Below are 119,824 nucleotides of genomic sequence, written 5' to 3' on the forward strand. Positions count from 1 at the left end.
ACTTATGAGAAGGACACAGGCACGCACAGGCAGCCCGCACCCAGCAAAGGCCGCCCATCCCCGCTGCTCTGCTCTCATTGCCTTTGCCCCAGGCTGCTTGCTTCCTCTGGGGGGCCATGGGGTTGGAAAGCAGCCAGAGCCTGGAGCCAGGCAGCCGCTGTTCCTTACAGGCCTGAGCCCCAGGAGCGCTCCGAAGCATTTCTGGACAGCCCCAGCTCTGCCCTGCTGCACGCAGTGGAGCCAAGGTGGTGCTCACACGGTTTCTGCTGAATGCCGCTGCAGCACCGTGCAGAGGGGAAGAAGGTCCTTCTCACCCAGAGAGCAAATCCCTCCTCTGAGCTGGGCCTGGATTACGCTAAGGGGATTGCTGCAGCAGCAGGTCTGCCCAGGAGCCCTCCCCGCCACCCTGGGGCTGCCATGTCACGCTGAGCGGGGAAGAAGCACGTGTGCAGGGACATGTGTGCAGACATGGAGACCCTGCACCAGGACTGGGCCTCCCGCTGGTACCCACATCACTGAGGCTGTTACCTCTTGGCACTTTTGTATCGGGGAAACAGAGAAGCAACATGTCATTTTAACAGCTCTGACATGGCAGTGCCAACGTTCTCCTGATACATCCCAGCCCTGCACAAAATGTGCTTGTTATCAAAAGACAAGCTCTGTTGTAAAGTTTCTACGCAGCTACATTCCAGCTTCCCTGGTCCTGAATCTCAGCAGCTCCCCGTCCACCCCATTCATCTCTGCCAGCTCCCCTCACCCCTATTTGCCTGGCACAAAAGCTCTGCTGCTGGTGAGCCTTGGACATGTCCAGCAAAGCCGAGCAGGCAGGCGGCGAGTGAGCCTGACTCTGCACGCCTGCTGGATGTGATTAGACAACCAGAGGCTGCTGAGAATGTCATGGCTGCACCATGAGAAAGCTGTTATACTAATTAATCCAGCCAGCACCTTGGGGATGGGTTAGATCTTCCACAGCTGGCAGGGAGAGAAAATGCCCCTGCGAGTGAGTGGGTCCCTAACCAGCACCCAGCTCTGGCAGCCAGCGCGGCTGTCCCTGGAATGCATCCCTGCCCCACAGCTTGGGGTGACCCACTTCTGCCCAGGGCTGGAAGAACCGTCCCCTGCTCCCCTTCCACTTCAGCTCTGGCATCGGCAGCCAAGAGGGGCCAGGAACTGGGGTGGGAAGACGAGGGGCTTGTTTCATGTGAGGCTTTGGAGCCCCCGGCCATCTGATCCGCCCCTGCCGTGGGCCAGCCGCCTGGGTGTGCTCATCCCTGCGGCATCCGGGGCAGTGGGTGCCGGGAGCCCAGCACAGTGCTATATAAGTCCATCACATCTGCTCTCTGCCTGCTGCTCCCATCACAGCGGCAAACAGGCATCGGGCCAAAAATGCCATTCCCTTCCTACCTCCCCGGGGCAGCAGGCCTGATGGAGCTGGAAAGCTCATGGGGAAGGCTGGTGAGAGAAACTGAACCCTGAAGGCGGCCTGCTTCCACTGCTCCCAGCCTCTCCCACCACATCCCATCACCGGCACGGGTTCCACTATTGATGGGTTGTCCACTGCAGTGGCTCGGCCAGCTCTGCAGGCTTGCCTTCAGCCACCTCCTCCTCCTCCCGTGTGCCTGCAAGCTGCTTCTGAGCAGCCTTGCTCTGCTCACCAGCTCTCACACCTTCCACCACCCTCCGTGACCCCAAGAGCTGCTAAGGCAGCACAGGGCCAGCTCCTCCAGAGACGGGTCCTCAGCACTGAGGCAGGGCCCAGCCCTCTAAAGCATCCAGGTGTGCACATGTCTTGGTTGGCCATCATTTGGAAGTGAGGAACACGTGCTCACATGTACCAACCAAGGCATTAGTGCCCAGATGGGCTGAGGAAGAAGCTGAAGGTACTTTCCAGTGCAAACCAATTCCAAGAAGGACCAGCTCCCACACATAACAAAACCAGAACATTTTCTTCTTGTTTCAAGCCTAATTTTTCATCAGGACTGATTATTTCTAACTGAAGACATAAACCTGGAAACAGGCACTGTACTTCTGCTAAAGCTGTTTCTTTGGGGAATCCCCAAATTTCCGGGTCTAAAAGATCCCACAGACGATGCTTAACTAGTGTGAAGGAGGAGCGGTGGGGAGGACCTCTGGGCTGAAAGCTGAGGTGTGCTGAGCCCTGTATTTTTATAAGCTGGACCTAGCCAGCTGGATCTGACTTTGGACCCTCCCCTACCTTGCTTGGCCCTCTAAACACTGGATTTCCAGATCAAGGTGCCTTGAGGCGCCCAACCAGCTTCTGCCCGCAGCAGTGTCATGCTGCTGATGAAGAAAGTCATGCACAATAGGGCTTCTTTTTTGTTTAAAGCTCATCTCTTCCAGTATTTGCCATGTAGGTAACATTCACCACGTCTGATGTACCCCTCCTTGGAGAAGGAACGCGTTCCGAAGCTGCCGCTCGCATTGCTGGGGCTGACGCCAGCTGCGTGCCCAAGGCTGTGCGTGTGCGGCAGCGCTGGCAGGATCAGGCCATGCTGGTCCGTGCCCAGCTGGGTACATCACAGCGGTGTGACGCAGGGCTGCCTCGAGGCACCGTGCTGTGCCACCGCATGACGCTGCCTGGATGTGCCCCTGGGAAGGGCTGCTGCTGCATCCCCCAGCGTGGGGTCCCGCAAAAACCCAGCTCTGCAGGGGCACCGCGTCCCTGCCACGACCCCTTCCATACCTGGGCCCCAGCTGTGCCACAGCCCAGCCTTGCCAGAGGTGTTGCTCGGTCTGTTACCATGTTTGGGTGTTTTTGAGCCGGCAGATGACTCAGATCTCTGTTCCTGGGACTTGTTTACACAGCTGGGCGGGAGCAGGAGGAACTGGCAGCATGGCGCCCACGCGGTGCCCGGTGCGCCCCCCACCTGTGGCTGCCCGGTGTCCCCCCGCCTGCGGCTGCCCGGTGTCCCCCTGCCTGCGGCTGCCCACGCCACCTGCTCCCCTGCTCGTGCCAGGGACAGCGAGGGACGGCTTCTCCTTTTGGAGCGGGATCTCGCTGGACCCTGCCAAGCGCAGGAGAGCCCCCCCAGGGAGGGACGTGCCCGGGCTCACACAGGGAGGCAGGGGCAGACCCAGGTGTGCTGCTCCAAAGCAGGTCATTTCAGGTTGCTTTAACTCCTCTTAGCAGGAACAGCCCAGCAGTTTCTTTTTTCCTTACTTAAGCCTGATGCTCCACAGCTCCTCGCCCTATTCCGGCTGTGCCCATGGCACAGCTGTGCCCCCGTCCTGCCGCCAGCTCTCTCAGATAGCAGCTGCCACGCGTCCCCTCGCATGTCTGGATGCTGGAGCTCCTGCCATTGGGAAAACAAACCACTTCTTGGCCTGCCTGGAATTGTAGCTCAGCAAACACACTGCAAAAATCCCCAGGGCTGAGCAACAAGTCACTACTTTCCTGCCTCGCCCCCGGCATCTGGCAATGCCACACAGCCGCTGGCCCTGTGCCCTGCATGAGGGAGGGGAGATGGACGCCTCTGCGCTTCTCCAGGTGGCTGATTTCATCCAGATGCCACCACAGGTCTGGTAGCAGGGTAGGCAGAGACACAGACATGCAGAGGAGAAGGCTGTTGTGGGCACAGGTGCTGGGTTTTCTCAGCCTTCTGCTCTACAATACTGGAACAGGAGCCCACACAATGCTTTGGGACCGGCCAACTTGCCTGCTCGTGTCTGGTGCTAAGGCAGCACGTGGCAGGAGAGGAGAGCCATGCCATGTCCTTTCAGACACTGGCAGGACGGATATGATGTGACCTCCCCTTCCTCCAAAGCGGTTTTAATCCCTGGCTGGAGTTGAGCATGCAAAACATGGCTTTTCTACAAGACCAAGAGTGAAAACTGCATGTTTCCTGAATGTGGAAAGAGTTGAGCAGAGGAAGAAAACGGCTGAGCAAAGCAGCCACCCCACTTGGGTGGAAGCCATTGAGCAACAGCAAATGGTGTCTGCAGCAAGGCAGCGCATCAGCCCCAGCCACAGCGGTGAGGGGAGAGTTTGTCGAGGAGCTTTGTAGGTGTCCTGGGTGCTGGGTGGTGGGTGTTGGAGCCACATGGGTGCGTGCAGGGTGGGAGAGCAGGCAGGTCCTGCCCGTGTGTGGGACGCTCTGCCTGCCGAGGGGGAGTGCTGAGACAAAAGGGCTCCTCGGAGGCACGCTGCTCCTCGCTCAGCCTGCTCAGCCCCAGGGCTCCACACATCACCGGTGCCACCACAAGCCCACTAGGTTGAGGGAGGCTGAGAACAAACCCTCTGAGCAACCTCTGCTCCTGCTGTGCCTCAGTGTTCCCAGTCCACGCCTTCATCCTCACACAGCGCACGGATGGGAGCAGGATTGGTGGGGAAACTGAGGCACAGGTGAGGCTGGGTGGCATACTGGCGTGGCATCTGCAGCACAAGTCCCCCCACTCTCTGGACAGGCACTGTAACTATGTTCAGCTAAATCCCCCTTTGATACTCAGGCTGTGGGAGGAGAAGGGTCTGTAGAATGACCCCAAAACCCTGGGAAGCCCTGCAAGGACTTTCCCCACAGCACCACAGTCCCTCGGTGCCAGGATGGCTGTTGGATCTGGCCAGGGAGTGGCCAGTTTTGCTGTCCTGCTGCAGCTGATCACACAGCCCTTGTCTCCAGGATGGTGTTTCCAGGGGATCTGGGCAGCCCTCCAGCATTCCCCGCACCGCTCCCGCCGCACTGTACGGCCTCGTGCATCCTCCCGGGCCACAGCAGCTCCTCGGCTCTCCTTTGGCTGCTTTCTGTGGACATCCCAGGGCTTTCCTCCACCCTGCCGTGCCCCAGCTGTCCCCATCCCCAACCCCGCCGTTGCTATGAGAGCAGAAACCAAAGCCTGGCCCTTCCTGCCTGCCCACGGTGTCTCACACCCACTGCCAAAAATGGCTTGAAAAGCCCTAAAATAGCCCACTGCTGCCCACACAGCCCATTCAGTGCAGTGAGGAAGACGTAGGAGTGCGTGCAAGGGTAGGGGTGGGCAAGCGGAGGGACCAGCTCAAAAAAGTACATCCCGTGGGAGCATGATTTCCCTGGGCCACACAGGAAAGCAGCTCTTGTTGTGGTGACAGCTCAGTGCTTTCTGCTTCCTCCAGCAAAATGGGGTGAGTGCATCAGCAGCCTGATGTCCACTGGCGAGCACAGCTCCAGCCTCTCACGGCCGTGACTTAGTGTTGGCCACCAGCCCCAGCCCCGCCTGGCCCCTGGCCAGGACAAGGACCTGCCTTCCCCATCACCCTCTCACCGTGCCTGAGCATCTCTAGCTTTCCCAAAGCACCCACCAGATAGCAAGACATGGAGCCTGGGTCACACTCAGAATGTTCGGGCTCAGAGATGGCGTGTCCCCATCTTCTCCAGTCCCATTCTGGCTTCACCATTGCCATAAAACACCCCAAGCATGTCTCTGCCATGCGAGCGATGGTAACTCAATCAGAGCCACCTCTGTCCAGGCTCCCTCCTCCTGCCTTCCCTTTCCATCCTGGCCATGCCAGGGTGGCCAGAAGGGACCCCACTTCCCCAAAATGTCCTCTCCCCCAGTGAAATGCTTCTCAGTGCCCTCAGGTTCATCCCACTCCGCTGTCAAAGCACCCAGGGGAGACGCTGAGCTGGAGGCTGCCAGGGGTTCACGAGCCAGGGGAGCAGGAATGGAGTAAGCTGGGTATGGACAGAGCAAATTGCCTTCTGCATCCCAGGGATCAGCAATCCTGACATGCTCATGATGTCTCCCAGCTAATGCTAATCCCCCTCTATTAAACTCAGATTACATAAAAGTCTCCTTTTTTCAGTTCTTGCCCTCTCTTCCTGGATCCCTCTTCCCACCGCCCCCATCTGTCCTGACGTGCCCCTCTCCTTTGCAGAGCCAAACGCGCATGAACCCTTTCTGGGTCCCTTCACTTGGCAGGACACGCAGACACACTCCGAGCTGCCTGTCCCCAGCACATGTCCACCTGCAATGGACACACTGCTCCGTGTGCTTGTCCCACACTTACAGCTCATCATCTTCATCTGGCAGGGCCCTATGAATAGCACTGCTGCCCCCCTCCCCTCTCGGACCATCACCACGGCAGGGCTGCTGTGACAGGTTGCGATGTGATACAGCCCAAAGACAAGGCAGGTGTGTGCTGTCAGCTGGGGCACAGAGCCAGTACCAGCTCTGTTTGCAGACTGGTCTGGGGTCAGAAGGCACAGTGATGGGCTCACACAGGGCCAGCCAGAGCCTTCACCCCAGCTCCACAGCCCTGGGCACCAAGGGGGATGACATTTTATTTTTGCAGTCTGCAGAAAGGCTTCAGGGAGTACCAGACTTAAAACCCATGCTACGCTCATGCTAACTACATGTGTACCCAAATCCTGGCCCAGAGCAGCCCACCATGTGCTCTGCAAGCAGGGCAGCAGCTTGTCCTGCTCCGGGCGGCTGTACAATCCCACATCTGGCTGTGAAATCCCATGGGATCACCCCAATGGAGACAACTTCTCTGCATCATCCCTTGCTGATGGCCAGTCTCTGCAGCCACTCCAGGACTACATTGGCCACCGCAAGACAAGAAGGGACATGTGCCCCATGCACTACCAGTTCTGCTTGGTGGCACTTAACCGCCCTGCTCTGCTCTCTTTTCATCTCCCTTTTATGCACAAAATAAAACAAACAGCCTTGTTCTGCAGCCCAGACAGGCAGCAGAGCCGTGGCACAGCTGGGCATGGGGTGCTGGGTGAAGCAGCTGCTGTGTGCGGTGGGAGGATGCTCAGTAGTGCACAGCCACCTCCTGCATGAGGGGACTGTCACCCCTCCCCATAAGCAATTGCCACCTGGCCACTAAAGCTTTTGCTACCCTCTTTTCTTTTGGTCCTCTGGCCTCTTCCCTTCACACAGCGCGGTGGCAGGCGCAGGGGGCTGCCTGGGACACCTGTCCACAGAGTTTCTCATGTGGGAACTTGCTAAAGGCATTTTGCAAGTTGATCTGTTTGTGCACAGGTGACTCTTGGACGACGCGGGGCCAGGGGCTGTGGTGTGATGCTTTTTGAGAACGGTTTTCCTGAGAAGGCAGGGAAAGGACCAAAAGTCACAGCAGCACTATTACTGCCATTGCCACCCACTAAAAACACCCAACCAAAGGTACAGCAAAGAAACTGCACCCAAAACCTCAGCCTCTGCCCAGGGCTGCAGGAACTGTCCCAGGGGAGCTCCACTCTGCCCACACTGGGCCACGGCAGCAGCAGGCTCCCGAAAGCCCATTCCCCCAAAACCACAGGGTATCTTCTCCTTGGGGTTTCTCAAATAGGCCCTGAACACCCACCCATCTCTTAGTAGAGCCCAAGGCTGGGTGCTCAGACATCCTGAGTCTCTCTTTATCCCTGGCAAAGGGGCCGGGAACCACCACCAGCTCCCCTGGGTGCCCACGGCCCCTCCTCGCCTGGCCCGGGTCCGGTTGGGATCCCTCGTCCCCGGCGTGCCCGGCGCTGCCTGTTTGTGTGCTGCTGCCCTGGTTACCAGCCACTGAGTCACCGCGAAACCTCCTGTGCGGGCAGGGAAGCCCAGACTCACATTTTCCACGGGAACTCTACAACTCATTCAGTCTTTTGAGGTGGGAAGAGATGTCAACAGGGTGTGATACAGAGCAAGGGACCTCCCAGCGACCAGGACTGCCTGCGCAGGGAGCAGCCGAGGACATGTCCAAGCCCTGCAGAGACATTTGAGTGCCTTTGGAGCAGTGCAGCCATGGGCTGCTCAGGTGCTTTGTGCACTCAGCTGTGGGATGTTTGTTCCATCACCCATTCAGCTGCATCTTTATCCCCAAGCCCCTGCCTGTGCTGCCCTGCACTTGTGCCCCCCAGCCCCGCCACGGGCAGCTGGCCAGCACGAGTCATAGGGTTTCCAGACAGACCTGGTCTGGCTGCGGAGCGGGAGATGGGGGAAGTGAGCTCAGATGCCACTGAGATGAAGCAACAGAGGCGGGCAGTGAGGCCATGGTGTGACGAGCAGAGCCTGTCACTTCACGGCTGCGACCTCACACCAGCTTTTTCCAGGGAAGGTGGAAGACGTCACCCGTCAGGCAGCTCCGCAGTGTCTCAGCGTGAGCTCAGGGCTCGGCTCAGCAGTTCTGTGTGGCAGTGACGGGTCCCAGCCGCCCCAGGACCAACCGGTGCCATAGCCAGGGTGCAAGCCCCTTTAGGATACCTGCAACACCCAGTGAGGCTCCAAGCTGCAGCTCCCCGACCTGCAGCTCTCTATGGGGGCTGGGGCAGTCCCCAAATAGTCAGCCTGGCCGAACCAGCCAGGGACAGGATCGAACCCTCTCCACCCAGCCCCAGCGTGCCCCACAGACCCTTCAGAGCCAGGAAAGTGGGTGGCAAGTCCCTCCCGCAAGGCTCTTCAGCCTCCCTCAGCTGGGAGCTGGCAAAGGTCAAACAGCCCTCAAAAAATGCAGCAGGAAAAGTTGCTTGCTAATTCAAGCCTGGGCTCCTGGGGCATCCCTTGAGGTTCCCTGAGGTGTTGGCATCCCCCAGACCTCAATGCAGACACATCGCTGGTGTTTTGCTTCCCCTAAATGCTGCAAAATCTCCCAATTTTGCAATGCTGCAAAGTTTTCCTGTATGCGCAAAGGTCAGTGGGATTGCAGGGGGCTCCATCCCCTGCTGGGGCTGGCTGTTGGTGGGGACCAGTGATGACGGAGCCCCTTCTCAAGTCCCAGCGCATTACCCCCAGTGCCGGCCGGCCCTGCAGCCCCCCAGACCCCAGCACAGGCTGCAGGCTGGCGAGGAATGAGCATCTGGAAGGGATCAGCGCTGCTAACCGCTGCGGGGAAAGGGGAGGGCTATAAATAGCAGCAAGTTTCCAAATCAAAGATTAAAAACAACAACAAATGAAGAACACAAGCTGAAGCACTGGCTTTTCCGCCCAACATGTTTATATATATAGTCATTTCTGTGTTCCTAGCTTGTTTTCAACCTTCCCTCATTGCTATGATGTTCTGGGTCTGTCCTCTTTCCCACTGGGCAGCTTCCCAGAGACACATTTCTTGGACAGTCGTAACCTCTTTAGTAGCTTGAAAATGAATCCCGGGCAGGAACGTCCCAGCATCTGTTTTCCGCTAGTTTAGCAAAACAGCTCGCGGGCTGTCCCTGGCCAGGCGGTGCCACCGGGCTGGCCTCGGTGGCCCCAGGGCTGTGGGGGGCACTGCAGGGAAGCAGCTGGGGGATGCCGATGCTTCATCTGAGCAGCTGGATTATGTTTTCTGGGGGAGCTCACTAGAGATGGGAAAGTGTTAGCACCCCCGAGGAGAGGCTAGATGGACACCTGAATTTAACCCTCATGGCTGGTGCAGAAATTAACTGCAGAAATATTGCCTGGGTGCTTGGAGGATTTCCTTTGGCCCATCCACAAACAGCGTCCCTCACTCAGGCATGGACCAGAAGCAGACACTTCTTGCGACTACCCAAGCCCAGTGCCAGAAACTGGATCCCACCTGGACCCAGGGCAATTACCTGTCCTGGGAACAGGCGTTGCACCTTGTGGGTACTTCCCACTCTCCCCACTGGTGCCCAGGGACTGTCACAATCGCACAGGTCACACTCCAGCTTCTCACAGCCACCACAGCTCCTGGTGGTGCATCTCTCATGGACCATTTGTGGCCTCAATGGCATGTCCAAGAGGACGTCTGTTCTGCAGGGCAGTGGCCCCTGGCTCCCAGGAAGTATGTCACCAGCTCCCAGTTGGGCAACTCAGGTCTTGCAAGGCAAGAGAGAGAGGAGAAATCACACCTTTCACCCAGCAAATTGCTCCTCAGCTTGAAATCCCCAACAACAGATCAAAATCCTCAAACCCCGGCTGAGTCCTTATGGTGTCTCCCCCTACCCAGGGCACCGCAAATGATTGCAAATAACGGGCAGCCTGGCCCCGGGCAGCACACGGACGTGGCCTCATGCGCAGACCTGCTGGGAAGCCGGTGCTGTTTTGTTTATCCCAGTTTTATTGCCCACTGAGGTTGTTTTCATGGAAGGGCTGAGGTCTGGCAGGCTCTCTGCTGGCAGCAGTGCTGTGATGCAGCCCAGGCCAGGATGGCATGATACACACGTTCAGCCCTCTTTTGAGAAATAGCCTCATAAATCTGCTTAATACGGCTGATGATTCATTCCCGCTCGCCGTGGGCTCACTTCCCGTGAGCTGAGCCTCACTGCTCCTGCTCTGGGAAAAAAACACAGACAGAAAAACACCCAAGCAGCATCCCTTGAGCAACAGCAGCAACGCTGCCTGCCTGCACCCTCTGCCGCACCCTCGACACCCTTCCCAGCACCCCCGGCCTCCCCGCAGAGGGGTGAGGGCCCGCTTGCCATTCCGGTGCCAGATCCTGGGATCACAGGTTTCACAACCACAGCAGCTGGACAGCCACCAGCTCCCTCTGCCACCCTCCCCAGGCCAAGCAGGGAAGAGGACAGCAGGCACTGGAAGCAGCTACGACTGAAAAATGCAGGGCCAATTTTGCAGCCACCCCTTGGGATGCTGGCTGCTGCTGGCTAAAGCCAGGCAAGCGTGGCATCAGGTTTCTGAGGACATAAAGGTCCTCAGAAAGGTCACGGTGACGGCTGCAAACAGCGCATGACTGATACCAGCAACAGCGGCAGGGATGTCGGCAGCCAAATGGGGAACAATGGGCAGCTACTTACAGCAACCAGAAGAGTTGAGCCATGGCTGGGAATGGCCTGGCACCACACACAGGCACCCACAAGCATGGGTATGTGTTGGCACTGCTGTCCTGGGCTGGGAATTGGACCATGGGCTGCTGTATCCCTCCTGCTGCTGCTCTCCCAACTGCACCCCCATGCCCATGGGAGCAAACTGAGGAAAGAAGAGGTGAGAGGCTCTTCTGTCCTGGCTGCTCCTCCAGGGACGGAGGAGGGCATTTCTCGATCCTGACATCTGGCCCCTGCCACCACAGCCACCGCCTTCTAAATAATCCCTGGCCATGGGCAGAGCCCCCAGGCACCATGGTGTTCGCACTGGCAAGCAGGGATCTCAGTCGAGGCTGCTCCATGCCCATGTCCCTCTGACTCGCAGCTGAGCACTGTCCCCTGGACAGGCTGCCTCGGGAATGTCCCTCCAGATGGGTGCCAGCTGGGGACCCCCGCCAGCACCCCTCCGCTCGCCTCCCTCCCCGCCCTGAGTCACCCCGGAGCAGGGACAGAGGGATGGCTGCAGCGGTGAGGCTGGGAACGGGGGCCCGCATCCCCCAATGTGTCACCCTGCTGTGCCCTGGGCTGCTCGCAAGCCCTGTGGCCTTGGCTGAGACAGGACAGCTGACTGTGGTTTTGCTCCCATCGGGAAGGGGGAAGCATGGCTGGGCAAAGCAAGTCAGACAACTACTAGCCCAGCCCAGCACCGAGCTGCTGGAGGGGCTCCTGCCTTCATGTTCACAGCAAGGTTTGTGCCATCTCCCCACAATAATGTCAGCATGTTCCCCCTGTGGATGATGGATGCTGTCCAAACTCATCCCACAGGAATTAATTAAGCGGGCTGTATGCTAATTTGAGGCAGGGAGAGGATGGCAAAACCTCACACTCTGCTGTCATTGGGCACACTGATGTAGGAACCAGTCCTGTGCCACAGCAGGGACCAGGTCCTGGGAAACCTGGCAGGGCTCCTCTGTGGGACCACGGTTACCAGGGGAAGGGGAAGGCTGGGTCACACTACACCATATCCATCCAGATGGACGAAGGTATCCACCTAGTTCAATGCCTTCAAAAGCAGCCAGGGGCAGAGCAGTACGTTCCTTTCAGTCTTTGGTCTCTGCCACATCCTCTGCAAGAGGCTGGGTGCTCCCTGGAGGCTGGTCCTGTCCCCTGCACACCCCACGCTCGCTCAGAGCCCACCTCAAGGCAGGCAGGTCCGGGGCTGGTCTTTTCCACCCCCTCCCAGGGGCAGGCACACAGCCCGCAGCCAGTGACCTCTTTCTGGGGGGAAGAAGGGCAGCATGAGGGGTCTGGATGCCACACACCTGGCTGGTGTGTTGGTGGTTGCATCTATGTCCCACGGGTGTGGCAGGGTGGCTCCAGAGATGTGGCACCTCCCTGTGTCTATCGTACCCCCCGACTCGACTGAGCCCTGCCTGAGCCAGGCCGGGTCAGCCCCACAGAACAGGCACGTGACGGGCCATGGTTTCAGCGCATGATTTCCCTTGCTGTCAGTGAAACGGGCTCCCAGACTGAAATGACTTCTCAGAAGTGCAGCTCCCGCACTTTTGTGCTTTTCTTTAAACTCGCCGTTAACTACCTGATTCCTGCTGACAGCAGTTAGACAGATGGGGTGCAGAGGGGAAGGCAGAGGGAGGGATGGATTTGATGAGCACAGTTATCCCAGAGCCCTGAAACAGCCTGGCAGGGGCAGCAGCATCCGAGCGGCCTCCACAATTAGCACAGCTGTGGACAGGTTCAACATCATCTTCATTCAGCACAGGCCTGAGGCAGATCCTAAATGGTCTATGAGGCTTTGACCCTCTTTATTGCAGGGGGAAACGGGCTCCAAACTCCATTTTGGCAGCGGACAGACATGCACATTCATTATGTCACCAAAATAGCAACGAGCACTGCAAACGTGATGGAGCTGGGTGGGGTGGGGTGTCCCTCTTGAAGGCAGGAGTCCCATGATCACCTGACAGTTTCAGTTTTCCTTTTAAAGACAATGACACAGAAATAGTGAGTTCCTGCATTCCCAATTATGGTGAGGAAAACTTGGAAGCTTTTCTAAATATATGCTAAAAACGTCCGCAAAGGAAATGTCACCAGAGAGACGGTGAAAATACGTGACTTGAAGGGACAGAAAGCCAAAATCCCATGACGTCTTGGGGGCTTGGGCTCCTGGGATCACACACTGTCCCGCTCCCCCGTGCCCATATGGCACTTCTCACGCCTGTTACGTGACCAGCCCGCAGCATCTCCCGGCTGACGGCAGCCAGGCAGGCATCCCGGTGCTGCGCCCCAGGGGAAAGGACTTGCGGAGATGAGAGGAAAACCCAGGGTGAGCCACGGAGTGATTTGCTGACACAGCACAAAGCTGGAGCGCTGCACTTGGCCGAGTTCAAGGTCGAGGGCTGTAAATTCCTTATTATTTTTAGCTCCAGATAGTAGCTGGCTGAAAACAAGAGGAAGAACAGCTGGGATGCGGAGAGGGATGGGAGGTGCAAGGAAGGTGGTTGCTTTTGCCTGCTGAAAGAAAGGCAAAATCCTAAGAAACAGGCAGGAGGGGAGAGAGAAATGGGTGGTGTGGGGGTGACAGGGTGCCCCCAGACAGGGGCCCATGAGTATGGACAGGGTGTGTGTTCATGCCCCCAGGTCTGCAGAGCTGGACGTGTCCCGGTGGCTGGGGTGACCTGTGAGGACACACAAGGTGCTGCTGCAGCCCAGGGCTGTGGGAAGACCCTGGAGCACGGAGGCGAGCCGGACCGCAGCACGCGCCTGTGCACACGCGGGCAGCAGGAGGATTCTCCACCGAACACTGCGCTGAAAAACAGCAGCTTGCAGCTGATGTTGGGAAAGGGCCTTTTCTCCTCTTTGGCACAACCACCCAAGGCGGGGCAGCATGCTGGCTCCCTCCCACAATGTACCCAGGGCCAAAGGCGAGCAGCGATGCTGTGCTCGGCACTCGGTGCTCCATCATCGGCCACAACAAAGTCACGGTTGGCCACCAGCTTGGTGTCTCTTGTGGCCAGCTCTTGGCATGCATCTCCATCAGACGGGCATTTCCAAACGCAGCCTACACGTCCTGTCACATTGCTACAGCGAGGGGAAACGGCCCAACGAAGGCACCATGTGCATGCAGCTCCTCACATCCCCTCATCCCACACAGGGCATCAGTGTAACTGGTGAGAGAAAACAGAGATGTTCTCGGGGTGTGAACTGTTAAAGCAATGGGGCTTGAAGAGAAAAAAAAAGTGAAGGAATAACAGGAGAGAGGATAGTCTTGCAGCAATTGCTGAGCTGTGCACGGGGAGCATGCCTGTGCAAACACCCACACCCACTCCCATGCGGGTGTTCAGATCCTGTAGGATCCAGCTACGTACACCGGGCATGTGTGCACACACGTGCCTACACACACTCTCACATGGGTTGTGGATCCCCTGGGATCCAGCTACAGGCAGCACGTGTATGCAAACAGACGCACGCATGGGTGCAGGGTGCCCAGATCCAGCCCCACCCCCGCCGCGGGTCCCACTCTGTCCCCAGCCCTGCAGGGCTTTGCTCCCAGGAAGGACAGCAGTGGTTATTGTGCATTCTATGTGTTTCATTCCGGGGGAGTCCTCAGATCCCTGAACCCAGCAAGAATGAACCAGGTGATAAAGCAGCAGATTTCCTTGCTCACTGCCCTCAGCCTGCTGCTACCAAAATCTGTCTCTTGGCCTCCTCCCAAGCCTGCCCTTCTGTCTGTGCCTCATGCCCCTGCCCTCCCTTGCCACCCTTTCTGATTGCACCTGGTCCTGCTTTCTTGCTTTCCCACACATCCCACTGAGACACCGGCAATAATCCCAGCTCCTGAGATGCTGCTGGGGCCGTGGGTAGTTCTGCATCTCCTGGTTCAGGGCAAATCCTCCCTTGGGAAAGCCAAGGTCTGGCTTCAAAGACACCCAGGGCGGATGCTCTCTGGACTCCCCAGGAAAGCCCTGTAGGTGGTCTCTGGGCAGCCAGAGGTCCGAGATGTCCACCAGCCACAACCCCTGTTCCATCTCAGCTCTGGGCTGATGGAGCTTTCCTCACCCCCACAGCCCTATCCTGGGCTGTTGGATGGCAGAGTCCTGCCAGCCCCTCCGTGCCCAGGAAGCCCAAGCGCAGTTCACACTGCCCTGCCCCTGCCATTCCCACTGCGCCACTGTCCTCAGGGGACACCTGAGCTGCCCAGAGCACCAGCTCTCCCCAGGGCTGCGTCCCTGAGCAGCACGGCCAGCAGGCACAGCCCCGGCGCTGCTCGGGGACGCGGGCAGAGGCGCTGCCGGGCAGAGCCGAGCACACAGAGAGCTCCTCTCCCTGCTTGGCAGTGCCAGGCCTGGCAGCTCCGGCCGGAGGACGGGTGCACGAGACAAGGTACTTCATGCTGTGGCCAAAACCAGTGCAAACAAAGCAGTGTGGTCTGAGGAGTGAGGGAAAGACCCTGCATGGGGAGAGAACCACTTTTGTTGGCACACAAAGGCCCTCTTCAGTGACCTAGAAAGATGAGTAGTGTGTGCAGCCGGCACTGAAACTAGGACGGGGGACAATAGTGGTGCAAGTTCTCCGCAGACAGAAAGGTCTTTGTGAGACACTGAGCATCTCCAACTCTGCAACCACCGTGGGTGTCCAGGCCATGGGGCTGGGCTCCCCTGGAGCCAGGTCGCCCCAGAGCCACCCCAGACGAGGTCTGCGGGCATGGCCCAGTGCATGGGAAGTGCTGGGAGCACTGGCTCACCTCTGTCAGGGCTGGATGGCACTCAGGAGGCTGAGGTGTTACAAGACGGCTGTTTTCCAAAGCTCTGCCGTATCACCAAATCCCCGCTCCATCCCAAAAGCCCTGCTCCGCCCCATCTCCCCATCGCTGTGACTCATACCTCGTGGCCACACGAGCTACACATAGGCAGGGCCTCCCCACCCCGCAGCCAGCCTGGCGCCTGCAAGCGCTGCGTGAGAGCCGGGAGATGCAGCACCCACTGAGTCACACCGGCTGCCGGCAGCACCCGCGCCCCCACCCCAGCAGACTGAGACCTGCTCGGCTCCCTGTGGTGCAGACCCCCGTCTGGGACACGGCAGGGGACTCGCTGCTGGGAGGCAGCACATGGGGTTTCTCCAACCACCAAGTATCACCCCACCATGGTCCGTGGTGATCAGAGCTGGGCAAGCGGGGCAGGTGATCAACAAGCAGGAGGTGGTGGCTTTGCTCATGACATTGATCTGAACTCGCAGTGCCAGCAGGGCAGCTCTTCTCCAGGCAGATTTGCCACCATAGTCCTGCTTCCACATGGCCTGACCAAGCTTGCTCCCACCTGGTCTGGCAGCAGCAATGTTTGCTGAAGGGCCAAAGGGGATGGGGAGATCTGGAGGGCTTTGCAGCCCTGCCAGCCCTGGCACTCCTGAGCTGTTCCCTTAGGAGTGGTGGCCGCACTCAGACCCATGCAGAATCTGGGGTAGGAACCCTGTGCCAGGGTCCTGCTCTGTCACACTGCCCTCTCACTGCTCCCTTTCCACTGTCAGAGAAGGGGGTTGTGTGGCCAGCTTGGTTCCCAGCCCTGCAGAGCTCCAAGCAACCCACAAGCTGCGAGAGGAGGTTTCTGTTGACGCCCTGGCCCTGGGAGGGGTACGAAGCATGAGGAGCAGCACAGTGAAACTGGAGGCTCTTGACCCAGGGCTCCTTCCCCAGGAAAGGCAAGTGCAAAACACAGTCAGTTCTTCAGACAGAGGCAGAAAACAGTCTCTGTGGGCAACAGCAGCATGGGCAAGTATTCTTCACCAAAAGCACCAGACACGTCACGCTTTCTGCAGAGACCCTTGCACACCCCAGAGAAGATTTCTAGAGAAGAGCTAGCCCTGCTAAAGAGCAGATTTTCCCTCATCCTAAGCCCCAGCAGATCACAATATCCTGGATCTGTGAGATGCAGCAGACCTCCTGAGATGGCACGTTGGTCCTGTCATCCTCAGAGTTTCAAGCGGCTGCCAGTACAGAGCTAGCAGAGCATCCTCAGCACTGTCATGAGTCTCAGCTGGCTCCTTCCAATAGGAGGGTGAGCACCAGGGCATCGCCATGGCTGGAGAGGACCACCTTTGCCCACCAACACTGACAGACAGTCCTGGGAAAGAGCCAGTGCTGCAATTTCTGCAGAAAACCGCAGACTCCAGTCTCCAGCCTGCAGTGCACTGAAACGGGCTTGAACCAGCTCTGTTTGACCTGAGCGGCACAACACCAGCTCCATCCAGACTGGTCCCCATCACCAACCACCCTCCATATAAGCCGCTGGGACAGCTCAGTGCCAGCATCTAGCTAAAGCTGTTTGTTAGGGCTCAAGGCACTCCATCTTAGGGCACACACCTGCTGCGTTTCCTAGGGCTGTCCTCTTGCCCTGGGCTCAAACCCCCAGAGGTCTCGGGCAGATCCTGCCTGTGCAGCCCTCCAGAGCCTCAGGCTCTTACCCAGCACTGCAGCTCTCCTTAGCCCTGGCTCCATGGAGAGCTGGGGGCAGCCACCCCCAAAGATGTGGCTGTTGGGGTCAGAGCAGTGGGAAGCACAGGAAGGTACCTGCCTTTGCCCAGGGCACTGCTGGAGACGGGCAGGCTGACAGCCCCTCCAGCACAGCCAGCACACGCGCTCCGGCAGCTGCTGGGTACACAGGAAGCATCTCCTGCCAAGGGGCCAGGGGCTGCTACATCCCCTATTCCTTGATCTGCCATGTGTCGCAGCCCCATTGCTGCTGCTCCATTGCCATCAGCCCTGTGACATTGCTCCTCTGAGGGGACTCATGCTACAGCCAGGCATGTGCCAGGAAACAGTCGAGACAGAAGAGAAACCACATGCAAAAAGTCTCAAGCCTTTTCCGAATGGGCTTGCTGTTTCTCCTTTGGGACAGGGCTGCCAGGGCCATTGGCATGGCCAGGCTGTCCTAGCTCCATGGTGTCTCCTCCCACAGCCCTGTGCAGCTGCAGGGCACAGAGAAGAGGCATCGCAGAGCCAACCGGGTAGAGGGGAGACCCAGGGCTTGTGGTGGGGAAACGTGGCACTGCAGGAAACCCATCGGAAAGTGCATCCCAGTGCCACCCTTTATCCAACCCCATAGCCAGCCCTCACCCCAGTAATCCACTACAGGGTCTGACTTGAGCACGAAGGATGCAGGCGCTTGTGGCACCAGAGACCTCCGAGCCAGGGGCTGCCCCAGGAGAAGTGACCGGAGCCCAAGGGAAGGGGCAGAAGTGTCAGCGGTGTGGTGTCCACAGCTGGCCAGCCCGGGGCTCAGCCTGAGCCAGAGGCTGGCAAAGCACATGGCCCACCGTGGCTTCCAGCCCTGCTGGGTCCCCGCTGCTCCGACAGAAGCCTTCCCTGATCTTTCACTGCCTGAGGAAAGACCACAGTTCTCGGGCATCTGGAAAAGCCAAGCCTGGAAGCTGTCCTGTGCTCCAAGGGCATCGCAGGGTGGACATGCTCTCCTGCCAACAGCCAGTGCTTCACCCCTTGTTCTCAACTTTATGTAAGCAGGGAACCCAACCCTGCTCCAAGACGTGGTGAAACCAGATACATACGGAAACAATTAGAAAGGCGAGGGATAAGGAAGAAGCTTTGCTTTGTTGGCACAGCTCTCTGCCCAAAGAAGAAAACAGAGCCTGTGAGCCAGTCCAGATGTATTTGTGCTGGCAGAAAATAATCCGTGAGTGAAGGGAAGGCATGGAGCTGGAATTCAGCCCCAAGCAGGCTGGGTTTTGAGGGCAGCTCACCCCACACCCAACCCCTCTGCAACGGGCTTTGGTTGAGGGGGAAATGGGCAGGTCCTGTCACACCAAGACAGGAGTCGGTGTCTCACCAGGGAAGATCTTCTCACCAGGTCGGAGACAACCCGCCCTTCAGCCAAGGCCACGGCAGTTGCACACCAACCTAAAACACCAGCCAGGTTCCCCTCTGCCAGGACCACCTGTGGGACCCCAGGGCCATGCTCCAGAGCCAGCGCTGCCCACTCAAACAGGAGGTCACCTCTGCCCTGGGAATGTGTCCCCTCCGCAGGACAGGGGTCAGGACAAGTGCTTCTTTGCAGCTCTGGATTATGTTAAATACCCCACCATGCACGGTCCTGGCTCAGGACCAGCCTTACCACTCAGCGTGGCACCTCGCAAAGAGGCGATCCCTCCAGCCTCCTTGCATGGTCCAAGCTGGATGGAGCTACTGTGAAAATATTTGCCTAGTGTCCATGGTTTTCTCTGTTTCTCTTTTTTCCCTGTCGCTCCACAAGGAGTTTTCTGCAAGGCTGAGGTCAGCACATCCTGCTGGGAGTAGGCTGGTGGGAGGGCACAGCAGGGCCACAAAGAGCCCAGCGGGACCTTCTGCACACCTGATGCACTGCTGGCCGCTCGGCAAACACTCAGCAGGCTCTGCTGCTCTTTCAGGGATGTTTTACAAATGCAGGGCTTGTTGACAAGGAATGCTCACCACTAGAGCTGCTTGAGAAAAGCACCCTGAGGGCATGGCGTGTTCCAAAATTAAAGCGATTTTATCCCCCAAACGGTGAGTCAGCTTGCAAAGTGGAGTCTGGATGAGTGTCTTCAGGGGTGATTTCAGGATTACACCACTGCAGTGGGAGAGTTTCACCCTCTGCTTGCACCCATGGAGGAGAAGTCCTTGGTCATCCTGTGTGGGTAGGTGTCCACCCAGACATGTGAACTGGTGCTGTGCTGTGGGGTGTTGCCTCTGCCTGGGGCACAGTGCCCCTCAGACCCAGGCAGCCACACCAGCTCCCATATCAGTGTCAGCATCTTCTCCTCTTGCTCACCCCTTACCCTCCAGTCACAGGTCCTGCATCAGACCTGGCCAAACCCCATCCCTGTCCCCAGGGCAGCTGAGTGGGGAAGAAGAACAAAGAAAACAACCTGTTTCTAGGGTCCACATGCAAATGTAGCCACACTCTCCAGCTCCTCCACCTGTCTCCTCAGCAGGAACAGCAGCTCCCTCATCTCTTTTTGGGGCAGGAGGTCCATGGGACAAACAAGAGCTTTTTACCTTACAGGGTGCTGGTCGTATCTCACACACAGGGGAAACCTGGGAGCCTGATGCAAGTACACAAGGAGCTTGCTCTGCTGGCAACTTCCACTGCGTCTTTCATCAGCCAAACGGCTGTTCCAGGCCCGTGTCTTTCATCAGCAAAGGTCTTCAGAGCAGGAGTCCCACAAGGTTAATACCTGGAATGTGCTGGGAACAGCTAATCCCAGGTTTGCCCTTCCCTGCAGGAGGGGAGGAGCGGGGCAGGTGAGACGGGGTTCGGACGCTGGCTTGCTTCCGGCACTGCTCAGTGGGAGCCCGTGCTGCCCTCCAGGCAGCAGCAGTCGGGAACCGTGCCAGGGCAGGAGGTCCTGCTGGCTCTGACGCTGCTGCAGGTCGTCTGCAGGGACCAAACCCGTCCCGCGGCCACTCAGACCAGAGCCTGCGCATGGCGGTTTTCCGCGTTCTCTCTTGCAAGCGGAAGGAATCTCTGCCAAACCGCTGGAGTCCTGTCATCAAATGTGTCCCCGCCATCACCATTTGATATCTCTGATAAAGCACTGGGGGACCCCTGTTTGCTGTCCCAGCTGACGGCTGTTCTCAGACAGTGCTCGGCTGAGACCTGCCAGACCTTCCAGCCCTCCCGTGCTCCTGGCAGACAGCTCCGCTCCTGTGCCGCAGCACCGGGCTCCGGCTGAAAAGCCCCCAGGAGATGCTTATGGCTCAAGCCAGCACTGGGGGCCAGGAATCCACAGCCAAAGGGCAGAAGATCAGTGCAAGGGTGGCCAGAGGCAGCTGAAACTGCCCCAGGCTACGGCATGAAGCACAGTCTCATACCCATGTGCGGAGGTGTGCCCACATCTGACCCAACTTGTCTCCTTGTGACAAGCAACCGCTGACATTGGAGCCACAGCCTGGCACCCCACAACCTCCAGTCCTGCACTTAACAACGCCGAGCTTTTCAAGAGCTCTCACTCAAGCCTGCCCCAAGGTGCCCTAAAATACCCCAAAACACCTTCCTGGGGTCAGCAGCCCAGCCTTTGGGCTTCATGACAAGACCAGAGAGACCACCTGCCCCCAGCTGGGCAGCTCAGCAGGGCCACCAGGACCTGTTTTGTGACCAAATCATCTTTTTCAGGTTCCTGTTTCTATTCCCTAGCTAACTCCCTACCAAGTGTGGATTATTTTTTGATAGGAAATGATGGGTTCCTTCTTTGCTTTCAAATCTGAATGTTGTTTTTTCTTGCTTGTCTTCTGGTTTTGTTGCTTAGGAAGTGGAAAGTTCCCAGCGTCTGTCTGTCTTGGAGACCAGGCGAGGAAGCGAAAGCAAACACTGTGCTCAGCTGAGAGCAGCAGGCTGGAGGAGACGGAAATTTTAAGCACAAACTGACCCCAAGCGTTTTCCACATCTTGCAGCCAGCCTTTGGCTGAGCCTTTTGTAATAATGGGGTGTCTTCATGATGCTTCTCATTCCCAGCTCACTGTTCCCCACCAGCTGCAGGAGTCCCAGCCCAAACTGGAGCTCTCTCAGCCTGGCCTGGCCTGATGTGACCCACGTGTGGAGCAGAAGAACCAAGTGTGTTCCCGGAGGGATGCAGCCACTGTCCACCCCAGACCATGCACCTCTGTCTGCTCCAAGGATTGATCTCCAAACTCATTCTGTTTCTTACCTGCTGCTTCTCTTCTGCTCCCACCCTTGGTGGACATGTGCTGGTGTGGTCAGTGGAAATATCCACCTGTTGGGCACCTTCATGGACATTGGTGTCTTCAGAATGCATCCTGGAGTGCCTCTGGACCAAATTTTGTAAAGATCAAGGTCCAGTAAAACTCTCAGGTGTTCCTTTTGTCCATTGAAACACCAAGTATCCTGAAGCCCCTTAGTACAATGGAGAGAGTAACTACCTTACAACAAAAGCTCGTGGAGGAGCTGAGACACATGCAGGTGGCAGCAGGTGGAGCTGCGTGGCCATGCAGTCTGAATCAGAGGGTCACTTGTGGCATCAGCAGGCCAAGGTACAGGGTGCACCGCCGCCCCTGGGTCTGTTTCTCACCCCCCAGGGTGTTCCCCTCACCAAGCTCTTTTTAGCCAGCCAAGCATGATTTCCTGCTCTCGCTCAAGCTGCCTGAGGGACCTCTCGATGTTGCTCCTGAGGTCTGGAGAAGAGCACTCCTCACCGAGGAGGGGAACGGGAGCTTTGGTGCTCCCCCCATTTCCCCAGCCTGTACCTGCTGGGAGCATCAGGAGTGAGGAGCGAAGGGCCTTCCTGGGAAGAGGAGCAGGATTTGTGAGACTGGTCAAAATGGTCAAAATGCAAACAGAAGGGCTGCAGAGGCAGGTGCACTGGCCTTTCACAAATGGTGGCAGTTTTGGACGGGAAACATATTAGGAAGGACCAGCCTGGTGTAAACTGATGGGCTCTTACCCACCATGGAGAATCATCTGCCAGACTCCGGGCCTCTCCATGGGGACTTTTCCTTCCACGCAGCCTCCGTGTCACCGTCGGGGTCTCCACAGCCCCGTCACTCCTGTCACGGGGCAGCAAGCCAGGGCCATGCCTTCCTCCCCAGCCCCGCAGCGCAGCCCGCCTGGGTGGTGGGCGCCAGCCCTGGGGCTTCTGAGCCCACCGGCCCCCAGCCCTGCCCGTGGCAGCTGGGGGCTCAGGCTCACTGCTCACCAGCCCTGGATAATTATAGCTCAGCTGTTTATATACCCGCAGCTGCAGGAAGGAAGGCTGGAAGACTTGCCCTACGTAACAGGGCTCCCCACCCCTTTCTCACTTCCCCCTTCCACCTGCACCCCCCGCGTGTGAATTTGGCACTTGTGACAAGACACCACAACACAGCCTTGTTTTTCAGAGCTGGTTACAGCTCACAGCTTCCCCTTTCTGCCACGGGCCGGGGCTGGAAGGACCACGCATGGGACCCTGCTCCAGGCTCTCCGCTGCTGCCCAGCTCCAGGCACAGCTTCCATTCTCTGCACCATTTGTGGGCAACTCCAGCATCCCTCAAGCTGGCAGCTTCTTGGTCCCTTGCTGACAGAGAAGGGACCAGAGCAATGGCAATGCTTCTTTGCAGGGGTCTCAGCCCCACAGCCTCACTGGGGACACAGAAGCTTGTTCCTGTCCCCATGTATGGCTGAACCACATGGGTCCTCCCCAGGCTGCGAGCTCCAGCAGCCTGCGCCCATCTCCAGAGCTGTGGGTTCCACTGAAACACCCAGGGGTGATGGGTCAGCTCTCTCCCCCTTCTCGCATGTTGGCCACAGCATCTCTGTGCTGGTCCTTTCACCCTGCCCTTGCAGCCCAACATATGGCAATCCTGTACCCTTTGCCAGTGGCCATGCAGGACAGAGCAGAGTGCAGGGACACCCCTGCCAGGCCCTGGAGGTTGTCCATCTCTGCGGGGACAAGTGACCACCAAGTTGGAGAGGGACGCCCGGGAAGCTGCCCTGTGCCAGGTGCCAGAAGGGGGTGCACAGCCGTGGTGGGGAACGGGGGAGCAGAGCCCCTTGCCCACCCCTCAGAGAGCAGCAGTCAGCAATGACCCAGCACGGCTCGCTCGGCTGGGAACGGGATGGGCTGTGCCTGCTCTGCGCTGCTGGGCTGGGCCAGCCAGCTGCAGCCAAGCCAGTGCTTTCTGTGTTTGTTTGGGCTGTTAGATAACTTCGAAAGCAGAAGCTGGAAGGGCTGGCGGCTGAACAGTTTGTTCTTTCCGACTTCCACACACTGCTGCCTCAAACCACAACGCCCCGCAGGGCCCGATGGCGAGATGCTTAAACCACAGCCAAGCTGTGGCTGCTCAGAGAAGCGCCGTGCAGAGAACTGCTGTGTCCCCTGGTCCCCATCCTGCCACCAGAGCCCCTTCCATCACATTTGCGCTGGGAGCCCTGTACAGAGCTCAGCCTGCCTCTCCCTATGCCCTCCTTGCTGACAGAGAAGGGACCAGAGCAATGGGAATGCTTCTTTGCAGGGGTCTCAGCCTTGCCCCGCAGGCCTGGCACCACGGTGAGGGGCTGCTGCCACCTCCTGGCCATGCTCCCAGCCCCACAACTGGTTCAGGGTGCTGCCCGGGCACCCCAATGGGCAGGGAGTCAGGGCTGCACCCCACAGCAGCCATGGCCAGCTGCACAGGGCAGGGAGCAAGGGTTAACCACCGCTGTGCAACCCGGCAGCATGTCCTCCCCTGCACAGCCCTTATCTGCCCTACACGTATCCCCTGGGAACCAGAGCAGAGAGCAACAGAGGACAGCAAGGCCAGGGCGAGCTTTGCAAGGGGTGGGTTTGGGCTACGTTGGGGCAGCCCATGCCTCTCCTAGGGAGAGACAGCTGCGTTTCTCCACTCAAGGAGGGACTGCTGTGGCTGCAGTGCTTGGGTGTCACCCGCTCGGGGACCGGGAGGGGCCACACAGCACCTGAGTCCAAAGAGGGTGTCAGTCCCCAGCACAGCACAGGGCTGTGCCTCAGTTTCCCAGCCACCAGGAGGCTGCTCTGCTCCTGGCTGAAGCGATGGCAACGGTAGCTCTGGGAGCAGAGCTGCCCAGCCGTGCAGACTGGTCTGAAGCGTGGTCGGGATCCATAGCACCGACATCCCCTCAGGTGGCACAAAGCCTACCCTACAAAGGGGAACACCCCTACTTGATCAAAGGGAAGGGCATTTTTCCACAGCTGAGTACCAACATCCCTTACTGGGCTGCATCGCATCTCCTTTCAGCTGTCAGAACATCTCAACAAGTGACACAGAAGCAACTGGGAGCTTCCAAACAACTATAGGCACAAAGGCGATGTTGGACAGAGGTCGAATTGTTAATACAGGCTTTGTCCCATCCAAAGGATTGTGGTGAGGGCCTGATCCTGTGTCAGGTGTCCAGGAGCCAAGCACATCACCCTGGAGTCGCTAAGACCCCTCTGCCCATGCTGAACACCCCCAGGCTGGGACCAAGCAGCAGGTGAGGAGCTGGGTGTGCTGCAGCCCCATTGAGGAGCTGGAGCAGGTGAGGTGTGGAAGGGAAGCAGCGACATGGCTGCTCTGGAAGGAGGAGGCCAGCAAAGCTGAGCAGGATGGAGGACAACAGGGATGGAGCAGAAGCCAAGTGGACATGGGCAGTGGAGGGAATCGGGTGGGACATGTCCTGGCAAGGTTTTAAAGGAGAGAGCAGGCTCCGCGGCAGCCATGTGGTTTGCCTTCACCTAGAACAGGGTGCCCTGGGGAACGGGGCAACCTCAGTGGCTCCACACAGAGAATGTTGGGGAACTGGCACGATCAGAGACAGCAAGAAAACTGCAGGCTCGTGCACTTTCATGTGGTCTCGGGGCAGACTTCTCTTCAACCTGCCTGAGACGAGGGCAGGTTCAGGCTTCAGCTCCGGGGCCAAACTCAGGCTCCAGCTCTGTTTTGCATTCCCCATGCCAGCAGCGCATCCTCCGTCTGCTCTTGCGTGCTCCCGGCCCAGCACAGCAGAAACCACATGATGCTATCTGCTCGCTCGTGACTTCCACCAGCTCCTCGGCAGCCCCTGCCAGGGACACAAGAGGAACAGCCCAGATGCTGAACTGGCATAAGGCAGGAATGAAAACCCAGCCCACAGCATTTAAAAGCGGTGAATTCAGTCTCCTGTGGAGCCCATTTCTCCAGTCTCAGCTGTCCCTGCTCCCAGCTCTGAGGCTCCTCTGAAGAGCAAGCGGAGATGCGCAGTGCTCTGGGCTGCGGGAAGGCACAGCTGCCCAGACCGCTGCCCGCAGGCTGGGGAAGAGCTTCCCACAGGTGCAACATCCCCAATGTGGGCATCAGAAATAGTGGCCCCCTGAGGGGCACAGTTGCCACTGTGTCAGGGGATGAGGAGCAGAGCCCAGGGTATTTATTCACCATTGTGCACGTGGCATTCCTTCCTGAGGGGTGCAAAGCAACTGCATGGAGGGTGAGATAAAGCATCACTGCTGCAGCTGGGCTCACCAGGAGCCTCCTCCGCTGCTCCAGGCCTGCAGGTGCATTTGAGGTCAAACACAGGAGAGATTCCTGTACTCAGGAGCACTTGGATTCACTGCTCTCTGTGGTGGCGAGGGCCCAGCGAAGCTCTTGGCCACCATAAGCAGACAGCTCACTACCCCAGGGAACTGGCCTGGAGGATCACGATATGCTGGGCATTTGCTGGATCCACTTGACCAGACTCCGTGAATGAGCTTTAAAGTAACTCTGCTTTCTGATTGCCTCCAGTGCCTCCCAAGGAAAAGCCACCAGCAACCAAAAGCCTGCACGCCTGTTGGTTATGAATGGTCTGCAAGGGGCTGGTTCCCTCAGTTGCCATGAAAAGCTGCCCATTCCCACAAAGAAACCTCGCAAGGCAGCACTGGATCCTCTACATTAGGCTCAGGCTGCCGCGGCAGTGAACAGGCTGTTCTGATTGTCACTACACAAGGAGCCTGCAAGCTGTTCCAAGGCTGGGACAGTTTTGGGAAGGGGACATGCGCAGCCTGGCTCCCCTCACTCTGATGGCTTCTTCCAGGCTTCCCCGGCCACCTCGCTGCTCCCCATGCCAGCGGCTGCCGGGAACCCAGCCGGCCAAGCCCACGGTCAGCGGTACCAGCTGTACCTGGTGCACGGGGACTGACCCCGTCCCGCTGCTCTCCGCAGGGGAACAGCTCCCTGGGGCCACGGGCAGCTGTCCTCGCAGCAACGGACAGTGTCCCGCTGACACCGGGACGGGTCCCCGCGTCCCTGCGCTCCCGCAGATGGGAGCCTGGCGGGGTGCGGGAGCGCGGTTCTCACCAGCACGGTGTGCCGGCACGGCAGGCTGCCTGCGCAACAGCTGGGAACTCGGTGGCCCGGGCTGGCTCCCTGCAAGCAGACGTTATTTTTAACTTCCAGTTTCTCTCTCATTTTTGCAAACAGTTCTGCTTTTTGCTAGGCAATAAAGGGCCCTTTCTCCCCACCCCCCCCTCCGCTATTTCTAGACTATTTTTAGGCTTTTTTTCAGTGGGTCTTTGCTGCAGACACTTTCAAAGGGCTGGAGCAGGTGGTTTTGTTCACGTGCCCAGAGCAAGAGGAGAGATGCGCTGGGCGGGCAGCGTGGGAAGAAGGGCTGCCCACAGTAGATGGGGAGAGCACATGCCTTGCAGCACCCGCTGCCCTGTGCTGCTCGTGGCGTGCGAGAGTCAGCCTTGCCCCGAGGGAGCTGGGGTGCCCACGTGTTCCCGACTGGGCCAGCAACTGCCCTTACCTCTCCAAATGCAGCCAAGGGAGATCGTCCCTGTGGGGCCAGCAGGGCTGGGGGTCCAGCTGCCGCCCCGGGCAGGGCGGGGGTGCAGAGGCACAGGGAGGGATATCTGCTCTAGGGAAGCTGACGGGACAGAACCTGGCGAGATGTGCAGGGCTTGGGATGCCCAAAGAAGGTCAACCATGGCTGTGGCAGTGCAGAAACCGTTGGATGGGGCCAGCAGAGCTGGGGTCAGTCAGTGCCATGTTCAGGCTTGGGACAAGGACCAGCCCCCGTGAGACCCTAAGTGGGAGAGGACTGTGAGGGGCACGGTGCCCATCAGTGCTGTGATGGACCAGTGCCATGGCCAGAGCCTCTCCACTGGCAGTACCAATGGGGGTGATGCTGCCCTGTCCCCAAAACAGAGGATGTGACATGAAATAGCAGATCCTGGACCCCTTGCTGTGGCTGCGTTCAGAAGGAGGTACTCTTTGGGCAGCAAAAAAAGAAACAGCCTGTATCTTCAGCAGGCAGTGAGAGTCTGTCCTGAGGTTGCAGCCCCCCAAAAAGCTCCTTTCACCGTGGTGGGTCTGGGTCAGGACTCTCCTCCAGGGGCAGGAGGAGATGGTGGTGCATATCACGTGTGGCCCCACAGCCCTTTTTTCTCTGGAAAACTGCAAAACCTTGAGTTTCATTGAAGCTCCAAGAAGCTCAGAAAAAATCTAGAACCTGCTGCAGAACAGACGCCCACATTGGCTCTCGGCCAGCTCGAACCTTCCAGGCTGTTGGGAAGCGCTGGAACCCCACCAGCACTGCTCAGCGAGGGCAGCGCAAACCTCCCCGCGTTACAAGACCCAAACAGTCCTGACCAGCTGGGTCCAGAAAGCCGGGTTGGGTGTTTTGTTTGGTTTCGGTGTTTTGGGTGTTTTGTTGTTTGGTTTCTTTTGCTTTATCAGCTCTCGCTGCGATCGGCTGTGTTCCTGGCGAGGCGGTCATGTTTGCGCAGCAGTTTGCAAACGCAAATCGTTATGTAAGTGCTCAGGGTTGCTCCAGAGGCTCGCACGCTGTGCCTCCCCTGCGCATGTGTGCGGTGCCGCCTGCTCGCTGGTGCTGCTCGCAGGGTAACAGCACAGGCATCCCCAGGCGCCTGTGGGAGCTCCGCCACCGTCCCAGCTCTTTATCGAGGTGCACGGCGTGTGCACACACGTGCCGGAGCCGCTGCGGCCGTGTCTGCGCGGGGGCAGCGCCGGACGGCGTGACGGGCTGTGCCACGGGGGCCGTGCCCGCTGGGGCAGCGCCCGCCGCACGCTCCACCGCGCACCCCCAGCAGTGTTTACCCTGCGCTTTCTCTGACCAGACACCGCTCCCGCCGCTGCCGAGAGCGCCGGTGCTTGCTCCAGTAACCCAGCTCCTGAAGGTCGCTGGCTGGAGGCTGGGCTTGCGTCCCAGATGCCTGTTTTTGTTACTGATTGTCCTTATTATCACTCTGGGAGAACATCATGTCCCAAGTATCCGGGGCCAGGACGGGACCTGCTGCCTCTTCCGGTGCCTTCTGCCCGAGCTCTGTCTCCTAAGTGCAGAATGTGCAGGCGAGTGCCACGCTGCCCTTGCCTCTGCCTGCATGTGCCAGCCACGATGCCAGGAGCTGGGGCCGAGAAGAGGAAGGAGCCTGTCCTCTGCTCCCAGCCATCTGCTGCCACGAGCAAACCACACATTCCCCCTTTCTCTTGCCCCGTGTCCATCCAAAGATGGGGGTCCCTGCATGGTGTCAGGCCCCAGCACATGCCCCTTCCCAGGGAGTGCTCCCAGCAAGGGTCTGACCCCTGCCGTGCCCTGCGGGGACCTGGGAGGCGATGGCAGCGCCTGTTCCGCCAGCAGTGTTGGGGCAAATGGCGGTGATGCCCTGGCACAGCCGTGCCCAGCTGAGCCGGCACAGCCATTGCATGGGGTGCAGGGGAACAGCCGGCTGCAAATCAGTGCGAGCAACCCTGGGCTGTGCGCAGCTGTGACACCGGCAGGATCCTGTAACTACAGCAGTAAAACCCTAATTAATCACCTTCATTCATCCTGTGGGTGAGACACGGGGCAGGCAGTAGGCGGGTGCCCTGCCGAGGCAGTTTTGGGTGCTGGCACTTGAGCACAAGGAAGCCCTGGGGGAAACCTGCAAATTGGGAATTGTTTCTACCTTGTGGGAAGAATATGGCTTTGGGACATTGCCAGTCTTTTTCCCACAGAAGAGAAGGAAACCTTCCTTCCTTCTCCAGCACCCCGTCTCTGAGGCCACAGCGAAGATGCCATCTGCCAACAGTGCCACGGGTAACGCAGAGGGCAGCAGCCCCAGGGTGGCTCTAGCTTGCAGGGGGACCAGATGGTCCAAGACAAGACAGGGAGGACAAAGGGCTTCTCCTGCCCCAACAGATGCCCTTGATGGGGGCCAGGGCTGCCTCTATGCCTGCCATTGCTGGCAGGGACTTGCCATGCCATCCCACCTCCACTGCACGTGGGCCACAGGATGACCGGTGGGCGAAACACGGGAGAGGAGTTGGTGTGCCCAAAGCTTGACCTGTTTCCACCTAATGCCATCTCGGTAATAATAGCAATGACTCTGCATTAAAACGGTGATCCACCTGTGTTCTTAGGTCAGCACAGCCATGACATGTAGCGAGTGCAGTTATATATAGATGGCACATCAGCAGTCCCTTCCCAGCAAAGAAAGTCTGCTCCCTGCCCACCTTGTCCACCCCATGCAGGGACCTCAGCCCCGATGACAGGGAACACGGGGAGAACAGCCCCCCCGACCGATGGGGTGAGGGTGTTTGCCCAGCGCACAGGTGCCGTTCACATGCTGGGGCTTTGCTGGGGTGTCCCCGCAGACAGGGGTGTCACCACCAATTCCGCAGCTCTGCTGCTGCCAGCCCTGGTGTCATGGGGATGGGCACAGGGGCACCAGGGTGGCAGTAGGAGCATCTCAAGGTGGAAGCAAAGAGAGGAAGAAAGGGAGAAAAGAAAGAAAAAGAAACAGAGAGAGAAAGTGAAAGAGGTGGAGCATCCCGCATCCCCAGCATCCTGTCCACAAGAGGAGACTTGTGATGCCCCCATGTCTCCTGTCTCCACGTGCTGCCTGACATCTGTCTTGGCTCCTTTGCCTGTTGATGGAGGAGGAACTCAAGCCCTTTCCCAGGCAGGTCTGTGCTGGAGCAATGAGTCTCTGATGAAACCTCCGGCCCCGACCATGCAGATCTACAGCGCTGCGGGGCCATCACCGCACCCCAGAAGCACAAGGTCACCCTGCAGCCTGCTGAATGGGAGTGCATCCCCACCCCCGTACCTGAGAGAAAGCCGAAATGCCCCCATGGCACAGCTTAATGTAGCGACAAATACCAATCACCCCCACACATCGATCGCCCAAGGGTTAATTAATTCCCTGTGCAGCACTTGCAGCAAACCAAGCGGTGCTGACGGAGCCAAGCGACAAACACAAGGGCTTTGCATCAGGGTCCAAACTACTTTTCCAAGGGAACGGCCAGGACTTCTGTCACTAAGGTCACTTTAAATCAAGCTGGCCAAAGCACCGGGAAGTGTCCCAAAAGCAGCCTGGCGGACCCAGAGAAGAGGGCCCCATGCTGCTCCAGGGCTTGTTGGGAGCATGGGGCACCCCAGCCATCCTGGGTACATGTGCATCCTCATGCTGGTGGCTTTCCACAGGAGGGTGTGGGGCAGACAGCCTTTGGAAAGGGTCATGTTGTGCCAGAGATCAGCTGCTGATGATGTACAAATGTTGCCCCAAATACCTGCATTTTCCTGCTGCCCAGGCAGCTGTGGATGCCACGCTTGCTCGTGGCTGTTGGCAGGGACGCACAGGCTTTCCAAACACACGTTGCACTCCTTCGTCAGCACAGCCCTGGCCTCTTGGGGACACTTCGTGGAAAGCCATGTGTGGCGTCAGGGTTTGAACACCCCTGCCTCGCAGGTGCTGGGGCTGTGGGGTGCAGCGCATGCCAAGCTGTGCCAGAGCAGAGGACACGTGTGGCACGTGTGGCCAGCTCTGCTCCGCCTGGCATGACCCTCCACAGCACCAGACCAGCCCCTGGGGAAGCTTCAGCATCCATTTATCGAGAGCTTTGTCTGCATCTGCTGAGGACACAGCAGGATCGCAGGGCAGAAGAAGTGAGCTGCAGCTCCAGGGCACTAGCTGGTCAAATTAAATTGAGTTTTAGCGTAATTACCATGCATCAGCCAGCACATGATGGAAAACACCCTTTTCATACTACAAACCTGCTTGTCTTTGAGATGTTTCCATTATGCCAGAAGACACATCGGGGCAGAGCTGACCCAGGCAGCCTGGAGGGCCCAGGCAAGGTCACCAAGTGGTCCCAGGACACATGCAAACAGGACCAGCATCGCTGAAAAGCAAGTCCTTGGGACAGGGACCGTACCAGTGCAGGGCTCACCCCAACTTGTCCCGTGTGCTTGGAAAGGGAACGCTGATGAGCAGTTCATCACCAGGATACAAGAACGGCTCCACGGTGAGATCAGGGTGGCTGGGTCACCCTGGGAAAGGTAGCACCCCAGCCCAGCCCTGTGGGGTGCCACCATGCCCCAGGTGACCCAACCACCCCTCACCTTGACTTGTGCTCAGGACAGCCCTTGCACAGCAGGGTTAATAGGGCCAGACAATGGCAGACAGGATGACGGCAAAGAGGTCTTTGCCTTGCTGGGGACAGTCCCCCAGCGTGGTCAGACGTGCCTGCTGGAGGAGTGGAAAATTCCTCTCACTGTGCGGGCACTCCCTGCAACCCCAGCACATCAGCTGTTGTCTCACAGGACCTGGCATGCCCCGGAGTGTTTATCAACACTGTTTCGCAAGGGCCATGGCACACGGTTTGGCAGGGGCATGCAAGCTGCTTGGGCAATCGGCTCTTGGGAAACAGTCCTGCAGCCTGGCCTGGGCAGTGAGCCACGGCTGGGTGTCCGGTGTGGGGCTGTCATTGAGGTGGCCATCGGCACCTGATGGCCATCCAGCATTTTCTCGTCCCGAACCCAAGGTACCGAGCTCCGAGCTTCGCTGCTGGCCCTCCCTCAGCCGCCCAGAGCCCTTCTCTGCGCTCCTCGCAGGCTGGCTCGTACACAGGGCTGGTGCTTCTGCTGGGTACCCGTTGCACAACTACCAGCCAGAAGACTAAGAGTTTAGCACCAGCCCCACCAGTTTTTTCCAGCCTCCCTGCCTGCCCATTTCTAGTGGTGTTATCAGGCTGTTAAACTCTGCACACTGGGATGCTCCATCTCATGCGACTCAGCACACCCTTCACATGGGCACAAGAATGGGGCAGTGCCAGTCTCCAAGGCGCTGTTCCACTCTTGGGTCCACAAAGCAGATCCCAGCTCCAGTATCCATTCCTGAGTCACGTCTGCATCCATAGCTCCCCCTAAACCTCCAAAAACATCTCTTTGGCTTTGGTTTCACCTGGCAGGGTTGTAAATGAACCCAGTATGCTGGTCCTCCTTGCTCAAAACATGCTGTCCTTCTCCATAGGGGAAATGGCTTGGGGGGAGTTATCCCACTCCCTCCGAGGGGTTTGGAGGAATCAGCAGGTGCAACACCATAAACATGATGGCAGCACATCTGGCTGAGGGCTGCGTGCAGGCATGGCCTGGGCAGCAGCATGCTGCTCACCAGCTGACGCAGGCAGCGGGGCCAGCCTGTCCCCAGTTAACTTCAGACGTGCAGAACTGGCACAAACAGTCCCCTCGGGCAGGGAAGGAAACGGGCACATCCCGGACAACGCTGGCTGGGCAGGACAGGGGACACGGAGCTACAAGCAGACCAGCCCTGGAAACTAGTGTTAGCCCTGCCATTGCCCTGGCTGGTGCTGGAGGTGGCCCACCCTACCTCATGGTCTTGTGCATGGTCGTGATCAGCGGGCGGTCACCAGGAGGGTGTTGAGAAGGCACAGTGTCAGCAATGGTGTTCTGACTGCTGGAGACGCCCCGGGGCCCAGGAAATTTCTTAACTGTTCCTGAAATCTTGAGATGCACCCTGAAGCCCTGCTCAAGTGGGAAAGGGGTAGCTGGTTCATGGCGTGGGCAGCAATCCCCCCAGGGGAAAGAAACAAAGCGTGTGTCACCCCCAGCCCCTCAAAGGGGCCAGCAGCTCCCCTGGGCAACTGGGCAGCAGCCTTCCCCAGCAGCTGAAGTCCTTCATAGTGGAGCTGGGGGTGCAGGGACCAAGGGGGGAAGTTCACAGAGAGGGGACCATCCGGAGAAGACAGGCAGGCTCCTAAAGTTAGCGTCACACAGACCCTTCCCCAAACCTCCCGTCAGCCGGCGCAGCTGGAGCCGCGGCAGCGAGCAGCCTTCGCGCACGCCAGCCAAGACGTTCGTCGGAGCAGAGGCATGCATAAACATTTCGTTTGATCAAGGACTCTGGGTGAACACAGTGTACTCTGGCTCCGTGCAGCGGGAACAGCTGCAGCCCTGCGGGGCAGGGGCCAGCGACGCTCAACAGAGGTGGCAGAGCGACCTCCTGTGGCACTGTCCCGGCTCCGGGGTGCTCAGCACCGCCACTGAGATGGCAGCAAGCCCGAAAGCACCCATCTGCCCCGTCCCACAGCTGTGCTCCAGAGGAAAGCGATCGCCCCGCTGCCGGCGGCTCTGTCTGCATCAGGAGGGCAGTGGCGGCGGTAACGCCATGCAGGACTTGGTTTGGCCCAGCCCTCGTGCGGGCGCGCTGGGCCGGGCATTGGGCTGGGAGAGCTTTGCCTGCAAACCCCACGGCTGCTCTGCCAGTGTGTCTGTGGTTGTGGCCCCAGAGAAGCGTTTTACCCAGACATCTGCCGCACCAGCTCAGCCCCAGGGGAGCATCCCCGCAAAGGCGGCTCCCACCACGGTCACCACCGCCCTGCCCCATGGCAACAGCGTGCCCCACAGCTGGGCAGACCTGCACCGTCCCGAGCCTCAGCTGCGTTGTGAGGGGGGCACCAGCTGTGCCTGGCAGCTGGGACCCCACTGCTCTGGCCTGGTGGGTTGTTATGGGGTTTTCCTGCAGTGTCCACACATCTGGTGGACCTGTCGTGGCACACTGGAGTAGCAAGCTGGATAACCCGGCAGCCTGGTAGCTAGCAAGAGCTCACCGCAGGAGAAGAGAAGGACTTGGGGAGCCAAGGGGGATTGCCTCTTTCTGAGAGCTGTTAGCAGCAGTTAAACAACAATGCAGTGAATAAATCAAATGTTGGCTTGTCTCAGTGGTGGCTTGCTCCAGTTTTTACTTCCGAGAGCAAAAGCAGCGCAGTGCGTGCCACCGTGCCCGGCTGCTGCTCGGCTCTGGGCGCAGCTCCCGGCCAGCGCTGTTGGGAGCCGACCGAGCCAGCAGACACGGCCCCCCCTTCTGCAGCAGCCCCTGAAGGGAGACAAAGCTGAAACAGCCCCCGAACCTTCAGACAGGCTTTCTGGGGAAGAACAGCCACTCTTTGTATCTCTAACTGGAACTGGAAATGGTGTCCCTGTGCCCACAGCTCCAGCAGGGCTGGGGCTTCCCTCCCCACACTGACGGCAGGGCCACTGCTAACAGGGGGCTGCACGGTCCCCACCGGGACCCGACAGCGGTTCAGTGACAGCCAGGATGGCCAAAGCACTCCAGCATCACCATAAAGCGCAAGGTGTTGATGGCAAAACTTCACCTCGTGGGGATTGCAGGGCAAGCACAGGCACCCGCTCACACCCGCAGCGCTCGCAAAGGTGAACAGCTTCCCAAACATTCACAGAGAGCAAATGGACCACGAGGTGTCCCTGAGGGCTGTCCCATGCTGGAGCTCATTTATGTGTGCTCCTGCACAGATCAAGTCCATGTGAACAGGTGAAGTCCATCCGGGTGGCCTTTTTGCGTGAGGTGAGGAGAGGATGCTCCAGCAACTGCCTCTGCAGAGCAGCACCCTGTGCCCACCACAGGGCACCAAAACCAGCCCCAGTGTCCCTGCAGACACTACTGTGTTCCCAGACAGGCAGCAGCGGATCCCCTGGGGGCCCTCCTGCCCCTCTAGCAATGGGGTGCTCAGGCCCCCAAAGCCACATTGGGACTTAGTTTTGACACAACCCCAACTCCCTGTGGGCTGCTGGAGGAACAAGGGTGCTGGCCGTGGCATCTCTACCCTGCTCCCCAGCTGTCCCCAAAACTGATCATGCAGGGAGGAGGCTCAGCAGTGGGACATGGATGGCTGTGGAGCCATCCTGCCCCTGCCACTGACCCCAGAAACAATAACCAAGTCCAGAACCAAGAACACCCAAAGCCAGACCTCCGCGTTGAGCTCCAGCCCTGCTCCCTGACCGCCGCAGAGCACAGGGAGGGAGGAGATGGCTCTGCCGCTGCCTGCCAGGGAGCTGCAGCTCCTGGCACACAGGGACCTCAACGCCTCCTCGGTGGCGCCTGGAGCAGCCAGGACAAAAGGGACAAGCTGGACTGCAGAGCTCACCCAGCCTGGCCCGCATCCCTGCTGGCCCCACCAGACAGGCAATGCAACCGCTTCAGACCCTCAGCCCAGGGACTGTTCTGCCTCTGTGCCCAGCCGGGCTCCCCTGATCTGGTTGAGGAGCTTGAGCCAGCATTTCACTGACCAATATTGGCCCATTTGCAGGGAAGCACAGTCCCAGATCTAGCAGTATCCTCCCCAGCATGGCAGAGATGATGACATGAAAGAACATGAATTAAACTGCTGATGGCAAAGCAAACATCCGCCTCTGCCTTAATTCTAAAGCCTCAGCCAGTGCTTGAGGGAGCAGCACGAGAAAGGGAACCAGCACAGAAAACCCACCTGGAAGTGAGCTGGCGTTTCTCCAGCAAGGCTGGACTGACCCTGGCAGCTTGCACCACCAGGCAGCAAACCCTGACCACAGCGGGTGCTCCAGGCTGGGACGTGGGTCCCCAGGTGACTTGCTACAGCCACGCTGCTGACCACAGCATTGACCCACCACGAGCACCGCGCTCCCAGTGCCAGGCTGGATGAGCTGTACATCCCACCTGGGTGACACTTGGCTCTGCTCAATGGGGCAGCGGACATCTCTTTTTAAATACCCACCTATATTTATCTGTGTAGGCAAGCACACCCTATTTTCAAAGAGATTTCTAACTTTCAGGTGGAAGTTTGTTGCCTGATATACTTCTTCAAGTGCCCATGCTCTCCACTACTGCAACTGGAAGTCGCAGTCTGCCCCAGCAGCTGCTCAATGGAGGCGTTTGAGCTCAGGCTCAAGAAACAGGTCTGGACTGACCTTTCCAGAGGCTTCATCCCCACTAAGCCCTCTGCAGAGCACCCAAAATGCAAGGAAGCTTTCTGCAAATGCTGCCAGCAACCCAATCCCCACGAGAGGCTGCAATGAGGAGGAGAAAACAACTCAGCTTCCCTTTGCGTTTACTCAGCTCGGTGTCAAAAGTACTATCAAACACATTCGCTTTCAAAGCACCTGAATGAAGTTCATGAACTTTGCTGCATGCTCCCTGAGAGGGCAAGCAGCTGCCTCTCTCCCCTGCCCCACAACTCCTGCCCTCGCCACCACGCGGGCCAGGGAGGCCCCAGGTGACATTTCTGCTTGTAGGGCTTCTGAATGGCCTTTTTTAGTTGTTTTTCCCAAATGTGGCCACACGTCCAGAAAGTATATTTCACTGCTCCGAAGTTGCACCTGTCCTTCACAACACCACGTTGGGTGGGAGTGTTGATCTGCTGGAGGATGGGAAGGGCAAACAGAGGGATCTGGACCGGCTGGATTGTTGGGCTGAGGCCAATTGTATGAGGTTCAACAAGTGCCAGGTCCTGCTCTTGGGTCACAACAACCCCATGAACGCTGCAGGCTGGGGAAGAGCGGCTGGAAAGTGCCCCAGGAAAAGGATCTGGGGGTGTTGGTGGCAGCAGCTGAACATGAGCCAGCGTGTGGTCAGGTGGTCAAAAAGGCTACCAGCATCCTGGCTTGTATCAGCACTAGCATGGCCAGCAGGCCCAGGGCAGTGACCGTCCCTGTGCTGGGCACTGGGGAGGTCAAACCCCAAATCTTGTGTTCAGTTTTGGGCCCCTCACACCAAGAAAGGCCTTGAGGTTCCGGAGCGAGTGGAGAGAAGGGAACGGAGCTGGTGAGGGGCTGGAGCACAAGTGTGATGGGAGCGGCTGAGGGACCTGGGGGGTTCAGCTGGAGAACAGGAGCTGAGGGGAGACCTTCTGATCTCTGAACTGCCTGAAAGGAGCTTGGAGCCAGGGGGGTCGGGCTCTGCTCCCCAGGAACAAGCGACGGGACCAGAGGAAACAGCCTCAAGTTGCGCCAGGGGAGGTTGAGGTTGGATCTGGGGAACAATTTCTTCCCCAAAGGGCTGTGGGGCATTGGAACAGGCTGCCCAGGGCAGTGCTGGAGTCACCATCCATGGAGGGTTGGACAGACGGACATGAGGTTCTCAGGACATGGGGCAGTGCCAGGGGTGGGTTATGGTTGGACTCGATGATCGTAAGGGTCCTTTCCAACCAAAATTATTTTGTGACTCTGCACCTCAGTAGGTGGTTACAAATCCAACCTGGCAAGCAGGAACAGTCTTCTGGCACCATCCTCAGGAGACTCCTTGGGCACAGCAAGGTCTTGCCCCCAGCACCGGGGCCCCGAGATTTCCAAAAGGAGCAGAGTGCCCTCAACCCCATTTCCCAAGGGAAGTCGGGGTCATTTGAGGGAAGCAGGTGCTCTCATCACATGTAGCAATAAATGCCTCACATGCACTTGTCGGACTTCACTGCTTGACTTTAGATGTTGTTTTGCAAGAAGAAAGGACATCCAGCCCTCTGTCCCACTGTCAAGGTTTGATTGCAGGGCATCAATAAACCATGGCAGATGCTTTGTTAACCCTTTCTCCCCACTAACCCCCCTCCGTCCCCCCTCCCCACTAAGTACAGGTGATAGGATGGCAAAGAGAGACAAAGAGAGAGTTGGAAAAAGTTAAAAATGTGTTACTAATGCTACTAATAAAATAGAGAAAATAATACAAAATATACAAAGCCAGTCTTGAAAGTCCTGGCAACTCAGAACTGCTCCAGACACCTGGAAGTCCTGGGCTGGACTCTGCAGCAAATTGGAACTGGATTCAAGGATGCAGGGTCTGTCACTAGGCCTCAGATTTGCAGGGACGACTCGCAGGGTCCTTCCCAGATGTCGGCCATAGCCAAAGGGAAAAAAGGGCGAAAAGGGACGAGGCCCTTGTGATCTCCGATTTTATATGGTGTCATGATATGGATGGGATGGAATATTTAGTTGGTCAGTTTTAGTCACCTGTTCATTTCTCTCCTCCTTGCCCCTCTCGCTTACAGGACGTGCATCCTTATCAAAGACCTTGCATTCCATTGCTGTGTCTACCAAAATATGTATCCAACTTCAGGAAAGTGCAGTTACTAAGAAGGGCTTAGCTGAAATAAACATTCACTAGAAGAGAAGCTGGTCTTGTTTTTAACAAAACCAGGACACCCGCCCAGCGCAGCCCTGGACGTCCCAGCTGCAGGAGGATGCACGGCCGTGGGGGAGCAGATGGACAGATCCTGCCTTCACCAGCAGCTGCAGAAACTGGTTTGGTGCCCCAGGGACCTCCGGGTGTCCCTCCATGCACCCCAGGAGCGCCAGGTGCCGCTCGGTGCACCCCAGGGGTCTGCAGGTGCCTTTCTGCCTGTTCCCAGGGCCCGCCTGGGCAGTGCAGGAGCGGTGGTGGCTGCCGAGAGCAAGCCCAGGGCACAGCGGTTTCTGTCCGTGCCGGTGCTCACACGGTGCTCCGCAGGCACACGCCGGGCCGGCTCCTGGCGGGGCCGTGCATGGGAAGGCAGAGCACAGCATCCCTCACTGGTGGGTCTGGCTAAGAACAGGCTTGGAGGAACCACCATTAAACTTGGGCTTATTTCTGGGATCAGCAGGGAATTAAGCATCTGAGTCGCTGTGTTTAAATACAAACCTTTAAATGTCCCTTCCTGCCTCCCCCACCCCAGCACTATTCTAACCAAAACCCAGTTTCTCCTGAAGCTTTATTTTAAGGGTGTTTTAAATGACTGATGTTGCAAAGGAAATAATTGTGCTGTCAGGCTCTCTTTCTTCATTTAATTTCCCAAAAGGTATTTTTTCTGTGTTGGGGAAAAGATCCAGAAGAGCTTTGGAGAGCTCAGTGACGGCGACCAGAACACGGCACTGTCACTGAGCACACGGCCACTTAGTGCTTACACATGCAGACATACAGCGAGCACAACCGCTCCGGCTTTCCCATGTTCTTGCTAATCTCTCATGGGTTTTTTAAGCCTTTGGTAATAATGAAGCAACTGCGGATAATGACAGGCATAAATTCCAGGAGCACAAGAGCCTGAATCACATTTTTCTTCTAGCCAGCTGCTGTATCTCAGGATAAAGCGGTGGGACAGGTTGGATGTGTGAACTTTGTTGCATATTTCCAACCTCCTTGCTCTTGGCTGCTTGTTTTTTAATCAGATTGGAGTTAACTGGCTTCTTAGTGTGTGTATGGGATGGTGTTTGTTTGGTTGGTTCTGGCAACTGAGAAGCAGCCTTAACCAATTTTGACCTTAAGCTTCCAGATCTTAGTCCTTTATTTCTAGAGCAGCTTCTATCCTATTTTTTCCATTTTTCATGGAAATGAAGGTCCACTGGGCTACCATGAACTGTGGTAGTTGCTCCTTTGGGTTGAGTCCCAGAAATCTCACTGGCTTGACCTAATGAGAAGCAGCTCAAGCTGCTATCTGGTGCAGCGCCGTTGTACAGCATGACCAGCGGGTACACGAGGAGCTCGTGCCAAGTGCGCAGCAGCTGACCTGGTATGAATTTCAAAGCTCTGGTCTCAATAGCTGAAAGACAAAGATTAAGGGAGACACTTTCCATGGCAAACAAGAAGCCAAAGCTGGGCAAATGACACAAGTGGGTCTGGGATTACATTTAGGAGGGACATTCTCTCCCTGCCTCCTTTCAGAGGACATATTTTACTGTTTTAGCTCTGGAAGAAGTCTATGGGACAGCTGACTTACCCAGGCCACTCCTGAGCTCTGAGGAAGCCTCGTCATCCCTGCTGCCATCCCTGGCAAACTGGAGATGCAACTGCCAACACTGCCAGAAGATTACACAAGCCAGGTTTTAACAAGTCCTGACTTACAGTTTCTTCTAAGCAGGTGACTTTGGGGCTCTGTTAAGCCACGATGGTACAGAGAAGCAGTTGTGAGGAAGGGTTTGGGTACATTCACAAACCTTTCCAACCTATACCTCTGTGACCTGGGGCTGTGCAGGTGCTTAGATATTGCGGGGGAAAAGGCAAAGTCTACACCAGGATCCAGATAAGGCCACAGGCGTTCCAGCAACATCAGGGAAATGGAAAAAGCAGCTTTTAACCCATCTTTGTGCTGTCAGCCAGACGCACGCTGGCCTGGTGAGGAAGCCCCGAGCCCAGCCCTGCTGGTCACCTGTCCCGCCAGCCCGTGTGTGGGTCAGGGCAGACCTGCCGTGGATAAAGAAACTGGGTGACTGAAATCAGCAGGGGACAAGCGTTTCCCTTGTGCCTGTAGGAGTACAGGACTCCCCCACCTTTTAGAGCCAGAGGGACCTTTCTGAGCCCCTCACATGTGCCTGGGGACTAAACCTACGAGTGGACGGAGCAGCTGTCTGTGCTTTCCTAGGGCGAAGGAAACTAACTCCAAGCAGGAAAGCAGCTTTGCCATTCCTTCTCTCCTCTTCTCCGTTCGCATTAGGCAGGAAACAAAGGTCTCTTTGATAAGATTTTGTAAAAAAATAACTACTATCAAGAATACTTTTATGTTCATCTCGGGTTTTCATGGGACAGGGGTCAATCCACTCTCCTCCCAGGGTGTGTATGCTGCAGATTATTTTCATAAATGTTCACTTGCTGACTTTGCAGTCATAAAACATTTTCACAAGAAAAGTATCCCCTCATCTCCCTTGCTTTTCGCTGATAATTGCCAACTATGTTGAAAGAAAGGGATGTAATAAGGCCAGCTCAGATGCTGTTGAAATACTTGCTTTAAAAGACATTATTTTTTTTCCCAGCATTACCAGTTCTTCTAAGTTTTGTCTTGAGGGTTGAAGAAGTGCTCTTCCCATTCCTGTCATCAAGCAACTCAAAAATCTCAGTGCTTGTTTGAAAATAAGTGCGTTAATTGCCACCTTTTATGAGGTGAAAAGCCTGAGGATGAAGCTTAGTGTTTAAAACGGAAGGAACAATATAATTAAACGACAACTTTAAGCGGATCAGCATGAAGGTCCCGTAGGCTGGTCACACCCTGCAGTTTGTGTGCGGAGCTGCACCCCGGGGACAGGTTTTGGCTGTGGACACGCAACCTGTGCGGGAAGGGACGCGCGTCCTGCTCACCCACGGCCGGACGCAGCCCCGGGCACCGGGATGCGCTGCATGCAGGAAACAGTTATTTTGCAAATATAATAGGCTCATTTTTTTAGATAACGATATTGCAACACCGGGTGTTCTACCTAAAGGCAGGGACACGTAATAGGGCAAAAAGCCCCTGCTTATATCCCCCCAAATCCCGGTCGCAATTTCCCTCCCCTGTTCCCCGTTGGTTGGTACTTCAGGGTTTACAGAGCACCTGACCTGCCTCAGTTTACATACAGACCCTTCCCCTTATCAATCTATTTAAGATATGGATTCCTGGTACTTTGGCTGCCCTTCCCCCTAAATTAACTTGTAAATACAGGTATCAGTGTGCATACAGGTATCAGTATACGTTCCGGGAGGAGACTGTCGTTTACATTAGGGGTTCACAGTCCGGTGTCTCCCGGTCCCTCCCCCAGCTGGGGTCAGGCGCCAGGTCCTCAGTTATGTAAAAACAACAGTTCATCGTTAAACGTTCCTTACACTGCAGCTCAGCCCCGCCGCCCGGCTCCTTCCACGCCTTGTCCGGGGCATCCTGTCGGTGAAGCTCTTCCACAGACACGCATGTCGCTGCCCCAGACACGCGTGGGGAGCGCAGCCTTTGCTCCCCGCGCTGTTTGTAGCCTCTGCCCTTCTCTCCAGCTGCACGGGTGACTCGCTCCTCCCGCCCATGTGCTCCGCAGGGTGCTGGGTGGCTGCGGCGGGCACTCGAGGGAAGCAGCTCCCCTTTCCCTGCTCTGCATCCCTCCGCCTGGGCTCGTGTGTTTCAGTTCGCTTTCAGCACCAGCGGCTGTAGTTACCCCCGAAGAGCAGGACGAGGCGAATCTCCACGGGCTGCAACGCCGCTGGCAACCGCGGCGGCGAGCGACGGGGCCGCCGGTCCCCGCGGGCAGCGCCCCCGGGCGGGCGGCGCGCCCGGCCCGCGCCGCGCGTCTGCGGTTGCTGCGGCAACGCGGGCGGGGCGCTGACGTCACATCCGGCGGCGGATCGCTCCGCCCCGGGGGCGCGGGCCCGGCGGCAGCGGCGGCCATGGCGCTGTCGCGCGCGGAGCGGTGGCTCGTGCTGCTGCTGCGGCTGCTGTCGCGCGCGGGCCTGGCGCTGCTGGGGCTCGTGGCGCCCGCGCCGCCGCGCGCCGTCCCGCCCCCGCGCCACCCGCTGCTGCTGCTGCCCGCGCGGCGGCTCGCGGCGCGCCTGCGCGCGCGGCAGGTGCGGCACTGCGGGACCGGGACCGGGACCGGGACGGGGTGGGGGGCGCAGCCGGGCTCACAGCCTTCCCCGCGGGGAACGGCCGCCGCGCCTCTGGAACGGATCGCTGGCGGAGGGCGTGCGGGGATGCTCTGTGTCCTTGCCGGTGTCCCGGCCCGGTGCTCGGGGTGCCCTGTGTCCTTGCCGGTGTCCCGGCCCCTGGAAGCCGCCCAGCCCCGCCCGCGTCTGAGCGCGGTTTCTGCCGTATTTGGTATTGCAGGTGACGTGTGTCGAGGTGGTCGAGGCGTATGTGGAGAGGGTCAGGGAGGTCAACCCCCTCATCAATGCCCTGGTCAAGGACCGGTAAGTGGGGGGCGGAGGGGACACCTGTGGCGCTCCCCCCCCGCTTCCCAGGCACACCAGGGGTCACATCAGCCCTGTGCTGCTGGTGCTGGGGCCGCTGGCAGCGCTGCTGGCAGCAGCTTGGCCAGACACAACAGCCAGTGGCTCTCGTAAAGACCAGGAAGAAGAGCTGGGGAAGGCTCACCTTCCATTACCAGCTGCCGTGCGCTGGGCACCTGCCTGCCCTGCAGAGACACCTGCTCCTTCCCAGCACCTTGGGGCTGGAGAGGCACCCCAGAGCATCTCCACCGGTTGCTTCTTTGCAGGTTTGAGGAGGCCCTGCAGGAAGCCCGGCAGGTGGATAAGCTGCTCTCGGAGGGCCCTGACGATGACTGCTTGGAGGAGAAGTTCCCCTTGCTAGGTGTTCCCATCACCGTCAAGGAGGCCTTTTCTCTGCATGGTGGGTTTGCCCTTGCTTCTCTCCAGCTGCACGGGTGACTCGCTCCTCTCGGCCACGTGCTCTACAGGGTGCTGGGTGGCTGTGACGGGGCACTTGGGGGGAAGCAGCTCCCCTTTGCCTGCTCTGCATCCCCCTCCACCTGGGCTCGTGTGTTTTAGTTCGCTTTTAGCACCCAAACCCTGCGGGGGTTGTGGTCCCCTTGCTGGGGACCTGCTTCTCACAGACAGGGTCGCTGTGACTGGCCTTGCAGCCCGCTGCTGCCAGGGTGACCTCGGAGCAGCTGGCCCTGACACCTCCCTCCATCTGTCGACCCTGGCCCTACAGGGATGCCCAACACCTCCGGCTTGGTCAGCCGCCGCAACGTGATCGCCGCCTCGGACGCCCCGGTGGTGGCCCGGCTGAAGCAGGCTGGGGCCATCCCGCTGGGCGTGACCAACTGCAGCGAGCTGTGCATGTGGTTCGAATCCAGCAACAAGGTCTACGGCCGCACCAACAACCCCTATGACCTGCAGAGGATCGCAGGTGGCAGCTCAGGTGAGCCCCGGTACTTCAGCACGGTCCCGCACGAGCAGCGGCTTAAAATGCAGCAAGGAAGGAGCTCCCAAGCCCTCTACGCGCTGCTGTGACTTGTCACTGGGCTCCTGCAGAGCTCACCAGCAGGAGACCGTTTGGAGATCCAGCTGCATTACACCTCCTGGGCGTTACACCCAGCATTGCTTCGGCTCACTCTGGCTCTGCGTGCAAACACCTGGTGTGCCACTTCAGCAGGGAAATCCCGTTGGCCCACGTACCCCCAGCTGTCCCCCAGATGTCACTTAAAGCCAGGGCAGCTCCCACCCCATCTGTGTGCAAACAGTAGCGGCCACCATGAAATGCTCCTGTTGTGCTGGATGCACTATAAGCTCATGTTTTTTTGCTGTGTTTTCTCCCATGTAGGCGGGGAGGGGAGTGTTTTGGCAGCTGCCTGCTCGGTCATAGGTGTGGGCTCCGACATCGGCGGCAGCATCCGGATGCCTGCCTTCTTCAACGGAGTCTTCGGCCACAAACCCACAACAGGTAAAGCAGATGCGAGATTCTTATCTTCTCTCCTGCAGAAATGCCAGGAGGCGGCTGCTCCTGTGCTGTGCTTGTCTCAGGTGGAGTTGCTGCAAGGGGACAGGCAACTTCTTGCATGGGACAAGCCCGCTGTGTGAGCACAACCTGGCCTTGGCAGCAGAAAGCTGTTTGGTGGCAGGACACCAAGCGTGTGGGAGGTTTTATAGCCCCGGTATTTTGTCCTCAGTGTGGGCTGTTTTCCAAGGTCGGGATCTGCTGCTGGGGTGTTTCCCCGGCAGCTGCCATCCCAGCTGGATGCTTTTCCTCCTTTCCTTATCCCCTGCCCTTTGTTGGCAGCTTGCAGGCGCTGCTGATGTGTGCAGTCCCTGGGTGCCGTGCCCCCCCCGGCTGGGGTGATGCTGTGGGTGCTCGTGGACACTTGCAGGGTGGTCGCCACCGTCTCCCTCTGCTCGCAGGGGTGGTGCCCAACGACGGCCAGTTCCCGATCGCTCAGGGGCTGCGGACCAGCTTGCTGTGCACGGGGCCCATGTGCCGCTACGCAGAGGACCTGGAGCCAATGCTGAGGGTCATGGCTGGTTCTGGAGTCAACAAGTAAGTTGTTCCTTCTGCTTTTAGCCGCTGAGTTGGCCGCTTTCTGGGCAGTGCGGCGGGCAGTCCCGCTTGGTGTACTAGGCAGGTCTGCACCACCCAGGTGGCTTGTCGTTGGCTCCTTCCTCCGCCCTGGGCTCAGCAGGACCCTTGTGGCCAGGGCTGTCCTTCCCACCACCCAGCCGTGGTCAGCCAGGGCCTCCTCGCACGGAGACTTCACCTGTGAGCTGCTCCGTCCAGCGCGGCCCTTACCCCAGGGCTGGCCTTTCTCTTGGCTTTTACACGTGCTTTTTCCGGTTGCTGAATAATGAGTTTTCCAGCCCACACCATGGCCCCGTTTGGTCTCTTCGCAGGTCTGTGCGACCAAGCAGCCTTTCATATGCACAGCGGAGATGGGGCGGACCAGGCAGGTCCTGCTTCTTGCTGCAGCCTCCACACGGTTGCTTTTTCCATTACCGCTTTTGTTTCTTGGTGGCTCTTGTGGTGCAATCCCCACCTGGGCCGTGGCCAGGGTCTGTAATTACAAGGTGCACCTTGAGAGATGAGGGTTTTCCTAACAGCAATGAATATGCAGAACTAGCTGGGGGAGACAGCGCAGGTGAGCAGCTGGGTGGGTTGTGGGCAGCAGGTGTCTGTGTGTCTTCAGGGACTCTCCTCCCCACCTTGATGGGTGTCCTCAGGATATATAGGGTGTCCTGCGGTTGCATTAACAAGCATGTGAGCAGCCCTGGCAGCTGGGGAGGAACCAGGGACAGATTTGTGAGCCAAGTGCTGTTCCTTTCCCAGGCTGAAGCTGGATGAAAAGGTGTCGCTGGGCAAAATAAAGTTTCACTGCATGGATCATGACGGCGGGTCCATTTTTGTGTCGCCCGTGGACAAGGAGATCTTGCAGGCCCAAAAGAAGGTAGGAAGGAAGGAAGGGAGGTTGGATCTCACTGGGGTGAGCCTGGAGATATAAAAGCAGACTTCCCAGGGTTGCTGCCTGGCATTTAGCAAAGGAACTTTTTTGGTTTTCACTGAAATGTTCTGTGCTGCTCCCGGTGCTGTTCTGGAGCGTCGCTGGGCTGGCATGCAGGGCTGCTTGGGGTTGTTATTGGCCGGAGGACGTCCCGTGCTCACGATCCCCTGCGCGGCAGCAAAGAGCAGCAGCCCCTGGGCTCTCCCCCGTTTCCATGGGCTGACCTCAGTGCATCACGTTCTCATGGAAACAAACCCTTCCTGCTTTTCCCTTAGGTGGTGGAGCACCTCAAAGGCGAGTTGGGGGTCCAAGTTCAGCCGGTGGCGATCCACAAGATGAAGTATTCTTTCCAGATCTGGTCAGCCATGATGTCATCCAAGGACAGCGATGGGCAGGTGTGTCGGACCAGGCTGGCAAACTGCCGGCACCGGGGGAAAATCGGCTGGTTGGAGCCAGCCCTGGAGAGCTGTAGGCGCTCTCTGCTCCATTTGTCCCCCGAGTCCTCCTGTCAGCTTTCCAAGGCTCTGCAGCCCCTTCTCCCTTGACATTGCAGGTTGGCATTAATACCCATTAGGATGCCAGGACCGAGGTGGGGGATTAGCAGGTTTTCACCAGCAGGCCTCCATGTGTTATTTTGTCCTTGAATTGTAGCCCCTGCACCATGCTCTCTACATGCATGAAAGTATTTTGTAGCAAGAATAAACCCTCAGCAGTATTATACCTTGTGCATTCCTGCCATGCAGGCAGCAGTGAGAAATAAATCAGCCTCACCTTGCTAAGGACTGGCCCACTCTGCCTCCTTTTTCCAGACCCCCCAGCTGTATGACAGCAATAAATGCCTCCGGGAGATATCTGGAGCATCATCCCTTGCACCGTGTCAGAGGGGGGACACTGGAAGGGGCTGCATTGGGGGCTCTCCCTCCACAGCGCAAGGTCCTGTTCTTGCTGTCTCTGGCAGGAGAGATGCTCCTGCTGCTGCTCTGCCTTGGTGCTAGAGCTGTGTCACTCTCCTGATGGGCATCTCTTGTCTGGAAATGGGAACAGCGTGCTTGGGATAAGTGGACAGCAGATTTTGCTGTTGTTAGGTTGTTCTTCCCCGCCGCGTGCTTCCCCGTGGTGCTGATGGAGGGAGCGTGTGTGTGTGTTGCAGGAGGCACAGCTGTTCACCGACCTGCTGGGGGACCACGGGAAGCCGGTGTGGCCGCTGTGGGAGCTGATGAAGTGGCTCGTGGGGATGTCGTCCCACACTCTCCCAGCTATCGGTAAGGCCGGGAGGAGCCCCGGGGCGGTGGTGGGGCAGACGAGGTCTTAAATGAAAATAGTGCCCTGTGAAGGGACTCTGGAGATCGCACCAAGCAGGTTCAGGCTGGTTTTTGTAATAGCGCTCAATGTCTTCGAGTCAAACACATACTCGAGGGGGAGCTGGCTGGGTCTTTGATAACTGGGACTGGATATCCTGGGAGAAGGAGAAGTGAGGACAACGGAGCTGTAGGCAGGGGGTGCTCCTGCCCAAACTGCTGGGGGCAGAGGGAGCCGGGCAGGGGTCTGCACTGCTCTCATTTTGTTGCACCAGACACCAGAGAGCCCTAATTAGTGTTGTCATGCTGGTGTCTAATGAGTGCTGAGGTTGCTTTGCCAGCTCTGCTCAGTCCCAGTGGCTGGAAAAACTCCTCGAAGCGACGGGCAGGCTGAAAGCCTTTGTCTGGGCAGGGATGGGGACACGCTGCCGGCAGAGCCGCGCGGTCCGCGCTGGGAGCCGCGTGATGGCAGAGAGGGGACACGGGGGGCTGGAGGGAGGCACCAAGTCTGCCTGACCCACAGTCCTCTTTCTTGCTCTCTATTCCTGTTTGTGCCCATGCCCTGCAGCCCTGGGGCTGACGGAGAAGCTGGTGAAACTCAACCCTGCTGGGAATGCCAAGCTGGTGAGCATGGCGAAGAGCTTGCAGGAGGAGATGGAGGCCCTGCTGGGGCCGGACGGGGTGCTCCTGTACCCCTCCCACCCCACCGTAGCTCCCAGGCACCACTCCCCCATCTGCACGCCCTTCAACTTCGCCTACACAGGTGAGCAGCTGTGACCCCGCTGCTGGGGGACCCGGCAGGGCCACGGGTTGTGGCGCGGTCTGGGACCCAGGGTATCTCACCCAGAGATTTTTCCATCGCTAACAGTGGGGTTTGTGGCTCAGAGGAGTGTCTCGCTGCTCCAGAGCGCAGTCGTGCTTTAAAACCATGTGGCATTTTACCTGCTGTCTGCAGCATGGCAGGTTTGATTTAAATGTCTGATCTAGGGGGTCACCTGCCCCGGCAGGATGTGCTCACGCTGTTCCAGCTGTGGTTCGGCAGACACCTGAGAGCTGCACAGCACAGTTTGGGGCTCTCTACATGGCTTTCCTGCCACTCGAGCTCCTGGACACTAGTATTGCATTGCAATGCTGTCTGGCTATGGAGGGATGGTGCCTGGGGCAGGAATGGCCCAAAGCAGATCTTGGCAAGTGCCACATGAGTGTGTCATCACTCTTGGGTGCAATTTTCATATATGATATGGGCACTGGGAACCTCTGACTAGCGATGTATCCTTGTCGTCGTGTCTCTGCACTGCTCCGGCAAGGACCAGCTCCCAGGAGCCCAGCCTGGGGTGGGAGAGCCAGGCAGTGATTTGTCTCGATGCTGTTTGCCCTGATGCAACCTTCTCTCTTCCAGCCATCTTCAACGTCCTGGGCTTGCCGGTGACGCAGTGCCCGCTGGGCCTGAGCAGCGAGGGCCTGCCGCTGGGCATCCAGCTGGTGGCAGCATCCTACAACGACCACCTGACGCTGGCGGTGGCCCGGTATCTGGAGAAGGCCTTTGGAGGGTGGGTTTTACCTGGGCAAGTTTAGCCTGGGCTTCTGGCACTGCAGGAGGGCAGGGATGGAGACAGCAGCACCCAGCGAGGTGCTGGCAGGCGCTGATGCCCGATCCCATCGTGGCAACACCTGCCCCTCCACATGCCGCCTTGCACCCCGGCGCAGCCAGCAGTGCCTCCAGCCCCAGGGGGAGCCGGACTGTTGCTGCTGGAGTTGGCTTCTCCCTGCAGCAGCCTCTGCCCCTCGGGACGCCCAGTGCCACGGGCTGGCAGCAGGCACCCTGTCTGCAGCGGGCAGCTCTCTGGGCCTGGAGATGGCTGTCTCTGTAACACTTGCTGCTTCCAAGATGCTGAGTGAAGGCTGGGGAGAGGAGGTGCTGCCACACTGCTTGGGGACAACTGCCCAGCAGCACCCTCAGGGTGCCCTGGGTGCGTCCATCTTCTGTGGCCTGCAGGGCTGGGACTGCACCCACCGCACCACGGGCTCGCCGGCTCCTGTAGCCTCCCTGAGCTGCCTGGGGGCTTCCCCCACGCTCTAACGGACAAGGGAGAGGGGCTGAGGGTGCTGGAGGCAGCTGTACGCTCCTCTCGCCACCAGCGCTTTGTGCGGTGGGTGGTGCCGGGCTCGGCCCGTTGCAGAGCTGGGAGGCGAGGGAAGGGGAGCTTTTGCTCTTGGGAGCTTTTGACAGCACTGGAAGAGCTCTTTAAATGCTTCTCTCCACGTGCTGAGACAACTAAACCATCTCCTGCCTGCATTGCCTTCCCTTTCTGTCCCCGGGGATCACCCAGCCTGGTTGGCGTCCCCTGCCCCCCCGAGCAGGTACAGGCAGAACCATGGGCAGCTGCCTGTTCCTGGGGCGGGCAACGAGCTCCAGATGTTTTCAGCGAGGATGGTATTAAAGAGTCTGTCCTGTTTGCTGCCAGCTGTGTGTCTGTGTTCCCAATAGCTGTTGTCCTGCAGCCGTGGGGCTGCCATACCCCTGGTCTGCACTTGCGCCCTGGGGTGCACCAAGGCTGCCAGCGCCGCCAGCTGTGGGCACAAGGCAAGGACAGCAGTGGAGGTGCTGGTGTCTGCCCCAAGGGTGGCACTCAGCCGCTGCTGGCTCTTGCTTTAAAATGCCTGGATTCGCTGGGTCTGCTCAGCTCCTGGCAGAGCTGAAGGGTGCAGGCGGTGCTGCACTCGATGGCTCCATTGGGCTTGTAGCAGTTGCACAGTGTTAAGCTGCTGAAAGCATAAGCCTCGCTGCTTCCCCGCAGTGGGCTGCCGAAGGCTTGGGGCTCACAGGGCGATGCTGAGCTGTGCTTGGCCTCTTTGGGGACAGAGCAGGGCACGCGGTCCCAGGGCTGTGTGCGCAGCCCGCAGCGCTGATGTTGGCAAGGATAAAACCTCCTGATGTGGGCTTTGCGGGGATATCCTGGCCCTTATCTGTACTGCCACGTGCCACCCCAGGTCCTGGCCCAATCTCTGTGCTGTCTTCTGTCCCCAAGCCACTAAAGGTCCCTGCGAGGGGGGATGTGGGTGCTGGGTGCAGGGACGGGCTCCTTCTCGCCACTCGCTTGCAGAGGGCACTGCTGAGCCGGGCCAGGGCTGCCAGCCCTGCGGGCCCGCGGCCAGATGAGACATCATCAACGAGGAAGGAAGAAATAAAAAAAACTAACCCAGGAAAAGGCACAAACCACCAAAGCCAAATCACGTGCCGTGGGATGTCTCGCAGCCTCCCCGCACGGGGGACACGGGCCTGTGCCCCAGCTGGAGGGAGCTGCGAGCCAAGCACACCCTGCTAATCCTTCCAGCGGATGCTCTTGGAGCTTAACATGGGGCTGCTGAGCTGAAGGCGGTTGTTTCACAGAGCGTGGTGGTGTTTGTTCCAGCGGGTTCCTGTTGCAGCAGGAGCTGGTGAGCAGCTGCATGGCCCAAGGTAGGGGACGGCTGACGCTCCGCGGTGGCACGGTGATGGGCGATGCGGGCGAAGGAAGGGACGTGGGGAGGAGGGCGTTTAATCTCTGCGCTCTTGCCTGACCAGGGTAGTCAGTAAACCATATTTTTACAGAAGCCACAACACGGGGAGGGGTGCTGGGTTTTTCCCCCTGGCCGAGGCGGATGGGGACCGCGTGTGCTGGCTCAGCAGGGACCGGCAGGGACTGTCCTGTGGCCACCCTCAGTGATGCAAAAGCGCTGGCCCCATGTGCCGCCCTGGCCCTGCCGGCACAGGCAGCCGGGCCCCAGGGTCTCCCCGGGGAGCTGACCTGCTGCTCTGCCCCTCTGCAGGTCTTGGGAACGGTCCTGGAGGCCCCTTCTCCCTGCAGGGAGAGCTGCCCACTGCGCTCACCAGGGAGCTGCTGCGGAGCCAGGAGGGCTTGTGCGGGCGTCAGGGCAGCGGGATGCTGGAAACCCGCACTTTGGCTCTGGCATTTTGGAGGTCTCGCCTTAGGGCTCCGAGCCCTTGCCCGTGGTCTGCAGATGGCCATCCCCACTTGCCGGCTGCTCTTGTTTCCAGCTCTGAACACTTGCAAGGGGCAGAAAGCATGGGGAAAGCATTTTGTACACACCTGCCAAGGCAGTTGCACTCGTAACATTAGCGTAGAGTCATTATAAAGCGGGTGGGAGTAAGCCAGTGCTATGGGTGTCCAGTCCGCCCAGGGGGATGATCCCGTCCATCTGCCTCTGGAGGTGGCCCTGGGCTCCCCCACTTTGCTGGGGTACATGTCCCAACAGCCAGGAGGTCGGCACTGGTGACCTCAGAGCCTTTGCACGTCTCTCCCCAGAGGGCAAGGTTACATCTGTAGCTGGCAAGAGCAGGGGAAAAGAGTTCCCCAGTGGCCAAGCGGTGGGTCGGGGCCAAGGTAAGGAGCTGCAGGCTGGGTCCCAGAGGGAAGGAGGGGGCAGTGGGGTTGTAACATGTCTCAGTGCTGCTCCAGTGTCCCCGGGGCTGCACAGGGCTCCGACACAGGTGCCTGGTGGGACCAGGCTCTGCTGTGGCTCACGCAGACTGAGGACCCTACTCAGGGCACAGCACCCCAAGGGGGGCACATCAGGGTGCCCTGTTTCTCCTGGCCAGATGCTGCCACACGTGGTACTGAAAGAGGCTGGGGGTGTCCTGCAGCGGTGTCACCAGTCGTCCCAGTCTGAGTCACGCCGGAGCAGGGCTGAGTCACCACTGGGGTGGTGTGAGCATCAGCTCTCTCACACCCACCACACAGCAACACTGGCAGTGACTTCTCGCTGCCTTTAGGGAGGGACCAAAAGCCGCAGGGGATCGGCTAGAGGAGAGCGCAGCAGGAGGCCCCTGCACACCTGCACAGAACTGTGGCAGAGTGGTTTAGCTGCCTGCTGTCCCTGCAGGCCCGTTTGTCACCGCTTGTCACCACTGCCCTGAGGGCACCTGCCCTGCTGCTGCTTCACCCCACCCCGGGGCAGGGGCTCCCCGCCGCTCTGCAGCAGGCACCGCTCCGTGTGCAAGGTGGCACTGCCCACGGCTCCACGGAAAAACACATTTTCTCTAATACCAGGTCCCAGCTGCCCGTCGTGTTTGCGGGTGGCAGAACAGCTCTAGCACCCCTGTCCTCTTGTCACAGCACCCAGCGTGCCGGCATAGAGTGGGGGCAGATGGACGGGGTGCAGAGGGATGAGCCCTGCCCTGAGCCTGCTCCTGTCCCTGGCCAGCTGCACCCTGCTCGGGGGTAAGTCCAGGGGCTGGGGGGCGGCCCTGGCTGCAATGCGGGGAGAAGCGCTGGGACACAGAATCCCAGAGTGTCAGGGGTTGAAGGGACCTGGAAAGCTCATCCAGGTCAATCCCCCCATGGAGCAGGAACACCCAGATGAGGTTACACAGGAAGGTGTCCAGGCGGGTTGGAATGTCTGCACAGAAGGAGACTCCACAACCCCCCTGGGCAGCCTGGGCCAGGCTCTGCCACCCTCACCCCCAACAAGTTTCTTCTCACATTTCAGTGGAACCTCCTGTGTTCCAGTTTGCACCCATTGCCCCTTGTCCTGTCACTGGTTGTCACCGAGAAGAGCCTGGCTCCATTCTCCTGACATATTGATCCCCAGGAATGAGTCCCCCCTCAGTGTCCTCTTGTCCAGCTCCAGAGCCCCAGCTCCCTCAGCCTTTCCTCACACGGGAGATGCTCCACTCCCTTCAGCATCTTGGTGGCTGTGCTGGACTCTCTCCAGCAGTTCCCTGTCCTTCTTACTCTTACCTCTGGGGGGAGGGGACCGAGTGGTCTTCAGGGTGTGACAGGAAAGAAAACTCCAGGGTCACCAGCAGCCAGGTCGGGGTGTCTGTGCCTTTCAAGGGACCGCAGATTGGATGCTCCAGGATGTGCAAGAGATTCACGGGATGCAAGTGCTGAGCAGCCAGCCCTTGCCTGAGCCTGGCACGGGGTCGGTGTTTACCTGTGCGGGACTGGAGGCGGTGACTGGCCATAGAGCAGGGCCTGCGGAGCAGAGCACCGCAGCCTGACCCCGCTCTGCTTCCCCCCAGGGACGCTGCTGCCTCCACGGGACGTGAGGCTGGAGGCACAAAACTTCCACGTCCGCGTGCTGTGGGAGCCGGACCCCGGCTGGCCTGGCGGAACCGCGCACCAGGCGGAGTGGAGGAGACGGTAGGTGAGGCGGCGGGCAGGCGCGGGCAGGGGTGGCTTGTCCGCCCTGCACCCTGGCAGGGGGCTGGCGGGACCCCGGTAGCCAGAGGATTGTTACCTGGCAGTAAATACCATGGAGGAACAGAGCAGCGGAGCTGGCAGGGACCAGCTTGTCCAGACCCTCTCCAGGCAGGGTCAGCTCAGGGCTGTGTCCTGTTGCGTTTTGACCACCTCCAAGAATGGAGTCTCCACAAACAGTTGCATTTGGGGGTTTGGTTTGGGTGTTGGTTGGGGTCTGCGGTTTTTGTTTTGTTTTTTTTCCTTATGCTTAAATGGAATTTCCTGTGTTTCATGCCTTTTGTCCTTTCAGTGTGCACCACTGAACGACTGAGAAAAAGTCTTCATCTTCTTTACTCCATCCTGTTGATAAGACCCCCCCCACCCTATGCCACCTTCTTTAGCAGTTCCTGTTCACTCAGCCTCCCTCATACCACAGATGCCTCAACCCCTTGGTCATCTTTTTGGCATTCTCTAAAACTAATGGGTACATTCTTGTAGTGGAGAGCACAGGCCAGGTGCCATCCCACCAGTGCCGATGTCTTGCTGGTGTTGCTCTTCCCAATGCAGCCCAGGATGCTGTTGGCCAATATCTGTGCTCTCCCACACTTTCCATTCAGACAGGATGGCAATGGCTAGGCAGCCTTCTTTTTTGGCTAGGAAGTTGCCAAAAAGGAGAAATCCCTGCATTTTGTTTATGGGCAGAACCAAGGGCTGGACCAAGGCAGATGCCTGCTGGGGGAACAGCACCGGCTCCTCCTGGGCGTGCGAGCTGTATTTTGACGACATCCACAATATCTACTGGGCAAGGGTGAGAGCGGTGGCCAGAGGAGAAGTATCCGAGTGGGCCTATTCCAGCGAGCTGCAGCCGTACAGAGACAGTAAGCACCACGGAGCTCCTTCAGCTGGGCTCCTGATCTTCCCGGGGGGCCGATGGGGAGACGGGTCCTTGGAGAGGTTTGGTGGGATACCATAGGAAATCCTATGAAGATACTAGTGGGAAAAGTGCCCTGAGCCCCGTCTGGAGGAAAGGAGTGGGAGTAGAGGTGCTGGAGAAGGGCTGGGTGAAGAGCAAGGGGTCAGAGGAGAAGACACAGTGAGATGAGGACCACGGATGGGAGGCCCCAGGGCACCGAGGCACTATGAGAATTTGGGTCTCTGGAGAACACACCAAGATGGGGTACGAAAGAGGATGTCCCTTCAGGATTGACTTTTAAAAGCATTCCCTGTTCATCCCTGCCGTGGGTCTGGGAGATGCTGGATGTTCCAGCAAGGTAAAGCTGGTTAAGGCAGGAAAAGTCCCTCTGGCACTGCCTTAGTCCTGGCTGCTGTGTTAGTGAGGTGCGGGCACGTGTCTCTTCTCAGTCACATCCTGGCTCTCCTGTCCATAAAGGGGGAAGAAAAAACTTCAGGACCTACCACTAAGGTTGTCACAATGAAATGAACATGCAAGTGGCTGAAATGGAATGTACATCAGCTCTTTGGGTTCCCTTTTTCATTCCCTCTGCATCCAGCTGGCATGGAAATAGATAGTCTTGTCTAACAGAGCCATTGCTGCACTCCGCAGCGAGTCTGCGGCCGTCGTGCGATGGCTCAGCAGCTGGAGGCGCCAGCAGTCTGTCCTGGCCCGCACTGCTGCGACCAGAGAAGGCAGAAGCAGAACTGGCTGCCATTTCTAGAGCTGGTTTCACAGCATGAGGTGCCATCGGGCTAGACCTGAGGAAGTTTCTGTGTTCTGGAGTGGGACATCCATCAGACAAACAGCAAGCACTTCTAGGGAAATGAGATGCCTGCCTTCTGTTTTGAAGGGCTTAATTTTCCTTGTTCACTTTTTTTCCCTCCTTACAGCAATTGTGGGCCCGCCCAAGTTGTCCTGGCTGCTCCAGGGTCAGAACCTCAGTGTAAATATCATCATGCCACTCACTCCTTACCGAAGCAAAACTGGCTCTTACAAACCGGTCGACCAAGTGCTGCAGAAGCTGTGGTACCAGCTGAGCCTGTACGAAGGGGATGTGCTCATCCAGCAAGTACGTGGTGGGTTGGGCAAGGCTCGGAGTGCACAGCACCTGCAAAATCTTTCCCCGTGCAGCAGGGATGCCGGTGTCCAGGTGCATTGGTGTGGTGGTGCCTGTGTCTGTAGATTTGCCCCAGCCCTGCCCACACACAGCAGTGCAAGCGGCCGTGAGATGCTTTGCGCCCCCAGTTTGGGGCTCGCAGCCTGGGGGTGACAGGAGATCCCTTTCCTCTTCTAGACTGCATGAATAAGAAAAACCTGTACTAATTTCTGTTCAGATGAAAGCATGCAGTAAGCATTTAATGAGATGCTCTGGGGCCTGAAAGCCTCCTGGGGTGAAGGCACAAGTGCTGGAGGTGCTGGGGAGCAGGGAGGGCGGGAGTGGAGCAGTGCACAGACCCCACCTAGACCATGCATCCCCTCTGGTTCCAGGTGCCCTGCAAACGCAGCGGGGAGGAAGCATCCTGCACCTTTGAGCACCTGAAAGCCAGCACGCGGTACTGTGTCCGGACAGCAGCGGTGGGCATGGCTGAGGAGCAGAGCCGGGAGGCCCAGCAGTGCGTGGTGACGCTGGCGGGCCCTGCAGGTGGGAGCTCTATCGCCGGCTCAGCCACTGCAGTTGCACCTCAGGTTCTGCTTGCAGCATGAACGTGTGTGGAGATGTGGGTCACTCACCCCCCAGCCATTCGGGTTAGGGTTAGTGGCCCAGTAGCGCCCTGTGGGGACCTTCCTGGGGAGGTGCTCACTTGTCATCTGCCTTGGGCTTGCCCCACATCTCCTCCTTGAACATCCCAGCGTGCCGCAGGGGCTCTGGGGAGGTGCTGATGTGGGGTGGGCTGGGGGATGTGCTGGCTGGGGTCCTTCCACCCCTCAGCCTGTTGTGACTTCCTGGCAGGCTTCTCCTGGGTCCTCATCCTGCTGAGCGGTGTCTTCCTGTCACTGGGCACAGCTGGGCTCTGCATCATCTATCTGTACATCTCCCCCAGCCCGTCGGAGATGCGCCTCCCGAAAATGCTTGTGAGTGAACAATCCGCCTCCAGCCTCTGCCCCCATGTGCTGTGGCCCAGCTGGGGTCCCCTGAGTTTGCAGGGGGCTCAGCACCTCCTTCCCTCCACCTCTTGCACCATCAAATCTGTCTTGTTGCCCAGGTGTCTGACCCGCTGCACCCACAGGCCTTGCTGCATGGGAGAAGGTACTTGTGGGGTGCATCAGTCAGCCATGGGTCACACTGGAGCAGGGTGTCTCGGGCAGCAGGGAACCTGCAAGCACAGCCCTCCGTGTTAGGACTCTCCTGCTCTAGGTGCTTGGCTGCATGTCTGTCTGAGAGAGCTTGAAGGGGAAAAAGAGGGGGAGAGAATCAAGCATCAGGGCTGCTGTCCTGGGGCAGTCTGGCCTGTGTGAGAGTTACCGTTCTGCCCTTGGGGTAAATGAGGCTCAGAGATTCTCCCAGGGCTGCAGCCCTGCTGAGCTGATCCAAAAGGCGTTCTGAGTCAGCAGGACTGAGCTCTGTGGAAACAGTCACCAGGACAGCCCTTCTCCCAAGTCCCAGTTCCTCTCTGCTTCCCACTGTTCCAGTGCTGGGGTGGCAGCAGCAGCCTGGGTTGAGCAGCTCTGGGGACAAAACCAACTTGCTAAGCTAAAGATGTCCCCTGTGCCAGTGTGGAGAGGAGGTGGCAGGCCGCTCTGCCTGCCCCGGCCCAGCTCAACACCAGCGCCCTTTGCTTTGCTATTCGTCTGGCTTCTGCGTGGGGGCTGTGGGGATCTCTGAGCAGGTGAGAACTCTTCCATCAGCCCCTGACAGCTGGACCGTAGCTCAAAAAGCAGCAGCGTGACAGCTGCCATGACTGTCCCGCTGCAGCAGATGCCCCATGCTGCAATGATTAGAGCCCTGCCTGCATTCCTTCCAGCTGTGAGCACGAGCTGTCCAGGACCGTTCCCTTCCTCGGGGTGTGCGGGTCACCACCCCGGGCGGGGGGACGTTTTGGCAAGCTGAGGCTGACTGCTGTGCTGCTTATTTCCCAGCAGGCTCTCCGGAACAGGGAGTTGAGTGTGGCCATCGGGGTGCCCACCCTTGAGCTGGTGGAGGACTCACTCGCCCTGCTCCTGCTGACCGTGCCCCCCTCCCGTGGGCCACCTGCTGCCGAGCAGACACCCACAGTCCAGCTGCTCCTCAGAGAAAGCCTTTCCCAGGACACTAGTGGCTACTGCGCCAACGGGTTTGGGCCAGAGCACCTGGAGGGAAGGGACCCATCCTGCACCCACAGCCAGCTGGGGCATGCCTTGGGGTCCCAGCTTTCATCACAACTGGAGGAGGATGGGGAGGCACGCCATGGGGATGCTGTGCTGGAGCAGCCAGTGCTGATGGGACTGACCAGAGACAGCTACACAGGTGACAGGGACTACCGGACATCCGAGACGTGGCGCTCTCTGCACCTCCAGCTTTATTCTAAATGCCAGTGCCCGGCCCTGGGAGCCAGCAGCTGCCTCCCTCTGCCCACAGCTGGCAGGAGCTCCAGCCGCGAGGACCGGCGGGAGGGCCCTTGCACGGCAGGACGCTGGGTGCTGCTCAGCTCTGTGAAGCTGCCAGCCAGCGAGGAGGAGGATGGAAGGCAGCTCATCCATGCTCTCCAGCCGCTGCATGGCCATGGGACTGAGTCACAGCCGGGTGACAGCAGGGTGCAGCGGGGCGAGCTGGAGCAGGCAGCGCTGGCTGTCTCCCTGCCTAGCCCCTGCCAGCTGCCCCCTGACATCCCGCAGGCAGCTCCCTTCTGCGGCTACGAGCTGCGGCCCCCGGTTACCAGTGAGCTGTAGCAGACAGGGACACGCCGGGAGCTCCCAGCGCCTGCATCGCAGTGTCCAGCAGAGCTCAAGGTGCTGCCCAGAGCTGCCCTGGCCACAACAGCTGCCTACTGGGACCTGCTTGTGCCTTGCTGGGGACAGGGCTGGGCAGGTTCTGGTGCGGGCAGGCATGGGCACGCTCTGGGCACAGTTGTCATGGATGGGCAAGATAAACATCTTCAGAGCTTCCTTCTGTGGCTTTGGAGCTCTTGGACCAAAGCATAGGGAATGCATATCGAAGTTGAAGTCTCAAAGATTTTATTAATTTGTCCATCTATATGTGTGTTTATGTGTCTGTACAGTCTACGTACTAACACAAATTTATGTATATAGTCCAGCCCCACCACTGGTCCTGAAGGTCTTCGCATGATGGCAGGGCATTTGCAAAGAGCGATTCAACAGGAGCGTCAGTCAAAGCTGCCCTGTTGTCTGTGCCGTTAGACTCTGGGAAAGAGCCACATCCTGAGCTTAAGGTCCTCCAGGCCAAGCGAGGAGCACAGCCCAGCCTGTGCTGCGCCCGCCAAGACCTGCGCTGTTTGCTGGGAGGGGCTGACCCGGCACCGTGGGACCAGACTGTCTCCCGTGCTGTCTTGTTGGGTGCGTGGCACAGCCAGGGCCCTTGTAACAGCCTGACAGGTCTTTAAAGATCTAAAGAAAAACAGCTCTTTTCTGAGTTTCTGGCAGGGCAAGGGTGCCGGGATCCCCACGGGTGATTCAGGTGAGTTACTCACCAGCAGTGGGGACTCACCATGGCCCCAGGGGTGGCTGAAGCAGCTGCGATGTCCCTGTTCTGTATGAAACAGAGATGTTCATGCAGAGTGGAAAAAGGCAAAAGGTTTGTGACCTTTCAAGATGGCATTTAGCAGCTGAAGTTTCCGAGTGCATGTGAGAGGGTTTTTTTAATTCACTTCGGAGGTGCGAGTGGGGCTCTGCAGAGCCACGGTGAGAATGATCCTCACTGCGGGGGTGAAATCCCGGCATGTCCCGACACAGACCTGCCACCACCCATCAACGCGGAGACTGGCCACTATTTCTGGTGCTGGCTGCAGGCCCACAGCCGCAGCGTTGTGCCTGGAGGTATTTGGTGCGGAGGTTTGCGAAAGCTCTGACTCACGGTGATCGATAGGCTCGTTCCTGGCTGCGCTCCGTGCTGTTGGCGGTGTTTGCAGCTTCTGCTGGTACCAGATCAAAGCGACGAGAGGAATGCAGCTGAAAACAGCTCTTTATTAGAAACAGCACTTTTAGGACTATGCAGGAGGGTATTTCTTATTACTAATTCTCAGAGAGCTGAGCTGCCAGACTATAAAAGTATTGGGGAGTAGAAAATTGCTATGCGGGGGCTAATGGGACTTTTACAGCTGCCATATATGAAACATAGCACCTAACAAACACAGGGAAATGGCAGCTCCTGAAACGATGGGGAGAAATTAAGCTCTAATATTCTGCAGGCTGCCAGAACAAAGGAAGATCCCTATTTGTCTTTGAAAGTCATGGAAAGCAGAGATGCAGAAAGCAGCGTCTCAGCCTACTGCCCCCCATTGTATCTGCGGTGGCCCTGTGCCCACCCTTCTCTGCCCGCTCTCCATCCTGCCTGCCAATGCTCAGAGCCACCCCAGCTCCTTGCAGCCATCTCAAGCACTGTCTGGTGTGTGTCTGTGTCACCTGGCAAGGGATGTGGGACTATGAGGCCACCAGCTCACTGAGCGAGGCCTTGTTATCCAGCCACCCCCATGCAAGGTGCCTTTGCGACTGGCTCTGTAGCTCCAGGTGGGTCCCCAGAATGACATGGAGCAGCAGGGCCAGAACTGTCCTGCCAGACCCCATCCTCCAGCCCAAAAAGGCTTCACGGTTTCATGGAATCACAGAACAGTTCGGGTTAAGGGCTCTTCCCAGCTCCCCAGTGCCCCCCCTGTCATGGCAGGGACATCTTCACCAGCTCAGGTTGCTCAGAGCCCCGTCCAGCCTGGCCTGGGGTGTCTCCAGGGATGGTTCATCCACCACCTCTCTGGCCAACCTGGGCCAGGCTCTCACCACCCTCAGGGCCAACAATTTCTTCCTCATGTCCAGTCAGAATCTCCTCTGTTTTTAGTTTAAAACCATCAACACTTGTCCTGTCACAAGAGACCCTGCTCAAAAGTGTGTTCCATCCTTCAGATGATTTCTGGGGCTCCTCTGGCCCTTCTCCAGCAGGTCCATGTGTGTCCTGTGCTGAGGACCCAGAGCTGGACCAGCACTGCAGGGGGGTCTCACCAGAGCGGGACAGCGGGGCAGGATCCCCTTCTTCCACCTACTGCCCACAGGGTTAGGGTTAGGGTTGGGTTAGGGTTAGGGTCAGGGTCAGGGTTAGGGTTAGGGTTGGGTTAGGGTTAGGGTCAGGGTCAGGGTTAGGGTTAGGGTTGGGTTAGGGTTAGGGTCAGGGTCAGGGTTAGGGTTGGGTTAGGGTTAGGGTCAGGGTCAGGGTTAGGGTTGGGTTAGGGTCAGGGTCAGGGTTAGGGTTAGGGTTGGGTTAGGGTTAGGGTTGGGTTAGGGTTGGGTTAGGGTTAGGGTTAGGGTTAGGGTTAGGGTTGGGTTAGGGTTAGGGAGCCCACAATCAGATTGGCAGGTGACGTTACGCAGACCCGCCCCCTGCTGCATCTCTCCCCTCAGTGCCGGACCAGCAGGCCAGGAGATGGGTGGTCCCAGATGCTTGGCTGGGCTGGGAAGCCCACTGGGGTGTGAATGGGACTGTGGAACCCCCAAAAACTGGAGACTAAGCGTAATGTGTTTGGAGCACATGCATGGAAGGGGCTGATAGGCTATGGAGATGTGAGCTTGTTGTTTCAGACGTGGGTGATTTCTCCCCATGCAGGAGCTTTCCCATAGCTCAGTGGGTCAGGACCCAAGCTCTGGGTGCTGAGCGGTGATGGGGATGCCCAGGTCGTCCCAAGGCCAGGCTCTGGGGCTGGGAGGCTGTGGAGCAAATCTGTTCCCACTTCATGTGTTGGTCTGGGAGTGCCCTCATCTGGGGACATGTGGCAAGTGTCTGCACACAGGAGGTGCCATGGGCGCCCTGCTGAAGCTGGCTTGACAGAGCCATGTGTCACCCAGCTCTGTCACTGCGTCCCCTTGCTCCACAAGATTAACTCCCCTCTGTTGGATGGAGGAGCCTGACAGCTCACCCCACTCTTCCCAGCAGCGGGCTCAGACAGGGTGGGTGAGACATGGCCAGTCCTTGTGCTCTCCATCCTCTTGGTGCACGTCAGGGGTTTTCTGATCTGTGGGCAAGGAATGGACTAGGTGGCTCAGCTCGATGCCTTCCCGCTCCCCTTGCACTGCTGCAGGCATGCTGGTCTGTAGCTCTGTGCCCTCTAGGCCGGGTGCACATCATCTCATGTGAGGCACACATGAGTTCGGAGGGGGTTTCATGCTTTCTCCCGGGGGCTCTGCTTCCTGCCCGCGTCCTGACAGCAGAAGCGATGAGCCTGCCTGCAGGATTTTTCATCATATGGCATGAAACCTTGGATCCAGGTGATAGGAGCAGCTGGAAAACAGGCTCAATATGGATTTTTGTCAGGAGAAAGGTCCTAGCTGAGCAGCATGCCCAGTTGGGATGGATGAACATCTCACCTCATCTGTCTCTCAGTCTGATCTGTGTCTGACAGACAAGGATTTGCAGAAAGAAGTAATGATCTCTTGTTAATGCACCTTCAACCACTTTATGAAAAATGAAGGCCCGTAGCTGGGCGTGCAGACACTGCTGAATCCCTGTTTTGTGGTCAGCAGGGCCATGGTCCGTCTCTCGGTTAAAAACCAGATGCATGGGCTCCCAAGTACCCTGCCCAAACGTCCTTGGGAAAGGTGCCTTCATGTCACAACCCACAGTGGAGGGGACAGATTAGACTGGGAAACATGGATCTCCCACCAAGAGTTCAAAGAGACTTTCCCTGTGGCATCTCTGAAGCAAGTACCACTCAACCTGGTGAGTCCCAGCATTGGTAGAGGTAGGAAAGGGCACCAAACAAACTTTTCTGTCACCTCTCCTACATGAATAACACCCAAGGTCGATTTGCAGGTCCCAAGAGCATCTTCTGATGTCTGTCGGACTCCTCCTTGCTGCTCTCAGGAAGCATGGCCTTACATGAACAAGGGTGCGAGCTGCTGTCACAGCAAAGGTGGCCCGGTTGAGGCCACCAAAGAGACAGGTTTCAGCTGGCTTTCTCTGAATCAAGCCTTCCAGGCAAAGAAATTTCATTAGAAGCAATTCCAGTTGTCTGATATTACAGTGATTTGAAAGTGAAGTTTGTGAATAAGATGGGCACTCAAATGGGAGCTGGAGAAACGTGGACGTGGGGAAGCTGGACTGACACAGTGAATGGTTGGGGTCTGCCTCTGTATCCACAGGTTTGGAGAAGAGTGTGCTCCACCTCTGTGTTTTTCTCCCAGGAAAGCCATTTTACATGACGCTGTCTCGTGGATGTGACTTTGGGACACTGACTGCAAGGCCTCCATCACTGGCTCCCTTTTTTTCCAGAGAGAAAAAATAGTTTAACGCTATGCCAAAACCACCCACGCTCCAGCACGGGCTCCGAATTGCACCACACTCGTGTTGCTGTGAAGCCCGGCCCAAGTCCCTTCAGTCTGCTTGACGTGCTGGCCTGGATGTCCACAGCTGAGGACAACTGGGATCATCAGTCGCCTGGAGCTCGCACACGCATCCTCTAGAAGGGGGAATTTCACTGCCAGCTGCTGGGACAAGGCGAGGAGCTCCTCTCAATGCCAGCAAGGTCAAATACTGTTCCAGCAGCCCTGAGATGTGAAAGACCTGAGGTAACGCTTGGGGAGGAAGATCATGCAAAAAAAAGTGTGGATCCTCAGGTTTTGTCCAAATGTTGCCCCCATGTTCTCTTCTGATCCTCCTCCAGGCCCCACCAGAGGCATGGTTAACCTGCCCAGCCTTCCATAGTGTTTCCTCCCCCAGCACAGAACAGCCACGGAAAACAGCGGAGCTTCTGAAAACCCAGCCAAACATTCATCAAGCATCCTCATTCAAGAGTGACAGAGATTGAACTGGGGGGACAGCAAGTCCAGTCATCTCCTGTCATCAGGATGGATGACCGACCCAGCAGAGAAGACAACCCACCTGATGAGAGCATATTGATCACAGAGAGCTGGAGGACATAAAAGAGAACTGCCTTACAGTCCCTGACTCACAGGCTCTTAGGAAATTGGTCAAGGCTTGGAGAAGCAGAGAAGATGCCTTCCCAGAGGATGATCGTCACCTTGGCGGTACTGCTGGGCTCTTGCTGCATCAGCGCTTATCCTGTCTACCCTGAACGCAACAGTGCCCAAGGTAAGGACGACTGACTTGGGTGTTTGTGCCTGAAAGCCAGGTGGAGTGTGTCCCTGTGCACCACTTCATGCCTGGCACTGAATGCTGGCTCAAACCACGTGGCTCATATCTGGTGTTTCATGGGAGCTCTGCTGCTGCAGACATGCACAGCAGAGCAGCTTCCTCCAATTTCTCTCTGGGTAGAAAAATCTTCTGTCCTGGGGAGGGTTTTCCCAGGTATTGTTAGGGGTAATGTATGTCCAGCAGGGTTACACCCATTCCTAGTGTGACCAGGTCGGACGAGAGAAGACCATGCTGTACCTGGGGCACTGCTTGGGCTGTTGTGATCTGTGGACAGCAGAGTTTGGGTGACACATCCCGGTACTCTGCGGTGACAGACAGCGTTGCCCTGGGAATCAGCCATCCTGGGCTGTACAAACAAAGCATCCCTCTAGTCTCAATATTCTTCTGACTCCCTCCATGGAGATAAGGGAACTGCAGCTCCCATGCAGAACAAGGGGTGTATGCTGGGTGGCCTGGTACAGTCTGGGACGAGGTAAGCTCTGCCAATGGTCACAGGGATAGTCAAAGGCTCCCCAAGAGCCATGGGACCCAGCACTGGATGCCAGCCAGTTGCCCCAGCCTGGTCCTGTCCTGTGTCCCTGCATGTGGGACAATGCCCCATGGGACCACAGCTGGCAGAGCCAGCATCTGCTGTGCCTGGGGCTGATGACACCTGTTCACATCCACCCCGTGGTCCTGCTCTGTACGTGCTAGTACTGACCAGCACCGGTTTATACAATGTGGGCTTCCTGACTCTGGAGAAAATGTCACTTGGGCAGAGCTGAAGCCCAGAAGGAGAGTGTGACCCAGCTCCGGGATCCGCTTGGCAGCCCCTGCAAGGAGCCCTGGGGCGGCGCGCTGCCACTGCTTCTGGGAAACGAGGGGGACAGGGGCTCCTCTTGTTGCTTGGCTGACTCATGGGGACTTCCAGAGCTTTAGTTGCTCACCCACATGTCTGAGGCAAAGGAAATACAAGGTCAAGTGCTCGGGATTGTGCTGGTTGCGGAGCTTGGTGGGAGCTTCCCGGGGGCTGTGCACAGGCAGGCACTGGAGGACAGATCAGTGAAAGGCTGAGATGCTGGAAAGCCCCGACACACCAGCTGGTTCCCATTTAAACACAGTGAGACAGCAAGGGACTTGTTGCCTTAGCTGTAGCCATGTGCCTGATGTTTGTTTTTGTGGTGACCTTAGTCTACTTCTTTCCTTAGAGCAGCACAGGCCACGGGACAGACTCACCCAGGCACGATTTCTGTTTGCACTTGCCTGCGGTGTTACCTGGGATAACGGGTCTGAACACAGCCCTTCGCTGCCCCAGTGGTGCAGAAGCCTGGCTGGGTGAGGCAAGGAAGGACTGCTGCCCCCCAAAAGGGTCTTCTGTGGCAGGGGGGACACCCGTGACCAATGGGGTCAGGCTGAGGGCAACACCAGGCAGTGGACCTTGTTTGCTTCCGCTTTTTCACTGTCTCCCATAGCATCCTCATAGATGAGATGACCAAGTCCGGGTTAGATAAGCAGATGGCGAGGTGAGTTGAATACTGGCTAAATGGAGGGCTGAGATCTGTGGCACAAATTCCAGCTGGAGGCAAGTCACTAGTGGCACATCCTGAGGGTAGGAACTGCGGATGCTTCTGTTTAGCATCCTAATTAAAGACCCGGATGATGGGACAGAGCGCATCCTCAGCAAGTTCACAGTTGATGCAAAGCTGGGAGGAGCAGCTGATAATGTCAGAGGGTCGTTCTGCCATCCTGAGGGACTGGACAGGCTGTGTTGAGAGGGACATTGTGCAGTTCAGCAAGGAGAAGTGCAGAGTCCTGCCCCTGGGGAGGAACAACCCTGGGCACCAGCACACACCAGGGCTGTCCTGATCAACAGCAAGCCGACCAGGAGCCAGCAACCTGCCCTTGCAGCAAAGGCAAGGGGAGTCCTGCGGTGCATCCGGAGTGGGGCGATCCCCCACATTCACTGCTGAGGCCACACCTGCAGTGCATGGCCACTGTTTGACTCCCAAACCGGGCTGGCACATGTGGCCAGATGAGCAGCCAAACACTAGTCCCTCTCAAACAACCTGCCTGTCGTTCTTGGGATGAGCAGGCCAGGATTAGGTTCTTCACCCCACTGCCCAAGGAACAAGCACACCTCAAATGAGCCCCTTTGTCCTTGTCACCATCTCCCCATCCAACTCGGATGTTATGCTGAGGTATTTTAACCCAGCTGACGGTGCAGTTGGCTTTGTGGCTGATAGCAGGCTCCAGCAGGACTCCAGCCATCGGGGAACCTGCACCAGGCTCTGTCTGCACTGGGGAAGGAGCCAGAAAACAGCTGGTGACAAGGGTGAGTCCCAGAGCTCCGGGTGACCTGAACCCAGGGATGGGCCGGTGTGGCGGCACACGTGGGATGCAGGCACTGCGAGGCTCTGGAGGAGGTGAAGTTGCACCCAGGACAAAGGTGTGCTGCGGGTTAGGTGCCCCCAAGGGAGCACGGTGAGAAGCAGGAGACGGTGCTGTGTCCCCTCCCCTTCTCCCCTTTCTTCCCTTGGCTCCTGCCCCCAGGCTGGATCCATAACCCTTGTGTGCTCATGGTATTTCATATATATTTTTTTTTTAGGAAATAAAAGCACTCCCCAGGAGGATGTCCCGGACCGCCTGGTGAGTGGGCACTGTCTCTGGCCTTGGGGAGGTGGCCCAGGGTGATGCCACTGGGAGGGGACTCCCACGGGCCAGCTCCCGACGAGGTCCCAGCAAAGCCCATCGCTGTGGGCCGGTAGCTGGACGTGAGGCAGTCCCTGACATGCCGTCACTCCCTGCTCTGGCAGCGAGGGAAAAGGGTTTGGGGGCTGGTTTTGCCAGCCGAGCACCACCGATGTGTGATAGGGCTGCTGTGCCATGGCAGGGGGAAGATCTTGATGCAGTCCTCTGGAAGATGGTGTCAGTGGGTGAGCTCCAGAGCCAGGGGTTCACCCAGACAGACCAGGCCCCTCAGCAACCCAGCAAGAGAGGTGAGTGCCCAGCTCCCAACGGGCCCGGCCCACCGCCGACCTCAAAGAGGCCATGGCGAGCAGGGGCTGGGCTTGGGCTGGAGGGTGCTCAGGGTTGGCGTGGAGGATGCTCGTGACTTGGGGTGAAAGGTGCCTGTGGTTTGGGGTAGAGGGTGCCCATGGTGTGGACTAAGGCATCCAGCTCCCAGGCTGTGCTCCTAGAACTGACCCCAAAGACAAAGGAGAGCCTGGGAGAGAGGTGGAGGTCTCCCTTCCTTTACACTTTTGGGCTGTAGCCAAGCGCTGCTGCAGCACCTCGCATGGGTGTCTTTTCCTTTTTCTCCCAGCTTGCTTCTGGAAGTACTGTGTCACCAAGTGAGGGGTCCAGGGGTCCCTGCCCGCCGCCGGCCTGCCAGCCCGCTCCTGCCACCGCTGTCCCCGTGCCTCCAGCTGGCCCATCCCGGCGTGACCCACACCTCGCTGTGGGCTGGTTTGCACAGAGCTCCGAAACGTCTCTGATCCCTTCTGGAGAAAAGGGGAGAGGGTCTGCAGCAGAGAGGGAGTGTTGTGGGCTAGCGGAGAGTCCCATGAGGATCTGGGCTGCAGGACAGTGTTTGTCGCACACCAGAGGATGTCCAGGACCCATTGCAAGGCAGAGCTGACACCGTCCCTGGCAAGGACATACTGGCTGCCAGCAGGAGCTGAATAAACCCCTCACACTGGAGCAGCGTCCTGTGGTTACTCCATCCCCACGCTGCGCTGGGTCCTGCATCCTCCCAGCGCCGCGTGGGTGACACAGGCAGATGGCAGCGCGTGTGGCCCGGGGGGGGACACCGTTCCTGCAGGCAGGGCAGGAGCTGCCACGTGCATCCCAATGATCCAGGATGGCAGAGACTGGGGCTACAGCTTCACTTGTACAAAATCTCAAAAGGGTTTCCACCATGGGGAAGCCCCCTCCACCCTCTGCAGCACCCTCCGCGCCTGGAGGCCTTGGCCCATGCACTGACAGTACACAGCAAGGCATATTAAAATATAGTTTATTGTCATTCTTAGTTTAAAAAAAAAAAACGAAAAAAAAAAAAACACCACCAAACAAACCAAAACCCATTAACAACAAAACCAGTCCCCAAACCCAGTGCTGTCAGAGGCAGGCTTGCGAGGACACAGCTTTTAGTGCAAAGAGGGAAGTGGCAGTGAGGCTGGTGGGGGCTCTGCCGTCACCGTGTCCCCGCAGGACCCACCACACTCACTGTACAGTATTTTTTGCCCGCAGGGCTGGCTGGGGAGAACTGGCTGAATACACAGGCAGGAGCCCTTGGGGGAGCTGGAGGTATCGGGTGGGGGAGGATGGAATGTCATGGCTGTGCAGCAGAGCAGCTTTGACTCCTCTTGCATCAGCAACACTGGACAGGAAGGCAAAATACTGAGCCGGGGAGCACCAAACCTGACCACCTGTCTCCTACAGACACAGTGCTTTGCAAAGCAGCTTTTCCCTAATCTCTTAGGCTGCCTGGTACTGGGGTGTGGAAACCAGATAGATGCCCTACCCCAGGCCTCCATCTCCCAGTCAGGCACCTGAAGCGTTGGTGGGGACCAGGGAGGGGATGGTGGAGCTGGAGCTGCACATGGCTGCACCTCCTGCAGTGCCCTGTGAGGCAGGGAGAGGTTTCTTTGCTCACAGGAGCCAGGTGGGACCTTGCAGCCAGCAGCAGATGGCCCTGGGTGCTGGCACACATGGGAGGGATCCCCTGATCCTCAGCCCTCCATCCTCATCCCTTCACGAGTCCTCCCACCCCTGCTTCCCTCCTGCTGCAGGTCCTGGCACTTTCGCACCAGGCATCATCCCCAGCATCTTCTTGCCCGCTTGTCCTAATGGGGAGTTAGGCACACATTATAACTCTCTAGCAGTGAGAACAACTTGTCACTGTGATAAACCACCCGGAGCAGAGCTGTTCGGTATCTTCAGATGGAGCCTGAATGGCTTGGTGGAAGAGAAGGCTTGCCCAAACGCAGGGTGCTATGCAGAAGGGCGACCAGGTAAATTCAAACAGCTCCAGCCCAGGTGAGGCACTGGGATCCCGGGATGTCCCAGCGAGCAGGATGGCTGGGACCGCGCAGGGCTGGCAGAGCAGAGCAGCTCCAGCGGCAGACGGGGAGGCAGGGCTGGCCCAGCAATTTGGGGTCTCAACTCTTCCAAAGTGCTGCTGTGGAAGGCTAGCACTCGGGTTTTCCCATGGCCCATGGTCACGGACTGTGAGACCGGTTTTCAGGGAGTAAGGATGCAGTTGCCACTGCAGCCGCGCGGGGACAGGTTGGTACACGTGGTCGGCACTGGTGGCGCAAGGGGCTGCAGCCAGCCGGCGGAGGAGGAAGAGGCAGCAGCAGGGGGCTGCGAAGCAAGGCGCTATTTCTGAAAGGCGGTAGGTAGCAATGCCATAAACCCCCTCCAGTCCCTCCTTCAACCGCGGTTCGGTTGCGTCAGGACTGCGGAGGTGGAGGGCTCGGCCAGGGGCAGCGCTGCCCGCGCATCCCGAGCAGGGCTAGGTCATCTTCCTGGCGACGCTGGCGTAGGTGTGCTCTATCTCCTCGTCCGCGGGACACGTGTGGCTGAACTCATCGCAGGCGTAGGCGTTGTTGAGGTAGCGCCAGACGCCCGTCATGTCCGCTGGGATCTCAAAGTCGCGGTACTTTTTGGCTGCGATCTAGAGAGGAGAAGAAGAGGAGGCTGAGACTTCCCAAACCTGGGGAATATTCACTCTGTGGTTTGGGAGGGGAACAAATACAGGACCTCCAGCTCCCTGTTTGCATGTGTCACCCCCTCTTGGAGTGGGTGCCCCCACCTCAGCCCTGGGAGCCAATGCCATTACCTTGATGATATGCAGTTTGGGGAGGAGGTTGCAATCGGCCAGCGTCAGGTGATCTCCATCCAGGAATTTCCTCTTGGAGACGGTGATATCCTCCACACTGTCCTGGTCAATCTCCTCGGGGAGAGGAGTGTTCAGATAGACATCCAGCCTCTGAAACTCCCGCAGCAGGGCCTTCTCCAGATCTGGGTGGGCAGGGAAACAAGTACAGTCAGCCCAGCGCCCCGGGCGCCCAGCGCAGCCCAGGACTGTGCCAGGGTGACTGAGACTCTCCCAGGCTTTGCACACAGGGACAAAGCCCTCAGAACCACACGGCTGGTGCACAGCGCTGACCCTGAGCAGTCTCTGCTCCCAGGGGATTGCAGCAGCATCACCCCACGCTCCCCTCCGGGACCTGCTCTCCCAGCACCGGCACACGGGGCCGTCACCCTGTGCAGCACAGAACTGCCTTCGCCCTCCTGCCTGCTCCTCCTGCTGGCAGGATTTGCCCACAAGCAAAAGCATATCTCCCCACCCCCAGCCTAGCAGATTGCAGCCCCCCAGCCCCCACCTGCATTTCTTACTGATATTTGCTTCCTTGCGTGGGTTCTTGATGTATGCTGAGAACTTGGCAAAGATGTCGCTCCCCACATCGAAAGACTCCTTGTACTTGGGGCTGAGGTGCGGGTACCTTTAAATAGACACTCGTATCAGTTGCAGGCAAGGATGGGGGAAGCGATTCAGCTGCAGGGTCCCTCAGCTGCATCATCTCCTGGGCCAAGGTGCCCAGGGCTGGTACTGGACAACGCAGGTGATGTTCAGCTGGTTATGGGAGAACAGTGATGCTTTAAATTCCTGCAGCTGCCACCATGGGTGCTGTATTATCTTGTGTGTGTGCTAGGAGAAAATCACAGGGCAGAAACTCCTTGGTTTGGAGATGCTGGGGGCAGCAGAGCTCCATAGCAGAGCTCTGCCTACAGGCAGCTCCAGCCCAGCCAGAGGATGTGTGTTGGCACCAGAGGGGTCTGGGGAAGCCAGAAGCTCCTGTGACTTCCTCAGGAACAGTCTCTTGCTTGCTGATGTGTCCCAGGGGGTGCCGCAAGGACAGACACATCCGAGGAGGCAGATGACAAATGCATTTGATGCTTCCTCTTTCGCAGGTGGTGGGGGGGCTTGCAGCCATGCAGGGCACAGGGCGGCTGCCTTGGTGGCCATGAGCAGTGCCCTGTATGAGCTCAGGGGGGGCGTGCCCCCACGGCAGCCCTTTGGGCCAGCTGCACCGCTGCATTCAAGCAAGGGCGTTTGCTTTTGCTCAGCTGAGCGCAGCAGTTAGGAGCGGGCAAAGGGGTCTCACGTTCCCCCTCTGCCCCAATATCCCCTGTCACAGTCAGCTCAAAGCCACCAGCTCCCAGGGGTCCACCTCCCCTCGCTCTCCATCTCCCCCCAGCCCTGCCTGCACCAAGGGACCGGCGCATTTCCTCCCATTGTTTTCCATCCCAGCCTGTCCCCGTCCCCCTGCAGCCTGACCCACCGCCCTCTCTGGGGGCTGCAGCCCCTCAGCATCGCAAGCCCTGGCCCTGCAGAGTGTGGCTTAGGGTGCTGGGTGAGGAGCCAATCCCCTCCCCAGGCTGCTCTCAAGCACCTCCTAACACCCTGCCTCAGTTTCCCAATCTGCTGAGCACTACGCAATGCTGCAGCGTGCCTGCCGGGCCCCAAAGGGGGAAGGAGCGCGTTTGCAATTACATGGGTGGGCCCAGGGTCTGCTCCAGGAACTCCTCGATCTTTATGAAGTCTGTTTTCAGCTCCTTGTTGAACAGCAAGAAGGGTGGGTTGGTGCCCGGTGCTAAATCTTTCAACTCTTCAGGTTTCCTGGAGTGGATAAAATAAGAGTGTTCAGAGTCTGCAACCTGTCTGCACCTGCCAGCCTGCCCAGGGCGAACAGCCGGGGCTGAGGGGGTGTGCAGGATCGGGATCATCCCCATTGCACACTCTGCTGGGTTTGCGGACTGGTAAGTGCCCCCAGCCTCCCGGTCTGCCCTGTGGTGCCTCGGACTCACACCCGCACCCACCAGGACAGGGGTCCCTGTGCCAGGCAGGGGTTGCCCCCCCGTGCTGGCCCACCCCCTGCACCCGTGACACGAGGGGCAGCGTGCAGGCAGGGTGGGTCACCCCGTCCCTCTCGCAGTGACACGCTGGCAGCGGTGCAGGCAGGAGAGTGATGGGGGGCGGCCAAGACAGAGTATCTCACCCCACTGCTGCCACAGGGCTGGGCCGTGGTGCCATCTCACCTGGTCATGTCCACTGTGGTGACGTTGAACTTGACCCCTTTGAGCCACAGCACCATGAACAGGCGCTGGCAGAAGGGACAGTTTCCGATGTTTTCTCCATCCAGACCGGCCTGTCAGGAAAGCAGAGAAATGAGGATTTAACCCATCGTCTGGGCTCACCAAGCCCAGATGCGATGCCTGGAAGTGGAGAGCCACCGAGCCAGTCTCGGGAGGAAGGCACATGGAGGGCTTGGTCCAGCACCAGGGGCTCAGCTGTAGGATCCCCGAGCCGAGCCGTGGCCCTGCTGCCGCTGGAAAGCATCAGACAGTGTCCTTAGGATGCCCGAGCTTCGATCATTCCCAGAAATGTGAGATAAAGCCGGGAGGAAGAAGAGAAGGAGGCAAGGGAAGGAGGTGGAGGGTGATTGCTGATGGATGGGGAGGAAGGGAGGGTCCGCTTGGCTGGGAGGCCAGGCTGGAGAGGGCGGTGAGAAGGGAAATGTGCTCATGTTTGCCAGGAAAAGAGCGGTTTGTTTTCGTGTGCTGTTAGTGTCTGCCTCCGGTTTTGTGTGCATTAACTGAACCCAGGCATGACCAAGAACCACCCAAGCAGCCTGCTCGGCCTCAGAGAGGAGAAGGGGCTGGGGGTGGTGAGGGTCTGCAAGGCGGGGATCTGTGCCAGCAGCCCACCCAGCACTGGTGGGGAATGGAGCCGTGCATCGGCTCCTAAAGTTGTATCATGTGCAAACAGCCGCTTTCAACACCTCTGCATGGACACAGCTGCAGTGTCTCAGCACTCAGGGGGCTGCTCTGTCACCAGGAGGGGGTCAAACAACAGTGGGGACATGGGAAAGCAGGGAGCTCGGGCAACCTGCCTGAGCCCCACCACAGCTCCCTCATCGGGGTCTCATGCAGATGATGCCCATTCAGCCATCCCAAGGGAAAGCAGCAGCAGGTGGAGTGAAGCCCATTTCCTTGCTCTGCAGCAGCTGAAAACATCCATTGCAAAATGGACTGAAACTCCTGAGGAGTCTGGTCAAGACGAATGGGGCAGGTTCCCCCAGTGCATGGAAACTAGCATGGGTGCTGCTCAGAGAGCGAAGCTGCACGGCAGTATGAGAGGTAAAATGGCTCACAGGAAACTCAGCGTCTTTAAGAGAACGGGCTGGTTCCTCAGCACACGCGAGCCGTGGCCGCGTGGCGCGCGTGGCTCAGCCCGGCCCCTTCACGAGGGACGCTGCTCCCACGGAGCCCCAGCGGGACGGCTCGTGCCTGTGGCTCTGTGCTGAGCCTTGGTGTCAGCTGGTGAGCTGCAGTCCAGCGGCTAACCGGGGGGGTGATGAGCTCTGCGAGGATCTGGTGGTGCGGAAGTAACGTAGCAGCAATAACATCCAAGGTGGGCAGCTGGAGGCGGCTCCAGAGCTTGCACCTCGCTAGGGTGCTGAGATGCTTCATTAGCAGAAGATGCAGAGACCTGTGCCTGGCTCTCCTGGGCTGGAAGTGCTATGAGTCACCCGCCTGAATCTACAGGTGCCCAGAAACCTGTGGACTCCGGAGTGCTCAGCTTCTCCAGGAGAGATATACCAGCCTCAAACTCACCCTAAGGGAAACAGTAAACTGGTCAAAACACAGCCTGGCATTCTGAGTGGTCACCTGGAGGTGATGGTCTGGTTTTCCACCATACAACACCATTTAGTCCTTCCAGAGGAATGGAAATCACTTTTAACCAGTATTTCCTGTGCTCAGCTGTCATGAAATAATGCTCCCGAGAAAAGAAATGGGAACTGAGAAACGTATTGATTCTCTGGGATATACCCAGAAGTGAAGCTGAATTCACACATGAGGCTTTTTGCTGGCCATTAATAAGAAAAGCTCCTGCGTAGCTGCTGCTCAGGGGCGTCTCGTGTCAGCTTGGAACAAATACGGCTTCTTTGGTAACAGATAAAATTGTGTATCGGATGTCCTGTGAGGGAGCCGGAGGGGAGAGTCAGCAAACAGCACAAGGGCTGTCAGTCGGCACGAAAGCAGGGCACCTCTGCTCCCCTTCCCCTCTCGGTCACCGCTGGCACCTGCCACCCAAACCCAACGCCATCCTTTGGAGCATCTCCAACACCAACAACTCAGAAGGTGCTTTTGTGGCTGCCTGTCACTAGGACTGATGCTTTCCTGCCTGGTGTCCTGCGATGGCCCTTGCTGGTGGCAGAGGAGAGGGCAGTCAGCCGGCCGTGCCCCGCTTTGCTTTCCTCACTCAGGACAAGGCTGGGAGCAAGGAGACTTAATTGCAAGTTACTTTGTTGGCCCCACAGGAGCTGTAGTGCTGAGCCAAGGCAGCGAGCGGCTCTGGTGGAGTCGCTTGAGGAGCAACGGGGGTGCTGGACGGGACGGTTGGTGGGCAAGACGTCCCTCGGGGCTGCTCTGTGCTTGCCTGCTGCAGGCTTTGCTGCGCTTGTAGCTCCAGCCCCCCAGCAGCTGTATTTTTCTCTTGGCTTTTTAAAAGAGAGGTGGGGAATTTTGGACCAGAGTGAAAGAAAAATCGGGAAGGCCTCTGCAGGTATAAAAATTTAAGTCAGACCTATCTTTGGGTGCTCAGAGCCAAATCTTTACCTGGAGGCAGCAGAGGGCGGCTCCCCCAGCACTCGGGGGTCACTGGGCTCTGGCGTGGTCCTGCTGGGACCTGCGTGGCCACGGGAAGCCCTCCAGGAGCCAGGGGAGCTCGGGGAAAGCAGTCTGGGGACACCCATGGCCACACGCCCTCCCTCCCCGCCAAACCCAAGCAGCACGGCGGGGAAGTCATCGCTCTTCACTTCCTTCTACCGAGAGAGCCTCTTCCCCTGCTCCCCGGGGGGACTGCGGAGGGGGTGCAGAGCCTGCAGCCCCCAGACTGACTGTCCTCACTCTTTTTCCTGCCAGATGATGGATAAACCCAGTGTGGGCTAGCACAGCACCCCCAGGGAGGTGCAGGTTTTTAGCCCCAGCTCTCGGAGGCCTCACGAGGCAGTGAAACCCCAAAGTTACTTAGCAGTTCCTGTGGTTTCCCCCTCGCTGAAACAGCATGAAACAGGGTGGGAGGAAGGAGCAGCTCTGCATGCTTGGGGCACTGCTAAGTGCTCAACACCCACCGGACCCGCCCAGGGTTCCTACAGCCACCCCAAAAGCTGGGAATCAGCCTAGGGAGGACTAAATGCCCTGTGGGGCTGAGGGTCCTTCCTCCCGGGCAGGGAGAGCCTCCCGGTCAGTGGGATGATGTTGTCAGTGCGATCACAGGAAGGTGAGATATCGCAGCCCTTTGGGGACTGCCCGCCAACAACCCAACAGCAATGACGGAGCTGCTTCGCACCCTTCCCGTCCTCGCCAAGTTAACTTCAGCATTAGCCAAAGTGGGAGCTGGGCAGGGGCAGTGGGCAGCAGCACCAGCGCTCTGTGATCCGTGGCGATGGGGGTTACACCGCAGCGTGTCTCGGGCGGACCCGGCCCCACAGAGGCACGAGGTGCTGCAAGCGCGGGACCGTGCTGAGCTGCAGCGACTTCCGAAAAGGGTCCTGAGTGGTAGGAGAGGAGGCACAGCATCAATTTGTCTGTTAACAGACAAGCTAGAGGGGTTTTTTCATGCTAAATTAAGGCATAGGGGAAGTCCTGACAAGATGCTGCTTTGCTTTCTGTTTCCCTTCCCTCTGAAAACACCCTTGGACGTGCTGCCGCCATTACAGTCACCTCATTCTCCTCTTCTCCCCAGCCACCCTGGGGAAAAAGTGGTGCTAAGAAGGGAATTCAAGACCCAAATTACTTTAACAAAGAAAATACACTTGTCTGGATTGGGCTCGGCCAGGCTCAGTGCCTGGCAAGCACCACCATGGCCACAGTTTTGGCAAGGCGATGGGGGGATCCCTCCTGTGAGGGCTCAGATAACCCTTTCCAACACGTATTTCCGACTATGACCCACGCAAGGCACCGCACAGTGCCCAGTGCTGCCCCTGACCAGACCCCACGGTCCCTTTGAGCACCGAGCTGAGCGAAACCCGCGGGAATCCACTGCCCAGGGGCTGAGCGGCTGCATGGGAACCGCCCTTAAAACCTCCGTGTGGTGGCACAGGGAGGCACCGCTGCCCTGGCCACTGTCACTTGACAGCGTGTCCCAGGGCCCCGCTGGCATCGCTGCTGGCGGACAAGTTACCAGCCACCAGCTTCAGCTCCCCCTTTCTACACCACACGTCTGCTGCAGCTGTTTGGAACTTGAGTGCTAAAATGTTCCAGAGGAAGTGTTTGGAAAATTGCTTAATGGGGAAGGAAAAAAACAAAACAAAACAAAACACGTTTCCAGCAACTAATCCCGCAGGGCTGCCCTGCGAAGCCGCCCCATCCCGCCCATACGTGGGCATCCGCGATGGCTCCCCAAGCCGTCCCCGCTCTGTTTCGCAACCCTGGCTCACAGGAGAAGTTGAAGTGGCTGCTCTCAGCACTCCCGCTTGCTGTTCCCAGGCTGGGGCTGCTCTTACCCGGGTTTCAAGAGGTGCGTGTGTGCCTGCTCCTGCCTTGCAGCAGCTGCCAGCAGCGCGGCTCCCCTGGTGTACTGTGAGACCAGGGCATCTTCTAGGACTCTGGGCGTGACACCTCTCTGGTCACCATGCCACCGCATGCCTGGTCCCCTTCTCCGGACACCGCTTAGCCAGCCTTCACGGTGAGCGATCCCAGACCTGGTACCCATTCTCAGCCTCCCGAAACGTGAATACACCCATGAATTTCCACCACCTACGCCCAGCCTGGTGAGGATGAGCGAGCGGGGAACCACCAAAGAGCAACTGTCCTCGCCAAGACCCACCTTCACAAACAGCTCGATCTCAGGCTCCTTGGTGGCGTTGTGCTGCCGGCTCTCCATCCCGTGGTGTGGGGAGGGACCGCTGGCCGCTCGGTGCTGTGGTGAGTGGGTCCGTCCTCTGCAGAGCTCGGGGCGGGGAGGATTTGAGCGGCTCGAGCACCTCGCTGCGCTCTCGCCCCGCGGAGGGCTGGGGCTTGCCCTTTCCTTCCTTTTGAAGCAGGGAGGAGCGATGGGGTGTGCGTCGGGACCTGCCAGCAGGGAGGGGGAAGCTGTGGGGCCTCCCAGCTGTGACTCAGCACGGGTCTATCTGGACGTGCTCACGGATCCCCTTCCAGTCTATCGCACCCGCCCAGGCGCTGCTCCAGCGCCTCGGAGCTGGTGGCCCCAGCAGCCCTGTCCCACTGCCGTCACCTCCCAGCTGGGCACAGAGGGGCTTGCAGGAGAAACGTCTTGCCCGCCGCATCTCGTGCTGCTCTGGTCTGGTCTTGCCCCTTCGCCATCCTTGCTCCCGGACACCAGCACCCCAGTGCTTGCCACTTCTTTATGTCTTTGGGGTGAACCGAGCTGCCCTTCCCGCTGCTCTCCCCACTCCTGCTGCTGGGGGCAGCTGCCAGGAGGGCGGGCACAGCTCCTCTCCCTGCCTGCCACCCCGGGGGGCTCCTCCGAGCACCCCTCGCTGCAGGAGCCGGCGCTGAGCGGGTTGAGGGATCGGGGAAGCCGAGCAGGGCAGCCTGGCCGCCTGCCACCGGCTCTTTACAGCTGGCCGAGCGCTGCCAGGGCGCAGACCTTGGGCAGGAAGGGTTGCAAAACAGCCAGGGAGGGAAAGCAAAGAGGCTGGAGCGTGTTGGGGTGCAGCGGGGAATCCCAGAGCGCTGCTGGCAGCAGCCCAGCCGGGCGGTGTGCGGCAGGGCGATGGGATGTCTCCAGGACTGACCCCCCGGCAGGGCCCCGTTCCTGGAATTAGGGCTGTTTCTCAGGAAGGATGACCGGCTTGCTTTTCTCCCCAGGATGGGAGGGAAACATTTGCTGTCAGATCGGCCTGGCTGTTTTCCCAGCGGACATGGCTTCCCAGCATCCACAGGCTTAACTCCTCTCTTGGGCGGGTCCCATCTCGCACCTCAGAACCTTATAGCTGGTACAGAGCTGTGCACAAAATGGGGATCCTGGTTGCTTGACTCAGCCCCCCACCCCTCTCCCCAGCTTAGACTTTCCTAAAAATAATCAAACCCTGACAAGAAAGCATCCACCCCGAGGTAATTAGGCTTGGAAATTCTTTTGGAGGGTCCCGGAGGAGTCCTCCCAAAGGAAAAGGTTTTCCTGGTCCTACTGCACAGCCCAGTGTGGTGCTTACGCTGGCGGCTGCACAGGAGAGGCTGGGGGGCATTTTTCTTTCTGCCCCATCAAACCTTTTGGAGAACCTGAAATTCCACTCAATGGGACAGGAAACTCTACCTGATGACCACATAAGCAAGGGGGCTGAATTAAGGGTGTTGTGAATGCCAAGCGGGGCCACAGCAGCACCCTCAGCATGAGCTTGCAACCTCTGTCGCTCCCCTGCAGGCCCCCAGGTGATGTGTCCCTGTCCCCGCTGCCCCCCGGCCCCCGCCCGAGTGACGCTGAGCCTGCGGAGAGCCGCTCCGGCTCCTGGCACCACCGGCTGCTGCTTCCCTGCTGACCTCAGCCCAGGCAGCTCCGGCCCCTTGCGTTTCGCTCCAAGCTTCCAGCTGAAGCAGCGGGCAGGGGCTTAACTCCTGCAGGGCACAGGAGTGACACGGTGCACTCCTCCGGGGTGTCACAGCACCCAGTATCTGGCCCTGTGGAGGCTGTGGGGGCAGAGGAGCAGCAGCAAAGAGGTCCCTGCCTGCAGCATTGATGCAGGGAGGATGTTTGCCTGTTCTGTAAGAGCAGCCGCCTTGGGAGGTAGCACAGGCAGCCCTTCCCTTCCTCCTCAAATGCTGAATGGCCGGACGTTTGCCTAGATGGAGATTACAGCACACGTGTATCCAGATTTCTGCCTCACCGTGCCCATGAGAAAGCAGGGAGCAAGAAAGAGGGACCAGCCCTATAGCTCTGCTTGGCAGGAGCAGAGGCAGGAGGGAAGGGGCTGATGGTTTCTCCGCCAGCAACAGCGATGCCAAGGCACAGCGCCCAGTCACCCACCACGGAGAGCCTTTCAAAACACGTCCCTCCCTCCCCGTGGGAGGTGTCGCTGTGCTGAGGGTGTCCCAGCTGTGCAGAGCAGCCCCTCGTCCTGGGCGGCAGACAAAGAGTGGGTACACAGGCGCCCGCCCAGCCCCGGCGCTTTGGCAGGGCACAGAAGCGAGCATTGTCCCCGCGCGCGGCCAGCCCCGCACCAGCCGCTGCCAAGGACGGGCCGGTGCAGGCTGCCTGGGGGGACACAGCAGAGCCGAGCGCCCGCACCATGGCTGGGCTGCTGGGGCCAGCCGCAGCCCTGGTCCTGCTCTGCCTGGCCGTGGGGCTGGAGGCCAGCCCGGAGCTCTCCGGTGAGTCGGGGCGCAGGCCCGGGGATGCTGGGGACCGTGCCGGTGGGAGGGGAGGGCAAAGCAGCAGCCAGGTTGGCAGGATAGGGACAAGTGAGGCACAAAGCAGTGCAGGCCAGAGGGAGGCTGCCAAATTTTAAAAGAGGGGGTTTTACCCCCACGGCAGTGCTGGGATCTGAAAACACCCCACGCATGTCCCGCAGCCTTGGTGCGAGTGAGGCAGCGGGTCCCCTCGCTGCTGCTGCACTCTGTTGGACAGCTTGGAGGTAGAAATGGAAAAACAAACAAATCTTAAGACAGTCCCAGAGGTTTTCTGAGACCCCCCAGGCCATGACGCTCATGTCCCTGGTGCTGAGTGGCGTGTGGAGCTGAAGTCTTCTGGAGCGCCCAGGGCTCCCTCAAGCCTTTGCTGCTCTGAGAAGGTGAGGGAGAGATGGGCTGAAGCCCTGCGCGGCCCCTGCTGGAGCTGGGGGCTGCTGTCCCCAGCCGGAGTCACCTGTGAGCAGGGAGGCTGCTGGGGCACCGCCACAAGGCACAGCAAAGGCCACATCCCCTTCCCTGGGCTGAGCCTTACACATGCAGCTGAAGCAGAAATTTGGGATCCTTTGCGCTCCAGCGCTTGGGACAGTTAGGATGGGTGCAGGCAGGCTGGGTGACCGGGGACTGCGGTTCCTCTGAGGGATCTTCTAGACACAGCCACCTCCTGCTCCGCTCCGCCGAGCCCGCACGATGCCGGGAGCGCGGCAGGGCGGGCTGCGAGGGAGGATGTGATTTCATCTGGGCAGAGCCAACTGCACAACCGCACACCAGGGACTGAGTCAGCGGCACCGGCGGGCCGCCGGCATCGCTCACAAAATCCGCCTGCAGCCTCCCTGCCGTGGTTTCACCCACAAAAAAAAATACATCTTCTAAATTGCTCACTGCCCCAAAATACGATGGAGAAACCTGCAGCCCTGTTTGAGCCTCAGTTTTAAAATACAAACCACCAGTGCTGCCAGCCGGCACGGTGGCAGAGGAGGGTGCCTTCTGCAAGGCAGGCTGGATTTGAGGAAACCCACATTCCTCCCCTGTGTCCCCCACCATCCGCAGGGTTGGGCAGCTGGCCGGGCAGCGGGGGTTCGGGCAGACCCACCACCAGAGATGAGCTGGCAGGTTTGGAGTTGGTGCCAAGCAGAAGTCAAGCCCCAGGTGGCTCTGGAGCCTGCACAAGAGCCTGGATGCTGCTGCAGCAGCAGGAGATGGGGGCCGGGAGCCCGAGCAGGGTCCCATGCCCTTCATGGCTCCCAGCGCCTGGTGAAACGAGGTAACTGGAGGAGAGAGACAGGACAGGGCTTGTCCTGCCCCCTCTTTGTGGGCACTGCACCCCAGGAGGCTGAGCCAGCTCTGCGCCCTCCAAGGCGCTGCTTGCCTGTTCCCATCCACCTCCTCCACCTCTGCCTCTCTCTCTCCCCCGGTGTGCAGAGGAGTGAGCAATGGCTCGCTTGCATAGGGCTGTGGCCTCCCCAGTCGCTCATCCCGTGCTTACAAGAAGAAAGGAGCTGAGAAATGCCAGCAGCTGCCTGTGTCCAAGGGAAATATCAGTTCCCAGCCGCAGCGCTGCCGTCCCCCGGGGAGGGATGCTGGCTGCAGATGCCAAGCGGTTAGCAGCAGCAGGGAAGGCGAAAGGAGCCCTTTGTGCAGCTGAGCCTGGCACCGGTTTGCAGAGGCACAGAGGGAGAAGCGCAGGGCTGGGAGCTGGGGATCCCACCTTCTTGTATTGGTTTGAGGGAGTTTGCCTGGGCTGGGGTACGGGGTGCATGTTCTGCCCCAGTCCCCACACTGGGCTGGGGTGCAAGTCCCTCTGAGGACCCCACAGGTGGGGTCTGCGGTCTGTGACCAACCCAATAGCGCAGGGTCCTGCCTGGCAGGTACCACGTTGCCCTGTCCCCCTCCTCCCAGGTTCAAAATGATGCTTCTGCTTTGCTTTTGTTTTATTCAAAGGCCTGGTGCAAACTGCTCTGTCCAGGGCCCTACACATCATTTCTGTCAGATTTTCCTGCTTCCTCGGCCTCCTCCAGCAACCAGTGCCTGCTCAGAGCACCCCTGGCAGCTTGCAGAGCTTTTATTAAAACAGCTTCCTTGCTCACCCAACATCCAGTACAGCTGGTACCAGCCAGAGCTGATAGCTGCATGTTAAACCCTCTTAAAGGCTGGGCAGGACAGCCCCACCTTACCATCCCTTGCAGGGAAAACAACAGGGTAAGTGGTCTGGGACACAAACAAGCAGAGTTAAAAGAGAGAAATACCCCGTGCTGGGAATTCAGAGAGAGAAGGGCCAGTGTCTGCCAGCAAGGCCATGGCCTGGGGATGGCTCACAGCGATGTACGGGGCTTCTCCAGCAGAGACACCCGGGTCAGCTGGGCACAGATGACCATTTGGTGGCTCACACCCATCCATACTGACCCAGCCAGCCGCGGGAGCTGCCACCAGCCTCTGGACCCTTCTCTCCTCCAGCCCGTGGCTCGGCATGCTGTGACAGAGAGCATCCCCCTCCCCCTGACTCCGGTGATCATCTCTGAGTGATCATCTCTGGCTCATCCTTGCTTTCTCTTCCCCATGCCTCCATAGCAAGCCTGATTTTCCCTAAACCCTTCACTAGTCCTCATGGGATTCTTCCATATGTGTTTTTTCTGACCTCTTATCCTGCCTCCAGCTTTTGCTTATGTTTGCTAACCAACTCGGCTACTCCATGCTGCTTTCCAGCCTCTTGGCTGCAACGCTGCATATAAGTTTTGCTGCAAGCCCATCTTCTCTGCTGCAGCCCCACTCTGGTCCTGTTTGCCCCATTAGTGCCTCGGCTGTAGTGGATGCAGCAGGAGATGAGGGTCGGGAGCCTGAGCAGTGTGCTGTGTCCTTCATGGCTTCCAGTGTCCAGTGATATGGGGCAACCAGAGGAGAGCGACAGGACAGGGCTTGTCCTGCCTGGTCTTTGTGGGCACTGCGCCCCAAGAGGCTGAGCCAGCTCTGTGCCCGCAGTGCCACCAGCTGTCGGGAGCCCAAGCGCCACCACTGCCGTGGTCCCGGTGTCTCCTCTGGCCAACGCCGCCCGTGCTTTCCCCCTCCAGGGTACCTGCGCAAGGTGCTGCGGAACCACACCGCCCACACCTGCGACGGGGAGCAGCTTCTCATCGTCTGCCCTCGCAAGACCACCATCAGCATCCTCGGCGCCTTCTACGGGCGTCGTGTACCCAGCCCCAACCTCTGTCCCAGCCCCGGCAATGCTTCCCAGGAGAGCACCGAGTGCATGTCTGCCACCGCACACCTGGTAAGGGCTGACGGTCCCAAGGGACCCTTGGCTGCCCCTCCTGCCCCGCGTCACTGGGCTGGGTGGCAGCACGGCCTCCCTGTGCCCTGAGGGCGGCTGCTGCCATCAGCATCGGGATTCACCTTTGAGGTCCTTTCCCCAGAGCATTTTGGGGAGATAAGGGTGGACAAGACTTCATGTGGTGGGTCCCAGGGTGGGGCAGCGCTGCCGGGGGAGCCTGGCAGGCGGCACGGCGGTGTCCTGAGCCGGGCTGTCAGTAGTCCCACAGGACGCAGCAGGCTCAGAGCAAGCCCTTCAGCTGGGGCTGGGTCCTGGGAGAGGGGTGGCACAGCAGCCGGGGTGCCGGGCTGGAGAAGCAGGACAGGGGCCCTTGAGGGATGCTGTGCTAAGTCCTGCAGCTTCGTCCCCTGGGTTAGCACAGAGCTCAGCTCTTCCTCGGTCAGAAGCAGCACCCGTCCATGCTGGCAGCTCCCAAGAAGCAGATTAATGAAGCAGGCCCAAAGGAGGGTCTGTTGATTGCAGGCACCAGAGCAGGGAGAGGGGAGGAAGGCAGAGGCTGGCGGAATGGAAGGGACCTCTGCAAAGCTGATGCCTGGTTGGAGGAAACACTTGCTGGGCTGCTGCACAAGTCCCACGGCCTGCTCCATGCTGCAGGTGTGCTCGATTCTTCTTTGTGTTTGGGGACAACCCTGTGCCCAGTGAGGACACCAGCCCTCCACTGGCCCCACATATGAGACATAATGAGCAGCTTGAGGAATGGAACAGAGAAGATTTGGGACAGATGTCCCTCGGCCTCCTGCAGCTTTACCCTGGCTTGTGGCTCTCCACACTGGCATGGCTGGCCTCAGCATCCATGGCTTTGGGTTGCCTTGGACAAGACGAGCTGTTGCAGCTGGCAGCAGCACAGTCCAGGCATCATAGCGGTCATCTGGGAGGGAGCAAGGAGAGCAACAATGCTCATTCTGCAAAGCCTTGAGCACGTGTCCTTTGCCCACCAAACTCCTCCAGTTCTCAGCAACTTCTCCCTTGGCTGAACACTTGACCTGCGCTCACCCATGGTCCTTATGCAGCCTGAGGCTGCATCTGGCCTTGTAGACACAGGAGCCTTTTCTGGAGCCCTGCTTGGCCGGGCAATGCTCCCCAGCCCCAGCTGCAAAGCCCTGGTCCGGCTACTCAGCTCCACCCATGGCTGGAGAGATGCTGGAGAGCAGGTGAGGTGGGCAACACGCCGTGCTATGCCGGACACAGCGCGCCCAAACCATACCCACTTCTCCCTCCCGGTCACAGGGCTCTGACCCAGGGCAGCCAGGACACATGCTGGGGGCCAGCAGGAGGGTTGCTTGATGGGGAGAGGGTTTCATGTGCTACTTTTTTATTCCCATTCCAGCTGCTTCCTAGGGCTGGAGCAAAACCGCAGCAAACCCAGCTGCATGCAGCCGCCTGTGGGGAAGGGGAACACAGAGCCAGAGAAGAGGAACAAGAGCTGAGGGGCCAGTTCCCTGCCCTGGGAGCTCACAAGGCTTTGCTGCCCGGCCCTGCTCCAGCCGCAGGTCCCATCCCGGCACCTTGCATGTCCAGGAGCTCTGCAAGCACTGGGCCAGGCTGTGCCGGCATGGCGCCGGGTCAGTCCCACAAACCACATGCAAACACAGATCAGGGTCCCCAGAGCTTGTGCGTCAAGTGCAGGATGGAGGATACAGCCCGGCACAGATGTTTGGAGACTGAAGGGCAGGTCTGTGAGCAGGATCTGTGCAGCTCAGGTTTGCAGCGAGATGGAGCTGCGCCGTCCAGGGGACAGCGATTGTATGGGGCTGGGATCCCTGCTGCCGGGAAGCTGCTGGTGGAGAAAGGACATCTGAAGAGTTGCTGAGGCTCAGCTCTGCTTAAGCAAAACTTGAGGAGAGGGGTTAATTGCATTTCCTCCTCAAATTTCTCATCTAGCAGCCAGTGAAGACCAAAAGGAGGCTCCTCCAGTGCTGGGCTGAGGGAGACAGGGTCGGAGGGGGGAGAAGGTGGATGAAAAGGGGCTCTGTCGTTTCAGGTGGTGGGACCCCAGGGCTTGAGCTGCGGGGCCATCTCCCAGTGGGGCCAGCCGAGGACAGCGAGCAGCGGCAAAGGCCACCCCGGGGCCGGGCGGGGACGCTGCCCGAGCGGCGCCCTGGCGCGAACCCGCGGCCCCCTCTGGTGGCCTCGCTGCGCATTGCACGGAGCCCCGAGGCGCGGACCTGGTGCGCGGGTGTTGCACGGGGCCGTGTCGGTGTGCACACCCGCACGGGTGTTGCACAGAGCTGTGTCAGTGTGCACACCTGCACAGGTGTTGTACAGAGACGTATCGGTGTGCACACCTGCACGGGTGTTGCACAGGGCTGTGTCAGTGTGCACATCTGCACGGGTGTTGTACAGAGATGTATCGGTGTGCACATCTACACAGGTGTTGCACGGGGCCATGTCAACATGCACACCTCCCTGCATGTTGCACGGGGCTGTTATCTTGCGTGCCTGCGCAGCCGCTGCACACACACGGCGTGGTGCCGGCACAGGTACTGGCAGACATGCTGGCACACAGCTCTGCGTGGGTGCAGGGAAGGAACAGATCCAGGAACCAACACACGAAGCACGGTGACTGTGGCAGAGGGGTTGGCGTGAGCAGCCGTAGGACCCCGCTGCAGACTGAGAGGTCATTTCCCCGAGGCTGGTGGTGGCACTGAAGACAAGGAGGCGAGAACAGCCCCAGGAGTCCTCACCCATCTTCCTGTCTGTCCTGCTTTGCTCTCCAGAAGCTGCTGGCCGAGTGCCAGGACCAGCAGTGGTGCCAGTTCTTGGTGCACAGCCAAGTCTTTGGGCCAGACCCGTGCCCTGGGACACACAAGTACCTCATCACTTCCTACAAGTGCCGGCCAGGTAAGGTGGAGTGAGGTATGGGCAATGCTGCAGGGGGCTTCCCTGGCCTCCTGTGCCTCCAGCCCTGCCCTGGGCAGCGCTCAGACCCTTGGCTGGGCTCAGGGGGAAGGGGATTGCAGGTGACTCGGGATGCACAGAGACACTCTGCGGTGACATTCCCCAGGGAACCATCGGGTCAAGACTGTGTGTGAGAACGACAAGCTGAGGCTGCAGTGCCGACCAAAATCCATCCTGGCCATTTATTCTGCAAATTACGGACGATTCCTGCGGGGCAAACCAGAGTGTGAAGCCCTGAACCCTGAGGGACCCCATATAGGTATGCTAGATCAGTTTGAGCCAGAAATGAGCCCTTCAGAGAGCGTGGCACACATATGCAATTGGGCTGTACCTGTGCCCCTTGGCCACAGCTGGCTGGTGCCTGGTGGGCAGGGGCAGGTCTGCCCGTGGGTCCATGCCCCATGTCTCTGCAGAGTGCTTGGCTCCGGATGCCCTGCGGAGGGTCTCCAAGAAGTGCCACCGCAAGGGGAACTGCACCGTGGCTGCTGACCAGGCCACCTTTGGGGACCCATGCCTGCCCGGCATGAAGAAACAGCTGCGAGTGTCCTACACCTGCGGTGAGAGCCACCCACGAGGGCTGAGCCCCCGCTGTGCCCGCCCCACGCTGTGCGCGCAGGGCTGTGGGGCTCCTGGGGGAGGCAGGGGCTGCTGGGGACAAGCAGGGTGGTGATGCTCAGCCTTTGCTCTCCTTGCAGTGCCCAAGCAGCTGCTGGAGGAGGTGGGCCCTGACACCTCAGACCCCTTCCTGCTCTCGGACTACATGCACGGTAACGTGGGGGGAAGGCTGTGCCAAAAGCAGTGCGGCACCGTGTCTGTGCCTGGGTGAACCAAGCTTTCCATGGCCTGTCTACATCTGCAGCGCCCACCGCCGGCACGAGCCCTGCAGCTCCATCCCAGCAGCGCTGCCCCATCAGTTGTTGCCCAGGGGCTGGAGAGATGTGCTCTGCTGGGAGCGGAGGAGCCGCGGAGGAGCACCCCAGCGGGCAGGGGAACGCTTCTCCAGGGAGGAAGGAGTTCGGTGTAGGGAAGGAGACAGGCAGGGACAGGCAGACGGGCAGTGGGGCGCTGGGGGGCACGTCGTGTCACAGCCCGCATCCCCTTGTTCGCTGCAGGTGGCTGGTACAAGGGGCCCAGGTTCTCCAGGCTCCGGGAAGACCGGATGATTTTTACTAGCACTCTGGCAGCTTTTGCCCACCTTTGGGGTACGTGCCCTCCCCAGCACTTACACAGCACCTGGGGCAGCAGGACGGGCTTGGGAGGGTGGCTCAGGTCCTGAGGTCCCTGCTCAGCCTGGGGCTCAGCTCAGAGGCAGACAGACCCCAGACCCCTCCGGCAGGCTCAGCAGGCATGCGCGGCAGGAATGCAACAAGTGCACATGTGGGGCTTGTGGGGGGAACATAGGGCAAGAGCTCGGAGGTTGAACGAGCCCCAAGGTCCCACAGCACCATCAGTCATGGGTCCTGCAGCCCTGCCCTCGGACCTTCCTTATGGATGGGCTGAATTGCCTGCTGGGTCTCCTTCCTTCCTGCCCTGTCTGCAGGGGCCTTTGCTGATGGAGGGCACTTCTCTGCAGGCAAAAGTTTCCCTTGCCAGGGGAAAACACTCATTTAAATCCCTGGAGAGATGATTCCTCTCACTGTGCTGCTTACCATGCCTCCCAGTGGGGGTTTCCAATGGGGAAACGGGCATTTGGGGACACTAGTGGGTGCTGGTGAGGCTCTGGTTGACGTTCCCATGGTCACTGGGGCAGGGTCTGTCCTGCCCCTGCAGCCTGGGTGCTGAGGGCATCCCCGCTCCCTCCTCTTCCTCCCCTGGGCACAGGTCCCCAGCCAGCTGCGGAGGCCGTTTGTACCCTGGTGTCTCTTTGTTCTTCACTCCCCAGGAGTCCCAGAGAAAGTTGGCCTCTACTTTCTTTGCGGGGTCTCAGGAGGCCTCATGCTCCTGCTGTGCATCATCAGCCCCAAAACGACGTTCCTCCAGGAGCTGGGAGAGGCTCTCAAGGACCCGGAGCTGGGGAGCAGCTCGGAGCTGAGCAGGACCAAGCTGCGCGAGGAGCAGGACGAAGAGCTTCCCGACGACAGCTCCTCGGACTCCTCCTTCCGCCGCCTCACCCGCACCTACCGGGCCACCGACAGCATCTTCAGCCCCGAGCTGACGGCGGCCATGGAGGGGGCGGTGGAGCACCAGGGCCGCGGCGGGGAGGAGATCTGGATGCCCAAAGAGTCGAGCCCATATGCCATCCACAAGATCAAATCGGCCACCAAATAAGAACTGGAAGAGTGCCAGGGATTAAGTGGGATATGACACGAGACACAAGAGTTTGGGCTCCTCGGGGTGAGTGGGCATCCCGAGTGGCAGCAGGAACAGGGACGGAGCAGCCTCAGTGTGGCCACCAACCCACTGCTCCACCAGTCTGGAAACCTCTAACCCAGGGGTAAGATGTGGTCCCTGGGTGTGATGAGGGGCTGCAGGGTGGGTTGTGGGGCCACTGGATCCTTTATCACAAACACGCCGCTAATCCCAGGCTAACCTCCCCATGCTCGGCTGGCTCTAGTACTTAACCCTGCCCAGCCACGCCGAGCGCACCCTTGGCCTTGCCGGGCTCTTTGCTCCTGTTTCTTCTTGGGTGCTGGCTTCCAGCCCTGGTGCTGCAAACACCCCCCAGCGCTCAGACAGCATGCAGATGGCAGGTGCAGAAATGGCCAGGACATGGGGACGATGTGGAGCGGGCGGGAGAGCGCTGCGAGCGTCCCCCAGCACAGCCCTGGTATCCCCCGTGGGGCTGCGGGCATTCGGGAGCTCTGTCACCTCGCTTTGCTCTGTGCTTTCCTTCTTGTTTTCCCCGCTGGCAGGAGAGCTCCGGGCTCACTTGCTGGGGCTTTTTCCAGTAAATAAATGCAGCAGCTCATAGACACAGTGTCCCTCCCTGACCTCTGCCATTAACAGAGAAAAGGGAGGAAAAAGGAAGTGGTAAAGCTCAGTCGTCGTGTGCGGATCTGCTCCTTGCCTCCTGCTGGTGTTTCTGGTGCTGAGCCATGGGGAGCAACAAGTTGGGCCTGTTTTAGCCTGGGAAAGGGTAAGGTTTTAGCCTGGGGAAGGGAAAGCAGTCCTTGTGGATCCCATGAACGACACTCCCCTGCCCTTGCAACTTGTCTTGAGCCCGAGGCTCTCTGTCTGGCAAGCAATCCTGGAGCGAACGTTCCCATGTGCCATGCAGAGGGGCTTCTCAGCAGCCTCACGGTGTCAGGAACCTGGGCTGGGGGCTCCAGCTCCGTAAGGCAGCGTGGGCTCTGCAGTGCTGGGGGAAGGGGCTGGATGGGAGCAGCGACCCAGCTCTTGCACATTGGGAACACTGCAGGTACAAATGTTCTTGAGCTAGCACATAGCAGGGTCTGTTTTTCCATCCGCCATTGCACATGAAGTGCCTGGGCTGGGTGCAGCAAGAGAGGGCTGTGGGGGACATCAGTGCACCCCTTAACCCAGCTGTTGGGGGCCGGGGAGGCCCCGGCCCCATCTCTGCAGCCAGAGCCGCGCTGTGCTCGGCGGTGGATGCTCTCCCGGTGCAGAGCCCAGTGCCACAGCCACGCAGGAGCCTTGCGCTGCTGCTCCTGTGAGCGGGGCAAGGACTGGCATCCTGCCTGATTTGGGGAGTTAATGTGGGACGCCCAAGGGGAATTTGAGGGACTCTCACCTCAAACCAGCACCCAGTGTCCTTTGATGACAGGCAGGACTGAGACCATGCCTGGACCCTGGCACATCTCCTGCTGCAGACCCAAGGCATTCACCTCGCGGGGTCGGCTTCTTGCTTCCTCCAGCTTTCCTCCAGTCCCCCGGGTGGCTGGGTGGGATTCCAGCACGTGGTGTGAGCCACCGCCTGCAGCAGGGCTGGGTCCCCACAGCCTCCCCAGGGGCGGCAGCACCGTGGGGACTGGAAAAGCCGGCTTCCCCCTGCCAAGCCCGGGCAGGACGGGCAGACACAGACCCATCCCAAAGCGGCAGCTCGTCCAAGCCCCACAGAGCCGCGGGCAGATTTAGATGGGGGTTTTTGGCTGACGATCTTATCCCACAGGCCGATGCACCGTGTTTCTATCTGCAGTGGGATGTGTCCCAGCTCTGACTCGTGAGTACGCGCCCAACTCATATATTTGGCTGGAGTACGCACTGCCCCAACATGCACAAAGAGAGGCAGACAACTGGATCCTATAAGGATCCCAGACCGATCATGAGTGAACCTCAGGGAGCTCCCAGGCCAGGGATGGCAGCGGTGGCACCAGGGGACCTGGGGCTGGAGAATACAAGTGGCCGAGAAGGAAACAAGACGGGCTGGAGCCACAGCAGCCCTGCCCAGTTTGGGGGACTGAAGGTACCCGAGATCTGTGGGACGCAGGTTCAAAGCCTTGTGGGCTCTCCTCGGCCGTGCCGCATCCCACAGCCGTTCTGCTGCTACTGGCTGTCAGTGGCCCCAGGTCTTTCTGCTGGAGAGGTGGCAGAGCTGCCCACACGCAGCCTGAGCTGCCCTGCTTGTCAGCACAGAGCAGGACTCACCCTGCCCTCATGGCCCCTGGGCAGCGTGTTTAAGTCCCCTCGGAAGCTGGCACCAGGAGGTTTCCCTAACAAGGGTTCATCAGCTCCACCAGCAACAGCAGCACATGGGTGTGAGATTATCCCAAAGGATTTCCTTGGGTTAAACTTAGGAATCTTCTGGCTGGGGAAAGCTCTCCTCTACTGCAGCGCTGAGCTCTGCTGAGCTTATCTCCACTGGGGGTTTCCCTTGAGCCTGGCACAGTGCTGAAAGCCCCCAGGAGCTGGAGAGGGGAAGGGAGCTCTGCACGACAGGTGGCACATGTGCCACCCCCCATCCCTGTCCCCAAGGGAAAGGGGATCAGGTCAGAGCATTCCTGAAGCCTCTGGGACCACGGGAGCAGCTCAGATGTTGTGTGGGCTGGTCAGGGGCTGTCCAGCGACAACCACCCTGCACAAACAGAGCAGTCCCTGCCCTCAGAATCCCCTTTTGCTCCCACCAGTGCAGCTCAGCATCCCCCAGTTGAGCTCAGGTGATGGGCATGGGGCGGGTGCCGGGTTCCCGCTGCCACCCTGCAGCCACTGCCAGCCCTGCTCCCCCAGGTACTTGTCGTGGCCACCTGTGACATGGATGCTACTCAACACCTCCATTCTCCTCCCAGAAAATGAGATGTTGGGGGCAGGGGTGGCTGGCTGGGGACTCCTCGGTGAGAAGGTCAACCTCCCCCCTTCTGCTCTCAGCAGGGGATGGGAAGTGGACGGGCCCTCTGAGAGCAACCAAGCCCAAGATGGACTCTCTTGGATCCCCCGAGCACAGCGGTCAGGAGCAGAAGGCAGGGGAGGAGGCAAGAGGGACAGTCCCTTTCCCCCAGCCGTGCTGCAAGGGCTTTGTAGGGCAAGCAGCATTCCCCCCGGTGAGCACTGAACAGCACTGTTCGAGGTCATTTGCAGCAGTGGATTGTAGCCCTTAGAGCTCAACCATCAGGGGTGAACTGGTGGCTGCTGATGCCATCCCTGCCCAGCCTGGCATAACAGGCTTACTCGACCCCTTAACCAAATGTGATATTTTGGTTCAGGGCCCACAGGAGGTAAAGCCCTGAGCCATAACTGAGCCAAGAACTTCTCTAGTTCAAATGTGCTCCCTGAAAACCCACAAAGGAGCAGGGACACAGTGAGCATCAACGCATATGAGCTTGGAACACCCATCATGCAATTAACTCAGGAAAAGTGGGTGGCTTTTTCAAGACTCCTTTATCAAGGAACAAAGAAAGTTGTGGGTACAAGAAGTCTCACGCAGACCTTCTGCGTTGCATACAATTTGACTACGAGCCAAGCACTTTATTCTGTAGGTCTGACAGCCTGGGTGAGGCTTTGTGAGCTCTCCCTGCACAGCGGGGACACCCTCGAGGTTGCCCCTCGAGACAGGACCTTCCACCGCCCGCGCATCTCTGGTCCGCGGGCAATGTCTCACAGAACCTTGTCACGCGGTAACTCGGATTTGTGCCTTGCTGACTTGGATTTTGTGCTGGCAGCTTTGATTCTGCCTTGGTGGTCTTGAATCATCGTTCCAATGATTGTGCAGTACAGTAACAGTGAACCTCGCCATAAAGCTTCATTACGTTGCACTTTTACAACATCACATTAAAAACACTTTTGCTGATGCCTTCTTTAAGCGAACTAAATCACCCATTCACAGCACAAGGCGACAGGCGCTGCGTGACCAGCCAGGGCACACCCTGGCCCCAAACCAGAAACCCCCCACCCGGTGAGAAAGCACAGCCCCGGTGTCCGGAGGGGGCAAAGCAGAGACCCACAGCCCCGGCTGCAGGCAGAGGAAAGGGGCAGCAGGCCAGGGTGGAGCCCCCGGCGTGGGCGCTGGGATCTGTGGAGGTCGCTCCATCCGCCCATGAAGGACGGGAGAACCGGGTCTGCCCGGGCACGGCGGCATGGCGACCAGCCCACGCTCACCCACCGCCGCCATAGCACCCTGCAACGCCGGCCCCGCGAGGAGGATTTAAACGGCAACGGCCCCACCAATCACCGCGCGCCTCGGCCGGTCCGCCCCGCCTCCTCGGCAAAGACGCCTCTCCATTGGCCGCCTGGGCTGAATTTTAAACCCTGCCGCCCTGCCCCTTGGCAACGGCATCTCTGCCCGCTCGCCGATTGGCCGCACCTGGCACCGCCCCGCGCTCTCACTGGTCGACGCTCGGCCAGTGCTGGCCGGCCGCTGCCGAACTGCTACTTTCAAAAGCGCCGGGGCCGCTGCGGGGCTGTGCTGCAGGTGAGCGGGGCTGGGGCTGGGGCTGGGGCTGGGGCTGGGGCTGGGGCTGGGGCTGGGGCTGGGGCTGGGGCTGGGGCTGGGGCTGGGGCTGGGGCTGGGGCTGGGGCTGGGGCTGGGGCTGGGGCTGGGGCTGGGGCTGGGGCTCCCTGGCTTTCCCCCTCCTGCATCCCCATAGACTCGGTTTCCCCCATTTCCCCGGTACCTCGTGAGATCGCAGGGGAGCAGACCCCTGTCCCCCGGGGTGCAGAGGTGTCCCTGAGCCCGCTTCCCCCCTGGTGTTGGGGTGTAGGGGATGGCGAGTTCTTACGTTGTTCTGCGGGGTGCAGGGGCCTGGGAACCGCCCCTTCCCTGCTGCTCCCAGCGCCCGATGGGTGTCGTGACGCTCCGTGTCCCTGTTCCCCCGGGGGAGCACGCCGGTCCTGCTGCACCCCGCTCAGGACACTCTGCCCGCCGTGCTCAGGGAGGGGGTTGGGGTCTGTCCCTTGCTGCACCTCCCGGGGGTACACGTGCCCCGTGATCCTGCCCCTGGCTGTTGGGGTGTCCCTGGGGACGGCAGCCACCCCCATCAAGCCCTGCTCTGCTCCCAGCTCGCTTGGAGAGGCCGACAGACAGAATGCCGCTGCCACGCAATGCCAGGGTGCTGAGCACCAAGCAGCCCCGAGCAGGCAAGGTGGGCCCTGCTGCAGAGAATGCCAACCCAGGCAAGGTGAGTCCCAAACCGGGGAGGGGGGCGCTCCTGTGGGGCAAATGGCCCCCCATCTTCTAACAGCTTCTATCGCAGGAGGAGAATGCTCAGGCCAAGAGGTCGCCATCCTCACCCCAGGGTGGGCCCAAGAAGAGGTCGGCGTTTGGGGACATCACCAACGTGAGTGCTGCTGTGGGGTGGGGGCTTTGGTGCCCCCAATGGCAGTGGGGCTGGGTATCCCCTCCGGCAGCAGGAGGAGGGGTCTCCCCGCGGGACACACCTCACTGCCCCATGCGCCCTTCTGAACAGCCCTGTTCTCACCCAAACAGGCTCGCAAGAGCCAGGTGGTGGCAGGAAAGAAGGAGGCCGTCAAAGTGGCACCGCACAAGACACAGAGAGCCCATACTGCCCTGGGGGTGGCCAAGAACAATGAGATCAACCTGAAAAAGTGAGTATCCAGTGGAGATGGTGACAGGGACCAGGGCAGGGGGGGACACTGGAGGGCCAGCACCTGTAAATCCATTTCATGGGGAAGAACATGCAGTGATGGGGACTTCTTTTGGGCAATGGAGACCATGAGCCTCATGGGAGGGGCAGACAGTAGATAAAATAGTGTCAAGTTGTGCCAGGGGACGTTTAGACTGGGTATTAGGAGAAATTTCTTCATGGAAAGGATTGTCAGGCATTGGAACAGGCTGCCCGGGTAAGTGGTGGAGTGACCATCCATGGAGGTACATAGAAGGGCTCTAGATGTGGCTCTTAGAGACATGGTTTAGTGGTGAATCTGGCAGTGTTAGGTTTACAGTTGGACTTGATGATCTTAAAGGTCTTTTCCAAACTAAATGATTCTGAAAGACTCTACGGGGATACTTTAAGGGTGGCTTAGCCCCTTCCTGAGCAACAAGGAGGTCTGGAGAGCCACTTTCAGCCAGAAGATGTGGCTCCTCTCAGCAATGATTTATGCTCTTGTCCTGTCCAGGTCAATGAAGAAAACTCCCCCAGTTGAGACTCCTGCAGAGCCCAAGGAGGATCCTGTTCCAGAGAAGCCAGCACCTGTGCAGGTACTGAAGCCATCTGGGCCCCCAGCCTCATCCTGACAGTGCTGGTCTATGGCTGCTGCTGGTGATACTGGGGCACCAGGCAGTGCTTTGGACCTTGGAGATGCTTCGGCCAGTGTGGCGGGAACCCCACCACCTTCTTCCCATGGGAAGGAGCGGGGTGGGGGCTGTGGGGTGGTGGGGGCAGATGGGAAGAGGATACAGAGGTGCAGCAGCCTTGCCCTGAAGGGTTGACCAGCACCTGCAGAGCTTGGGGCCTCCCCCTGACTGCTGTCTCCTTTGTCCTGCCAGGCACCAGCAGTGGAGGACATAGACAAGGAGCAGCTGGGTGACCCCTATGCCAATGCAGAGTATGCCAAGGAGATCTTTGAATACATGCGGGAAAGAGAGGTGGGTGATACCTGGCCAGGGGTGGCAGCCCTGTCCAGGGAAGGAGTGACCATGTGGGCAGGGCCACCTGCTGCCCAGAGGCTCTGAGCACCTGGCGGGGGCCCACATGAGGTGGCAGGGGTCTCATTTGAGGATGGTGGTGTCCAGTGAGTCCCTGACAAGCCTTGTACGTTGGCAGGAGAAATTCATCCTCCCTGACTACATGGAGAAGCAGCCAGACATCAGTGGGGACATGCGTGCCATCCTGGTGGACTGGATGGTGGAGGTGCAGGTATGTGGGCATGGGCATGGCCTTCTGCAGCACAGCCCCCACTCTGGGCTGTCCCTGTGCGACCCCAGTGTGCTGGCGGAGGCTCCTGCAGCTGTCCCCAGTGCAGAGCTGGTCTTGCTGCTCCCCAGGTTGGCATGTGCCCACATCCCTTCCTCTGAGCCCAGCCCTTGGGAGGGAAGCTGGGTCAGCAGGGCCTGGCTTCTGCCTGATACCCTGTCCCCCTGCCCGCATCCTCGCAGGAGAACTTTGAGCTGAACCATGAGACGCTGTACCTGGCTGTGAAGCTGGTGGACCACTACCTGGTGGAGGTGGTGAGCATGAGGGACAAGCTGCAGCTCATCGGCTCCACTGCCATCCTCATCGCCTCCAAATTTGAGGTGACTCCTTGTGTGCTGTGCTGGGGCAGAGCGGGCTGTGCCTCTCTGGTCCCCATGGGTAACTGGAGAAGGCCGGGTCCCCACAGTGCCAGGCCGCGGCCCTGAGAGCTGCTGGGGTGGCGTGTCTGTCCTTGTGTTACCCCTTGCATTACCCCTCCCTATCCCAACATGAATGCAGCTCCTGATGAGCTGGATCCCATCTCCTGGTGTCACCGGAGACCTGGCTCCCCTCTGCTCTGCAGAGACCGAAAGGACACCTGAGTTCACCTCATGCAAGCAAGGCTTATAGTTAGAGCCCAGGACTGGGGCAGTAAACACAACATACAAGCCCCATGGGATGCTGTAGAGTCCTTTTGGGGTCTGGCAGGGCACAAGCCCTTACAGGGCCTGCAGACCAATAGGATTTCCTAAGTGTTGCCAGGATGAGCCCATCAGTGTGCTGAGCAGTTGTGCCCCAGCAGGAGCGGTGCCCACCATGCGTGGATGATTTCCTCTACATCTGCGATGATGCCTACAAGCGGGAAGAGCTCATTGCCATGGAGATGAACATCCTCAGCACCCTCAAGTTCGACATCAACATCCCCATCCCCTACCGGTTCCTGCGACGCTTTGCCAAGGTGGGTGCAGCAGGAGGGTGGGCTGGTGTCCAGGTGCCTCCAGGGCCCCTTTGTGTTGGCTCCCAGCTGGCAGCAAGGAGCGTTGGGCCAGACCTCCCAACAGAGCTGAGGATGCTGGTCTGTGTCAAGCTTGGGGTGTGAGGTCTGTGCCTTGTGCCCCAGAGGCAGCACTCTACATCCCCAAAAAGGTTGCGGGGGAGTAGTGCTGCTAAAAAAGCTCAGCCTTTCCCTGCCTGCCTGGCCGTAGTGCGCCCGTGCCACCATGGAGACGCTGACGCTGGCCCGCTTCCTCTGCGAAATGACGCTGCAGGAGTATGACTATGCCCGGGAGAGCCCCTCCAAGCTGGCTGCCAGCTGCCTGCTGCTGGCACTCACCATGAAGAACCTCGGTGGCTGGGTAAGCGCCTGCCCAACCTGCTGTCCGCCTCCGAAGCCCCCTGGTCAGCACCACGGGGGTGCAGGAGCAGACGGATCAGTGTGGGGATGATGTTCTGGGGCTATGCTCAGATTTGGGGGGGCTGGAGAGGGAAGATGATGGGTGTTCCACCACTGAGAGGGCCCGGCTCAGCCCTGCTGCCCCTTTGCAGACGCCAACACTGGAGTACTACAGCGGGTACCGCTCCCAGGACCTGCACCCCCTGGTGAAGAGGCTGAATTTCCTGCTTACGTACCAGCCCCATGACAAGTTGAAAGCTGTGCGCACCAAGTACTCGCACAGGTGAGCAGCGTGGGTCTCTACCTCGTGTCTGCTCCCTCCACAGAGGGTGGCACCACCAGCATGCACCCTTGGGTGCTGCAGAGAGCCTTGGTGGATGGGTGTCAGGGCTGTGACTGAGCCCTAATCATTGTGGGTTCCTTCCAGAGTCTTCTTTGAGGTTGCCAAAGTCACCCCCATGGACATGCTCAAGCTGGAGGAGACACTGAAGAGCTGCTAGCCTGGTCTCTGTAAATAAACTGTAAATAGCTGGGTGCTCTCTGGCAGGGGAGTTCCATGTACATAAATAATACTAATTTTAACTGATGGGGAGGGAGGGGGTGGAAAAAAAAAAAGTCATCTGAAGCTGTCAATAAAATATTCTGTTTCTGTTACATGCTGGTGGTGGCTGCTGGGCCAGGGGTATGGGATGATGTAGATCCCCTTGCTGGGGTGGGGGTGCATGGTGGGGAGTAGGAAGCTGTAAGGCCCCAGTTCTCATCCCCATTTCCCCCCTCACCCTGCCTTCCCTGAGGTAAGGACACTACACAAGCAGCAGCCACAAGTATCTCTTCTCCAAATATTTACACAGCTTAAATACCCACAGAGGGGAGACCTCTGCTTTAGTGTTTCCAGCCCCAGAGGCTCGGGGAGAAGCAGCAGCTCCAGGGACGCTGGGGGACAAACAGACGAAGCGAGGCAAGCAGGGGGGCTCCACACGCGCGGGGTGGGGCAGGAGCGGGAGCCCCCCTGCCTGCCCCCTGGTCCTGAGGGGCAGCACTGGGGCTGGGCTCCTGCCCTGCTGCCGCCCTAGGGGGGGTTGCTGAGCTCCTTAATGGCCTGGAGGATTCTCTTCATGTGGCCCACTTTGGTGATCCCCAGGTCCTGCAGAAGGAGTGGGGAGCTGATGTGTTTGTAGGACCCCAGCCCTCGGCTCCCCCGGGCGAGGAAGCCGTGGGATGGAGGAAGAGGCTGCCAAGCCTGGCTCCCCATGCTCTCGCTGCCAGAGCAAGGTCCTTGCTGGGAGCCCTCTGGCAAGCACAGGAGAGGGCATGGTGCCGTTGATCCTGGGGCCGGGTCGACCCTCTCCCCTGCTTCCAGCCCCTGCGTGCAAGCTAAGCAAGCAGTGCAAGCTCAGCCCCGCGGGGCTGGGTGCAGGGTCAGCACGTGCCTTTTCTCCCCACGAGGGATGGTGAGAGGAGGAATGGAGGACACCGTGCTCCCCAGGGCTGGCAGTCCCTCAGGGGCACAAGGGAGGTTGTACCTTCAGGTCTCTCCTCTCCAGCAGGATCAACTCAGAGCCCTGGATGTCATGTCGGACAAAAATGTCTCTGTACTCCCCTAAACCGAGCGCTTCCAGCCAAGCTGCCACCTCCTCGGAGCCCCACTTGTCCGCTAGCAGGGAGGAAAACCAGAGCGGTGGCCCGGGCTCCCGCGCAGGCAGCTGGGCGCGCAGGCAGGCGCAGGCAGACCGGGGCAGCGGCAGGCTGCAGACAGCACCCTACACCCCCAGCTCTGGCAGGGCCAGAGGCCTCAGCAGGCTCAGCCTGGAGCAGTTTCTACTCTCTTTAGCTTATGGAGCATCCAAGCTTCTCCCCCTCAACAAGACCCCCCAGCCCTGGGGCAGGGACTTACCCAAAGGGCTGAGCGGTACCAGAGCCCCCTTTTCCCACTTGCAGTGGTGATGGAGTTACAGGGCCGAGGGGCTCCACATGTCCGTTAGCAGAAAAATTAAGCTCTATGGGACTGTTGGTGACAAAGGTGACATCCCCAGGCAGCCAGGACATGCCCTGTCCCCCTCCCAGAGGGTCCCTCTGCAGCGTGCCCAGGACAGGAGGCTGATAGATAGGTCAGCATGTGGGGGTCCCTACCAACACGGGCTGCGCCTGTCTCCCCCGTGCCGTGCTGCCTGCTTTACCTGGGAGTGCACTGTTGGTTTTCTGCTTTTGCCCTTTGTCCTTGTCCTTCCTGGGCTTGGGGATGTTGAGGCGAAGCTTGAAGCTGCCCTTGTTGGTACTGCCGGCACTTTCCTGTGAGAAGCCAGGCTAAGCAGGGTGCTACAGCCCCCCGGGAACACCCGGTGGGCTACGCCACCCCGGTCCCGTGCACCCACCTCCTCAGCGGGGTGGGCGATGGGCCCCAGCCAGTGGATGTCCAGCAGGCGCTGCAGCTCCTGGCCCAGCACGCTCAGGGGGCCGTGCAGCGCCTCCTCCTCCTGCGGCGAGTCCAGCTGTGGGGGACAGGGACCATCCCCCGAGCTGCAGGCCAAGGGCACGGGCCCCGCCGCTGGGGGGCTCGGGGTGCTCTCCAGCCCCCCACTCACCGCCTTCCCTTCCAGGAACGCCCTGGTCTCAGCATACAGCTCCTTGATGCTCAGCACCACCTCCACAGCCGCATTCCTGCTGAGAAACTGGGGGGCGTGGAGGGGTGACCCCTTGAGCAGCAGGGCCTGGGGGCCGCCGGGGGAGGTTGGTTTGTACCCCAGTCCTGCTCACCTCTGAGGTGCCAGTGGCTTTGTTGGAGAGGGCTTCGCTCAGCACCAGGGAGCTGGTGTTGACGGCGTGCGCCAGCTCCTGCTCCACGGCTTTGTGAGCCTTGGCTGCCTCGTGGATCCTGCGGGTGAGAGGGGCTGGAGCTGCCGGGGCCCCCCCGGGCTGGACGGATGATACAGGACTAGGAGACCCTTATAGCTCTGGGTGGCCACAGTGAAGCTCTCCCCACCCGTGCCCGCCACACCCCCATCCCGCCGCCTGACCTGGCGATGAGGGTCTCGGCGACCTGCGAGACCTGCTGCAAGAGGCTGCTCTCCTCCTCGGTCAGGTACTCCATGGACTGCTGGGAGCTGAGCCGTGGCCGGGCAGCCGCTCGGTAACTCTCCCCCTTCTGCTTGTCCTCCCAGGACTTGAGGGTGCTTTCAAACGCCTGCAGAGGTGACCCCCCCGCCAGCCTGTCACACCTCCCCGTGCCCCAGCACAGTTCCGCCGTGCAGCCCGTGCAACCCCGAGCTCACCCTGTCCCTTGTCAGCATCTGGGCTCGGTTCTTGTGCTGAATCTTGATGATGCCAGGTGGCTGGATCCAGGCTTCTCCGTCCACCTGCACAGGGACGCCCTCGTCCCCCCGGATGGTGATCTTCACCACGCGGCACTGCGGGCAGACGGCCCGGGGCTGGCATCGCGCTGGCACTGTGCCGCTGGCTTCAGCCGCTGTGCCGGGGCTGAAAAGCCTCCTGGCACCAGGTCAGTGCCAGCCGGGAGCCCAGCTGAGCTGCACCACTGGTGCCCCAACAGCTTTCTGGCACCACGCAGGGTCCCACAGGGTCCCTTGCCCCTACCTGTGCGATGCGATGGTGCTGGAGGTTGATGACCCGCGACACGGCCATCTGGATGCTGCCAAAGACGGCCACCACCTCCAGCTTCTTGTCATCAAAGGATGGAGCCCCGAAGTTCTGTAGTGGACCAGTACAAGCGAGAGTCACAAACCCAGTTCATTTTGGGAGCCAGCTTTTCCCGCTGTGTGTGCCCAGGCATGGACACACCAGACCACTGCCTGAGGGCTTGTGGGTTCCCTGGGACTGTGGGAAGGATGTTGTGCTCCCCTCCCCTACCCCACGGCGCTGGCACTCACATTGTCCTCCTTGGTGCCTCCCCAGAAGTTGATGCCCCCAGCGTAGCTGGGGATGTTGAGGACAGCAATGCCCTGCAGGCTGGGCAGCGAGATGGGCACCCCGTCGCACTGCAAGAGAGGGCTGAGCCTGGGGCCACCACCACCACCCCCCGCCCCGTCCCTGTGCCCCCAGGCCAGCACCTCCAGCTGCACCCGCTGCTCCAGGTTCTTGTAGGTACGCTGCAGGAGCTCCTTCGTGCCCAGCACCCCATACCACATCATGTTCTTGGTGCGGCTGCTGCGGGTCAAAGAGGGCCGGGTGAGAGGGGCTGCAGGCTCCCCCCAGCCTGCCACAGGTCTGCGCCCTCCCCGGGCACTGGGCTGAACCAGCCGGGCTGCAGCACTGGTTCTGCGCCTGCCTCGGCTTCCCCGCGCCCAGAACAGGGGCTGCCCACTCGCACAGGCTGCAGCACTTGGCATCCTCCCACGCTGGCATGGCAACGTCTCCTCTGCCCGGGTGCAGGGTGGGCAAATCCCACCAAGCTCTTCTGTGCCCATGCACACATCCAGGGGGCATCAGCAGCCAGAGCCTCACAGCATCCCTCCCCGCTTCCCAGGCAATCTGCCACACACCCAGGGTGCTCACCCAGCACCACGGCAAGGGCTGCAGGAGGAAAACCTGCCGCAGAAAGGGGTCCCCAGCCAGGCATGGCAGCCCCAAGCTGACTCCATGCCTCCCAGCACCCCGATGCTCCATCCTATTTTGGGCCTCAGAAAGCCAGGGGGGAGTATATGTTTTTCCCAGTGCAATCTGGGAGGTTTCAGCGAACCTGCACTTCTTGGGGTGCTCATCCCGTTTGTTGTTGAACTCCAAGGAGATCTTCGCATCCAGGCCGATGCCAAAGTAGTTATTCATGACGCACTTCTCCAAGAAGTGGCTGAAAGTAGCGGACAGGGCGGGCAGGTTGGGAGGCAGCTGCACAAAGGCAGCGCCGGGCTGGGACCAGAGGACGAGGTATAAACCAGCCGGAGCTGCAATGTGAGCTCCCGGAGGGGTTAGCGTTGGAAAGTCCGACCCAAACCAGTAGGGCTGGCTGGAGCCCTCTCAGCCCCATGCTGGGACACCCCTGGCACACCCAGGACCTGCTTGTGCTGGGCACAGGGGGAGCCCCAAGCTCCCACCATGAGCACGGCGCTGGCCAAGCTGGCAGCAAGAGCTCGTGCAGCTGGCACATGCAGCGTGGGCAGTGCCGGGCCGGGCAGGCTGTGCCCCGGGGCTGCCGCGCTGGCAGGCGGAGGATGCCCCAGCAGCCATCGCCAAGAAGCAACATGATTCAGGTCTGCTCCCGCTGCCTGATGGGCAGCAAGGGCGGGGGGCAGGACCCCAGACTCACAGGGCACTGGGGTCTTCGGGGAACTGCAAGCTGCCGAAGGTGTCTGGCCGGTCCAGGATGATGGAGGAAGACGCGGAGGTCACCGTCTCACGTCGGGAGCCTGGTCGGGGAGGAGAGAAGGCAGCTGCTGAACTGGCTCCTAGCCTGAGCCCACCGCACAGCTCACGTCCACGGCCCCCCCAAAAAGCCACATGCCACCCTGGCATCTTACTGAGCCTCTCCTCCTCCTTGTTGAGTTCCTCCGAGCTGTCCTTCCTGCTGGGGCCTGTGCTGCCCCGGTAGGCTTGTGTCTGTTTGTTCTGCTCATCCACAGCTGGACACAAAGAGAAGCATGACAGCAAGTCCCAGGGAGCCCCATGGCCCTGTGCCCCCTCCCTGGGTCAGCCTTGTGGGCCTGTGCCAGGCAGGGCCCAGGGTGGCACCTCTGCCCCATGCTGGGGACCTCCCTTGGCCACACCAAGCATGAGAGAGAAGAGCACAGCACTGCTGCCACCCCAAGGATCCAGACAGGGAAACCGAGGCACGGGTCCAGCACAAGCCTGCGGGGCTCCGCAGCCCGTGCCAAGCTGCTGCAGCATCACGCGAGCTGCCAGCCCTCGCCACCCCCTCACCTTTCTCCGCCTGCTCAATGATTTGCCGCAAAGCTTTCTTCAGGCTGTTCGCCCGCAGCATGAGCTGCTCCTTGGATTTGAAGATGCGAGGCACGGAGCTGGGGTTGAAGCTGCCACCTTTCTCCTGGTCCTTGCTGTCGCCAGGGGCAGCCTGCACCATTCCCTCGGGGACCAAGATGGCCTGAGCCTCCTCATTCAGCTCCCGCACCAGGGAGTCCAGCTTCTCATTCAGCATGGCACACTGCAGGACACCCCCACGCTCAGCACCCCAGCACAAGCCACTGTCCCCACCAGTGCTGGGCGCTCCCCTGGCACCCTGTGCCTGGCACCGGTAGCACCTGGGCATCCCAAGCACGAGGGCCCTTCATCTCTGCTGGGAGCTCCACACCTGACTGGTGACCCTGAGTGCACCCCGGTGCACGCACAGCCAGGACATGGGCCAGCGGAGCAGACCCTGCCCCTCCAAGGCTGGGGGCTGTGCCATCCAGCTCCCCCAAAACCCACCTTCCGCGCCATCAGCTCAGCCTCCTGTTTGTTCTCCATCGCCCTCTTGTAAGCCCGGCCAACTTCCGCCACAAAGTCGTTGACGGTGCCGCAGAGGAACCTGCGAGGGAAGCGGGTGGAGAGGGGCACACCCCGCTGGGCACAGGTACCGGGGGGGGCTGCTGGGGTAATGCCCCCTGCACGGGAGGAGCAGTGCCAGGTTAGCTGCTGGGCAGCCGCTGGTGGCCAGACAGGGGACAGCCTGGCCTGGGGAGGGCTCAGCACCCCTGGGGACATGCTCCCAGCCCCGGTGGGGGGGTTTCAGCACCCCCATCGCCAGCCGCCTCCTTACTTGGCAGAGGAGATCACCACCGAGTGCTTGTCCGACTCCAGGATCTTGGCCAGGTGGAAGGCAACAGAGTCGGCGTAGTGGGAGATGTGAACCTGGAGGGGACAGGGTAGCTGGAGCCATGACACCCTGCCAGGTGCCCCACTCCTGGATGGAGCCTCGTCCAGTCAGCCCTCAACGGGAGATGAACAGCCCCCCTCAGCCGCCCTCCCAGCCCCCAGGGCAGCCGTGCCCATACCGCCACGCAGGGCGGATGCTCAGCCACAGCAGGAGGGAAACTGAGGCAAGGGGTTGGAGGGGAGCACACAGAGGAGTCCAAAATAGCCTGCTGCTCCATCTCACCCTGCTGCCTGCTCCCAGGTGCCAGGCTGAGACCTGCCAGACTCACTTCACCACACATGACCAGCTGCCAGTCCCCTCGCAGTCCCCAGGAACCCCTCCATGACCTCTCCCTGTGCGAACCCAGCCTGTATGCCCCTGAATCAGCTGATGGGGTGAACAGGGATCTGGCCCCCAGCCTGCTCTCTCCCATCTCAAGCCCTCAGTCCCCAGTGGTGCGCACCTGGATGTTGGAGTCCCCGTTCTCCTCCTCCTTCAGGGCCGGGGGGGACTGCTTGGGGGCCTCGTAGGTCAGCACGCTCCACCTGCCGAGCAGAGACCACTGCTGCCTGCCACCTCCCAGCACCCCAGCACAGGGACATGCGGGCAGGGGACAAGGACAGGTTGCCTGAGAGGTGCTGAGGTGAAGCGGGGAGCAGAGAGGCACACGCCCCACACCAAGCTCACCGGTCCAGCATCTTGGTGGTGGCCCTTTCCAGCTTCTCCAGGATCTGCAGCAGCTGGGTGTCATCGTCGCACAGGCTGCCCCAGCCCAACACCCGCGCCAGGTCATTGCCGGTCCCCAGGGGCAGGACGCCCAGCTGGCACTGTGCGAAAGGGACAGGGCAGGGGGCTCAGAGCAGCCCCGAGGGGCACCCACAACACCCCTTAACCCCAATGTGCCTGTCGCTAGCAGCACCCCAGGGCATGCAAGAGGACTCCGAGCTGCGGTGGTGCCAGCCCGGCACAGTGCCAGCCCACGCCAGCAGTGCCAGGCACTCTCGCTCACTTGTTTGTGGAGGCCAAGGGCATCGATCTCCGACAGCACCCAGCCCACGCTGCCGTCCCCCCCGCACACCAGGATCCGGAAGGTGGAGAACTTCTGGAAGAGGCGCAGCCTGGGCACGAACAGGAGAGGGGGCTGAGGGCTGTGCCAGGTGCCCGCCGGGACCCTGCCAAGGCCACCCGGCACAGCCAGGCCAGCGCCTACCCCAGGTGCGGGCCCCCGTTCATGAGGTCGAAGACTTGGGCCGGATTGAGAAACTGCTTGAACTTGCGCAGAAACTTGACACCCTGGTTGTCCCCGCTCTTGGAGTTGACAAAGGCCAGGAGAGGGCTGGAGCAGGTGGAGGGGCAGGTGGCCTTCCAGAAACCTGCAGCAAGCCCAAGCACGTGAGCCCCCAGCCCCAGCTCCCACACCATGAGGACACTGATGGAGACACCTTGGGACAACAGAGGCCACGTGCTGTGCCCAACCTGCAGGGTGCTGGGGCCAGGCAGGAGGGACAGTGATCGAGGTGCCCAGGGTATGGTGAGGGGTGGGAGGAAGAGATGCCAGTGGGGATGGGGAAGGGGAAGGGGATAAGATGGGAATGAGGATGGGGATGGAGATAGGGATGGGCAAGGGTAGTACTAGGGCAGATCTAAGTTAGGTTCCTGCTCCATCACTGTCCCTGCAGGCACAACGTGTCACCCAGCTGACTCATGTCCCCAGACAGCCACTCCAAAAGGGGCAGCGGTGGTGGGTGTACAGGAGGGTCAGTTCCTTGCTCTGCCAACAGTCCAGCTGGGACAGACCCAGCAAAACCACACAGGAATGGGGCACAGTCCCACCTGGGGGTGCTCCCAGGGGTGGCACTGGCAGCTGGCATGACCACAGGGGACCAGCTGCAGCCCCAGGGGACTGTACTGTCACCCCTGCTGCCTGCTCCTACAAGGGCTCTGGTGGGATGGGGGAGAATGACGCAGAAGCCTCAGGAGGTTTGGCAGCCATCACCGTGCTTTTAAAGAAATGAGATGGGGAACGAAATGTGCCCGAGGCAGAAGCGGATCAATCACTGGCCCGCAGCCCGCCCCCCAACTCAGGCACATCTTGGCCATCCTGGTCCTTGGGCCACAAGCCGGTTCCTGCTGGCTCCTTCCCGGCGCAGCCCCGCGATGCCGCAGCGGGGGAAGCACCAGCCCCCAGTGCTGCTGGCACCGGCAGAGCCCGCGGGGGCCACCGGCAGCCCTGCTGCCTCCGGAGCGCGGGGAGCAGCATCCTCGCAGCCCACCACCTGAGCACCGCTCCATCTCCAGTCCCAACCCAGCCGAGCAGATCCGCAAAGCAAAACACCGGGAGCTGCTGAGTCAGAGCGTGGGCTGCCGCAGAGGAGCCCGCTGCCAGCGGCACCGTGCGCTGGGGGGACAGCGCGGCGGGAGGAGGGGGCTGAGGCTCCCTGAGCTGCTTCCTGCAGCAGCACAGCCCAGCCGGCTCCGCAGCGGTCACAGCTGCCAGCTGCAGCCGCGCCGGCCTCGGTCGACGGGGCCACCGTGAGACGGACGGGGCAGTGATGGTACCGGGGGGCCCAGCCGTGAGCAGCGCAGCTCTGAAGCTGGAGAAGAAGCCGCATGATGGTTACCCTGACAGCATCCCGATGAGTAACGAGAAGCAGATGAGCCACCGGCTGAGCCGAGCAGTCAAAATCATTAAAGAATGAGGAAAGAAATATCCGGAGGAGAAGAACAGATTTTGCTCAGCAGAGGCCAGCTGGGCCCCTCCAGAGAGGGTGAGGGGGACGGGGGCTGGTTCCCGCGGGCTGCGCATTGCTTCTCTCCCCAGCACCCCGCAGCACCCACACTGCACTAACCAAAAAAACGGCTGAGGTACAGACACTGAGAAAATAATCCAAGCAAGGGCCTCATCCTGCCCTGCAAGGTGCTGAACCATTGGGGTGCAACAAGTGGCATCTCGCATCAGGAGCTCAGGGCTGGCACCGCTGACCCCAGCACGGAGGGACCGTGACCAGGGCCACCGTGAGAGGCAGCCTGGCAGGAGCAACTGAAGGCACACGCAGGGCAGAATGCCACCCCAAAGCACGGCACTGTCACAGCACAGAGCAGAGCACAAAGCAACACGCGGCCTTCAACCACAGGTGTGACAGGGAGGGGCGGTGACTCCGGAGCCTCCTGATGCTGGTGTTCCTGGTGCCGCACAGGAAGGCGGGCACAGTCACAAGTCAAAGCCTGCAGAGGAGCTCAGAGCCCTGTCCCAAACAGCCTGTCCCCCCACCCGCAGCCCAGCCCTGTCCCCTGCAGGACTTACCATCCGAATCGATGCTGTTCAAGGCGGTTGGTGGGATGATGGACACTTTGTACTGGCCCAGGGGGCATCTCTTGCCAAAGAGCTCCTTGCAGGCGCTGTGAACCTGGAGATGCAGGGACATGTGCATAAGCAAGGCTAGGGAACGCAGCACCAAAGCCCCCAGCCTCAGTTTCCCCCGCAGGTGCAGTGCTGTCTGCGCTGTGGCGGAGGGGACAGGGAGGGACACATCCTTACGATGGCCTTGCACCAGAGACACCGCCAGTCCTGCAGCCTCCGGACGCTGCCGCAGGTCCGGTCGCAGACGGCACAGCGCGCGCTGACAGGCAGGTTCCCCTCCAGCCACTGGTGGGGCATGGCCACCTGCGGACAGGGGCAGCTGCCAGTGCCGCGCCACCGCTGCTGCTCCCGCGCGCTCGAGGGACAGCGACACGGGCCACCCCCTTCGCCAGGCACCACAAAAGGGGCAGGCAGGGGATGATGCCCCACAGCAGGGCAAGGCAGCCCTGGGACCGCTCCTGTGCCCTCTTCTCCCTGCCTGCCTGGCCCCTTGTGCAGCTGCCAGCGCATGGGACAGGGCAGAGGTGTCCCCAGCAAACGTTTGGGGTGGCCACATTTGGAGAGCAATAAGGGATCCTGATGCTGGGTGGCAGAGGAGGTGCCCCCAGACCATGTCCCCACAGAGCCAAGCCCAGATGCCACACAGTGCAGGGGACAGCTGGGTGCCATGATCGCCCTGCCACTGATGTGGGATCAGCAAGGCTGGTGGCTCGTGCCAGGGTCACCCAGGGGGACTCCCCGTCTTACCCCATCCTCGTCCTCGATGATTTCGGTGCCAATGGAGGCCAGAGTGGTCCACTTGCAGTTGTTGGTGGCTCTGACAGCGCAGCGCTTGTGTGCCTTGAACTTGCAGACTGTGCAGTGGGGAGCAAATGAGGAGCAGGGACGGTCCCCGCAGGATGCACAGCCCTGGTCCCCCACCCCTCCACAGCTGGTGACAGCAGCCAGTGGGCATCAACCCGCACCCCTCCTACAGACCAACCTCAGAGGGGGTCCCCCACCCCGGTCCCATCCCCATCCAACCCCCGGCAGGACCCCAGCTCTGACCTTCGCAGGAGAGGCCGTGGGAGGTGACCCCCGGGAGCGCTTCGCGGCACACGTTGCAGAAGGTGGGGCGGGCGTGGGAGCAGGCGTACCAGTTGTGCATTCCCGAGAAGTGCTCCATGTTGAACTGCGTGGCCTGCTGGGGCACAGCCCTGCCCCATCAGTCCCCTGGGACCCCCCCCACTGGCACTCCCACCCTCCTACCGACCGCGAGTCCCCCCAGCCCCACTCCCACTGCTGTCCTCCCCTGTCCAGCAGCCAAAGGCACCCCCGCTCCTGAGGGGTGCCCCTTTGCAGAGAAGCACAGCCGCCTGCCCACATCACCTCATGGATCTCCCACTTCTGGACAGATTTCAGGGCACTGATCCAGTCCTCCATCTCCTTTCGGTTCTCCGCACATAGGATGAGCTTCCGGAATGGCGTGATCACCTGCAACAGCCACAGTCCCACAGTCAGCCAGCCCCGGGAGAGCAGCCCGCAGCGAACGCCGGCACACGGCCACCGGTGCCACCTCCAGCAGCACGAGGCCACGCTGTGGGGTGCCCCACGGCTCTGTGGGGAGGGGGGGGTCTGCAGTGCCCCCACCATAAGGTGCTGAGGTGGAGGGCCACCCTGCATCCCTCTCACCGTGAAACTGTTGTTGATGTTCTTGGTGCTGGTCTCAGCCACGCTGGCATCGGACAGGTCCACCTCGTCGAAGATCAGGGACTGTGGGGGAGAAACCAGAGCCCCAGTTCACCAGGAAGGGATTTTGCGCTCCTCCCCGGCTTGCAGGCTCAAGCCCCCCTGGCTGAGTATGCTGGCAGCCCCCGCAGCCTACCTTGGCATCCTTGGCGTAATAGAGCGTCCTGCCCCGCAGCTTGAAGTATCGCCTCTTCCACCTCTGAAAGGAGCTCGTCTGCTTCAGCAACAGCCCCTCCTTCACACTCTTCTGCAGGGACCACAGGGTGGTGAGCTCCCGCAGCCCCAGGACCCCCAAAGCCACTCCCCTTCTGGTGACACCAGTCCCTGGGTCCCCAGGAGCTAAGAGCTGCCCAGAGCACAGATGGGACATGTTCGGGTTCACACAGTGCTGGCTGTAGCAGCATAAATGATGTCCATCGCCTGCCATTCCCTGGGCGTCCGGCACTTCATGTGCTTCGGGAGGGTGCTGCCAGGCTGGCAGCTGGAGGTGCCCAGCAGCACAGAGCCACGCTGCCTCTCCCTTCCTTCCCCGAGCAGTGCCCAGGGGAGCCTCAACATGCCGCAGCTCCCCAGGGGCAGAGCTGGGGCTGGGAGAGCTCCCTTGGAGGGGACACCACTGCCCCACAGCCACCAGGACTGTGGCTTGGAGGTGGCATTAGTGGGGCACCGCAGCCAGGGGTGGGGAGCTGGGGTGGGGAGCAGCCAGCCCTGCCCGGCTCCCACAGCCCCCGGAGGGGACAACCTGAGGCCGAGGACAACGCCGGGGCAAGGCAGAGCATCCCCTGCAGTGCAGCGCATCCCTGCAGCCCCGCTGCCCGTCCTCTGCCCTCCCCAATCCACAGCACCTGCCAATATTTACTCTCCTCGCAGTGGTGTTTACAAGGCTCAATTAATTAGTGTTTGCAACGCAGCTACAAGCCTGTGCCGAGCGGGGTGGCAGAGATGCTCTGCATCTCTGGCACTGCCTAATCTTTGATTGTATCTTCTTTAAACACCGCCGGCAGCCCCATTCAGCTGCTCCTCTGCAATTAGCTGCAACAGCGGTTGTATTAGATCCCAGCACACAACAACAAGGAACATTTAACGGTGAATTAGCACTGGGCACCGAGACCATTGTGAGAGAACCGCGGGCTCGGCGCTCCTGTGCCCAGCCCAGGTGCTGCTGGAGGTGGCACCCAGGTGCCCGCCAGCCTGCAAACACACGGGCCCCTGGCCTTGGCGTTAACCCTCTGCCCCACAGCTCCACACGAGACAGCCAGAGCACCAGGAGTAGCAGGAGCCTCCAAGGTCACAAAGAAGCCAAAACTGCACCTGGGGTGCCCCCAAGCCTCAGCTCCCCCTGATGCCTGACCCCTTCCCAAGCCCCCCAGGGCACATACCTGAATTTCCACGGCCCTCATAGAATCATTTCAGTTGGAAGAGACTCTCAGGATCACCGAGTCCAACCATAACCTAACCTAACTCTAGCACTAAACCATGTCCCTAAGAACCACGTCTAAATGCCTTTTAAATGCCTCCAGGGATGGCGATTCCACCACTGCCTTGGGCAGCCTGTTCCAATGCCCGATGGCCCTTTCCATGAAGAATTTTGGAGAGGGAGGTTTTAAGCTTTCATTGCTCCCTATCGATGCCTTGCTCCCCCAGGACTGGTGCAGGGTTTGGCTGTGGTTTCCCCATGCTGCCTGTGAGTGTCGGCGCAGGTTCAAACAGCCCTGCTGTCCTCAGTGCCAGCACCCAGGGACCTACCGTTCCCCTCCCTGGCCTCTCAGCCGCAAGAACACACAGAGGAGATGGTGAACGTAGAGATGCCCTGAGCCCAGACAAGCCACAGCCAGCAAGGGGAGTGCAGCCTTTCAGAGGGGTCCAGCTGCGATCCCCAAATCCACATACAAACCATGCACCCTAGTAGGGAGCATGTCAGGAAGGGACAGGGCAGGGTCCTCCCATGGCCAGGTGGGATCCAGCCACAACCACCTCGTCCACCACACCCGTTCACATGCAGCGGACACAGGCACAGGCTCCGGGTTTGCTGCAATCATTGCTTTTGCTGCGAAGGACAGGCGGCGTGTGCTGGCGAGCAGCGGCGAGAGGGAGCCACGAGGGTAAGGAGCGGGAGAACGTAATGACTAGGAGAAGGAAAATGAGGCATCTCTGTGCCGGTGGCTCAGGGCTAACACAGCAGGGGCCGGAGCCAGCGCTGCAGCGGGGCGCGGGTGCTCAGCTCTGCCCAGCTCCAGGGCCACAAGGGTGGCAGGACACGGCCAGGAAGGCTGCCCTGGGGGGAAAGGATGCCAGCCCAGGCTAGAGCAGAGCCCGAACGGCAGAACTCCCACCTCCCTCACCACACACCCCTCCAGTGCTGTGGCTGGAGGGGGGGGGGGAGTGTGCCTCAGTTTACCCCCAGTGCTGACTAAACTAATCACAAGCATCCTAGTGTGGGGCAGCAAAGCTGGTGCAGAGGAGCTTGGGAAGCACCTCTCCCCACATCCACCCTTAGGTGCTTCCTAAAACATGTGTGGGGTGCCCCAGGCAGGGCAGCAAAGCCCAAGCCCTCTGCCCTGCCATGCACAGCATCTTGCCACCCTTATGAGGCTGCCTGTCCAGGCTCCGTCACTCCCGGCGCTGACACGATGGGGCACAGGTTCAGTCCGTATTGCTGTTGCCAGCACTGGGCCAGCCAGCCCGCTCCCTGGGGAAAGCAGGGCAGGTCCCCTCTCCAAAACGAGCCACGGAGCCCGGCCATGCCACGCTGCCCGGGCAGGCACACGCGTCACTCTGCCTGGGTGCTGGAGGGCTGTTTGGGGGTCTCACCGAGGTGAGACACACACACACCTGGTCTTTTGTCCACGGGTCTCAGCTGGGAGCACCTGGTGCTGCCCTTTGCTGGGAGCAGCTCCCCAGTGGCTCAGCAGTTTGGGACCCTCGCTTTTGACACCACGGATACCAGCAGACCTGCTCATGCGGTGGGAAGCCGTGTTGCAGTGGGAAGCGTCAAGCGAGCCTGTCATTTCCCCTTTGCAAACAGGAACGGGGTGGGGAAGGCAACCGAGTGGTGGGTGGGATGTGCCAGGGTGGCATCGCCCCTGCCATGCTGGATCCCCTGCAGCTCCAACCAAGGCTCCAGGTCACCACAATAATACAATTCCCTATAGCAAGTGGCTCTGAGGTACCCTATAGCTCCCAGGAGCAGTGCAACCACAGCACAGGGTAGGGGCTGCCTCCTGCTCCTGGCGTGGGAGCTCCGTGCTGGCCGCAGCACAGCCCTGCGCGTGGGGTGCCACCCTCACCCCAAACCAAGCCACAGCCCCTCTGCTTACCCCAACCGCCCCAGCCGGCACTGCAGGGAGCCACAGTGAAGCCAACGCTGGCTCCATCTCAGTGGTGCGCTGATGCCCAGAGCAGTGGGCAACCTGCCTGGCCACCAGCCCAAGGCTGGCTCCCTTCTGCAGGGCTCTGCCCCATCTCGGGGACCCTCCCTGCTCTCTTCAGCCCAGGGAGCTCAGCACCACCTGGACTGTGCCTGGCACTGGGGGGGTCCCAGAGACACAGGGTGGGGAGGCAAAGGCAAGAACAAAACCATCAGGGGTGTGCAGAGAAACCGCCACTTCTGCTCAGCCGCAGACAGTGGAGGGTGAGCAGCCCCATGGGGATGGCTGGCCAGCAGCAATGTGCCAGGACCATGCTGGTGCCCAGGAGCCATCACGCTGTGGGCTGGCTGTGTGCTTGGCACAGGCAAAGGGGCTTGAAGCACAGCCCCGAGGGAGCTCACGTCCAGCCAGCACTTCCCTCCACCCCAAGGCAGGGCCCCAGGATGCTGCTTTGAACCCCAACCCCGCTCTCCCAGCTCTGCCGCTGCTGTCCCCAGGAAGCACCTGTAGCGTTGCCAGGTTTGACCACAGCTGGGGTGGGAGGTTTTTCCTGCTGGGATCAGCTTGGACAGCCAAGGAGCTGCCGGACAAGAGCCAAGGAGGCTGAGTTATCCGCAAATACTGGCACATATGGCTGGTGGGCACCACAACCCACCCAGCTTGCAGCCCTACACCGCTCCTGATGGGATCTGCTTGGCCCCACGGCGACACAACGCCTCGTGCGGGCAGGAGGAGAGGGGACCGAACACCTGCCAATGCACTGACCTGCATCACATCAGCAACATCCTGGGCAGCTGTCCGTCCTGAGATGGAGCGTGCGGGACAGCAGGGGAAAGCCGGCAGCCCTGCAAACAGCCTGGCTGCAGGGCCACCAGCATCTGCTGGGCACCTTGTGGGCTGGAGTCGGTTGGAAACCTTATCAGGCTCTGAGATACAGCAGAGCTCTTCCGGGACCAGGCGGCCCAGGGGCTCGGTGCCCGGGGGGTGTCACGGTCCCGCAGGCTCAGCTGCATCCACACAGCTTGAGGATGTATCCTGCTGCCACTGCAGGACCCCAAACCCCCTTCCCAGCGCTGGGGGACCCTTCAAAGGAGCTTCCAGCATTGGTCCTGACATGCCATTACGTGGTGCCATGAGACACCTCTCAGGCCATCAAAAGTAGATAGAGGATTTACTGGGAGGAGAGGAATGAGGGAAGAAACCCCCAGAAGAAGGGCAATCTCCCCTACACCTCATCCTTCAGCAGTCATGACCTTCAGCCGCTTTTCTGCAAGGAGCTCATGCTTCCCACCTACAGCTGCACCGGTCCCCAGGCACCCCGCCGGCAGGGCCGGCCCACCGTGCCAGCTCGCCCCATGCCCTCCTGCCCCTTGCGCCCACATCCCGGTGGGCACAGCCGCAGCTCGCCCCCCCTGCCCAGCACTGACGGGCAAGAGCAGCTCTTGCATAATGGAAAATGTGAGCGGGGAGAGGGCAGCACATCTGAGAAACCTCACAAACATCCGGCTGGCGACACTGCGGCTATCTTTACACTCCAGACACTGGCTCGGTGAGCCCTGATTAAGACGAGTAAGCCCAGCCTACCCTTCCCTGCTCGCCACCCCCTCATCCGGGGTGGTCCCAGGCAGTGCCACCATGCCCTGCGGTACAGCCCCACTGCGGGACGCGACCCAGCGACCAGCCCGTCCCCTCGCCAGCCCCCAGCAGGACACAGGCCACCGGGCTGGGAGCAACGCAGGGCACAGCTGGGGTGGAGATGGGCTCTGGTGACAGCTGGCCACGGTGCGGCTGGGGCTGGCAAGGAGCTCTGGGGATGGAACCTGGGGCGGATCACCTGGAGCTGCCCAGGATCACGGAGATACCCAGCCCGTGGGTTCTGAATATCTCCACGGATGGAGACTCCACAGCCTCTCTGACCAGCCCGTGCCTGAGTTTGACCAATCTCACAGTAGAAAATGTGTTTTCTTGTGTTCACATGCAATTTCCTATTTTTTCATCTGTGCCCGTTGCTGGACACCACTCAAAAGAGCCTGGTTCCCTCTTCGATGCATCCTCCCCTTCGAGTATTTCTCCACACTGCTGAGGAGCGCCAGGCCCAGCCTGCCCTGCAGGCTGAACAGCCCCAGCTGTCCCAGCTTCTCCCCACACGAGGGATGCCGCGGTCCGTCACCAGTGCCGGCCAGGACACGCTGCCTGGGCGCCATGTGCCACCCCCCAGCAGCAGGAAGGAGGTTTCCAGGCCTGGCCCCAGGGGCCCTATTTTGCTTTCCTTGTCTTTGGGCCAGGATGCCCCACAGCCTGGCTCTGCAGCTCTGCCCTACCAGGCAGCTGCCCCAACACTCCTGCACCCACAGACACCGCTCACCCATCCCTGAGGCACCCTGAGCCCACGGGGTGGCCAGTGCCTCCAGCAAGGACCAGGACACTCCTCCCTCGGGGTACCAGTAACTCCACCGACCTCCCCAGCCCCCCAGGAGGATACTGGTGGGTTCCCCAGCCCCACCAAGCAGCTGTGATGTACCCCAGCATCAGGAATTTGAGAACATGATCCCCTTTGGTAAATGGAAGACAAGCCATGCCCCTACCCACCATGGCCATGCACACAGTGCCCACCCCGTGGGCAATGCCCCCATCCCCGGCATGCACCCCCTGTGCCCCGCCTGGTGCCTGCAGCCCCCCGGTTTTGGGGCAAGCACTCCAGGAGCAGTTGCTCACTGCAGCTCCTTGCAGCCGGAGCCAAACGGAGCAGAGCTGCCGGATTGCTCCCCGCCTCCACTCAGCTGCCGGGAGAGCCCGTGCTGAGGCAGCACTGGGAGCTGAGCACCCGGCCCACGCAGGCAGGATGTGCCCCCCCGCCCCTGTTTGCCAGCACCTCAAATATCTTGATGTACCCTAGAGCTGGCACCCTCTCCTTCCCCACTGGCCCCTCCCTCCACGCCCAACCCAAAGGGGACCAGTGCCGGGGTGCAGCACAGCATCCCCCTCCTGCTCTGCCCTTGCGCTCCCAAAAGCTGGTGCAGGCAACCAGCAGCCCCTGGCCCGGTGAGGAGGAGGAGGACGAGGGGGCGGCAGCAAGACCCCATCTGTCCTGGGGCCATTTAGCCCGGCAGGGGCACCTGCGCCTGGCAGCTGTCATTGTCACCAAGTACAATGGCCTCGCCGCCTCCACACCAAAGCTGCACAAAGCACCCCGCGGGGTGTCCCAGCAATTACAGCCTGGAGAAAGCCAAGCTGGGGGTGTGGAGTGGGGAGACGTGATTGATGGGGAGGTTTGAGAAAGGGGTAGGGGAACAGGCATTTTGGAGGAGGCGCTAGGAATGGGGAGCAGGGATCAGGAAGGATTCAGCAGATCCCAAAATGATTCTCGCCTGCTCCTGTCCCCATGGGGCTGGACAGACCCTGGTGCGGGGGAAGCTGCTCGCTCCCATGGCCAGGGAGCAGGGTCCCCCCGGTCAGTGCGGGCGGGCAGACCCTGCCCAGCTCCCCAACACTGCAGGCTCCTGCGGGCCCCTCCAGCACCCCAACTACAACCAACAGCCAAAAAACAGGCCAGCCTGTCCCCCCCCATCTCCCCGCTAACCCGGTTACCTCTTGTGAGCTGCAGCCCTGGCACCAGACTCTCCCTCATTCATTAACTGTGTGCTAATTACGTACCAGCCCCAGTCTCTGGGGTGCAGGCAATGGTTCCTCCCCATCCCAGCCCCACATGGGTGCACAATAGGGATGTCAACGTGGCTCCGAAAGGTGCCGGCTGTGACACACGTGCTGCCTGTCCCTCGCTACAGCCGTGGCCGCAGCCAGAGGGACAGGCAGCACGTGTGCCACGGCACAGCCGTGAGACCGGCACAGCCCGACCTGGGTGGCAGCAGCAATCACATCCCAAAATCCTCATCTCCGTAGGGAAGGAGCCCAACCAGCGAGCAGCCAGGCTGGCAAGCATGGTCCTGCCTATCCAGACCAAGGCAAAGGAATCCTCAGGGAAAACTCCGAACCCCAACACTGAAATCTGGCAGGGGGGTGCACATATGGCTTGGCCTCAGCCCCCTCCAGCACCAGCCCTGCCCAGCTCTCATCCCTCTCTCCTTTCTCCTCTCTGCAGGCTATTAACCCAGCCGCGCCCCCTCTGCCTGCCCATCCATCACGCCGCCCGCTGTCGCCGGCACGCTGCACGGCATCACCTCCTGCATGGCTAATTGCCGATGCTGGGCAGGATGCGGGCAGCAGCCGCAGCCGGCAGGGAGCCGGCAGCTCAGCCCTTCCCGACACGCAGCCTGTTGGCCAGCGCGGCTGGACCTGCAGATACCACAGAGGGGCTCTGGCGCCCCGGCTGGGGACTTGGGGTGCGCTTGTGTCCCTGTGCTGCTGCTGCAGGACATGGGCACGGCCTGGCCACCTGCCCTTCTCTCTCAGGTTTCCTGGCACTGACGAATCCCTGCGATATCCCCCATGCTCCACAGCAGGGCAAGCCCGTCTGGCATGGCAAATGCTGTGTGGCAAACTGCAGCGGCTGCTGTCACCCTTCCAGGAGGGTGCCGAGGGCTTGCACACAGGGCTAAGCATCCCCAGGACCCTGCCCACGGGCCCAGCCTTCCACCGTGTCCCCTGTGCAGCATCCTGCACTCCGGCACAGCCCGTGGCACCCCCCTGGCAGCCAGGTCGAGTAGGCAAAGGAGGTGCCAGCCTGCTCCAAAGAAGGGGAAACTGAGGCACATTCCTTGAGCAGCTGGAGGGACTCAGCAAGAGACCCCCTGGCACCACCTGCCCCAAAAACATCTCCTGACAAGTGGAAACACCCCACAGCACCAGACTGGGAGCACCACGACTTCCACTCCCGTGGGCAAACGCCCTTTGTCTCCCTTGCGTCAGGGCACCAAACTTGGCACCACAGCCAGGCCTGGGCCAGCGGAGGGGAGCTGGTCCCAGCCCCAGCAGCCCTGACAGCCACCAGCCCCAGCACACCGCCCTGTCCCCATTGCCCCCCTCCCTGCTGACCGCACTCAACACCAAAGCCTGAGGGCACCCCCTGCGTTCCCACACGGTGTTTTCTCAGCTGTCCTCCCTCCTCGGAGCGGCACGGCCACCAAATCCCCGCCGAGGAGCGGCTGGTGCTGGAAGCTGGCTGCGGGAGGATCTGTGGCACGGCCCCTCGGCAGGGCTCCCCGCAGCGCGGCAGCCCCCGTGTGCCCGCTGGCACTGCAGGCATCGCCCTGACTCACACCACCGCCTCCTTCCCACAGCCGGGAGGGGGATGCAAAGGGACCCTGCACCTGGCGCGTCGCCCCGAGCATCCTCCCGGTGTCATGCCCACAACCCCCCTCCCCAAAATGCCCCCCCAAACCTCTTCGTGTCCTGGCTTCCCACCTGGCCATTCAGCCCAGGTTATTGCTCCCTGCACTTCAGACAGGAGGTGCCTGGCCATTTCACTGTCCCCACCTCGGACCCCTACAGCCACCTACTCCCATTCGGCCGAAGGCACCACACCCTGTATTTTCATAGGTCCGACTAAAATAGCTTCGTCTGAGCAAGCTGCACACACACACACACAAGCTGCCCTCATGCCAACAGCTGGGTGGCAAGAGTGTCACGTCCAACCTCAAAGGTGTCCCCATCCACCCAGCAGACCAGCAGAGGGGACTGGATGTAGGGAAGGCTGCGGGAGTGGGGCCCGCAGGGGAGCTGGCACAGCCGAATTAATCTGGGGCACCGGGAAAGATGCCAGCTCCATTTTGCCACCCACCAGGCCCTACACGTGCCCTGCCAGCAGTGGGGTACGGGATCCCAGGAGCCTACAGCACTGCGCTGATCCTAAATCTCACCTCCAGAGTGTCCATGGGGCAGAGCCTTCCTGAAAGAGCCTCTTTTCCCCAGGGACAGGTGGGGGGAACCCAAGTGATACAAACATGGGATGAAGGCAGCTTGGGGGGGGTGGGTATGGGAGAGACCCTGCCTCCGAAAAACGGGGTAAAATCCATAGTGCACAGCCCCACGGGACCAACGCTGACTCTGCCACCATGGGGTGTGCACCTTTTCCATGTGTCTTTCCACAGGGCACCGGGGGCCAGACCCCTCCTGGCACTGCCCTGGGCACCGGCTCAGTTGGGTCTGCAAGCAGCAAGTGCCTGGCGCTGATTTACACCCCAGTGCGGGTGAATCCTCCCGCCGCGTTCTCACCAGGGACCCCGCGGAGCAGCCAGCCCCTCGCCCCAGGCCCCCACACCGCTGACCTTGCTCCTCATCTGCCCCGAGGTGGACACCTTCCGGATGAGCTTGTGGGAGCTGTCCTCCTGCTCGCCCTCGCTGTCAGACGACTCCTCGCCACCCGCCTCAGGTGAGATGGGTGACAGCTTGTCCGAGTCCAGGGATGACACCGATTCCCGGGTCTTCCTCAGGAACAGGTCCCCAGGCACCAGCTTCTCAGCCATCTTTCCACCGGGCTTGGCTCAGGGCTCCGCTGCCTCCTGTGACAGCCCTGGGAGGACAAGGACACACAGGAGTGAAGGAAGAGACCTGTACGGGGGTGCACAGCCCCTCACCTTCTGTGGCTTGGCCAGCGGGAGGTGCAGTCCTGAAAATTGGGGGAGACGGTGCTTCCTCACCCAGGAATGCCCTTTGGAGTGGCTTCCTTGCAGGCAAAGTTTTCCTTCCTTGCCTTTTTTTTGGTGTCTCCTCCTCACCCTGTCTGGCATGCCAACGCCATCCCTCGCTCCGCCGTGGGAAACGGCCCTGGCAGTGGGGTGCAGCTCCCCTGCCGCAGCCCCCGCTCCGGTGCCCATGCCGGGGTGCTGGGCTGCCCGCAGCGCCCGGGCTAGAGGGGGAGACTCCATGAAAAGCAGGAGCTGCCTCCCACCACCCATCCGCCGCGCTCCGGCAGCCGGGCCGGGCTGGGAGCATCTCCCGGCCCCACGCCGGTGGGTCGCCGGTCCCCGGCAGGTGGCTGCGGGTGGGGTGCGATGGAGGGGGGGACGCGGGGCTCCCCGCATGCGGAGGCGGCCATCTCCCCACGGCATCCCTGCCCGCTCCGGGGGCTGCGGGCGGGCTGGGGGGGCACCTACCTGGGCGAGCGAGCTTGGCCGGCCGCAGGGCTGCCGTGCCCGGGCCGGGGGTGGCGGAGGGCACCCCACGGCACTGTGCCCGGCCCCACGCGGCTCCCGCGGGCCGGCTCCACCGGCCCCCCCCGCGGCTGCCGGCAAACGTGGTGCCGTCTCCCCGCGCAGCAACAAGCGTTTCGGGGCGGGGGGGGGCGCGGCGGGGGAACCGAGAGCCCCGCAGCGCTGCCGTCCTCCACCCCTCCCGGTCGCAGCCCCCCTCGCTGCGGGCCTCGCACCCCCCCTCCAACCTCGGGACTGCCGGGTCTCCGCCGAGCATCCCGCAGCACGCCCAGCAGCGGGGAGGCGGGCGGAGCGCTCCCCCCCCGCCCCGCGCACACACCTTGCACACCGCGAGCCGCCGCCGTCGCTTATGCAAGGTCGCTCTTCCTCCTGCCCCCGCCCGCCGCCCCGCAGCCCCCCCGGCCCCGCAGCGCGGCCCCGCCGGGATGTGCCTCTGCAGGCAGCCCCGGCCCTGCCCCTGCGCCGCAAGCCCCGGCCTGCTCCGGCGCGGCGGGCGCTGCTGCGCACCGCGGCACCGGCAGCCCACGCACGGCCCCGAGCACGCGGGCACGGGCGGGCACCCGCGCGGGCACGGGCGAGCACCCGCGCTGCCGCCGTGCACATACGTGTGCAGCGCCCACGCGGGCACGGGAGAGCACAGGAGCCACCGCCGAGCACACACGTGTGCGCCATCCGGGTGCACGCAGAGCAGCACGTGCACGGGCACGGGTGGGCACATGCACGGCGGCCGTGCCCGTGTGTGTGAACGTGGGCACGCGTGTGCGAGCGTGCACAAGAGCGCGCATCCAGGTGTGGGAAAGCACATGCGCCGTGCCCGTGCACATATGTGTGCGTGGACATGGGTGATGCGTGCACCGCCCACACAGCAAGGGCATGCACATGAGTGGCATGGGACAGTGTGCACATCGTGGCCATGCACATCTGCATGCACACGCCCACGCGTACCTCGCTAGGCACAGCGCAGGCATGGGCATGCAAATGCACTGCTGCCATACACATACATGTGCCCACTCCCTACAGGCACACACATGCACATGTACAGGCATGGGTGAGCACACGCACACTGCTGCCATGCACATACGTGTGCTCGTGCCCACACACAGGCGTGCACACCCAGGCATGGGCAAGCACATGCACCACCTCCATGCCACCGTACTTGCACATGGCCACACATGCATGGGCATGCACAGGCGTGGGTGAGCACATGCAATGACCTCTTCACACACCTGTACACACACCCACACCTGCACACAACCTACATGAGTTGGCAACATGCACTTGCAGCCCAGAAGCCAACCGTGTCCTGGGTGCATCACCAGCGGGGTGACCAGCAGGTGCAGGGAGGGATTCTGCCCCTCTGTCCCCGGTCAGGCCCCCCTGGAGCTCTGTGTCCAGCTCCGGGTCCCCAGCACAAGGGGGACATGGACCTGTTGGAGCAGCTCCAGAGGAGCCACAGAAATGGTTCCAGGGCTGGAACAGCTCTGCTGGGGAGAAAGGCTGAGAGAGCTGGGGTGTTCAGCCTGGAGAAGAGAAGCTCCGGGGAGACCTTAGTGTGGCATTTCACTTTATAAACGAGGTTTCTAAGAAAG

General features: G+C 59.9%; 6 protein-coding genes across 15 annotated transcripts; 4 read left to right on the top strand and 2 right to left on the bottom strand.

Annotated features, from left to right (window-relative positions):
- The first annotated feature begins 42,273 nt into the window (after positions 1 to 42,273).
- Positions 42,274 to 49,633, top strand: FAAH2 (fatty acid amide hydrolase 2). The gene is made up of 11 exons (XM_082061908.1): positions 42,274 to 42,488; positions 42,748 to 42,830; positions 43,136 to 43,269; positions 43,594 to 43,803; positions 44,206 to 44,325; positions 44,781 to 44,916; positions 45,700 to 45,817; positions 46,147 to 46,266; positions 47,022 to 47,133; positions 47,738 to 47,932; positions 48,569 to 49,633. Exons 1-11 carry the CDS (start codon positions 42,312 to 42,314, stop codon positions 48,742 to 48,744), a joined length of 1,581 nt encoding a protein of 526 aa, XP_081918034.1. The 5' UTR covers positions 42,274 to 42,311; the 3' UTR covers positions 48,745 to 49,633.
- A 767-nt stretch (positions 49,634 to 50,400) lies between these two features.
- LOC309444211 (interleukin-20 receptor subunit alpha-like) lies at positions 50,401 to 58,574 on the top strand. 3 transcript variants are annotated; one of them, XM_082061852.1, is made up of 8 exons: positions 50,401 to 50,629; positions 52,221 to 52,391; positions 53,195 to 53,315; positions 54,057 to 54,232; positions 55,200 to 55,378; positions 55,798 to 55,951; positions 56,261 to 56,382; positions 57,388 to 58,574. In XM_082061852.1, the coding sequence occupies exons 2-8, from the start codon at positions 52,337 to 52,339 to the stop codon at positions 58,174 to 58,176; spliced, it is 1,596 nt and encodes a 531-aa protein (XP_081917978.1). In that variant the 5' UTR covers positions 50,401 to 50,629; positions 52,221 to 52,336; the 3' UTR covers positions 58,177 to 58,574. The 3 variants fall into 3 exon arrangements, with proteins under 3 accessions (XP_081917978.1, XP_081917979.1, XP_081917980.1); XM_082061853.1 differs by having other exon boundaries at positions 57,391 to 58,574; XM_082061854.1 differs by lacking the exon at positions 52,221 to 52,391.
- Positions 58,575 to 67,569: 8,995 nt separating this feature from the next.
- Positions 67,570 to 76,669, bottom strand: LOC309444094 (chloride intracellular channel protein 2-like). The gene is made up of 6 exons (XM_082061646.1): positions 76,476 to 76,669; positions 71,681 to 71,790; positions 71,136 to 71,261; positions 69,977 to 70,083; positions 69,417 to 69,598; positions 67,570 to 69,251 (listed from the first exon to the last, which is right to left on the bottom strand). Exons 1-6 carry the CDS (start codon positions 76,530 to 76,532, stop codon positions 69,090 to 69,092), a joined length of 744 nt encoding a protein of 247 aa, XP_081917772.1. The 5' UTR covers positions 76,533 to 76,669; the 3' UTR covers positions 67,570 to 69,089.
- A 2,173-nt stretch (positions 76,670 to 78,842) lies between these two features.
- On the top strand, positions 78,843 to 88,134 carry LOC309444311 (protein eva-1 homolog C-like). 3 transcript variants are annotated; one of them, XM_082062016.1, is made up of 8 exons: positions 78,843 to 78,976; positions 82,078 to 82,277; positions 85,055 to 85,178; positions 85,342 to 85,494; positions 85,649 to 85,792; positions 85,931 to 86,002; positions 86,348 to 86,437; positions 87,118 to 88,134. In XM_082062016.1, exons 1-8 carry the CDS (start codon positions 78,895 to 78,897, stop codon positions 87,501 to 87,503), a joined length of 1,251 nt encoding a protein of 416 aa, XP_081918142.1. In that variant the 5' UTR covers positions 78,843 to 78,894; the 3' UTR covers positions 87,504 to 88,134. The 3 variants fall into 3 exon arrangements, with proteins under 3 accessions (XP_081918142.1, XP_081918143.1, XP_081918144.1); XM_082062017.1 differs by lacking the exon at positions 86,348 to 86,437; XM_082062018.1 differs by lacking the exons at positions 78,843 to 78,976; positions 82,078 to 82,277 and adding an exon at positions 82,845 to 82,931.
- A 3,811-nt stretch (positions 88,135 to 91,945) lies between these two features.
- On the top strand, positions 91,946 to 96,501 carry CCNB3 (cyclin B3). The gene is made up of 12 exons (XM_082061867.1): positions 91,946 to 92,037; positions 92,625 to 92,743; positions 92,819 to 92,902; positions 93,052 to 93,170; positions 93,702 to 93,783; positions 94,072 to 94,170; positions 94,349 to 94,441; positions 94,681 to 94,818; positions 95,280 to 95,435; positions 95,683 to 95,832; positions 96,023 to 96,153; positions 96,298 to 96,501. The coding sequence occupies exons 2-12, from the start codon at positions 92,651 to 92,653 to the stop codon at positions 96,368 to 96,370; spliced, it is 1,218 nt and encodes a 405-aa protein (XP_081917993.1). The 5' UTR covers positions 91,946 to 92,037; positions 92,625 to 92,650; the 3' UTR covers positions 96,371 to 96,501.
- A 245-nt stretch (positions 96,502 to 96,746) lies between these two features.
- Positions 96,747 to 118,581, bottom strand: LOC309444217 (diacylglycerol kinase delta-like). Of its 6 annotated transcripts, XM_082061864.1 has the most exons (30): positions 118,555 to 118,573; positions 117,351 to 117,595; positions 107,895 to 108,005; positions 107,702 to 107,782; positions 107,399 to 107,503; positions 107,078 to 107,210; positions 106,778 to 106,884; positions 106,208 to 106,333; positions 105,974 to 106,076; positions 103,880 to 104,042; positions 103,679 to 103,787; positions 103,357 to 103,496; positions 103,133 to 103,214; positions 102,574 to 102,665; positions 102,243 to 102,342; positions 101,739 to 101,979; positions 101,339 to 101,440; positions 101,128 to 101,227; positions 100,564 to 100,671; positions 99,935 to 100,031; positions 99,755 to 99,862; positions 99,462 to 99,575; positions 99,140 to 99,274; positions 98,885 to 99,051; positions 98,625 to 98,742; positions 98,453 to 98,539; positions 98,243 to 98,344; positions 98,048 to 98,159; positions 97,394 to 97,524; positions 96,747 to 97,014 (listed from the first exon to the last, which is right to left on the bottom strand). In XM_082061864.1, the coding sequence occupies exons 2-30, from the start codon at positions 117,546 to 117,548 to the stop codon at positions 96,940 to 96,942; spliced, it is 3,447 nt and encodes a 1,148-aa protein (XP_081917990.1). In that variant the 5' UTR covers positions 117,549 to 117,595; positions 118,555 to 118,573; the 3' UTR covers positions 96,747 to 96,939. The 6 variants fall into 6 exon arrangements, 5 of the variants coding, with proteins under 5 accessions (XP_081917990.1, XP_081917988.1, XP_081917989.1 ...); XM_082061862.1 differs by having other exon boundaries at positions 98,243 to 98,539; XM_082061863.1 differs by lacking the exon at positions 118,555 to 118,573 and having other exon boundaries at positions 98,243 to 98,359; positions 117,351 to 117,563.
- Positions 118,582 to 119,824: the final 1,243 nt, after the last annotated feature.

This window comes from Streptopelia decaocto, assembly GCF_964273445.1.
Source record: "Streptopelia decaocto genome assembly, chromosome: 10".
Classification (NCBI taxonomy): Eukaryota; Metazoa; Chordata; class Aves; order Columbiformes; family Columbidae; genus Streptopelia; species Streptopelia decaocto.

What these genes read in the sequence shown, in the direction of transcription:
- FAAH2 (XM_082061908.1), top strand. Translation starts at nt 42,312, where the DNA reads ATGGCGCTGTCGCGCGCGGAGCGGTGGCTCGTGCTGCTGCTGCGGCTG. An exon ending in GGAGGCCTTTTCTCTGCATG is followed by an intron (nt 43,270 to 43,593) that starts GTGGGTTTGCCC and finishes CTGGCCCTACAG; the next exon opens with GGATGCCCAACACCTCCGGC. An exon ending in CCAAGGACAGCGATGGGCAG is followed by an intron (nt 46,267 to 47,021) that starts GTGTGTCGGACC and finishes TGTGTGTTGCAG; the next exon opens with GAGGCACAGCTGTTCACCGA.
- LOC309444211 (XM_082061852.1), top strand. Translation starts at nt 52,337, where the DNA reads ATGAGCCCTGCCCTGAGCCTGCTCCTGTCCCTGGCCAGCTGCACCCTG. An exon ending in CAGGCGGAGTGGAGGAGACG is followed by an intron (nt 53,316 to 54,056) that starts GTAGGTGAGGCG and finishes GTTTATGGGCAG; the next exon opens with AACCAAGGGCTGGACCAAGG. An exon ending in TGCGCCTCCCGAAAATGCTT is followed by an intron (nt 56,383 to 57,387) that starts GTGAGTGAACAA and finishes CTTATTTCCCAG; the next exon opens with CAGGCTCTCCGGAACAGGGA.
- LOC309444094 (XM_082061646.1), bottom strand. Translation starts at nt 76,532, where the DNA reads ATGGAGAGCCGGCAGCACAACGCCACCAAGGAGCCTGAGATCGAGCTG. An exon ending in ACGCAAGGAAGCAAATATCA is followed by an intron (nt 69,599 to 69,976) that starts GTAAGAAATGCA and finishes CTGCCCACCCAG; the next exon opens with ATCTGGAGAAGGCCCTGCTG. An exon ending in CCAAACTGCATATCATCAAG is followed by an intron (nt 69,252 to 69,416) that starts GTAATGGCATTG and finishes TCTCCTCTCTAG; the next exon opens with ATCGCAGCCAAAAAGTACCG.
- LOC309444311 (XM_082062016.1), top strand. Translation starts at nt 78,895, where the DNA reads ATGGCTGGGCTGCTGGGGCCAGCCGCAGCCCTGGTCCTGCTCTGCCTG. An exon ending in TGTCTGCCACCGCACACCTG is followed by an intron (nt 82,278 to 85,054) that starts GTAAGGGCTGAC and finishes TTTGCTCTCCAG; the next exon opens with AAGCTGCTGGCCGAGTGCCA. An exon ending in TTCCTACAAGTGCCGGCCAG is followed by an intron (nt 85,179 to 85,341) that starts GTAAGGTGGAGT and finishes GACATTCCCCAG; the next exon opens with GGAACCATCGGGTCAAGACT.
- CCNB3 (XM_082061867.1), top strand. Translation starts at nt 92,651, where the DNA reads ATGCCGCTGCCACGCAATGCCAGGGTGCTGAGCACCAAGCAGCCCCGA. An exon ending in ACTGGATGGTGGAGGTGCAG is followed by an intron (nt 94,442 to 94,680) that starts GTATGTGGGCAT and finishes GCATCCTCGCAG; the next exon opens with GAGAACTTTGAGCTGAACCA. An exon ending in CGCACCAAGTACTCGCACAG is followed by an intron (nt 96,154 to 96,297) that starts GTGAGCAGCGTG and finishes GGTTCCTTCCAG; the next exon opens with AGTCTTCTTTGAGGTTGCCA.
- LOC309444217 (XM_082061862.1), bottom strand. Translation starts at nt 117,548, where the DNA reads ATGGCTGAGAAGCTGGTGCCTGGGGACCTGTTCCTGAGGAAGACCCGG. An exon ending in CGGGGCAGATGAGGAGCAAG is followed by an intron (nt 108,006 to 117,350) that starts GTCAGCGGTGTG and finishes TGGTCCCTGCAG; the next exon opens with AAGAGTGTGAAGGAGGGGCT. An exon ending in AACGGGGGCCCGCACCTGGG is followed by an intron (nt 103,788 to 103,879) that starts GTAGGCGCTGGC and finishes GTTCGTGCCCAG; the next exon opens with GCTGCGCCTCTTCCAGAAGT.